The sequence below is a fragment of the Pleurodeles waltl genome, chromosome 12, assembly GCF_031143425.1.
Source record: "Pleurodeles waltl isolate 20211129_DDA chromosome 12, aPleWal1.hap1.20221129, whole genome shotgun sequence".
NCBI classification, from domain to species: domain Eukaryota; kingdom Metazoa; phylum Chordata; class Amphibia; order Caudata; family Salamandridae; genus Pleurodeles; species Pleurodeles waltl.
Window position 1 is genome coordinate 140,722,683 of NC_090451.1, and position 144,179 is coordinate 140,866,861.

Consider the following 144,179-nt stretch of genomic DNA (forward strand, 5'->3'; position numbering starts at 1 on the left):
GGCTTTTGTTGGTGCTGCAAGTTCTAATAACAAAAACAACAGAGACCCCTTGGAGCGAAATTTTAAACTCCAAACCATTCAAACCCCATACATACATACACATTATTACCCTGCATTTATTGCAAAATAATTTATTACAAATACCAAATATGCATTTCTTTACACATAATTTCTAACATCCCCCATCATATCACAACAAGAAAGATTAGAAGAGAAACAGGTGCAATAAGAATAAAGTGCTTGTGATTATTAGTGAGAAATTAGAAATTATAGATTTCCCTCAAACCATTCTAGAAACCATCCTCATAAAAAAACATATAAAAAGACAGCCTGTTGGTTAATCCTTAAACCACATCGCATCACTTCAAATAGAATTAGATCCCCCATTTAAATTCTCTTCACAAAATAGTAAACCAAATCCAGGCTTGAGCAATGTCGTCGACGTTCCGACCCCCTCACGCTCTTGGGCTACCTATCGACTCCAGATGGGTCTTCATCAGGACTGATAGATAGTGGAACCTACAATTAACCGAATGAAATCAATCAACCTACACATCATTGACATTTATATCCTGGGTAATGCACCACATCCTACATATTCTCCATATTCACTATATGAAACCACACTAAATTGAATAATCTTCTTCATCCATAGCCCTTCAAGCATCTGTCAATCTAAAACACTACAAACCTCCATATAATTTTACATCACAATCTCCACTAACAAACATACACAAACCCACCAATATATTCTTACCTTGACTCACAATAGTACAAAGTCCCTTCTTTTTTCCACAAATTTCAGCCCTTTAAAAACTTCCAACCAGTGCCAATCCTATATCCATCTCACGGCCTTAAACAAAACAAAATGATTTATATAGTTTTTTTTTTAATTCCATACCATATTTATATACTAATGGTCTCGATATATCCTGAAACCTTCACTCTAATACCGTTCCTATTCCGTGCTGCTAAGACTCACACAAGTCTGGTCACTTTGCTGGCACAGATACTTCTATGGTGACCCCCCTCTGGGGTACAGGTCTACAGAAATGAGGCAGTATGGGCTTGGCACTCCCCAAATGGGCACTTGATTCATAGCAGCCGTCTCCTGGCATACGGGGGTTGCTGGTTCATTCCTGCACATGGGCAATGACCTGCTCAGTGCACAGCTGTCTCCCCACACCTTGCACCAAGAGTTCTCTTGGTAGGGCTCCCCAATGGACCTCACTAGCTCCAATGCTCTCCTCTTCCTAACAGGGCACATTGGTCTTGGCAAGCAGGCCGGCGACGGTGCTCCAGGGCAGATAGTCTTGGTTTCCATGGGTGATGTCCCCTCACCCAGTAGGGAGACAAGCAGGCCTTGGCCTCCAGTCCTGTTCACAGGTAAAAGTCTTGCAGAGCTTTCCCTCTTCACACAGCCCGTCTGGCTGCTTGCCAGAAGACTAATTTTCAGGTCTCAACCTACCCTTCTTATAGTCCATTTTCACATATCAAATGTGATTTATGGTCTGGGTTTTGAAGTTTTATATCCGGGCTCTGCTTCATTTGAAGTATACACTTTTCTCTCTCTTCTTCCTCTTGAAAGGCTGTCTGTCTCAGCAGAGAGACTCCAAAGGTGATAGTCCCACTACACAGACCATGGGTTCACACCCGGATTAACCAGTGATATGTGCATTGAAAGGTGAAACTCAGATCCCTGCCCTACTCATTATGTTTCCCTTATCAGTCCCATGTCCTTTCTGAGATGTGTCCATGCCCTTTCCTTGTCTATTACTGAAATAAAATCAGCGCTTTGAAGTGTACAGCGGAAGTCTCTCTCTCCCTTTATCCAGTGTGTCCCTCCCAGCTCACGGGAATTAAGCAATACACAAATCTGCCTGGGGGAATTCCTCTCCTCCTCATGTCTTCACCAGGTAAGCCAAGCATTCCCAAAATGGGACCCAGGGTCCTCCATGTAATGTACCATTGCAGGCACACTTGCACTCATTGTAAAACACAGCACATTAACTGTCTAGTACTGAACCCTCCATGCGTTGTGCACTCCAGGTGCACATACATCCCGCACACACAATCACTCTGTGTTTACTGCTCAGTACTGTATCTGTTCTGTATGGTGCTGTGGTGTACTATTTGCAAACAAACACACTGCCAGCACACACATGCACCATGTGTGCTGCATAACACTTCACCCTTCATGTATTGTATTTTGCAAGCACACGTATGCCCAGCACATTCTTTCATTGCGCATGCACTGCACAGCACGACATCCCTCATGTAATGTATTTGCTGCAGGCATACATATACTCAGTGCATGCACTAACAATTCATGTACTGTCCAGCACTGTCTAGCCCAGTACCTCACCTTTCCCAGGCACACATACATTCAGTGCAGTCACCACTCCTGCACAGCACTCTACATGTAATTGATGTAGGCCAAGAGTGAGTTACACACACACACACCAGTGAGTGAGCCTTAGGCCTCACTCCAGTGGCACGGGTAAAAAGGACCTGTTCACTCCTACTGATCACTGCATGGCATGGTGCCACCACCACACTTGTTCTGCTTAGCTCTTGGTGAAGGTGTAGCCTTCCACCACTAGGAGGGTAGTATTTTGGGCACCACTCCAGGTCTAATAAGACCACAATTCCATGAGAAAGGCCTATGTCATGGCGCACACACGTGATCCATGTTTGTCTATGTCAACAAAAATCAGCATAAGGGATCCAGGCAATAGTACAATTTTGTACTGGAGGCAGGGGTACACGCCCTTTACCATGCAGAGGACCTTTCTGTCCCAACAATATTTCACTTTCTTGGAAAGGCCACTGGGTTTGCTAAAGCTGGTTTTCAATTATTTTTCAATGTGGAAGACATTGGTCTTCAATTTATTTGCGCTTGAATACAAATGTCAAACATATTGGCTTTACCGGTGCTTGTTTTTAATCATCTGTTCTAAGCTCACTTTCATCTCACTTAACCTAATCACTTTTCCTTTTGGTCTTTCCACGACACTTGGTCGTCGCGCACGTCATCCACAGTGATAATGTTAGTCCTTCACACACACAGCGCAGACACTGGCACCTGCTGTCTTACTTCCGGGTAATTTGGAGAGCCCTCGAAACCCAAATACACGTTATGATGCTGACCAGTGCCTCTTCTGTTACCGCTGAACCGTACATCTTCCTCCATTCCCGGTGCCTTCCCTCTGCCCCCGTGCCCCGCACGAAGATTTGGAGAAAGGCGTGAAAGCATCACATTTCGTATCACGCTAACGTGGTGCATCACTGAAGAGCACAGACCGCACCAAGCCCGTCCCCACTTGCCTGGCTAATATACATGTGGACGGCTATGCAAGTTTTTGCGAAATATGCAACATTTTGTGAAAAATGATGCATAATTATATGCAGTGCTTTAAATGGTCCGGTACGGAGTACTGGCACTTTTTTTATTCTTAGAGGGATAGTACCTGCACTTCTCAAGAATAACGTAATACTTTTGATTGGGGAGTACCAGCACTTCTCGGAAATAAGCAGGTTCTCTGGTACAGAGTACCCACACTTCTATTTTTTCCTTTCCAAGCACTGGTTATATGTATTACAGAAAATGTACTTGGTCGTATATTGCGGGAAAACTGATTGTGGAGCACAGCTTGCTCTCAAAATATCACGTGAGAAACCGGCAGGAGGGAGAGAAAATGGGAACATATTTTCAAGGAGAGAACGTCTTCCAGCTGCAGTTTGCCTCCTCCCTCGAGATATTCTGCTCGAACCAGTCAGTATCCTGCATCATTGACGTCATTTAGGGGTACACGTTGACCCTTTCGACTCCTGGCATTGCCTCTGCGACTGCTGGTCGCAGAGGTCGAAAATCAGTGCCACGAACACAGTGGACGTTGCTTGGGGCCCCATTTCCTTGCTTTCAATCAGGTTTTTTTATTACACTAATAGTGAAAAATATGTTATACACTATTAATGTAATAAAAAATGGAGTAGAGTTATACGGAATATGAACTTCCTTGATAGCTGAGGTAAGTAAAAAAACCTTTTAAATGTATCTTTTGTGTGTGCTTGAGTGTGTCTGTATGAGTGGATGTATGCGTATGTGTAAGCATGTGTGTGTGAGTGAAAGGAAAGATTAAACCCCTGGCATTTTGGTGCATTGACGTCCATGTCCCGCATGTGAAAAACATATGGAATTTATCACTTGCGAAATCACAAGAAAGTTTGTGAAATTTGAACATTTGCTTAAAAGAATGCCGGGGTCTACGCACATACGATGCCCGACCAATTATCGGCTATCCGTGAAGTTCGCCCGGTTATCTATGAGGCCTTCTCCTGGACACGCTGTGTACTAAGGCGAAGGGAGAGAGTTCTGTCCCGTGCCATGTCTGCAGCCTGTGCCAACAGAGCGCCAGAGGTCATATTTTCACAGCGCATTGGAAGTGATTGACATCTGCCCTCGAAAGGTGCTTTCATTCCATGCTTTGAGACCCCCCTAACAGCTGCAATGCATTTGCATATTACATTACGAATCTAAGTGGGATGGATGCTCCTAGATTTTCAATGTTTCTAGGTTGATTCCTAACAAGCCGGTTGTGCATTGGGGATTGGGACTGGGTAGGTAATGTTTGTGGAACCGGATCTGGTAATGGGGTCTTTTGTGCATCAGGCCACCGGTCCTCGGCGTACTATTTACTTTCTGCAGGTTCTGTCCATTGCCCCAGCCCCTCAGCTGGAAATGGAAGGCTGCTGTGGGATGAAGGTGGGACATGGGTTCGTTCAAGTGATGTCATAATGCGGGCGGGGGTAAAGGGTCGCATGAAGACACTTCCTCTGCAACTAGCATTATGGTGAGTAGAATATAAATAACCGAGCCCCCCTTGCACTGCTAGAGCAATTTATATTGTGAGGCTGGCATGTTAAAAACGCTGTCGAAGCAGGAGTGTCTCTATCAGTAAGGAGTTAATTATTCAATGCCATCCAGTGTATGAAAAAAACTGTTCTTTTTACCCGGTCTTGAATTACTAACAATCACTAACAATGGGCGCCACAGCAATCGTGTTGGATCGATGAAGTCAGCAGGAGGGACGGGTTCTTTCGTGGCATTATTCCCTGCACTGCATGCTGGTCCTCCGAAGGGTGGAGAAGCTTAGAATTCTTTTTTGATGACCCTTGCTCTTGTTTCTTATAGGCCTCCCGCTCCGGAAGTGTGTTTGATCCTGGACGGTGTTGTTTATTTCCTGCACAGCCCCAGCACCCTCCAGGACCCCCCTCCTCCGGAACCCGCTCGGTTCCCACTCAGCGCCCTTTGTGTGAAGCTTGTGACATCATCAGCGCGCCACGGATTGCGCACAATGTGCTTTTGTCCTGATAATTTACATTCCCACTCTGTTGCTCCACGCCTCGAGCCCTGACACATACGGCTCTGTAAACGCACTATCTATGGAAGGGTAGGAAATGTGCACGAACACAGGCCCTACGCACCGCGGCCGGGTTGTGAAAGACAGCTTTAATTGAGGCGCAGTGGACTCCCGGGTCCGGCTGCCACTGCACCTACTGCATCACTGATAGCTCTGCCCAAGGAGAGCCCGGCCCATCAAAAGAGCACTGAGAAAAATGTTCAGTTTACCAGTTATAAAGGGTTAAGTGCATCCATATAATAAGGTTTGGTTTCTGAAGATCTACTGAACTTTGATTAAGTAGATTTGAGTTGATTCGGTTGCATATCGGAACTGGGTATTTGGCGTGTAACGTATTTATTTTGCCAAATTGGGCAAATCTATTTCAATGTCCAAAAATGCCTATGCGTCGTTGGTACCCAGAAGAAACCACTGGAATGGTCAACTGAAAGGTGCATCAAGAAACCTGTGCCCGTCCTCAGCTGGGTACAGTCTATGCAATCCTGGAGCTATCCAATGGCATTGCAGTTCTGTGACTTGCATGCCTACAGTTATGCCAATGCACCCCGATCCTGCTTTGCAGCATTCTCTGCAACTCTACAACACTCTACTCAGTGCATCATTTGTAAATAAAAAGGTGCCGGTGCCCAAAGCCCTCCTCTCACACGCGGCTGCTGCAATTAAATTTCAGAACACGGATTACTGGGGCGGTGCAATCCTGAAGCCATCTCGGGCCTCTTCAATCCACATAAAGCCACTCCCTGCCCCTTCAGCTCACTCTTGCAGCTTTCTACTTTCTCCCTTTGTGACGCTTTTTCGTTTTTCCCTTCCTTCGTCTTTCCCATATGTGTCGTTTGCTCGCAGCAAATGCTTGAGGCAGAAGAATAAGCGCCCGCCCTCAAAAATAGGTGCCGGTGCTCAGCACCGGAAACGACAAGCACAAATTAAGCACTGACTCTACTTCTGGGCTAGCGCTGGACCGAAAACCACCCTGCTAATTCACCCTACTACAAGCTTCCTGCAGCCAGTACTATTTCAGTACAGGAACCCACACAGAGCGCTGGCAGGGCTTGGGCACCTCAAACATAATTAGCAGGACCCACTAGTATTCTGTTACTGCACCTCAAATATAGCCGTAACATGCACATGTATCAGAACTTAAAGCACCAGTTCCTATTCCGGTGCTGATATTGACTAGAAGCTCTGCCAATGCACCTAGATAGTTAATTACTTGAAGTACCCCTTTCTTTACATTAGTCGGGCATAAGCATTTTTGTCCCAATGCATTTTCGTTTTAAAGTGCACCCATACTCCGCCGGCCTGCACTGCCCTTATAATTGAAGGAGGAGTGCGGAGTGAACATGAAGTCTCTTTTCTATTTCTCTGCTTGGGTCCACAAAAGTCTATCAATTCTCGCCAATTCTTACATGAAACTTCATGATATTCCGGCATTAAAAGTCACACACAGGTCTACCTGGGCACCTCAAAAGTGACCTTTAGGGCCCTTTTCATTCACCCCACTGTAACAATGGCCAGGTCCCATGCAACTCTGCTAGAAACCCGGGGCTGCTCTATGATATCCTGCTACTCCAGACACACAGCTCTGCCAGTACAACTGAGCCCTAACCTCTAGAATCACTACCTTTCAAGAGAGACCCGCAGACAGCCTTCCAGTGCGTGCTGCCTTAACCATGAGATGCAGCACCCACCCCATGCAGTACAGGGGTCCAGAAAAAGTCTACCAGTGTGCCCCAACAAAGGCATGTTCTCCCTCCTAAAGGGACACAAACAGCATGCATTCCAGCGCTCTTCCTTGCTGATCTGTTACCCGCTTATATTGAATTACTGGGACCATAGGCCAGCCAATGCAACACGAGAGTGAAATGCTAGACTCATCACTATCAATGACCCAGCAAGTCAACGCCATCTCCTCCTGCTTTAACACCCTCCACATGCTTCGGAAGATCTACAAATGGATCCCCATTGAAACCAGAAGGACGGTCACCCAAGTCCTGTTAAGCAGCAAATTGGACTACGGCAATGCCCTATAAGCAGGAACCACGGCGAAGCTCCAGAAAAGACTGTAATGAATACAGAACACCTCTACATGCCTCATCTTGGACATCCCCTGCCACTGCTACATCACAGCCCACCTGAGAGACCTACTCGGGCTCCCCATCAACAAGAGAATCACGTTCAAACTCCTCACCCACGCTCACAAGGCACTGCTCAACACCGGACCAGAATATCTCAACAGACGGCTCTTCTTCTACACACCTGACCCAACAGCTTCGCTCTGCCTACCTTGCCCTCGCCACCGTCCCACAAATCCACAGAACAACCGCCAGTGGCAGATCGTTCTCCCACCTCACCGCCAAGACGTGGAACACTCTTCCCACCCACCTGCATCAGACACAGGACCTACTTACCTTCAGGAGACATCTCACGACATGGCTGTTCAAGCAGTAGCAGCCCCTCCCCCACTCCTCTCAGCATCTTGAGACCCTCACGAGTGAGTAGTGCGCTTTACAAATACTCTGATTGATTGATTGAATGCTGTACCTTGCATCCGCTACCAGACCCATGCATAACCTTGTCAGTGCCCTCAAGCTGACTTTTTATTGCAGGGCCTTCACACAGTTCTACCAGCGCATCTGAATCCCAGTCTGAAACCCACCATCTCCCTATGATACCCCCCAAGCGCCCTGCCAGCGTATTGCAGTCCTTACCTGCAGGCACTTATGCTAGCCTAGTACCGGTGCCACATGCAGCTCTACCAGAGTGCCTCAAGGCGGCCTGCAGGCCCCTATGGTATAAGCTCAGATAGAGTGCCTTGGTTCTGGCCTCTGGGCCGTATGCTATTTCATTAATGACCACGGAGCTCTGCCAGTGCCCCTGAATACCGACCTGCAGGCCCCATGCTGTCTCTGTACTAGCCCAAGCACAGCTCTGCCAATGCACCTCAGTCCCGACCTGCAGGCCCCATGCTACTTCACTACTGAGCCCAGACTCACTCTACCAATGCACCTCAGTCCCGACCTGCAGGCCCCATGCTACTTCACTACTGAGCCCAGACTCACTCTACCAATGCACCTCAGTCCCGACCTGCAGGCCCCATGCTACTTCACTACTGAGCCCAGACTCACTCTACCAATGCACCTCAGTCCCGACCTGCAGGCCCCATGCTACTTCACTACTGAGCCCAGACTCACTCTACCAATGCACCTCATTCCTGACCTGCAGGCCCCACGCTACTTCACTACTGAGCCCAGACTCACTCTACCAATGCACCTCAGTCCCGACCTGCAGGCCCCATGCTACTTCACTACTGAGCCCAGACTCACTCTACCAATGCACCTCATTCCTGACCTGCAGGCCCCACGCTACTTCACTACTGAGCCCAGACTCACTCTACCAATGCACCTCAGTCCCGACCTGCAGGCCCCATGCTACTTCACTACTGAGCCCAGACTCACTCTACCAATGCACCTCATTCCTGACCTGCAGGCCCCATGCTACTTCACTACTGAGCCCAGACTCACTCTACCAATGCACCTCATTCCTGACCTGCAGGCCCCACGCTATTTCACTACTGCGCCCACAATCGCAGCACTCTGCATCTCCTGGCAGAGGATGGTGATGGGTACCGTGATCTCCACCACGCACCTGCCTCTGCTGACACCTCGCTCCGCCTCGAGATGCGAGGGCCCGCCGTGCACCCTCCGCGCCTGGTCCGGCCGCTGATGACGGTAGCTGGCTCACCTGGGGAGATAACCTCACCTGGCGAGGCGGCGGGCAGGGGGGCTGCGGTCGGAGCGCGTGCTCGGGCCGCGAGCGCGCGATGACGCAGGTGAGGCCCGGAATGGCCCGGAGGAAGCGGCCGGCCTACTTTGTGACAATAATGTCATGGCAGCGGGGCGCGGACAGACAATGGCGCCGCCAGGGCCTCGGCGCATCATATCCCTAAATACACAGTGACAGCAGGATGGGAGGCGGACAGGGACGCGGGGACCGGAATAGGCCTCTCCACGGAGAGTAGTGGGGATTCTGGAAACAGAGGGGGAGCTGACGTGAAATTTCCTGCCTTGAAACGTCGTCCGATTATAGACAATAACGTAAAGGGAGGCGGTTATTGGCTTTTTTTGCATTGCGTGGAGCCTTAGGTATTCAGCCTTTGTACAACTAGTGACACACGTAGCGTAAGACTGCACGCAGCCTCATTTGGTTGCAGCGGCAAATACTTTGTTAAGCGTCATTTCCACACAGGGCGCACTGCTTGCGTTTACCTATTGTCAAAACTTTATTTGGGGCTACGCATTGGTATTTAATAATAGATCATATTTTGGATCTCATAGAGTGGAAAAAGTGTGTTTCCTTATCAACCTGCCACTGCAGAGGATTATTCATTTAGGCTATGCGCCTGTGTTGTCAATGACCGCATTCGCATAACAAATATTATTTTAGCGCATCACTCACATTGGTCTGCGGTTCAAAGGCGAACTAGCACTGCCTTGTGTGAGATTTGGACTCAAAGCGCATTTAGGCTCCGGAGTAGCGCGCTTCTCGACAAAAAATGCTTCAACACCTCGCCAGATGTAGTAAGCTCTTTATAAGTACGATTACCCTCCAGGGTCGGACTGGGCCACAAAATTGGTCCGTTCACGAATATGTGGCCCCTGTTAGTGAATTAGATAGTAAACAAGCATTTGCAATGCAACGGGTCTCGCGTTTGCTCGAGTTACAGCTATTAGTGTAGTAAATTCCTAGCTAGACTTTTCTTGTCACATACATTGAAAAGTAAAAGTAAAACAGTTGACATTAAGAAGCAGATTCAAAGTGCCACTGGCGCCATGACCACGAAGGAGAGACACAAAAGGAAAAAGAAGTTCACTTGCAGTCAAACATATCGGCAAACGTACAATTATCCATGTAAGAGGGTTGGTGTCCAAGGCAGTAACAAAACTGCCCCAAGGAGGAAAAACGTAAAGCATTAACAATGATAACAAAGGATTTTTGAATGGCAAGCCCATGAACTAGTGATAGTGATGGGTGTGAGGTGGGCGTGGTTAAAAGACCACAGATTGATTACAACAGGTCAAAGCGCTTGCACGCTCGACCTAAAAAGTGCCCTTTCATTGCAAATTGTGGTAGGTTTGAACTTGTAAATGCACACTGTATGCGTTTTGTGAGATATGGAGGAGGGGCTGCATAGATTTGAGATGGCTGCAGCAATGTTCCTTTTAATATCAAGGAAATCAGCAGTAAAAAGGCCGCCTAGGATACCATGCCCCCACAGCCAGGCACGCGGTGAGACCACCTCTTTGGGCACTGCCTGATTGCCCTATACGCCAATCTGACCCTGACACCGTCTCGTACAAATTTCAATATAAGGACAACCATCGAAGGGGAAGCAGCGTAAAATGTGAAATTCTGCGTAAATCACAAATTGCATCTGTTTGCACCTACATTCACTTGGTGTACAGATGTCAAGCTTTGTATGAAAACCGATGTCTGTGCTGTTCTTGCCCCGTTACATCCCTTTCTCATAGTTAAGACAAGTGTTGAAGGGATATGAGCATGTTAGAGAAGCTGAGGCTCACCCACCATCCTCAAATGAAACCAGCACTGGAAGGGAGTAGGAGGGGTCCAGCCGAATCCAGCAGCTGTCACTGAGCCGGATCTGGCCTGGCCTCAGTGAAAGGCAACGCAGTCTGCTGATACCAGGACTCGTTCTTCTGCACCCGCGCGTCACCTGCTGGGTGTTAAAAAAAGAAACCTTCAGGGAGTGAGGAGGGTTCCAACTTTCAGTGCCACCTAAGATCAATACAAATGCCACCTTTAAAGAGCCACCCGCTCGACATTCGTTCAAGTCGCATCCTTGCTGGGAGCTGGTGGTTTACGAACTTGATGCCGGTGCTATAGGCATAGAGGAGACCGAGTCTACCGCTTCACAGGTGCTTCGGCTAACTTGTGATATGAGACCTTTTGTTGAGGTTTCCATTTTCCAAGCTCTGTGTGTAATGGATATGCGTGCACTGTAAGAAGGCCAGATATACATGCAAAATGTCTAATTACACTAATGACCATTTATACTGCACTTAATAATAACTTTATTACTAGCAAAATCAACCTTCTATTAATCTGCGAATTATGAACGTTTAGGAATAGAATAGCAGTGTTTACACTTATGCCTTGTAGTGTGCTTGCACCTCCTCGATGCCAGTGCCTAACTCGCTGAGCTATAGTTCAAGCATTGTCCTGCAGTTAACACAGGGATCTCTGCAGCAGTGCTCCCCAAAAGCCAGCATTTATGTTCTATGCGAGGTCCTTTAGGGAAGATTTAACTGCGCGTTGGAGGCCCTCACGGACAATCTTGCTGCCCAGAGCTGAGGGTGGGGAATCAAGGGGGTTACTTAAAACTCAAAGGGCCCCTGCGTTGATAGTGGCTTCCACAGGTTGCCACCTTTCCACAAAGGAAATACTGGCGATTTGTCCATGTTTGAATAATCTGAAAAGAGCTGGGCATTATACTTACAGATAACTTCATATAAAGATGTGCATTTTTTTGTAATAAGACCTTTCCATTTTTGTTCACTTATCAGTCAGAATCACTACACATTACAAGTGCTTTGTTCTTATATTGCTATTTACATTATGCACTGATAAGGGGCGGGATACTGGCTGCTTTGTCCCTTCCTTAAGCACTGCAACGCTTTAGACGAGCACCAGAGTGTGTGTGTTTGTGCTTCTTTGTTAGCACAAAGGATAGAGTAGAAGCTACGGGCAGCTAATGTCGGGGCAACGTGGTGCGGCGGGGGGCACAAAATAAAAAAAGACAACAAAAATAGAAATAAAAAAAATAAAAAACTTACCTGACGCCCACCGTATCGCCGAACTTCTGGCTCCACTCTCTGAAGGCACAGGCTCCCAGCCTGCCCTGTGGCCAATCCTGACGCTGCTGGCATGAGAGGATTGGCCTGAGCGCCCTGGCTTTGTGTTCCTGTAGACTGGGAGCCTGTGCTTGCTATCTCCAACCCAGCAACAGTGATCGGGTCGGAGATAGCCCAGTGCGCATGTCAGTTTGGCCATCCTGAGATGGCCGGCCAAACCCATGTGCGCACTGAGGAACATGCACACCACCACCCCTTCCCTGCCTGTCATCCCCCATGGCCTCGCCCCCTTGATTAGTAAAACTATAATAAACAAGGCTTATGATAGTTTTATTTTTCAAGTTTTGCAGCTGCTGGCAGGGGGTGGGGGTTGGCGATGCTTTTCTGCCATAGTGAAGAAGCTGAAGCTGGTAGAAGCACACATCTTTATCTCAAAGGAGATACTTTTGTGTATGGTCTGAATGTCAGATTCTATAGGTAGTTCATACGCTCACACCGTTCTAATGTTCTTATTTAAAAAACAGCTGAATTTGTGTGTGTATTTCAGCCCCACTGAAAGTGCACGTAGAGACTTTTCTAGACTGGCGTAGTTATGTTTCTCTTTGACACTTAATTTCAGCCCACATACACATCTCCACATAAAAACAACTACTTTATCAAGTGCCTTACTGTCTATGCTCAGTAGCACGTAATCATACAGCTGTATATGTGCATACAACAGTAAAATCACTGTAAAGCTGCTATGTTTGTGTCCATTTAAATGTTATGCTAGGTATTACACATGCAGGGGAGGCAAGTGTGTATGTGAGAGCGAATTTCAGCACCTTTGGTAGGACACGTACAAAATTAGATACGTATCAAGTGACATTTGTTTGTGTCTACATTTCGAAGACCATTATAGGCTTCTTTCTTTGATATCTCTTTCAGAGTTTTAAGATGCTTTCAGAAGGAATCAGCAACAATTTTTTTTTTAAATGGCAGCTATAATACAGGAAGAAGACGCATATAGAAATGAAACAAATAATAATGGTTTTTCATCCTTTTACGTATACACAAAACAATGTTTAAGATCTGACTATGAAAATAACATGTTTATCACTCCTGTTTTAGACACATTATGTTCACTTTATTTGTTTCAGCAATCGCTTGTGGTACATCTGCATAATGTTGAACATTTGAGGAGAGCATATCGACAGGGACGTGTTTGTAGCACAGGTTTTGAAAGTACATGTACGTGTAAGTTCTGCGGATAGAAGCTTTACACATTTCATAGGTTTTAGCACCCAATCAATATCTTTCCAACCAAATTCACATATCTTTCTCTACATATGCAAGATCCAAAACATTTACAAATATTTTGATCAAGTAGTACACTCTTTTAATTAATGTGTCCATGCATAGAATATGAAGTCGGTGGAAGGTCACTTAGCTGGACTGATCTCTTGAACTCACTGTACGGAAGACTGTCAAATGTGTGACAGTCAGAACTGATTTCCCACACAAGCACAAGGTCTTTTTCTACATCTTTAAAATCACAATCTTCTTCTGTTTCAGCAAATCCTTTTAGAAACATCACAGATTCAGCTGTTAAAGCTCCAAGATTTGTTCCAATATTGCTGATAGTTTAATCACTCCTAAGAATATGTGCCTTGCTAAGAACACTGGGTATCTCTGGGTCAAATTTCTTGTACAGAATATGAAGCAGAATGAATTGTCTTTTCTTACCTGTTCCATAACAATCAATCAATCAATCAGGTATTTTTAAAGTGCGGCTTATTAACCAGTGCGTCTCAAGGCACTGGGGGGAAGGATGTGGATCAGTCGAACAGCCAGGTCTTGAGGTTCCTCCTGAACTGGATCAGCAAGAGGAATTTCCTGAGGTGGAGAGGCAGCCTGTTCCAGGTCTGCGCAGTGAGGTAGGAGAAGGATCTTCCTCCAGCCGAGTTCATATGGATCTTTGGGGTGGAGACTACAGCCAACTGGACGGAGCGGAGCTGTCTGGTGGGAGTGTAGAAGGAGAGGCGGTGGTTGAGGTAGGTGGGTCAGATGTTGTCTAGAGCCTTATATGTGTATCCAAGGAGCTTGAAGGTGATTCTTTTGTTGACTGGTAGCCAGTGGAGGTCTCTCAGGTGTGCGAAGATGTGGTTGTGGCCGGGGACGTCCAGGATGAGTCTAGCTGAGGCGTTCTGGATTCGCTGGAATCTTGTTTGGAGTTACTTGGTGATGCCGGCACAGAGTGTGTTGCCGTAGTCAAGCTTGCCGATGACGAGGGCCTGTGTGACTGTTCTTCTTATCTCGATGGGGATCCATTTGAAGACCTTTTGGAGCAGGCAAAGCGTGTGGAAGCACGATGATGAGACGCCACTGACTTAGGGGGCCATTGAGAGCAAGGAGTCGAGGATGACGCTGAGGTTGCATGTGTGGTCTGGTCATCACAGGCAGAGGGGGTGGAGCCCAGGATGAGCACCTCAGTCTTGTCAGAGTTGACCTTGAGACAGCTGTCTTTCCCCCAGGTGGCAACTGCCTTCATTCCATTGTGGAAGTTGTTCCTAGCTGTTGATGGTTCATCGGTGAGGGAGAGATTCAGCTCGGTGTCAGCGGCATAGGAGTCGATGTTGAGACCATGGTGTCTGACGGTGTTACCTTTGGTGTCATGTAGATATTGGAGAGGGCGGGGCTCAGGGAGGAGCCCTGGGGGACTCTGCAGCTGGACTCCGTCGCTTTTGAGGTGAATGGTGGGAGCCTGACTCTCTGGGTTTGGCCTGTGAGGAAGGAATGGATCCACTCAAGGGCTTTGCTGCAGATGCTGGCATCATGTATTCTTGTGCAGAGGGTAGTGTGGGAGATGGTGTCGAAGGCAGTGGAGAGGTCCAGGAGGATGAGGCTTGCTGTTTTACCACGGTTGAGGAGGGTGCAGTTGTCATCCATGGCTGCCAGGAGGGCGGTCTTGGTACTATGGTTGCTCCTTAATCCAGATTGGGAGTGGTCCACGATGTGGTTGGTCTTGATGAAATCAGTGAACTGGGTGTTAATGGCCTTCTCGATGACTTTGGCTATGTAGGGGAGCAGTGAGATGGGTCTGTAGCTATTCAGGTCAGTCGGGTCGTCGGAGGGCTTCTGCAATAGAGGGTAGATCTCCACATATTTCCTGTCTTCCTGGAAGGTGACTGACTCGATAGAGCAGTTGATGGTGCAGCACAGTTCCGGAGCAATGGTGGTGCCAGCTCAGTTGAAGATGTTGAGGGGGCAAGGGTCCGAGTGCACCCCGGTATGGATTGATTTTATGATCTTGTGGGTGTCTTCTGAGGTGAGGGGGGTCCAGAGGTGGAGGGTTGGCAGAGGGGTGGAGTCTTTGGGTGTGGTGGCAGTGGGTGGGGTGGGTGAGTCTTGGGTTGTGAATCCAGCATAGACGACCTTGATCTTGTAGTGGTAGAAAGTGGCAAGGTTGTCGTAGAGGTCTTGAGAGGGTAGGATGTCTGAGGTGTCCGTGCTGGGTTTGGTGAATTCTTTGCCCACGGTAAAGAGTTCCTTGCTGTCGTGAGCTTGCATTGAAGCCTTCCTGAATGGCCGATTTTCTTGCTGTTCTGATGAGGTGGTGGTGCGAGGTGATGGTGGTTTTGAAGGCTTTGTGGTTTGCTGTGTTCTTGCTGCTTCTCCACTTTCTCTCGAGTCGTCTGAAGGTGCACTTGAATTCTTGGAGGTCGGGGGGGTAACCAGATAGTTTTCTTGTGGTGTTGATTGTTGGAAGGTTTCCTGAGGGGGGCTAGAATGTTGGTGCAGTCAGAGATCCATTGGTGGAGGCTGTGGGCTGAGGCGTTGGCGTCCATGGTGTCCGGTGCTGGGTGTGGCGGATGGCTTTGGTGAGTTGGACTTCGGAGACCTTGCTCCAGTTTCTGCGGGGTTGGTGGTGCTCATGGTGGGGTTCGGTGTTCTTAGCGAAGGAGAAGTGGATGCAGTGATGGTCAGTCTATTGTAGTTCAGAGGTGTGTGAGACTCAGATGTTGTTGCCGGCAGAGAAGACGGGGTCAAGGGTGCTTCCTGCTGAGTGGTTGGGAAGCTGACCAGTTGTTTGAATCCGAGGGTGGCGAGGCTCTCTAGTAGGGATGAGGTGCTCTGGTTGCTGAGGTTGTCTAGGTAGAATATGAGGTCGCCAAGGAGGATATAGTCTGTTGAGGTGTGGTCGTGGGGTGCAATGAAGTCTGCTATGGATTCGCTGAATGGCGGGACAGGGTCTGGGGGGTCTGTAGATAAGGATGCTGTGGGAGGTGGTGTTTGGGTTGGTCGAAATCTGGAAAGGAGGTATTCCATGCCGGGAGAGTGGTTGTCGGAGATGGTCGTGAAACTGAGGGTGTTTTTGTAGATGATGGCAATGGCTCCTTCTGGTCGGTTGATGCAGTCTTTGTGGATCATCTTGTAGCCGTTGAGGATGGCAGTGGCAATGTCTGGGGCTGAGGTTGGTCATCCATGTTTCCATGAAGAAGCTGACATCTGGTGAGATGGTGTCGACCAGGACCGATATCTCTACAGTGTGTCTGAGCATGCATCTGAGATGTCCGAATGGGTGTGTGCTGGGTGGGTCTGGTGTGCGGAGGCTGGTGAAGGTGCAATTGTGGCAGGAGAAGGCGCCTTGTGTGTTCATGGGGGGAGGCATGGCGGCAGGCGGTGGATCCTCCGGTGATGAGGGCATGGAGGGCGCTGGAGTCGTAATGTTGGATGGTGGGGGAACCTGGGCCCGTGGTGCTGGGTGCAGTCCAGGTGGAGACAGGCACAGACGGGTGCAGATGGGCTTGCCTTTGGCGCATAGCGGCCGTCATTAAGTAGGGCAGGGGGGTGGGAGGGCTGCTGCTCAGCTGGGAGGTGGGAAACGCAATGCTGAGAGGGGGACGGGGATGCAGGGGTGAAGCAGCGGCAGGGGTGGGAAGGGAGTGGAGCAGCAGAAGGGAGAGATAGCCATAATTCTGACAATCCTTGACTTAAGAACATTGCAACAAATCTAAGTAGCACATTAATAACATCTGTGTCATTTGAAAGTACAGTGACACAATTGGAACCATTTTGAAAAGCCCACTCAGCATGTGGCACAGCACGAAGGTCAGGTTCCTCCAATTTGCTGTTAAGTTCTTAAACAATATGACCCGTACCTTTTAAATATATCTCTGCAGGCACGACTCCTCTTTGACAATCATTCCACTTGCAATAATTGGAAATTCAGTGTTCACTGAAGCATCAGCAATGTTTTGGCGAGTTAACATCTCCAAGTTCATCTTGTCCAATGTTAATGACTAGAATGTTTCAAGTTGCACAGGTATAGGTGTTGAATTTTTGATGCAGACAAGGTAAATTGTTCCACTTGTAGACATTCGTCTGATTCTCTCACATTCTTTGACAGATAGTTGAAGATAACCGTCAATGACAATCTGCATTTCTTGCAAGGTGCACATTGACTTTAATATCTGTAAAACAGTCTGAACAACCTCTCTGAAGTTTTGCATGGATGAAATCTTGACCATTCGCAATTGTGACATATAGTCCACAACAACAGCAGTTTTCAATGAGAACACCTTTTGGGACTGAAATTCATCAGGTGAAAGTTTTTTTTGAGCTCTTATATAAGTTTGTGCTTCACTGGTTTGATTGAAGCATCTCCATCAAATAATGTGTTTGCTGGAAAAACATCATGCAACAGAATGTCCTTGATAAATTGACCCTTTTCTTTTGCTACATCCATCTTTCTATGTGCTTGCAAAAGTTTTTTTTTTTGTAACCTGTTTTGTAGTCGATGGTTGGATAAGTGCAACGTTTATTCCACATCCACTGAGATAACTTCCTGCACACCGCAACACAACTTTTGTCATGTGAAAAACACCCATCATTGAACAAAGATCATCAATTTCTACTGGATTGCTCATAAAAACGTCAGCTCCAGTACAGAAAATACCATAGCAAAACATTGGCAGGATAGGGTGGCCTTCAAGCTGATCTCGCACATTTTGGAAAGTTTTTAGAGCTGTGTATACTGTTGCGTAGTTTGTGACTGGAGGTGGTATTACTGGTAAAAACCCCAACTTCTTCAGTGGGATGGTATTCTGAGAGATCAGAGCATGAATTCAAGCCCACAGAGGAATTGGCTCTTTTTCATCCTTCAGTCTGCATCTAATAAGCAATATGATAAATTCAGTTAAATCACCTTTGCAGACCGTAGCATCAGGTAAAAGAAGATCCATGTCCTCAGCCACTTCGAAACTTTCTGGTAGTCTGGGACACGTTGATGGCTTTCAGTGATTTTGCATATGTTGGCAAGGCAGTTGGGTTATAAGTTTGCAGCTTTGTTTATGCCTACAACAGACACAGCTTGTTTTCGAGCAGCTACTTCATTGGTACAGTCTTGAAAAAGCACCATGGCAGTATCATGTGTGCTGATATTCCAGATAAAGAAGCGCTGTCTTCAAAATCAAAATTATCAAGAGCAGCAATTGTACATTCTTTCCTGGTAAAGTGACCTGGAAGTAGAGTGCTGTCAGATTCACAAGATTTTACAGCATGAGCTGCTAACAAGTTCCTGCTCCGTACCATGTCATTATAACTTGCTGATACACCAATCCTATTCATTGAAGTAATTAGCTCTCTACATTTGCACTTGTCATAGACTGCATGAGCAGTCACGTGTAGCAGATTTTTCCCTTTGCTGTGATGTAATTCATAAAACATGATATGGAAAAGACAGCACATTTGCACACCATAAGCCTGTAGGTTCATGGGGTTGTCTTCCACTTCTTTGCTTATATCTTCAAGCCATCATCAATGTTGTCAGCTTCTGTTCTGAACTTTAGTTTGTAACAGTTTTGCTTTGCTGATATTTAGTAATGATGTAAAAAATGTTAAGACAACATCAGATAGTCTTGTTAACTCCCATGATTTGGGGAGTTCAGGGCCATCACAAATTCTAAATCTTTCAGGATATTTCTTAAAATGGTTCCTGCTGATTTTACTGCATCCTGTGATCTTATTTTGGCAGCAAGAAGTTCAGAAGTCAGATCACCTGAGAACTCCATAAGTGGCTCAATCTTTTTGTTAGACTGACAAAAACAAATGCTGTCATTGTACATTCTCACCCAAAAAATCTTAATTTCATTATTATAGATCAATACAGTTTCATCAGTGTTGACCATTATTTCTCTAATCTCACTGAGTGTGAACCCGTAGCCAGGACTCAAGAGTAGCTTTAAAACTACATTTGCTTTGTCAAAGAGTGGAAACTTAACTGAAGGCTGGTGGTTACTTTGCTGCTGGGAGCTCATTGTACATTCATATTTTTGAATGTATGCCTGCATGCAATTCAGGTGGGCATACAAATCTACTGCAAATACATTCACCTCGTTGGTTGGATCAGCTACTTGGCTTAAAACTTCATCTTTGAAGAAACTAGCTGCAGATAAAAAAGCCATGTGCCCTTTGAAACTCACATACTCTATACTTTGTTCTTTTGTCAATCCATTTGACCCTTGTTCTGGCTAAACCATAGATAACGCATTGAAGATCCTCTGCTTTCTGACCAGTTGTTGGAGGTGAACGAGTGGTAGCTATCGATCTTCTAAGTGGATGGTCATCAGGTTTGGTTGTCGTTGCTTTCTCAGAAGACTCGGATTCTTGTTGTGATTCACTGGTTTCTGCTATTTTTTGACAAATTGTATTCAGACATTTTTCTATTGTATAAGACTTGTAGCACTTGTTACAATGCTAAAATATTTGATCCTCTTCATCCATCAGTTTCAATCTTTTGTGAACTTTGTCTTACCGTATTTCTGCAGCGTCTCGAACTCTCTTCTGTCCAGCTGCAGTTGATGTTAGCTTTTCTTTCGGATTAGAACACATGACACATTTTTCTTTGTTGAAGGAGTCCTCAGATTTTGTGGTTAGCAGCACTCTGTTAGGAGGTAAAGATCCTCAGCATACTCTCCCGCTTTGTACCACAGTGCATACTTAAGACTGTGCACTTTTTACACAACCGGGGCAGCATGCTGTATCAGAGTAAATACTCTGTTCCTAATGCAGGTACAAACCTACGTCACCACCAATTCTTTGTCAGGAATGCCAGAAATTTCCAGGCTTTTCAAGCCTTTTTGGCTTGATGCAACTTATACTTTTTGGCTCTGCCTCAGCTGTTTCGGATAGATTTTATTTATTTAAAAAGTTTATATAGCACAAACATGACTCATGAGGATATCAGAGCGCTTTACAAATGGTCAGGCAAAAAGAAACAGGTAAAGTAAACAAAAACATACTCGAGAACAGTACAGGATGTAACAGCTCCCAAAGTGTGGGAAAGGACTACCTCAAGGTCCAAGCCGACAAATAAACAAACAAGATTATAATACACGAGTAATAAACAAGGGTGTTAACCGTGTGCCGAATCGGGGCTCGGGGAGTACTGTTCAAGTTTTCTAGAGCATAAATGTGGTAATCAATAGCACTTTAACTTATTTTTTGAATGATGCAGCTGAGAGGTCCAATCTGATTTCAGGGAGTTCCACATTCTCAGTGCAATACCCGAGGTGGTTTGGTTGTAGGTTTTCTTTTTATAAAATTTCTATGGTTTCAACAATAAAGTGCTGGTGCTACTAGAGGATGTGCAGCCACCAGATAGTTCCAGTTTTTGTGCAAGGTATTTTGGGCTGTTAAAGTGTAGGGCTTTATGGGTAATGGAAGTAATTTTTCACTGTATCCTTGCCTCATATGAGAGTCAGTTTAGAGATTTCAGATCGGGAGGGATGTGTTTGTATCTTTTAAATCCTACGATGAGCCTTGCAGATGAGTTAAATGAGGCCCTTAGTGGAGCAAACTTAGATCTAGGTAGGCCACAGAGGATTGCACTTCTGTAGGCCAACCTGGAAATCACTAGGGGTTGAACCGCTGACTTGAAGTCATCGAGGGGTAAAAAAGGGTTTTATTTTTCTCTGGATGTTCCTTTGGAAGTTTATTCCTTTGGTGGCTGTACTGATATGCTCCTACATGTTCAGATTCTTGTCTAGAATTATTCCTAGTGCCTAGAGTTATTTCTAGTGATCTTGTGGAACCTATAACATGTGGTAAGCAGTTAAGAGCTGTTAGTTGCTTCATCCATTCTTCTGTATCAGATGACTGTTTGGGAGGGGTGATTAAGAGGAATTCTGTTTTGAAAGCGTTTAGTTTGAGGTGGTTGCAGGTCAGTCAGTTTTGGGGTTATTGTAGAGATATGTTGGAAAGACCTGGTCTCTTTGGGGGAGGAGATTTTCAAGTGCAGTTGGGTGTCATTAGCATACATGTGATAGTGGATGTTAGGAGATTTCACAATTTCAGTTAAAGGCTCCATGAACAGGTTAAAGAGAGTGGGTGAAAGCATGGACCCCTCTGGAATCCCTAATGTTACACATGTGGTATTGGGCAGGGACTGATTAACCTCGATTCTTTGAGTTCTGTTGTGGAGAAAAGAGGCAAACAAGTTTAGGAAGAATCCTGATATTCCCATCCTACATTCCAGAAAGTCTAAGAGGCTGTTATGTTTGACCACATTGAAAGCTGACGAGAGGTCAAGGAAGATTAGAAGCCATGATTCGTTCTGGTCCAGCATTTTTAGCACGTCATCAATTATGTGTGTTAGAGCTGATCCACTGCTGTGACCTCTACGGAAGTCGGATTGCAATTGGCCTAGAAGTCTGAATTGTCTTATGTGGTTGCATAATTGGACATGGACACATTTCTCAAGGAGCTTCAACAGAGTTGGAATGTTGGAGATTGGGTGGAAGTTGTTGAGGTCTGTGTGATCCGCTGTGGGTTTTTTCAAAATAGGGTTACCTGCCCAGACTTTAGGCAGTCTGAAGCAGTGAATCATTTAATATCTTGGTCCAAAGTGAGAGTATAGATGTTTTAATCTCACTGAAGAAATTCACTGGCAGAGGGTCGCTGAAATGGTTCGAAGATTTCAATGCAATATTAAGAATGGTGGTGTCAAAGGTTTTAAATATGTTCCTTGAAGCACTGTTTTTGGGGTTGAGCCTTAGGAGACAAGGGGACTCAGCCATCCAGGGGCAGGTGCAGGGAGGCAAATAAGTGGTTTGACCAGAAAAGTGCTCCATTGCTGTCTGTAATTCACTTTCTATATTTTTCGTCTTTCCCAGGAAGGAGAGAAATTACTTGCAGTTTGGCTGCGGACTAGACCCAATTGGGGACGAGTTGGATTGCCTATTAGATTGTATTTTGACAAATTGAAGCAGTTTTTAGGTTGATTTCTGGCATTACCCAGTTGGTTTCTAAAGAATTTTGCTTTCAAGATTCTAATGCATTTTTTATAATTGCTTCTCAGTGATCTCAAGTGCTTAAGGTGTTTAAAGGATGGTGAGAACCTCCACTCTTGTCTCAGATTATGTCTTTCTGCATTTAGGCTAACATTGTACCTACCATGGTTTGGAGTCTTTGGTGGACATTCTTTTTAGATGTAAGGTCAAAATCGAGTCTAGAATGTTCATCATGGAATTGTTGTAGTGATCTGTAAGGTCATGGACATCTGACTTGTCCACAGGAGGAGGCAAGATGTTATTGCTAAGGGATGTCAGTTCATCCAGGTTTATGTTTCGCATGCTCCTTTTCCAGTGTCTGGGTTTCTTTAATTGAGCTTTTTTTGGCGTCACCAGTTATGTAATGAGGAAGTTGGTGTGGTGGTGGTTTGTCCAGTCACAAAGGACTATAGATTCAAGTTGAATGGACTTGACCTTAGCAATGATTAGATCCAAGGTTGAACCCATATTGTGAGTAAAATTGTAGCAGATTTGGATCATGTCTTCTAGAAAGGTTTTAAGGCTGTTCCCTACAGGACCATTTGGGTCATTCCAGTGGAGGTTAAAATCTCTTGAGAATATCTGGTTGCAGTGTTATCCCACGTTGCTTGAGATGATTTCCATAATTTGTTCGCTAATTGAGAAATCTTCTGGTGGATGGTAGATCGTGTGCAGATTGAATAGTGGGCTTTTGTTACTCACAGTATCAATTCATAGGTATTCACATGAGGATAGAGCAAAGTTTTGTGACTGTTTCATTGAGAGACTGTTACGGTGTATGCAGGGGATTCCTCCACCTGGTCTGCTATACCTATCTAATCTTATGATGTTATGTCTAGGTGGGACTCATATGTCATAGATTGATACAGAGGAGTCATTTAGCCATGTTTCAGTCAAGATTAAGAGGTCAAGCTCATGTGCAAGGATGAGGTCAGCAATGTCTGCTGCGAGTCTCACTGATAATGTACAATTGAGTAGCATGCATTTCAGGTGTGGCTTGTTGTCAGCTGATGGAGTCTGTGTTATGGGAACTCGCTGAAGGTTGGACTTGTTTACAGCTCTGGAGCTGAGCCTAGGTTCTCTGTCTCTGTGTGGGTTTGCAGGAATTGTTTGGATTTGACCCAAATTGTCTGGGTTGCCATAATATCTAGAATTATATGAAAGGAGGACAGAGTGTCTGTCACTGTTTGATTGTGGATCTTTCAGCCTAATGGGCTGAGCAGAGGCTCTAGGGTAGGATATAGTTCTCCATCTCAGCTGAGGTGGTGCTTAGATTAATGAGATCCCATTGGCTGAGTGGTGTGACCATACCCTTGTGTGGTAGCTATTAGGTTGGGAGTGGATGTGACCATTCTTCTCTGGAGTCCTGTTGGGCCACCAATAGTCCACCAACTCTATGGTGATGCTTATTAGGCTTTATAAGTCTGCCTTAAGTTGTTTTATGTGTAGTGTAATCTTGCCAAGTCTGGATTCTAGTGAGGTCTGGAAACAAGTGGTTGTGGATTAGGTCAAGATGGTGGGTGGGTGCTCAGGACTGTGTTGTTAGAGTACTGCTGGCATGAGAGAACCAGTGGGGTGAAGGGTCGGGTTGAAGATGGAGTTAAGCTTGAGTGGAGGAGTTGGAGAGCTTGTGAGCTGACTGATTAGGAGCACTGGGGTTGTATTCAGGTTTAGGAGTTCAGACTTCAAGAGTGTCAATGTTTGGGCCATTGGGAATGTCTTAGGTGAGCTAGTAGTATCTATGAGGGTGTATTCAGAGGTCATGGGTTGAATCAGGGTGATGGTGTTAATGTCATTGCTGTGTATCTCTTTGACCGCTACTCTTAAGGTGTAATATGCGCACAGGCTAGTTTGGCAATTCATGGAGAGGGTCTCTGACCACCCCCGTGGTGGTAGAGAATTGGTATTGGGTAAGCTGATCGACATGGAGGAGCAAGGGGGACCGGAAAGTGGTGGAGCGCTTGATGTGTCGAGGACAGGCAAGGACATTACTTGGGGTTCCTGTGGGTTGCCTGCAGAGCTAGGACAACCTTGGGAGGGTGCGGATTCATTGTTAGTCATAGAGTTTTGATGATAGAAAAAATGTCATCCAATACTTCTAGGTTGCAGTCTGATGACTGGATGAGGATAATCCCATTCTTATTTAGGGAGATGGTTGACTCTGCTCTGCAAGTAAGTGAGGGTGTTACCGAGAGTCTTTGATGCAATGATCAAGAGCGGTGAGTACAGGGCTTTCCTTCATTGCACTCTTTGTTTTGTGTAGAAGATAATGTCACTTATTATAGCTCTTTTTTTCAAATAGAAGTAAGGACCAGAATTTAGAGTTTCTGGCTGAGATTTGAGAAGTCTGTGTTTTAAGATCTTGGATGCATTTTTTGTTAGATTAGGAGGGTACTTCATTTTATAAGCTTTGTGGGCGTCCGATGACAGTTTGGTGTCTAGTGCTCTTCGGGAATTAGGATCCATCTCTGAGCTAACAACTAAAACCAAATAAATGATTGAGGAGAGTGTTTGATCCATGTCTGAGCGAAAACTAAAACCTAATGAGCGAATGGGGAGGGGCAGAGAGTTTGCAGAGCTCCTGAGAGGAGGAAGGTGAGGAAGAGAGCAGGAAAGTGTGTAAATATCCTGGAAGGAGGAAGGGGAAGAAGAGAAGAGGGAGGGGGAAGGGTCAATTAGGGAGCAAAGAACCAAGGAACATCATGCTACAAATAGAGATGTGAATCAGATCGCCCATATAAGATGGCCACCCCATTAGCAGCATCAGGACGGAGGCTCTCCAGAAAGATGTGAGTCCTCTTTCTGGTTTCTGGCAGGGTAGAGTCCTATGACTCTTTTACTCTCTAGACATCAGCTTTCCTGGGGTGGGGGGGGACATGGACCACCTTCCATTGCAGATAGAGGTCAGATTAGTGTCTTCCTTCACTTTTTACAGTCAAATCAAACAAAGATTGACCTCCTTCCTGTGAGAGGAAAAGGACGTTGTGGGGTTCTATTGAACTAAGATGGAGGGAGGAGGTATAGGTAGAACCAAGCTATCCATCTCATCATGTGTTAACCCGGAAGTAAAAAAACAAACCCAACAAACACAACCAACATGGGGTCTTTGTTGTAGGTGCACATCTTATATGCCAGAGTATACAAGGGGCCCACAGAGTCAACCAAAGAACCCCATAGTGGCAGAGAGGGGTGATCACCAGGGGTGCACCACCATCCCAGTGAGGCTTGGCTGCTAAAGCAATCAGGTAGTCAGAAGGCTTGTACTGTCTTTGAGCCTGTCAGGGTGCACAGCAGGAAGTGCACACTGCATTCATGGAAGAGTGTCAACCACTGCACAACACCGCAGTGAGGGAGAGCATGGCGTCCCTCGCAGGCATGTGACACTCAGGCATCAGTAACAAGTTCCTGTCAGTCAGGGAACGAAACTGCAATTGCACGTCACATTCATGGAAAACAATGGCATCCACTACACAGCTCTATAATGTGGGAGGAGAGCACGGCATCCCCCAAAAGCGTGAGACGCTTGGGCATTAACAGGATCCATTTGTCGAAGAGCAGAACAGCAAGTGCACACTGAGATCCCAGGAGATAGCGGCATCTGCAACACAGCCTGGTCAAACACCTCAAAGACATGTACTATTGACTAGGCTGATCTAATTGTATCTCCAGCCTGTGTTCAATATGTGCTCACAGTGTCAGGCAGGACTACCTCTGGTCAGACGGTCAGCAGGGTCCTTTCCAATCCCAATTCCAAGGAGAGCGATGTGCTTCCGGAGCAGCTGAGGATTGTTGACGACTGCTTGGCTGACAGGGCCTTTGTTGATCAGACGCCGCGGTTAGGTAGGCCTGAGCACCAACTGACTTCAACGTATCAGCATGTCATACTCAATGTAGTATTTACTTCTGAAGTTGTTGTTTATTCGTTAGACGATCCAGTTACTCTCCTAAACATTCTCTGATCAGTGGTACAAAAAGGGCTCGGACAGGGCAAGGCTAAGCTGGGATTTCCACCAGAATGATCCCAAAGCTTGGGAGCTCCAGCTTAGAGCTATGTGCTGGTGGCCATCTTGAACACAGATCAATCCAAGGTGACTTATCCTGTTATGATTAGCCAAGGATGCCTTGGAATGGCTTTGGAATGGGTGATTCTTCTTTATTAATAATAATCACAGTCCCTGATTGTCTTATTAGTCTCTCTTCTGGAACATTTTAAGAGAAACTTCATAAAATGCCAAACTAAACAAGATGTCAATATGGGTTGCTTACTATGATAAAGGGTGAAGAGATCTGATTAACTATATAAACTATATTAGTCACTGCAATCAGTCAGCCTTGGAATCAGGATGGATGGATGAAGCGGCAAAGGCTGCCTTCTACCAATGTTTACATGAAGATTTGAAAGACACCATCTTCCTTGGAGTAAACCAATCCACTGATTATAATGGTCTCACTGACTTAGCACCACAAATGGCTTACCAGCAAAATCAACACTGGTGGGAGAGAAGGGGAGTAGCTCATAGGATGGTTCTGGTGCCAGGAGGAGAACCTAAGTCTACAGAAGGGATAGAAGAATCTATGCAGATTAGAAAGTTACGGAATCTACTTATGAAAAACTATGAAAGGAGGAGGGAAGGCCTGTATCTGTATTGTGGAAAACCTGGACATTTCTCTAATAACTGCCCCCATGTGCTGGGAAACACCAGTGCTTGATCTTGAAGAGCGGACACAGATGGAGCAGAGTTACAACAAAGTAGTTCACCAGTGTCAAAGAACATTACTATTTGTTGGTCAAAGTGACTGCTCACTCAGTGCCACTTTCGGCTTTGGCTCTTATCAGTTCAGGATCCACAGGATGTTTTATGGGCCAGACCCTTCAAGAAAGAGTACTGATTGCAGAAAACAGAAACGAACAAGAGGAACCTATTAAAGGTATTGATGATAAAGAATTTACTTCTGCAGACATGGCTTGGAAAACAGGAAATATAATTATGTCTACATTGCCTGCACATGTAGCAGTTATAACATTTGATTTGAGTGATGCCCCTGCTTCCACTATTGTATTAGGAACTAAGGCCCATATTTATACTTTTTTAGCGCTGCATTTGCGTCATTTTTTAACGCAAAAATGGCGCAAACTTGCAAAATACGATTGTATTTTGCAAGTTTGCGCCGTTTTTGCGTCAAAAAGTGAAGCAAATGCGGCGCTAAAAAAGTATAAATATGGGCCTAAATGTTTACATAGGCAAATTCCACAAACTTGTTGGCCCACAAGACACCATTCAATGTACACATTTCTGCTGCACAAATAACTGGCTTCCTTGTGCTAACCCTATGATATAACACAACTTGATGTACCTTACATCACAGCTTTCAGAGGAAACAATGAAAGTTATTGCTGCTAATCAGGAGTATCCTGATGTATTTAGCAAAGAAAGGGGCTAGTATATTACCCCTGCATCAACAATATATAATTCTGCCATTGATTTGATCCCTGATGCCAAGATACCACATGAATTGATTTATCCTCTATATCATAAACAAGATCAGATTCTCAAAGAATATTTTGAAGATAATCTAAAGAAGGGGCTTATTAGACACCCCATATCCCCCGCAGGGCACCTATTTTCTTTGTTCCAAAACCAGGAAGGGACTTATGCCCATGTATGGACTACCACCAATTGAACTAAATCACCATTAGGAAGCAATATTCACTGCTCTTTAAATCACTATTTTTATATGAACTAAAGGATGCCAAAAACTAAACAAAGGTGGGTCTATGCGGTGTATATAATCTAGTGGGCAGCCAGAATGGTGACGAATGGAAGACAGCCTTCAGTACTTGTTATGGCCAATATGACTCTCTAGTAATGACATTCAACCTGCAGTTTCCTCACTGCTTTTCAGAACTTCTTTAACAACACCTTCAGGAATCTTCTAGACTCTTTTGATGTAGTATAGCTGGATGATATTCTAATTTTCTCCAGGACCAGGAGGAATATTTACAGCATATTAAAGAAGTATTGCAGAGAAATAAGAGACCATTTTCTTATGCAAAATCAAAAAAAATAAAACATGCTTAGTTGAAGTTAGGGTAGTCACCTTCTGGGCTTCTATCTCACTGATTATGAAGCACATTTACATATAAATAAAGTTCAAGCGGCACAAAATTGGCTTATTCCTTGAATTGTCAAGGGGATACAGAAATTCCTCAGCTTTGCTGACTTTTATTCAAGATGTCTAATCCAAAATTCTTCCAACTCCATTTACCAAGAAAGGAGTTGATTTTGCATGGGGCCAGAACAAGAGAAAACATTCTACAATGAAAGGAAACTTTCATGACTGCTCCAATACTAAGGCATCTAGATCATTCACTCCCTTTCATTGTGCAAACCGATGCTTCATCTTATGCCACCGGGGGCTACTGTATCGCAACATCTGACTAACGCAGCCTTGCATCCTAGGGCCTTCTATTCCCATACCTTAAACCCATCTGAAAGGAATTACATAATCTATGGTAGAGAGTGTGTGGCCATAAAGGATGCAATCCAACACTGGCAAGTTTATCTGACGAAGGTACATCATCCAGTTACGTTCTGGACGGACCATAAGAACCTGAGTTACCTCAAAGCAATGATTTGCTTCAATCCTCTACGTGCCTGATGGACACTGTTCTTTTCCAGATTTCGATATGAAATCACAAACAGCCCTGTAAATCGTTACGACAAAGCAGATGCCTTTCGGACCAACAGAAGAGGAACTAGTGGAACCACTTACCATCTTCACCCTTTAGTTGATGGAAGAAAGAGAATGCTCACTCATTCCCGACAGCACTCAAAAGATCAACATGTTGCTGTCAAACAACAGGAATGGATTAGGGAGGATCCTTCCAATAGGAGAGCATTGAGTCCTTTGTTATGGAATGTATTCACCTGTATATACCTGAAAAGAACTTTCAACAGCATCTTCTATAGTACCGTCAGTGCTCCCCAATAGCAGTACATGGCGGATGTAGAAAGACTGGAAAACTTCTTAAGCTGTATTTCTGGTAGGAAAAGATGGATCAAGATGTGAAAGAATACATAAACTATTGTGTCACCTGTGCTAGAGCAAAGATACCACACAGTAAACCCTGTGGTCTCTTACAACATTTGCCAGACCCAATCAGCCCTTGGCTTATATATCAGTGGAGTTAACCGTTGAGCTCCCCAGTCCTGAATAATACAAAACAAGACTAGTTGTAGTTAACTATCTGACCATGACTGCTAATTTAGCCCCTCTTATTAGGAGCCAAACACACCTTTGAATTAGCCGAGGCCTTCATGAAGGAGATTGTTTTACTTCATGGACTACCCAAGGTTATTGTTTCCTACAGGGGATCCCAGCTTCTTTCTAAATTTTGGAAATAATCACTTAGTTGGGAATGATGCATTGTTACTACATAAGTTACCACTCTCATATGGTCGGTCAGAAATTAATCACGCCTTAGAACAATATCTCAGTTGTTTTTTAATGGATCTCCAAGAAAATTGGTCACAGTGCCTTCCCCTATCTGAATGTTTTTTAAAATAATAATTCACTCCAAGGTTGTTAGAATTTGGGTTACTGGGTGACAAGGGTGTGAGCTCTGGTCAAGCAGCAACCACAATCCTTGTCGGGGTAAGGCACAAGCAAACCCCAAATTAACCTATGCTCAACCCCCTGGTAACTTGGACAAAACAGTCAGATTTAATTTAGAGGCAATGTGTGAAGTATTTGTGAAACACTTCAAACAGTGAAAGAGTGAAAACACCACACAAAAAGATCCCAACTAGGTTAGAAAAATAGATCTGAATCTTATGAATAAAATATTATCAAAATGACAAAAATACAATCAGTAGAACAGGAGTTTTGATTTTGTAAAGCATTAGCTACAATATGGCGCCTAGAAGCATAAAGCACCACCTGTTGGGAAGCTTTTTATGTCCCTGAGGCTCAGATCAGGAAGCCAGCACAGTAGCCCTTTGAATCACTCTGAGGTCCTGGGTTCAAAAAGCAGTTGCAGGTTCAGCTTTTCTTTCCCAAGCAAAAAGGTGTCAGACAGCAGGTCAGCACAGTAGGGCAGCAGTACCTTCAGAGCAGCAGTCCAGCAGTGGCAGTCCTTGTAGCCACACTGCAGTAATTCCTGGCAGAGTATCCAGAGGTCCAGAAGTGTACTGAAGTGGTGGAGTCTTAGGTTCTTCATTTATACACAGTGCTACCTTTGAAGTGTGGAGAAGCGTTTAGAGGCATGCTTTTGAAGTGCACAGATGCTTTGCCTTCCCTGCCCTGTCTCGAGACTAATTACAAGGGATATTCAGCTGTTTGTTTGGGGACAGGACACAGCCTATGCAAGTTTAAGTGGGGCTGTGCCCAGCTGCTCCTTCCCATCCTGCCAGTGATGGCCCATCCAGTCACACCTAAGCTGCCATTGTGTGTAACAGTCTAGGAGGAATATACAAAGCGCAACTGTGATCCACATTCAGTCAGGTGACCCAGATACCGGCTCCAGGTACTAAACGGCTAAGGCAAGAAAATGCCAGCTTTCTAAAAGTGAGGCAAATGAGGGGTTGGGCCCATACTTTTTAAGTCAGGATGGGCCACGTTTAGGTGCAAAACAAAAAGAAAACCTAACTGACATTAATTTTCAACACAAATCTTTCACACACTCAGTCACGCAAAGGAATTGACATGAACTTTTTATTTCTATTATCATAAACTTTTTTCAGAGAGCTTGTGTGAATTCCTAATCAAACATTGTTATAAGAACAGGAAACAAACACAAAACCGAAAACAAAACATATCATACCTTTAACGTTCACATTTTGTTCAAGCTCAATTATCTAACAAAGAGCTACTAGCCCATGTGATTTAGTCAACATTATGAATGGCAAACATTCAATTGTATCCTCTCCCAGTCCTTGATCATTTGAACAAAGGAAGAAGATGACTTGGAGGAGCCAACACTAAAATGTCCTATTAATCCATGCTCCTTTACTTAAACCAAAGCTAGAGGTCGGGAAAAGCACTTCATAGTCAAGCTGTATGTAGAGACCCAAAATATGCACTTCAGGGAGTAGGTTCCCTTAAATGCCAAAGCTTATTTTTTAAACCGACTCTCTAGATGTGAAATTGTCACAGGTTTTAGCCCACTTATCTAACAGAGAGCTACTAGGCCATGTGATTTAATCAACATTATGTACGGAAAATGTTCAATTGTATCCTCTACCAGTCCCTGTATTTTCCCGACCTCTAGCTTTGGTTTAAGTCAACCCACTCACTCCTGCAGTACAGCAATACCTTTAGAGCAGCAGTCCAGCAGATTGGCAATCCTTGTAGCAGCACCTCAGTCCTTCTTGGCAGAGTATCCACAGGTCCAGAAGTGTACTGAAGCGGTGGTGTCTGAGGTCCTTCTTTTATACATAGTTGTGCCTTTGATGTGAGGAAAAGCTTCTAGAGGCATGTCATTGAAACGCACACATGCCCTGCCTTCCCTGCCCTGGCTCCAGACTAATTACAGGGGGTATGCAGCCCTTTGTGGGGAGATAGGACACCAGCCTATTCAAGCATAAGTGGAGCTGTGCCCAGCTCTTCCCTTCCATCGTGCCATTGATGGCCCATCCATTCAAACCTAATCTCTCATTATGTGTGGCAGTCTACGAGGAATACACAAAGCCCAACTGTAACCCACGCTCAGTCATGTGACCCAAAGACAGGGTGCAGACACCAAATGGCTAAGGCAAGAAAATGCCAACTTTCTATAAGTTATTATTAACAACAATAGTTTCAGGAGCAAAGAAATAAAGAAGGGTACCACACCACACACTGAAAGAAAAAGAATAATTATTCAATAATAACCTTTACACATAAAATATTGGCTCCAAATATTACACTAACAATCTTTTCTCTAACATTAGACAGTGCAAAACAAAATAGGAAAACAATATGACAAACAAAAAGCACAAAGACTACAATAACTAAAAAAAAAAAAAAAAGAAAAATCAACTATCTATACCTGTGTCCATTTATTCAAACAGGCGTCGACAGTGTTTGAACTCTTGTTGTTCACCGAGTCATCATCAGGACATGAACATTTTTTGGAGCACAATAATTTATCTACAAAAACCAAGAGTAAAACTGTAGTAAGACACCATAAACTAAATAATTGTGATGATTTCTAAAGGGACCATGGCTAAATACTCACCCTGTAGTAACTGTATTTGCAGAAGGAATACATTTTATCAACAAATATACTTTTTTTTAAATCAATAATGAATGATAAGTTCATCACACACACTGCGTGGATGCAGTAGAAATGTGAAAAGTGCACTACACCTAGTATCAGACTATGTTAAAAAAAAGGAAAAAGTGACCAAAGCCGCCTTCCAAAATAACAATAAACCTGTGCCTCAAAAAGAAGGCCAATATGTCAGGAATAATGCAGCATAAGCTCGCCCTTTATTCCGCCTACAATGCATTGAAACCTAAACTAGTAAAAAATATTGTAAAAAAAACTAAACAATGAAAAACGAAAAAACACACTTTATTAAACACTAAATATGAGTATCAATAATCTAACATATTTGGGAAACTACAGTAACTAATCCCAAATAACCATTAACCAACTTCCTAGAGTTATAGAAGACTCACAAACATTGTCATTAACCTACCTTAAAAAAAACACCATAGAGTTATAATTGGCTCACATACAACGATACACCCAATAAACCAACCTGGTATTTTGACTCAACACCTGCCCATGAGTTCACTGGGTCAGAAAGTTAATAATCCAAACTTTGTGACAAACGCCCGTACGGTCACATAACTCCGTATCCTAAAGAAGAAGCATAGGCAAGCAGAATGGCGTTTATATGTGCATTGATCACCACTCAAGAACACTAATGACGCATGCTCCGTACCTGAAACTCTAATACAGGAAGTCTGGCAACTGGTGTCTAGAGAATGACACCAAGGCAAGATGCTACTCTAATAGAGCTCCTGGAATCCATAGATTCGGTCAACATGCTATACAGCACACCTGAGAATCACGTCTGCTTGGGCCACTCCTACTCATTCATTGAATTCGGGGCTACTCCCCCTTAATGTAGAAATCAAAACAAAAGAAGTCTCAAACCAATCAACAACTAACAAATGGGCAACGAATGTAAGTATTAGCCCACATAGGGAACTGAAAGAAAGATGCTTATTCTAGATTTAATCTTGTAAATAAAACATATGTAAATTAATTTAAACATAAATTAGCATTAACAGATCTAGAACATGCCATTCTTCATTAATAGAGATATGTCGTTATTTATTAAATAATACACATTTCGGTGAGAGAGCATGACTGAGGCTGCACGCTATAATTTTGCCCTTGAGCATTTACAGAAAGTACTGTCAAACAATGATGATCTTCGGAGTGCCTTCTACCATTATTTTGATAAAAGGTTTACTTTGCCAGGTCAAGATGGCAGTTTAGACTGCACACCCAGGATCTGTGGTGCCAGGCCTGATACATGTTAACAGTGCTGCTTAAGTGGGTGGCACAACCATTATTGCAGATCCGCTAGTAGAATTTAACTTACAGGCCCTAGGCACATGTATTGCCACTTTATTAGGGACTTACAAATACGTTATATTTGCCAATTCAGTATAAGCCAATGTTAATATGTTTTAGGGAAAGATCACACACACTTTAGCACTGGTTAGCACAGGTTAGCAGTGGTAAAGTGTGCAGAGTCATAAGGCCAGCAAAAACAAAGCTTGCAAAACAGGAGGTCTAAAGGCAAAATGTTAATAGGAAACCATGACAAGGATGTCAGATCTAACAACAGTGTTATAGGTTTCCACCTTTTTTGTTCATATGGGTATCGTCTTCATATCTGCCCAAGAGATTTTTCCCCGTTCCTAGTACTTACTGTATAGAATATTTTGAATAACTAAAGAGGCACTCAACTAAAGGTCATTAGAAAAGAGATTGTCAGATTGGCACAGGCATGATGGTTCTCAGTAGAAACTGAATATTCTTGCTCACAGAAGCTGTCTATTGTTGGTTCTTACCTCAAGTTCCTTCCCCGATTTCTGAGTCATTTTAAGATCGCTGTCTTAATCCTGAATTCTGCAGTGCACCTGAAAATACCAGCAAAATGGCACATACACGCAGTAGTTCACATCTCTAGGATTAAGAAGGCAACAAATACAGACAAGGTGTCACCTCCTCCAATTCTAATAGGTAGGGTATCTGGCTATGATGTGGCGATCTTAATTCCAGTAGAACCAGAGGGCAGATGCACTATCTAGTGGCCTGGGAAGTGTATGATGCCTCAGATAGATCTTAGAAACCCAAGTCATTAAGTCCAGCACCCCGCATATTCCAGGAATTCCACCATTGTTTTCATAATAAACCAGGTTTTATTTTGAATGAGTGTGGAATGCTCTTTTGGTGGATGCTAATGTCAGGTATTCTGTAGTTTGTAGTCTCCATTGATCATGACCAATTTTTCAGGGAGGCAGACACATTTCTCAGGCTCCACCATACAAGCTTGCTATGGGCCAGCCATGGAGGCAGTGGCAGATGACCAGTGGGTCGCTGGGGAGGCAAAGCTGGGTGGAGGCACAGGATAACACAGATCAGCACTTTTGGGACAAAGTACCAAGAGCCAGAACAGAAAGGCAGGAACATTCTGGAAGAGCTGGAACATTCTGGAAATTGCAGGAGGGTGCAAGACACTCATAGATTAGGACGAAGTAGGCAGATTTAAGAACCCCAGTATCTGGCAATAGCAGTGGATGGATTCTCTATTCTTGTCTCATAGTTTGCACTATCTGCACCTTTGCTTTCTCACCTTTTGGCTCCCTTGGATGGTTATGGCAACTCAGGCTAACCCTTCTTTCCACAGATTCTAACCTCTGTTTGCTGCCATTCAGCTATCCCTGTTCCAGCTTCAAAGGTAATCCGAGGCAAAGTCATCCTGGCATCTCTACTGTTAGAGAGAGACTTTTTTATTTGTTGTCCAAACTTTATCTTGGTGGTCCTGGGACTAGTCACGGCTTCTCTGCTTCCATACCCTAGTGAACCATTCTACTAAAACTCAAAAGACATTGTATAATACACGTAATAATTTGTCTCAGTTTAAGGATGTTACCAGGCAGTCTATTGCGGACCAAGTGGTGTTGCATCACACCTTCCATCAATCTCCAAGGTCAGTGGGCTGAGGTCAGCGGGCCAAGATGTTCATGGAGTGTTGATTTTCCTTCTACCTCCTTTCCCCTTTTCTTCCCTGTACAGTTGCTTCAAATTCTAGAGTCGATTACAGTTCTTATTTGACTTAAAAGGGAAGGACTGGGTTAGCAAAGTGGTCCTTGGTCTGAATTGCTGTGAAAAACTGTCAGGAGTAATATGTTGTACACTTCCCGTGTATTTTATGCTAGTGCCACGTTCTATAGCATAGGTGTAGCCCATATACTTAAAAGAGGTTTTTCTTCCTGGGATGTAATACATGTTGCGGTTTCTGATATTTTGGGATCTGTAGAGTATTGTGATTCTGAAAAATATGTTATTGTTATTATTATTATTATTCTTACTGTTATTACTATCATTAATATCTCTTTTTCATTTGACGTTTTATGCGGCTTTTCTTCTTTTTTGGTTCTGGATTTTTAAAAATGTTTCTTTTTTCTTAGTCCTTGTTTTTGGTTGTCTTATTTTCTGGTTTAGAAACGTGGATAAAACTAATTTGTTAAAGTAATTTGTGTGTGTGTGTGTGTGTGTATATATATATATACACACACACACACACACACATATATATATATATATAAAATATATGAACAGTTGTTTATGCATGTTTAATAATTATTTTGTCATTTATTATGAACTATTTGTCTACATTATAATTGTTATACTTTCATTTTCTATGTGCCTTTTCTGTTGGTGTTCATACTTTTCTTCTTTTCTAAAGGGTAAGTTGTCACTTCGACAGTCTTTAATTTGTACTGTGGCGATACAAATTAAAGAGGCATTAAGTGAGGTGTTTCATCTGGGTTAAATCCATTTAAAATGCAGTTTTATGTTAATCTGTAGAGGTTTCAAAATGCCAATATTGGAGTTTTCAATATTTTTGCAACAATGTATTTGTATCCCAATATTTTTGTGGTCAGTATTATGTCATATAACCAGATATGAATTGTGGCGCTGAAAATTGTAGTGTTAAAAATCTAGAGGCTCAAGTTTCCAGATGTTACTGAAAAACACGTAGGGCAGGTGTAAAGTTTGCAGCGGAATGATGACAGATCCATGCAGAAGAAGACTAACATGTCAGCCTCCTAATCCAGTGCTACAGTGGAAGCCCCGACTCATGATCTGTAGGGCTACCAAGACTGCTGTGTTCTGCAGTAGATTTGTTATGGAGTCGTCACTCCACAGGAGCCGCCAAAGTGTCATGAGTGTCCTAGCACAGTGGTTCCCAGCCTTCTGACTTCTGTGGAACCCCACTTTATTATTACTGGAACCCGGGGACCCCCTTTGAACCATTATTGGAATCCGGGAACCCCCCCACTAGCCGGGGACCAAGGCCTATACAATGCTGATGATTTGAACCGCAAAACAGTGCACACAAAATACAGAAACAAGAATTTATCAAACACATACACAAATGATAACACATTTTATTTCATTTGCAAAAATAAAATACAAAATAATTTTAATAGGGAGGTTGGAGTTTTTCTAAATTCAGTTGCCACACATTGGTAATATTAAATTCAGTTTCTTTCATGCACCTGAACTGCTCCTACGAATCAATTTGAGGATACTAATTTAATTTTTAGCCTCCAGTTTCAAATTCTTTGACATTTACAGTACTTTTTAAAATGTTCAATTGTACATTTAGCCATTTTATTTATATACACTTTATTAATCTGATAATATTAGTTTATTCTAAAAAGTCATGGACCCCCCTGAGAAGGTTGGGAACCACAGTCCTAGAAGAAACAGCAAAGGAACAACCAGCAGCTCTACATTTCACCTGAGCAGCCTGGTGGAAGAAACAAAGGAGCCAGTGGGGCCCTGTGAGGGTCACCTGAGCAGCCTTGAGTCAGAAGTGAAGGAGCTGTTGGGTACTATAAATGTAACTTGACATTACATTACACGGAGTTTGATGCTGTTCAGGCTCATGGGGGAGGCATTAAAAGTAGAAAAGAAGAAGTACCCCAGCTGGTTATAGATTAAACTATAAATAATTATCGTTCTCAAAGATCTCAATCAATCTGCATACATGGATGTATTTTACTATTTAAGGATTAATTGAGTTTTCATGTTTGTTTCTTATATATATCTTGTTTGTTAGTTAAATTATAGCTTTTTTCGAGTTGTGTCACTTATATTTGGGGTTTCTTTTGTCTTTCAATATATTCACCATCTAACTTCTGTTGTTATTTTCCTCAAATGTGTTAAAGCTAAAGATTTGAATTGAGTGCTGATAACCAAATAATGCATGCAGTTCACTAATACATTATAGTGGCTCAAGCAGCGTTACGATTATTCTCCACACAAAGCACATTTGTATAGCTGACTGCGCTGTAGCAATTTCACAGATCACTTGAAAATCAAAGAAATGGTTTAAATTTTATTGAACAATGCATATTCAGAGTTGAAAGAATTATTAACACGAGCCTGCCTGCTGCTAGTTTCATTTGAGGTGAGGCAATCATTATTAGAGGGAGGGGGCAGCCAGGCCCCCTCTCCATGGCTATGGCCTTCCTTATAGCCCTTATCGCTCCATCAAGCCACATGCACACTTTATAGTGCTATTAAAGTATAGCCATTTCATGTGAAGAGATATTTCGTGTAATTTAGTTGTTTAGTAATGTAGTACTTAATGTGGTATTTTTTCCATCTAACTGGGCATGTCATGTGATGGCCTTTAGTCAGTGTCACGTGGATATGTCATGTAAATGAACAATTAAATTGCAGACATGTTTGTGGATGAAATAGCAGAACATACTGATGCATTTGATTTATTCATATACAACGTCTTTCTGATGGTTCACAGAAAGGTTAAATATGCATACAAATGGAGGCTGGGGAAAGGTAAGTATTATGCATTCATATGCTTCTTCCTACCCTATGGGCACTCGTGAAACTCCTCCAGAATTAATTAAATTATGTCATTTATATGATAAAATATGAACACACAAATGACAAGAGGATGTATTTTATCTACAGTTAGATTAACATTGAAAAGTAATTATGTGTCTAAAAGCAATATGATCAATGGTGTAAAATACAAATGTCGCTTCTAAGCAAAAAAAAGACTAGTTTAAATGAGATTAAATGGAAAATTAATTCCACACCTGAAAGTAGCGATACCTCGGATATCGCTAGTTCTTGGTTGCTGGAATACTAGTCCATAGAAGTTAAGGGCTCTGGGATTACAGGCCAGTTGCGGTCGTATGATTGGCTATTTCTCTATTGGATGTTTTTTGGAACATTTGTGAGAATTAAACTTCTTTGTTTGTCCGGATTGGCTCCTGTTGATCAGGCGCCGTTCGACAGGGTGTGTTCTAAAACAAGTTACTAGAATCTCCATCTCTTGGCAGTGAGGCTAGTCGAAGCAGGTGCGAGGTTATGGTACAATCAACTTATAAATGGCATAAGACAATCTAGGGCATCTCAGGGGCATGAGTATGGGGCATACATGAGTATGGTTTAGTACCATATTGTGCAGTTGGAGGCCCAGCTGCTGAACCGGGGTTCATGTGGAAGAATACACTCTCTCAGTGCAGCCACAAGTAGTCCACGCCCCCTTTACTTAACCCGTTGGCCAGGCCCAGCCCATGGGGGTCTATGTGACATCACAAGGCAGCATGTAGCGGCTGGGTGGAAGTCTGCTTCCTTTCCAACATCAATTGGCCAAGCGCGCCCACCTTATGACGCCAGTTGGCCTCTTGGTAGGAGTGCACAGAAGTAGTCGTAAAGGTCTGACTTGAAATAGGATGGGGTCCCAGATGGTATCTCTGGCTCCTCGATAGACTCTCTACTTTGACACTCTGGGCTTCTTGCGTTTGATCCGCAGGGTTGGTTTCATTGTCCATGAGCCTTGGGAGATCTGGTGGCTGTGGAGGAGCCTGGTAGTGGGGTGTGCAGTGGCCTGTTAGATTCTGGAGACTTAAGGCCGTAGCCCTGCCGTCCATTGCGTCTTCCTCCTCTTCCTCTAAGTGTAGTGCAAAGGTGTCCGACCTTTTATACCACGCAATGTTCTAGGTTACGATGTCTCTCCCTTGTGTAGCCATCTCCGTTGTACCATTCATTTTTTTTGCAATCCACGGCTCCTTAAAAGGTGTCTGGAACCTCCTGGCCGGATGTCTGTCTCTGATAAGTTGCATAGTCCCCACCACAAAGTTTTGGTGGCTCTGCCCGCAGCGCTCAGCTGGTACAATCATACGTGCCACTTGCTCTGAGCCTGGTCTGTATCCAGTCGGGCTGATTGTCACGTGGGTTCAACTGGTAGGCTGTATCAGAAAGGCCTCTGAAATATCAGGTTGCTGGGGGGGTGGATGGCACATGGTGGTATTGTGCGGCATTTGGCTTTACACTTGCAGGAATCTCCGCAGGCACCATGTGAGATCATCACTCTGATCTATGTCAATCCTGAGTGCCTTGTTTAGCATGCAAAAGAAGCGTTCAACTTCACCATTAACCCAGGGCCACTGCAGAATGATCTTTCTGTGTTCCCCTCAGAGGGAGTCAAGATAGTCCTCAAATTTGAGACCCTAGTATACATTTTTAGTCTTTATTTAGGACAGGATGCCAAAGGTTTCCAACATTTTTTCCAGAATGGGCTTCACTTTGTGAAAGTTATGGATGGTGCCAATTCAACTATTGGGTACTTGGAGTGGGTGTCCACTATCACTACTGTTGTTGGACCATCCCAGAGACCACGCTTAAATTTGTTCAAGGGCTCCTTTGTGGCTCATCTGTCAGGATGGGGGCACAATGCACCCCCTCAACCAGCATTTGGCAGGGATTGCACAGTTTCATTTTTTCCTTCCACTGTGTCACCCATTAGGCGGAGCCAGAGTTTGGTGCAGGGCCTTGCTTCAATTTTGTGGCTCCTTGATGGCCCTGTTGCACCACTTCAACAATTTGGGCCCACAGCTCCTGAGGTACTACAAGGCGTCAGCACCGGGGCATCAGTCCCTCTTCCATGGTGCTGACTTCATTGCAAACTATCCAAAATTGATTCATTACAAGCTTTTCTGTCGGGTTTTACCTCTTGGCATCATCTAGGAACTGCTTCCACTGCCAATATTTCAGAGCCTGTGCCACTTTCTGCATGCTGACATTTCCAGCCCTTGGTGCCCTGATCTGCTTCATTGTCTTTGTGCATGCCACTTTCACTACAATTCTGATGAATTCTTCTGCAAACTGTCCTCCTTCATTCCTTCATCCTTCCCCTACGTTCCATGGTATCTGGGTTTCCTGCCCTTGGCCAGTAGGCAACATTGAAATCGTACAGTTGCAGGTGGACAGCCAACCTTTCTACCCGTAGGGGTGGATGCCATGATGTGTCAACATAGAGCAGGACCAGCGGTTTGTGGTCTGTGACCACATTGCAACATTGGGCTGGTTCTCACATAATTGGAAGATATTTCACCCAGTTGTGTAAGGAACTAGTAAGTTGGGCAGGTCAACAAAATTTGTGCTAGAATCCGCTCTGTCAGGTGGAGTGTGAGGATTGATATGCGTAGCCGTGCTCCCGCCAAAGATTGCCTTGTCACAACACCACTTCCTCCTGATTGAGTTGAGGAGTTGTGTGGGCAGCCTACAGAAACACCTGCAGGGTCATCAATATTTTGTAGCGCACAAAAGTGTTACCTATGATGGCATGAACCTGCCGACCTGCCTCTTGGTGACTGTGTAGGGAAGTGGCATAATATGCAGTAATGCTGGTAGGATCCATTATGTAACACTTTCACAATGCCCCAAAGATGGTCTTTTGGATTCCTAATAATAAATCCTTAGCTCAGTACTGGTAGTCTGCCAAAGAATAATCAGGCTTTACTAGAGGAACATGTGTTAAGCATTTCAGAGTACCAGCATGAATGATAAATTATTGTCATGATTAAAATAAATCTGACACCAATTTATAAAAAATAAAGCAGATATTTATCTTAATTTAGACACTAAAGCAAAGTAACTCAGCTATGTATAACTGGAGTTAGGGATTTTCAAATGAACAATAAAATGTGATTCAATCTGTCAAACCTTTACCATTGCGGTCAGAGGGGAAAATCAATAGTGATACTCGGTCACTTGGGGATTGAGTTCAGAGGAACCCACTTGTAGTTAAGGTTAGTTAATGTTGTGTGGGTTCCAGGACCAATTTGCAACAGTCAGACCAATTTTACCTGTCTTGTGGGGCGAGGTGCAAAGGTGTCTCGGCTGTCCTTGGTTCTGAAATAAGGGAGCCGCAGGTGCTGAAAAAAGATACTTTTAAGACACTTGGTCACTTGCAGGTCGGGTTTCGGGAAACCAAATGGAGGTTAAGCTTGTGTGGGTCAGGCAGAACAATTCTGCTTAGCTTGGGTATCTTGGGTGCAGAGGTTTGCTTGGTTATCTGTGGTGCTGAACGGGAGCTGCGATTGCTGGCTTTACCACTGTGACAGTGCAGGCAAGAGAACAGATGCAAAAACCCGACTACGGAGCCACTAGTGACATAGGATGAAGGTGTTGCGGTATGTCCTTGGGTTGCAGCATTCAGTAAAGGTGGTGATGGTTGGACTGACCCCCAACAAGCTTTGGCAGTGGTAAGGTGGATGAGAAGTTTTCTCCCCTTCCAGAGGTCCTGGGGAAAATGGTAACTGGCTGTAACTTGGTGAAGAGCTGGACTGCACTTTCCACAATGCACTGAACTATCTTCTTTTGGGTGATCCCTTGGAGGGCCCAATGGCCAACGATTCTTTGGTTCCAGTGGTGCTTTTGATCTACGGTGGTCAGGGGACTAATGCCACTAGTAAAGGAAAGTATGATCTTGCCTTTGGTGCACAAAGGTTCCCCTCTTTCTGGGGGAATCAGTCCTTGGTCCAAGACAAGCCTTAGTCAAGCAGTTTCAGAAAGGTGGCCACAGGTTCAAGGTATCACACCTTTGGTTTGTGCAGGTTCCTGTTTTTGCAGATGCAGGTCTTCTCTTGTCCTTTCTTCACAAGTTGCTGCAGATCTGAGGTTCTGGTGCCAGGGGTATCCCTTAAATCCTAGATTTAGGGGTGTGGATGCAAGTAGCCAATGGGCTACTAGCTCCAGTGGCTAATCCGCCCCTGAGGTGACCACAGTCATTGGGTTGTGGAACTTTTCCTACACAGAACCCTGAATTCTGTCTCTTTCCAAGATGGCAGACGTTTTCCTCGAGGGTACAGACCAGGATGCTCACCTTAGAGGTGTGGCAGCCTTCTGAGAATGTATGCCTCCTGACTAACTAATTCTCCCACCTTCCCGACTGCAAATGTGCTTGGGAGCAGGGCTTTGTCCTCCAGTAGGCACAGCCTGCTTTCCTATTAGAGACGGTTCCCCTTTGAGGTTCACTGCCTTGATGTGCCACTTGACTAGCCTTCCTGGGAGGGAGGGAGGTGTGACCTCCTTCCCAATCAGGCCTTTGACCTGACACCTGGGAGCGTCACAACCTCACCTCTGCCCAGAGGGCCAGAATCCTGTCTTGGCTGCAGAGGCTGCGAGCTGGCAGCCAGAGCACAGGAAAACTGGGGTAACTCAGTAGGCAACCTCTATGGTTGCTCTCTGTATCCATGCTTTGATAGAGCATTTGTGTCAGGGGAGAGAAGGCACATTGTTTGATACCAAAGATGACCCACTTTGGCAGTATCATAATGGAACTAGCAACTTCGGGTTTGACTGGGTGCCAGCCCATGTTATCCTATGGACAGTCTGTCACTTATAGTAGCCTTTAATGGAAAAGGCCACTATAGGGACACATAAGTGTGCTCTTATATGTCCACACCTTTAATATAATGCAACCTGCCTTCCAGGCTCAGTAGGTCTTCCTAAGGGGTGACTGACATATATTAAAGATAGTGCTTTGGCTGTGCCACACATGGTGTGTGCACAGTCGAGTTTGAACAGTTTGAACTGCTCCGGGAGTCTGCAGTGGCAGGCCTGATGTCAGTAGTTTACTTGGGTTACTCAGGATGGCACAAACAGTGCTTCAAGCCCCAGTGCCCTTCCTAACACCCATGCCTTGCGTACCATTGGTACCATATACTAGGGACTTATAAGGGTGTTAAAGTACTTGCCAACGGGGGGATACCAGTTTACTTTTACCAACTTTAGGGAGAAAGCACTGGCAGTGGGGGCTAGGTTAGCAGGCTCTAGTGCACTTTCAGAGTAATAACCTACAGCATCTAGAGCAAAATGTGTGGCTGCGACCATCCAAAATGGCCACTTTCCTACAGACTGTGACCCAACCACACTGGTCATATCAATGAATCACTTGGTGGCCATGGGCCTGATTCTAACTTTGGAGGACAGTGTTAAACCGTCCCAAAAGTGGCGGATATACCACCTACCGTATTACGAGTCCATTATATCCTATGGAACTCGTAATACGGTAGGTGGTATATCCGCCACTTTTGGGACGGTTTAACACCATCCTCCAAAGTTAGAATCAGGCCCCATGTTACCAACTTTCTGATGCCATCTTCATATGTTTTATTTTTGGGGCTCACCACCTTTTTTGTCCTTTTCTACTGCTCTGCGAACTCCCCCCCCCCCCCAAAGTTCACTCAGGAAGCTATCTTACCAAACCACTCACCTGACGACATGTTGTGCTTTGCCTATTCGTTCCTGTTCCCACCCACGCTCCCCACCAGCAGAGTCAGCTGCCACTCACCATCATCTTCCTGTCTCTAGCACTTGAGTGTCCAGTTCAAAACAAAAAGTAAGTGGAAGAAGTAGGGCAAGGTGGGTATACTTGTTTCTGCGTGGATGCCTGCTGCTCTTCTTCAAACACACAAAGTGCTACTTGTGAAACCACCATCTGGGCCATCCCTCGCTTGCCCACGAATTGAGGCGTTTTAAACTGAATGCAGACATTGTGTGATAGGGGCTTCTCTGCTACTGTGCTATGGGACGATAAGCGATGTGCACAAACTGAGGCAGGAGGGAGTCCTACAGCCATGCCTCACGTTGTGTGTCCTGAATTCATACTACATGGTCCTTGTTCTGTTAGCCCCCTCTTTACAGTGTCTTTGCATTACAGTAGATGTTGTCGCTTCCAGGCAGACCTTCATTTAAACATGATGAGTCAGGGACGCAATGTGTTGTCTTTCATATGTTTATTTTTGTATTTGTTACCATGGACCGCCAATGCAAGGAACAGATGAGGGATTAACGGGGCAGTTGCATGTTTATTTGAGGTAGTTGTGGTGCTGCTGGCGGACAGGTTGCAACATAAATTAAGGGATTCGATGAGACGTAGATATAAATCAAGAAATCAGCATACTTTGGGGAGCTGATTACATTTTTTGAATTTGGGACTGAGATATTGTGGAGACGGTGATGAGCATATCTTCTGTCAGGCTGTTCATAAACTCTTCAAACCCAGACAGAAACTTCTTTAATTTGATTAAATGCATTTTAAAACTACTTCCCCTCTGACTTGTAATCGTTTTTACTGTCTTTACTCTTCCTTGGTTAGCGGTTATATTGGTCTAACTTTAGCGCCAAAAAAGCTTTTGGCAAACGTTGCACTCAATAAATAACCAAATAAAATTGAACATAATATGAAGGGATGAATCATGGCATGACAAATGTGTTGGTCTCTGTGTACTGATCCGCTAATTTGGGGTTGCTGATCTGCTGAATGCAGGGTGAAGAGGGATAATTAATTTGGGAGCTCGGTCTGCTGCACACTGATACTCAGCCTTCTGACCTGGAGCTTGCATGCACAAGAAGCAAGAGAACTGGGCGTTTCGGCAAGGGCTCTGCAGTATTCAAGTAAATATATGCAGGCCCACTGAGTGGTGCTCCGAAACTGCACAAGCAACAACTAGCCAGGTGGCCAACAAGGGCAGGCACCTCAGCAGGACACATGAGTAATGCAAATTCATAGACATGGAGAAGGGACAGCTGTGGTCAGGTCAACCAGCAGTATCCTCAAATAACCACAGCGACCCTATAACAACCGTTCCCTTTCATATCTCAGTGTAGGCTGGTCTAAATGTGAGCTTATAGGGGTCATTAAAAGTGATATTGAGTTCACAGGCCCTTCTCATGAGTAGTGTGGGATAGGGGCAGTAATTACTGCACTTAGGGCCATATTATGGTTATAAGGTAAATTTTGATACATGTACAGACAAGAGTTTGCACACAAATTGGGATTCCGAGCTGTGGGTGCTTTGTAAATACTGCAGGAAATAAATGCCCCTTTGGCTAAATACCATTTATGGTCATTTTTATCAGTGGCGGACCGTCCTTTAGGGCAGAGGGGCCACGCCCCCCCACCGTTAGCCCCTCATGAAGAGTGTCTCTCAGGCTGAACAAAGGCCAGCCTGACAGACACTCTTCATTTTCAGCTCAGACAGCCAGGAGTGAGACATGCGCGATTTGAGCAGACTCCTGGGTGCCTGAGCTGAACTTTGCTGGGCTGAGGAGGTCACAGCTCCTATGGGTGTGACCTCCTCGGCTCAGCAAAGGTGCCTCGAGGCCCTCCCCTGGGTGACGAGGAAAGCATCACACATTGACTTCGACCTGGGCTCTTCAGGTTTAAGCCCTGAAGAGCCCAGGGCGAGTGTCAATCAGTGACACTTCGCCAAAGAGTGGGGTGGGGTCAGCAGTCTTACTGACCCCATCCCAGTCTGTGGCGAGACTGGGACTGCTGCCTTCCCTCCAGGGACCTAGAGGCTGAAGGTAAGTGTGTGTGTGTGTGTGTGTGGATGTTTTAAATTGAATGTTTGGTGTGCGCTTGCATGTTTGAGTGTTATAAGTGTTGTTAATGAATGTGCGTGCGTGTCTGTGTGTGAAAGAATGAGTGTGTGTGATCTTTTAAAATGAATGTTTGGTGCATGCTTGCATGTTTGAATGGTATGAGTGTTGTTAATGGATGTGCATGGGCACGTGTCTGTGTGTGAAAGAATGAGTGAGTGTGTGTGTGCGTGCTTCCCGCCTGCCCCCCTCCCTCCTAAAGCTGCTGGCTGCCATTGGTGTATTGTGTAAAATGTATAAGAAACATGGGAGTGTGACCATCTTGAACAATCTGGTTTATCCTAATAATGGCAAATGGTTGTTTCCGACGCTGTAAAGGCTGTAAAATTAAATTTTTTAGGTTCCTCAATAAGTAAGCTAAGTTATCTGTGCGGAACCATTCTGGATTACGTGAGGACCAACTTGCAGGATATTTGAAATGGATTATTCTGATTCTGAATGGGACTCCCAGCTGTGGTGGAGAAGACCACACATCCACCGGGAATATCAAGAACGTTTCCCAGTTAATGCAAAACCCTGAATACCATATACGTATCTCAAATATTTCTGTTATTCTCTGCAGTTAATTATTTGAATCATTCAAATACCATATATAGTGAAACTAAGACACCCCAGCCACTGTACCATCTCCATCCGCCATGGAGGGCATCCTTAGATATCCAGCAGGCCAGTGGCTCCACGTCTAGTGCAAAGGAGTAGTGGGGACAGGGAGAGGTCACAGCTTTTACTGAGTTGTGAATTAGCTAATATAAAGCCCAAAAATTCTGGGAAATAGATAACAGTTTAACCACTAAAATGTCATAAGAATGAAGGGAGTCTGATGTAAGGATCTACAGTTATAGCAAAATCGAATGTTATCAGTTTGTGGAAAAAAACTGCTTTTAAAAATTATAATCAACCAATTAAATCTCCTGAATGTGATTCTCAAAACTGCCACAAAGGGGGCGGGAGCATTTGTTTTCAACTCAAAGGAACCTGTAGCAACAATTGTGGTTATTCTTATTTAAAGAAACCTTATGAAAAACATCCATATCTTTCAGATGGGTTCCTCAGACCCGATGCCAAAGTTTCCAGCTGCAGGGGGCTCCTTACAGGTCCAGCTCAGGTCCACAGCAAAATGTCCCTTCCGATTACTTCCTGCCCCTTGGGCCTTTTTAATTCCCATGAGACTAGATAGATTTCACGCAGATAGACTGATGAAATATCTCTTTGCAACTGGCCTACTGTTCTAAAGGAAAGTACATCCTAGGAATGCACTTCATCTCAGCCACTTTCTCTCGTTTTGCCAACATCTGGATTTATTTATACCAAACTGAAACAGGATTTCCTTCCTGTGAAAGGCCTCTATATATTTTTTACAGTTTGCTTTTCAAATTTCATTATTTGAATAATATACATTATATATAAAAATTATTCCAGTGACCCAGTCTATGGGCCTGATTAGAACTTTGGAGGAGGTGTTAATCCGTCCCAAATGTGACCGATATACCACCAGCCGTATTACGAGTTCCATAGGATATAATGGACTCGTAATACAGCTGGTGGTATATCCGTCTCATTTGGGACGGATTAACACCTTCCTCCAAAGTTGTAATCAGGCCCTATATGTTTAACAGTATTTCACATGACGTGGTATTCCAAGACACAGGACGTTTCACTTGTGGAAAGGTCATACTAAGTGCTATTCCATTTGCCAGTAATTCGAATGACTGGATGCTCATGTGATGGGAATATCCATATGAAGTGGTATTCCTCTAGTGGGGGCATTTTATTAGACATAGGATTTCACATGATAACATGTTTATAAGCTGATGTTTGACTTTACCTGCTTATTTCATAGTAGTGATGTTGCAGCTTTTAGGGCAGTCTGACGTAGAATCTGGTCATTTTGCTATATCAAAAGAGGAGTGATGGTAGTAACGTTTTCAGTGTCCAGTGTTACACTTTGTGTCATCAAATACTTTGTTGTATGTGTTTGATCCTTATCAGTATTTCTTGTTTTTTTGTATGCCTCGCGTCACCTCCATTATCTGCTCGTCCCAATGTTTACTTTGTTGCCTTTCAAAGGACAGTCTGTGTGCCAAGTTGTTTGTTTGGCAGAAGGAGCTGGAGTTCGCTCCCTTCCGCTGTTGGGGGCTTTTATAAGAATAAAGTTACCTTTTTATGCCGCTGCTGGCCTCCGTTCCTTCTTCAGGTGGCACCCTTCATCTGGAATGAATGGGTGCGATTTAAACCAAAACAGATGCTTGCATCAGACTATAGGGCTGGGACCAACACATCAGTCTCTGTTCGTGGAAGTATTGAGATTACACCTGTTGTGCATATTTTCTCATGCAGAGAACCCAAACTGCACTATTCCCGCACTTCTTGTTATACTAATGGGCCAAGTAAATCCTTCTACCCCCACGCTCCCCAAAGAAACTGCTTGTAGAGTCCGGCTGGACTCATACTAGTGTTCCAAGATGACGTGCTTCCACCTGTCACTCTTTGGAGGCTGGTTTCCATACTCATTCCAGAACTATCCATCACAGTTGTCACTGGTCAGGTGACCCTACTAATAAAAGGGGGCGGGCGCACGTGCCCTGGGGCAGTTCCAGTTAGCACAATGGTGTATCAGTCATTTTAGTAGCATAAGGGCCTAGGGGCCCCAAAACTACAATGGCGACGACGTGCGGGTCTGACTACGGGTGCGTGCTGGCAGCAACTCTGTTGTTGCTCATGGGGAGAAGTGTTGCTTGAGACTGAGGCACCACCGCATCGGACGCCAGCATGAGGATACTGGACCCAGGGCAGGAAGGCGCCACCCCAATAGAGAGACCAACCGCGTCAATCGGTCCTGCACCTGCCTCAAGGGCTGCAAAAGAGTGAGTAGCTCCACAGCCAGGCCCCTCAAGGTGAGAGAGGTCCACAAGCAAAGCTGCAGTGACAGCCGGCAGCGCACTGTCAATGCAGGAGGCGGTGAGACGTGGCCCTAGTATTAAGATGGTCCTTGCCTGCTGTGTGCCCTTAGGTTGCCTCCCGACCCCCCCCACCCCCAAATGAGGAAATTGAATAAAATTGAAGAGGGGACATATGTCCTAAGTCTGTGCCTTCTGCAAGACCGTGGCAGATCCACACCAGCGCCCATTCAGCCTCTGGCCGTGATGTGTGCCCAGCAGGCAGAAAAGAGGTGAAGCCGCATGTGAGGCTTGGCTTGGGGAGAAAGGGGATGAAGCGCCAGCACAGAGAATGCAACTACCCGCCACATCTGAAGCGGCCCCTACCTGCTGCGAAGCTCGCCCACCGTCCTGCCTTGCCTGCTGCTGTTGAAATACGGCAAGGTAGGGAAAGAGAAGCATGGAGCAGCCAGTGACCGCATCATGATGAAAGCCCCAATCCGGCAGGACATCTCTAAGGAAAGAAGTGGAAGGCTGCACCTGCCCTGATCCACCTCCCCGCTCCGCCATCTGCGCCACCTCCACTCCCTATTTTCTTTTACATTCACCCGCTGCTGCCTCCCCTGAGGCCCCTCCCGCCTCCCCCCTCCTCCTCACTGTCTTTTCTTCCAAGCTCTTTTCCCGCCACTGCCTCCCCTGCGGCCCCTCCCGCCTCCCCCCTCCTCCTCACCGTCCTTTCTTCCAAGCTCTTTTCCCGCCGCTGCCTGCCCTGCGGCCCCTCCCGCCTCCTCCTCCTCCTCACCGTCTTTTCTTCCAAGCTGTTTTCCGGCCGCTGCCTCCCCTGCGGCCCCATCCCCCCAGCCTTCCCATTCGTCAAGCCCTCCCTCCTCCCAGCTGCCACTCCCACCCTCCCCTCTTTTTATGGCAGCCGCGGCACGGTAACAGGGAGCAACCCTTGACCCTGCTTCTGCAGGCAGGTCGCTCCCCGATCCGCCATCCGCGCCACCTCCACTCCCTATTTTCTTTTACATTCACCCACCGCTGCCTCCCCTGCGGACCCTCCCGCCTGCCCCCTCCTCCTCACCGTCTTTTCTTCCAAGCTCTTTTCCCGCTGCTGCCTCCCCTGCGGCCCCTCCCGCCTCCCCCCTCCTCCTCACCGTCTTTTCTTCCAAGCTCTTTTCCCACCGCTGCCTCCCCTGCGGCCCCAAACTTCCCATTCGTCAACCCTCCCTCCTCCCAGCTGCCACTCCCACCCTCTCCTCCTTTCATGGCAGCCATGGCGCGGTAACAGGGATCAACCCTTGACTCTGCTTCTGCAGGCAGGTCGCTCCCCGCTCCGCCATCCGCGCCACCTCCACTCCCTATTTTCTTTTACATTCACCCGCTGCTGCCTCCCGTGCGGCCCCTCGCGCCTCCCCCCTCCTCCTCACCGTCTTTTCTTCCAAGCTCTTTTCCCGCCGCTGCCTCCCCTGCGGCCCCACCCCCAGCCTTCCCATTCGTCAAGCCCTCCCTCCTCCCAGCTGCCACTCCCACCCTCCCCTACTTTTATGGCAGCAGCGGCGCGGTAACAGGGAGCAACCCTTGACCCTGCTTCTGCAGGCAGGTCACTCCCCGCTCCGCCATCCGCGCCACCTCCACAATCTATTTTCTTTTACATTCACCCGCCGCTGCCTCCCCTGCAGCCCCTCCCGCCTCCTCCTCCTCCTCGCCATCTTTTCTTCCAAGCTCTTTTCCCGCCACTGCCTCTCCTGCGGCCCCTCCCGCCTCCCCCCTCCTCCTCACCGTCTTTTCTTCCAAGCTCTATTCCCGCCGCTGCCTCCCCTGCGGCCCCTCACGCCTCCCCCCTCCTCCTCACCATCTTTTCTTCCAAGCTCTTTTCCTGCCGCTGCCTCCCTTGCGGCCCCACCCCCCCAGCCTTCCCATTCGTCAAGCCCTCCCTCCTCCCAGCTGCCACTCCCACCCTCCCCTTCTTTTATGGCAGCCGCGGTGCGGCCGCGCCACTGGCGCTCCAATGGTGCACCAAAGGCAAGCCAAGACCGCGCCCAGCGCCAGTCCCCCTGGCCCTCACAGACACACCTACTCCCCCCCACCCTCCACTCTCTCAACCCAGGCCCCCGCCCCACATGCACCCCATCTAGCCCCCCACACACTCATGGCCCCTTCACCTGCCATTTCTCCTGCTCCTCATCCCTGACACCACACACCAACCATAGCGACCCCACCTTCAACAAACACAACACCCCCAACACAAGACTCACCCGCTCTGCCCCCACCTACCAACCCCACCACACACCAGCACACAACCAGAACACACCCCGCAACAACACCCTCACACACCACACCAACACCACCCACCACAACAGCCTCAACTGCCTGCTCCTCAACACCCACTCCCTTCACAAACATGCCATAGAACTCTGGGACCTCATCACATCACACTCACCTGACATCGCCTTCCTCACGGAAACCTGGACCAACCCCTCCTCGGAGCCCGACATAGCCATCGCCACCCCCAAGGGATACAAACTCCAACGCAAAGACCGCCTCAACAGGCCAGGTGGTGGCATCGCCATCCTACACAGGGACACCATCAAAGTCACCACCAGCTCCCAAGACACCATCAACAACACAGAACACATGCACTTCCTGATCAACATCAACAACAACTCCACCATCAGAGGTACATTAATATACAGACCACCAGGACCACGCCCCGCCTTTTGTGACACCATTGCCGACACCATCAGCTCGCACACCCTCACCTCCACAGACTAAATCCTCCTCGGTGATTTCAACTTTCACTTAGAAAACCCACAAGACCACAACATTACCTCCCTCATAGACAACCTCACCAATCTCGGACTCAAACAACTGGTCACCGCACCCACCCACTCAGCAGGACACGCGCTCAACGCAATTTTTACTGCAAACCAACACATAGCCTACACCCACACCACCGAACTCCTCTGGACTGACCACCACTGTGTCCACTTCTCCTTCACCAAACCCCCCACACACTACCATCAACACACCACACCCTACCGCATGTGGGATAAGATCCTCACAGAATGACTAAACTCCCAACTGGCCCACAACCCCCCCACGCCAACGACCCCAACACAGGAGCACACAACCTCTACAAATGGATCACCACCTGCGCAGACACACTAGCCCCCCTCAGAAAACACATCGCCACCCGCAACATCAAGAACGTCCCATGGTTCACCCCTGAACTCCAAGCGCAAATGCCGCCAAGCTGAGAAAATATGGCGACTAGAACCCTCTACAACCAACTTCTCCACCCTCAAAACCACCATTCGCACCCATCACCAACTCATATGCACCGCCAAAAGAATTCATTACAAGACATGCCTTGACAACAACTCTCAAAACAGCAAAGAACTCTTCACCATCATTAATGAACTTGCCAAACCCAAAGCCAGCAACATAGACCCCTCACACACACAGTCCCTAAGTGACGCCCTTTCCAACCACTTCCTCCACAAAATCCTGGACATCCACAACAGCTTCATACCACACACACCCACCACACACACCCCTCACTCACCCAACCCAACCCCCTCTCTTGACCCCCCCACCACACTCTCCACCTGGACCCCCACCTCATACGAAGAAACCGAAAAAAACATGAACTCCATCCACTCCGGATCCCCCTCCGACCCCTGCCCACACCGCATCTACAACAAAGCCAGCCCAACCGTCGCCCCCATACTCTGCAACAAAATCAACTCCTCCTTTGACTCCGCCACCTACCCAGACCCCTGGAAGCACGCGGAAATCACTGCTCTCCTCAAAAAACCCCAAGCCGACCCGGAGATCCTCTCCAACTACCGCCCCATCTCCCTCCTCGCTTTACCCGCCAAGGTTGCTGAGAAACTAGTCAATGCCCGCCTATCCCACTTCCTCAAAGCAAACAACACTCTGGACCCCTCACAATCCGGGTTTCGCAACAACCACAGCATGGAAACCGCCCTCATTGCATGCACTGACGACATCAGGCCCAAAGTCGACAAAGGCGAGACCGTCGCACTCATCCTCCTAGACCTCTCCGCAGCCTTTGACACCGTCTGCCACCACACACTCCACACACGCCTCCACAACATAGGAATTTGCCACAAAGCCTTAGACTGGCTCACTTCCTTCCTCACCGACCGGACCCAGAGAATCCGCCTTCCACCCTTCCACTCCAACACTACCAAGATCACCTGCGGAGTACCCCAGGGGTCCTCCCTCAGCCCCACACTCTTCAACATCTGCATGATCCCCCTAGCCAACATCCTCCGAGCACACAGAATCACTATCCTCTCCTATGCAGATGACACCCAACTCATCCTCTCCCTCACCAGCAACCCCACCACCGCCAAAACCAACTTACACGCTGCTCTCCTCAACACCGCCAACTGGATGACAACTAACCACCTCAAACTCAACTCCAACAAAACCGAGATCATCATCTTCGGCCCCAACAAAACCACATGGGACGACTCCTGGTGGCCCACCGCCCTAGGCCTCGCACCCACCCCCGCAAACCACGCACGCAAACTCGGCATCATCTTGGACCCCTCCCTCTCCATGACACAGCAAATCAATGCTCTGACCTCCTCCTGCTTCCACACACTCCGCACTCTAAAAAAATCCTTCAAATGGATTCCCCCAGAGACCAGGAAGACAGTCACCCACGCACTCATTAGCAGCAGACTGGACTACAGTAACGCCCTCTACGCCGGCACCACACTCAAACTCAAACGCAAACTCCAGAGAATCCAGAACACAGCCGCACGCCTCGTTTTGGCCTCCCCCGCCACAAACGAATCTCACCACACCTCAAATCCCTTCACTGGCTCCACATAGACAAGAGAATCACATTCAAGATCCTCATCCACGCACACAAATCCCACCACAACACCGGCCCTACCTACCTCAACGAAAGAGTGAACTTTCACACTCCCACACGCAACCTCCGATCAGCCGACCTCGCCCTAGCCTCAGTCCCCCGCATCCAACGCACCACCACAGGAGGCAGGTCCTTCTCTTACCTCGCCCCCAAAACCTGGAACTCCCTCCCCACCAACCTTTACAGAACCAAAGACCTCCTGCTCTTCAGAAAGAAACTCAAGACATGTTTGTTCAATCAGTGACCCTCCCTGTCCCCCCCCCTTGATCCCCCCCGCCCCCAGAGCCTTGAGACCCTCACGGGTGAGTAGCGCACTCTACCATTTTTTTTTATTGATTGATAAACAGCCAACACACACCCAACACCTGTCAGCACAGTGCTAGTATGAGATGCAAGGCCTGCAGTTGAGCGAAGCTGCTGAGGCCCCCTGCAGTGACCACAGTGCCACCTAGTGTCCGTTCCCCACACCAACATCCCATCTCCTGAAAAGCACAATGCAGATAGAAAACTGCTCTGCTGCTACAGCCAGGGACTAGCAGAGAGAGCACCACAGAATCTCAGGTGGGCTGCCTGGCACTCACTGAGGTGAGAGACTGGTAACTGCTCACAGAGCCCTGCAAGTAGCCCAAAGCTGCCACTGCCAATACAGCTACCAAGAGGGCAGCTAAGCAAAAGAAGTGAAACCAAAGGCAGCACCCAAACCAATAGAAGGCAGTATTCACCCATACGAGACATGCTCAACCAGTTAGGAAGTACTGCCTAAGTCCTGTATCTTTTGAGAAGACTGAAAGCCCCAATGGTGAGGGACATCACTGCAAGCGAGGAGAACAGACATGTGAAGCGCAAGCAGAGGGTGCCCAGAAAGAAGGACAGGCCGTAAAGCCAGAGGTGCGCAGAGGGCCACACCAGCGAATCGGACAGCAATAGCAGAAGCCCAGGAAGGAGACATAGCCCTCCGAGAGTGAGAAGCAAATGGGGAGCGAACGAGGCCGCGCAAGCCGGCAACACCCCAACACAAGATGGCCACCGTTGGCCTGGCATTGAGCATGTCACAAGGAGTGAAGGACCCAGCCAAGCAAACTGGAATGGAGGCAGAAGTGAGCACTGCAACTGCGCAGTCTTAAGGTGCAAGCACTGTGCCCTCGTGTAAAGACAGGAAGAAGGGAAATGTGACACTTCAGTCAGGTAGTGGACCACCAAGAACATCCTTGAGGAAGGGACAGGACCTGAGAGAGGTCCATGAGAAGAAGGAATCAAGTCATATAGACAGGACTAAGCCAGCAAGAGGTCTATGTGATGCAACATGCAACTTGTGGTGCAGTGCCACCTCACGAAAGAAATGGAGATGAGAAGAAAGAGGAACATGGCTCGATGCCACATCATGAACATTTGAGAAAGAAAAGTGTGTGACAGACCAGTCACACAGAAGATCAGGAACACCACAGGTGCACAAGAGAAAGGGAAAAGAGTGACAGGACTAAGGACTCATACCAGCACTGAAGAGGGCACCCATCCACACAAGCCAGCCACCGGGGTGAACATACACCACTAGAGACAGCTCTGTGGGTGGACCAACTGTAAGCCACCAGCATGTGTGAACCGTGTCCAGGCTCCACGCTTCTCAGTGTCCCATCCTCCTGTTACCAGCTGCTTGACATAGATGACATCCATGATGGTAACTGCACATGCTGAATGAGAACTTCAGGTGGTTACAAAGTCCCTCAATTCATCCCCTCTCCAAGCAAGACACCGCCACCTGTTAATCAAACAATTACCCAGTAAGATCGTCATCATTACTAGGGGCATCACCCAAACCACCTAAAGAGCATTGCACCAACAGAGTGGAGCCATATGTCAGCAGGAAAACAGAGGTTGACAAGGCATCCCTGGCATCATGGGAGGCTGACCAACCAGAAGTCTGCTGTGAGCCCCCATGAACCTGAGACCTGCCGAGGAGGGCATACTTGACCATCCACCCTTGGGGTTGCATGAGGCTTGGACGTGGCCCTGTAGGGAGTTCCGCAGCGATCCCCTTGGGGTAGTCTATGAGAGACCTGCACAGCCCACTCAATACTGTGGCAATCCAGGGGCAGGGGCTTCATGGGAATTCCAGTGAGAGGGGAATCCCGACGAGAGATGTGCCTGAAGCAGCCCCACAACAGGCACCGGGAAGCACAGAGGTCGAGGACGGAGACTGGTCACCGAAAGACTATCTGATGACGGCCCGTGAACCTTAATCCTGATGGACAAAGCACACAGACCCTGAGACAACCACCCTTCATGGCTGCATGAGTTACTTGGATGTGGTCTTGTTGACTGTTCTTCAGCAACGCCTTCACTCAGCCTACGATAGGACCTGCACAGTCCACGGTCCCATGGCAGCCCAGCAAAAGAGCCTTGAGGGGACTCCTGTATGATGGAGTCCTGGTATGAGAGGGAAGCCTGAAACTGCTCTAACAGCAAACTTAGGAAAGCATCAAGGCCTTTACGGAAGACACCCTTTCATCCAGGTCATCCTCAGTCTTTGCAAGTGTGCTACCCATGGAGCCTGAACGCCTTCACAGAGATCCCTACTGAGGACTCCCCACTGCTCTTGATGCACCCACATTGAACTCTATAAATAGACTCCACTACCACTCAGGATGAGACATCCCAGGGAACTTTGTAAATAGACTCCAATGCCGTGAGCCCAGGTGGGACAAGACCAACAATGCCCGATTGAATTGTAACCTCATCAACAGGCGATTGAGGGATCTGGACTTTTGTCAACACTGCTATTGTGCCCAGAGTAGTCTGGTTAAACTACGGAGGCGTGCCATGATGCCAGGTGCCCCCAGCTGCACCTGTCCACTCATCATATCCGGCAGTCTGCCTTAGGAAACTCCGAGGTGTTTATTTTAGTATATATCTTCTCCCACAGGTTGGACTTTTTTTTATTTTTTATAAAGTTTGGGAATGATGTAGAGTCCGGCTGGACTCATACTAGTGTTCCAAGATGATGTGGTTCCACCAACCACTCATTGAGGGCTGGTTTCCAGACTCACCCCACGCCCATCCATCACAGGTGTCACTGGTCAGTTGACCCTGCTAATAAAAGGGTTCGGTGCATGTGCCATGGGGCAGTTCCAGTAAGCACAATGCTGTATCACTCATTTTAGTAGCATGATGGCGTAGGGCCCCCAACACAACACTGTTAGCCCATACGTAGTAAGATCTTAGTGATGGGAGCAGAATCAGTCCATTTTGTAGCTCCCTACAGTATCCCACCGTTGCTTGTTTCCTTTACCTGTCTCTTCCACATCAACCTCTGCCCGCAACAGTGATGGCGGGTGCGTGGGCATGTCAAGAAGAAGCCACTGACTTGCCGCACCAGGACTCGCCTGCCCCCAACACAGTGCTCTTCTCCATCCCTATAACAAAAGAGAAGCGAGCGTCCCTTTTGTACGATCTACAGTACAGTCATTTCACTGCTGCCATGGAAACAATAAACTGGTTGCTGAATCATGCACCACATAAATTCCTAATAACATTAATAAAAGACTGTTTTTATTGATGATTTTAAACAAATAGACTGTACATTAGGCATATATCAAACATATAATAACAGCTACTATTTTGATAGAGAGTGAATAGTATTTCGTTCACCATGAATTATGCCAATTACAACTCAAAAACTAAACCAACTTGAAAGGCAAACTTCGTGTCTCGGCCCCCTCTTCCATCCCCCTTGTACCCTTGGTTTACCCTCTGTGTCCCAAATCATTTCAACAGAAGATATTTCCAACTGGTCTCGCCCTGAGCCAAATACCCCCACCCCTCATCCCCCAACCCATTCCACACACAAACACCTTTATCGAAGACCTGCTGAGCATGGCCAGACAAGACCAGTTTCTTTACTGTTATAAATGTAACCCCGGATCTATTTGCATTTAGGCTGTGTCCCTCTGACCACCATTTCCCTGCCACCTAGCTTGACCAACATTTTACTCATTTTTCACAGTAATGTATGTCTATAAGCCAAAGGGCATATCCAATCACGTGCTTTCAGGGTGGTCTAGGGGCAGGGGGTCGTGTAGGGAGGGTGGGGGTGGTTAGTTAGTGCTTGGATCATAATTATGGCTCCTGGTTTTATATTATTTATTTTTTTAACTTTTCGGTCAGTATTTTTCCTTTTTTATTATTTTTGCCCATCTTATTGGAATTTCTCCATATTTATTTTGAGTTTTGAGAATAAGTGGAGCCGTAAAATGCTATGTTTCCATACTTATGTAACTTATAAATGTGCACTTATATTTTGATGCCTGTCACGTATTAGCAAATTAAGTCGCCAATTATAACAGATCATTACACGCACAGGTAAAAGCATTATGTTACATATGTACGTTGAATAAATCTCATCCTGGTTTTAACTATCCATGCTTAGCTGTTGTTTGGAATTCACGAAAGACAGGTTGGAGCGGCACTCACAAGAGCCACGATTTTCAGTATTCTTCCGCTTATGACCCCGTCGGTCGGCGGTAATATGGAGGAAAGAACTGCCAACAGGCTGGCTGTACTTTCCACCATACTATGACATTGGCAGATTGTCTAAAGCCAAACCGCCAATGTACCACACCGACCGTCACAGTGGTAAGGGCCACCGGGCTGGACATACCAATCTCCAGCCCGCAGGCCGTCACTGTACCGCCTGCGGGATCATGACCCCGCCTACCGCCATGGTTTTCGTGGCTTCATTACCGCCACGAAAACCATGCCGTTAGGCACTACCAGTGACAGGGAATCCCTTCCCTGTCACTGATAGAGGTCTTCCCCACCCTACTCCCCCTCCACAGATTCCCCCCACCCACTCCTTCCTCTCCAGACCCCCTCTTCATACACAACCCTCCCTTCACACATGCACACACGCATACACACACACCCATTCCCACATTCATCCATGCATGCATACATCCATTCCCACACACATTTGCACACACTTACATACACACACGTTCACACAACTCCACATACACGCACTCACACCTCCAGACATATACACACATACAACATGCAACACACACCTGCATACACACACGCACAGACATAAACACACACACACAACACCCCCACCCTCCTCCCCTGTTGGAGCACCCACTTACCTGTGTCCAGTGGGTCCTCCAACAGGAGACGGGACGGGGGGCTCCCGCCAGCAGCAGTGTCTGCCAGCAGAACACTGCCAGGCCGTATTATTTCTCATAATACGGCCGGCGACGGCCTACTCGCATGGCGATGCTGGTTACCTTATTGTCATCTGCCGGCATGGCCACAGCCGGATTTCCTCCTTCCTTCTGGCGGAAATCCGGCTGTGGTCATAATATGGCGGAAGGCTGGTAGCCGCAGCGACGGTCTTTTTGCGGCCATCGCCGCGGCAGTAGGTGGTTTCTCCCACCAAGGTCCAAATAAGGGCCATAATTTTCTGCCTGAATTTATCTTTAAAATTCAGTAAAAACTGAAAACTGGGAGCACTTACCATAACTGACCACTTCATCAGGTCTTTGGCTATTTTTTAATCTTGCCTCACACTTGTCAAGTCAATTTGCTCTGCAGTAGCCTACACCCTATGTCTCTGACCCAACTGTCAATAGTTGGTGGACTGTGGCTTATACAATGTACAGCTGTTCGTCTTTTCACAAGCACTGTGCAGAATATTATACATTTCTTGCCCATATGGTCTCTTTTAATCTTAGGGACTAACCTGGGCAGATATTACTTCATGGCGGGTTGCACTGTCCAATTCGTATTAAGCCTAGCCAACATCTCCAACTAAAACCTTTGGATTGCTTGACAAATCCATGTTGTGTATAGAAATTCACCCTTTCGTCATGGCCTCTTGAACATTTAGTAGAGAGCTCAGGGTAAATTCGACTTAATTTTGATGGGATTGGTAGGTCATAATAATGTAATTATATTGTATAAACTTAAAGTGCATTACTTGATACCCCTTTTGCTCCCTGACAAACCTTACCCCATTCCTTATTGATGAGTGGCTGCTCGTCACCTCCTGCCATGTATCTTGTATTTTCAACCTTGCCAAGGATCTACCACCACGAAGAGCTCTAGATATACTGTTTATTAATTTTTACTTCCGGACAATGCTACTATTTCCATCATTGTTTATGATGGCACAAGTGCCTTTATGAACGACGGCCATATTTCTCTAGCTGTTCATACCATTTTAATATATTGCAAAAGGTGACCTGCTCCAATACTGTAGATCTCCTGCACCACCTGAAAGGTCAGGAACTTATCTACTGGGTAGAAGTCTGCTAGTGTCAGACATCACCTGCATCTCCATCCTACTATCATCATAGCTTGGGCAATTTGTGCAAAATGGTATATACTCCAAATATTCACACAAAGCGCAAATGACGGACATTGTTAAACCTTTTTGACCACTTGGTCCCATATTCCACAGACTTGTCTAACTATAAATGCCATTTTGTCTCTGACACCCCTTCTGCTCATCAATACATTTTTGAATGGGATGTCCTCTTGCGTTCCCTGTAGCAGAGTCTTTTCCCTGTTCTTCCATCAGCAAGCCAGTGAATTGCCTGCAGCAGGTGGGTCGCCAAATAATACAGTTCCCTATCTGGATTCTCCAACCCCCCTCGTAACCCATTCCCGTTTTAGTGAAGAGTTTAATTCTACTTCTTTTACTAACCCAGATCAGATCCACCAGCATCCTGTCCAGCTCAGAGAACACTCTCTGCATAACTGCATGCATTACACCTTATAGTATGTAAAGGCAACAGAGCAGGGAAGCCATCTTGGATAGGGCTCCAGACCTGATGCTGATTACTGTAGTATGTTCGAGAATTTAATAAAGGATCGAAGACAATCCACCAGCCTGTAGACCATCGCCCCAAACCCTCTGGAGCTTATCTTTATGTAGATTGTATTGCAACAACTATTTCCCTGTAGTGAGAGGGTCTTCGTGCATTTACCACTGCTTGACTGTGACCTTCGACAAAGGGAGCACAGATGTTTATATGTTAGTGACCATCCCGTCAGAGCTGCTTATATATATACCTGTGTGTAGCTAGGGTGCCATTTACACCCATTAGCATGAGAACTTCCCTTCCTTGTTGATCCTTCACTTTGAGTTTGGGTGTTCGCGGCCTCTATTTTAATTAACCACATCAGCAGCTCTCCTCATTTGTCGCCTTTCCTGGGTGACCCTTGTCTGTAGGTGAAAGTTGCATGTACGTCGAAATAGAAGACGTTTAATGAAAATGCGGTCATATGTATGGCAGGCTCTATGCTGAATTTGCATTTACTGGAGCAGAAAACGATGTACTCATCTGGTATTGCAAAAAGTCAACGCCACCCCTTCAACCACACAAAGCACTTTGATTGAATCTACCCACATCCCTTCTTAGTTTATCCTACACAATATTACACAAACACACATCTCTATACTCATAATACAAAGCCTTGTAACTGAAAGCAAAAGTCCTACTTTGGAAATGCTTAGCGTCGGAAGGCGCTGCTCTCACGGGAGTACAACTAAACAATTGCTGAAGGGAAGGAGGGGTGTGTGGTAGTTTTGTGGAGCTCAGGATCTCCCGCGCTACAGAATGGGCTATATATCAAGATATATCCGTTGGTCATTGTTGAACATTTCAGGTGTGGCCTCTATGTCTGATAAACATCTTTGAGTGAAAGTTGCAAGTATTTGTTAACTTCTGTTAGTGTAATAGACTTATGGACATCTCTCTGCTTCGAACAAAGTGGTGACTGTTGTGAGAATTGCCCTGAAATTCAGTCATTACTATGACTTCTGCTTGGAGTCGGTGAAGCTAAAAACGTGCGGGGCTCCCTGCGACTGTACAAACCCACGCAGATTCCCTCACACGAAGGCAGTGGAGAAAAGGAGGGCGTGATGCGTTGAGATTATCGGGGATGTCTTTGCCCTTGATGTGCTGACAGAGAGCATTCCTCCGCGAGCTGATTGTGCAAAGCGCCTCCCACGTAAACACATTAATGCGGGCTTATCTGTTCTTGGCGGGGAGCGGGGGTTCCGAGCGAGAATGTCTCAGTTGAAGATTTGAAGGGTGGAAGGCAAGGTCGTCGGGGGAGGAAGAAAGAGGGGTGTGCGAGAGATTGAGTGCAAGAGTGGGCGGAAGGGTGATGCTTTTGGGGGGCCATACGGAAGCTGTGCCGGAAGATGACAGATGAGATGCAGTGGCGACAGCGAGGATATAAAGAGTGGTGGGGAGAGATAGAAACAGTTGCCGAGTGTCCGAGGCAATGTGTGATAACAGTAACACGCCCTGTCCTCTCAGTCCAGGCAAACTGCACTGTGGGACTTTTGGTTTAGGCTTCAGTGTCTCACTATGCAAAGTGAGTTTGACTAAAGAATAGCTAAAGTAGTGACTGTGGCGTAGAGAGTGGAGAAAGGAATCCGAGGGGAGTACGATGAAATAAAGAGCAGGGGTAGAAAGTACAGTGAGTGAAAACTCAGACTTTAGAGGAAATGCAAGGAAGGAGCACAGGGTGCACAAAATGTGAGCAGTTGGGAGAGAACATAGGGTTGGAAGCTGGCTGTAGGGAGACCACAACTACGGGGAAGCAAAAATTGACATAGTGAGTACCCGCTATCAGTGGACTTGGAGGGCACACATTCCACCGCTCCGCACATGTCTGGATAATCTCCAAGGTCGTGGCTACAGCTGCCCAGCGCATCCTTCCAGTGCGCACGCGCACACAAGGGCTCAGCGCGCGGCCGCATGCTGAGCCAGGTGAGTGACCGCGTCACTGTGACGCCATTTGCCGCGTGGCTGGCTCACGGGGTAGGATGAGGGACGGCTCGGAGATCCCCGCTGGGCGAGCGAATGAACAAGAGATCCGCGATGTGGGACAGGGATTAGAGCGGGTCTACAGGCTGACCTAGAAAAAAATAACACAATTGCATTCTTATGTGCAAAGTCTCAAATGTTTGCAATGAGGTTTAAAACAATGCTATACTGCTTATCCCTTTCCACCGGGCACCCCCTCCCCCTCCATGTCACAGGTGTCCTCAAGTCACTCGACCTTAACCAGCTCTGAACAGACTAAGCTGCCCACACTGTCAGGCTCTGCCAAAGACCTTATGCTGTTAGACCATCTCCAACAACAAGTCGCTTTGTTAGCAGGGGTGAAGCATTTTTTTTTGGGGGGAGTAGGGTTTGGGATGTTACACCCCCCTAAAAAATGTATTCTGTACTAAATAGTTGGATACAAGTACTTTCAGTCTGGTAATATAAAGTGTCTGTTGGATTTTTACATGTCTACAGTGGCAAACACAAACACACTCTCTCTCTTTTAACCCCTTCTCTGCCAGGCCTTTACTCCCTCAGGTGACAGGCCTTTTTTTGGCTATTTGGGGCAGTTCGTGTTTACGCCCTCATAACTTTTTGTCCACATAAGCTAGACCAAATTTACATCCTTTTTTTTCTACATCCTAGGGATTCCAGAGGCACCCCGAGTTTGTGGGTTCCCCTGAAGGAGACCAAGAAATACATTTTGTTTGTTTGAAAAAAATGGGGAAAAAAGGGCTGCAGAAGAAGGCTTGTGGTTTTTTCCCTGAAAATGGCATCAACAAAGGGTTTGCACTGCTAAAATCACCATCTCCCCAGCTTTCAGGAATAGGCAGACTTGAATCAGAAAACCAAATTTTTCAACACAATTTTCTCATTTTACTGGGACATACCCCATTTTTACTATTTTTGTGCTTTCAGCCTCCTTCCAGTTAGTGACAGAAATGGGTGTGAAACCAATGCTGGATCCCGGAAAGCTAAACATTTCTGAAAAGTAGACAATATTCTGAATTCACCAAGGGGTCATTTGTGTAGATCCTACAAGGTGTTCCTACAGAAAACAACACAGAAATAAAAAAATATTGAAATTGAGGTGAAAAAAACAGCAATTTTTCTCCACGTTTTACTCTGTAACTTTTTCCTGCAATGTCAGATTTTTTAAAGTAATATACCGTTACAGCTGCTGGACTCTTCTGGCTGCGGGGATATATAGGGCTTGTAGGTTCATCAAGAACCCTAGGTACCCAGAGCCAATAAAGAAGCTGCCCCTTGCAATAGGTTTTCATTCTATAGCGGGTATACAGAAATTCATTTGATGAAATATAAAGAGTGAAAAATAGGTATCAAGAAAAACTATATATTTCCAAAATGGGCACAGGATAAGGTGCTGAAAAGCAGTGGTTATTTGCACATCTCTGAATTCCGGGGTGCCCATACTAGCATGTGAATTATAGGGCATTTCCCAAATAGTCGTCTTTTTTACACACTGTCTTACATTTGGAAGGAAAAAATGTAGAGAAAGACATGGGGCAATAACACTTGTTCTGCTATTCTGTGTTCCCACAAGTCTTCCAATAAAAATGGTACCTCACTTGTGTGGGTAGGCCTAATGCCTGCGACAGGAAACGCAACATGGACACATCAAAGTTTTACATTGAAAGCTGACATGTTTTTGGAAAGTGCCTAGCTGTGGATTTTGATCTCTAGCTCAGCCGGCATCTAGGAAAACCTACCAAACCTGTGCATTTTTAAAAACTAGACACCTAGGGAAATCCAATATGGGGTGACTTGTGGGGCTCTCACCAGGTTCTGTTACCCAGAATCCTTTGCAAACCTCAAAATTTGCCCAAAAAACACTTTTTACTCACATTTCGGTGACACAAAGTTCTGGTATCTGAGAGGAGCCACAAACGCACACCAGTCCTTAGTGCCTAAGTGGTTTCTGCCCCCACCGGGGGCGAATCGGCCTAAGAGAAATAGGCTGATCTGCCCCCAAGGGGAGCAGAAATGGCCTAAAATAAATTTACCCCCCAGGGGAACGACCCTTGCCTAAGGGGTCGCTCCCCTTGTGTGAAATTGGCGCAAAAATAAAATCCCTGGTGCCTAGTGATTTCTGCCCCCCTTGGGAGCAGAACGGCCTAATAAAAATAGGTCAATCTGCCCCCAAGGGGGGCAGAAATGGCCTAAAGATATTTTTGCCCCCAGGGGAGTGACCCTTGCCCTAACGGGTCGCACCCACATATAAAAAAATAAAAAACAAAAATAAAAAAAATCCCTGGTGCCTAGAGGTTTTTGCCCCCCCCGGGGGCAGATCGGCCTAATTACAATAGGCCGATCTGCCCTCAAGGGGGGCAGAAATGGCCTAAAACACATTTGTCCCCCCAGGGGAGCGACCCTTGCCTAAGGGGTCTCACCCCTCACGTGAAACTGACGGAAAAAAAATCTGTGGTGTCTAGTGGTTTCTGCCGCCGTGGGGGCAGATTGGCCTAATAAAAATAGGCCGATCTGCCCTCAAGGTGGGCAGAAATGGCCTAAAATTTATTTTGCCCCCAGGGGAACAACCCTTGCCTAAGGGCTCTCTCCCCACATATAAAAAAAATAAGAAACACAAAAAAAATGATCCCTGGTGTCTAGCGGCTTCTGCATCCCCTGGGGGCAGATCGGCCTAATTATAATAGGTCGATCTGCCACCGGGAGGGCAGAAATGACCTAAAAATAAATTGCTCCCCCTGGGGAGCTTGCCCAAGGGGACGCTCCCCTTATGCACAACATAAAAAAAACAATTTCCCTGGTGTCTAGTAGAATTTAAATGCTGAGAGAGATCTAAAGGAGAAGAAAGGTCTTTTGCATTTCTCCTCTGATCCGCACTGGAAGCTGAGCTTCAAACGTGGAGGGGTAGGCCTCTGATGAAGTAAGCACGCGATCGCGCGCTGATGTCATCAGACGCCATGGGGGGGGGTGTCATGGGGGTGGAGGTGGAAGGGGAAGCAATTCCCCTTCCATCCCTGCCCAGGGGAAGGGGGGGGCTTGGCCCATGGGGGGAACGCTAGCGCTCCCCCTGAGGGCCCATACAAGGACTGGCTGGTCTCGTCCTCAGCACCGGGCAACCGTTGCCGAGGGTGAGAACAGCTCGTCCTCGGCACCCTAGGGGTTAAAGGCCTTTAAACATGTTGAATAATTTGAATAATATTGCATTTTAAGTACGCATATCAGTCCGCTCGCCTCTCTCTTTCCTCTTCCCTGGAAGCCCCCCTCATGTCCTACTTCTCATATAATGTGTTTTAATAAGATGTCAGAGAGTGATTGTTGGTAATTTGAAGCTCACAGTTCCCCCTTGCCCAATCATACTGAGCAAGCTATGCCCCTGCTTGTTAGGTGCCAGTGACCGGTCGCCTAAATAAGCCATGCAATGGACACCCTACATTTTATCTGAGCCCCTTAACTGCTGGGCCCTCCCCCACCCACGTCAGTACTGATCCATTTTTTAGGTTGCAGCCTGCGCTGTCTGGGTTGCTTAAGACATCTTGGGGACTTTCAGAAAGTTGACCTAGGAATGCATTTCGCTCGTTGATTGCCATTGGCTTTCTGGTTTGCAACTCACACTTTCTGGCTTTCCATTTGCTGGTTTTATTTGCTTTAGGCTTGCCAGGCTCAGTTCGTCTCCCCCATTGCCTAAACTGTGTTCTCTGTACCCTTCCACAAACTCCCTTTTCTGTAAACAAACATAATTCATAATAATAACTTTTATTCGGTATGAAAAAATTCATCCATTACAACAAATAATCACCAATACATTTGTTAAAAATAGCAATAAAACCATATATAATAAAAACGCCCATCAAGAATATAAACATATAAAACCACATTCATAGAAAGCAATAAAATAAAAAAAATCATTCTAAAAACTCAACATTATTACGCCAAGTAATAGCTCCCTTCAGGAATGATCCCAGGCCCTTCCACACCAATACATCTGAGGCCATTTGCAACCACATAAAAGCAGGACGATATTGCACGAAACCCTTGGGCCTTAGGAGAGGTAATAAAAATCGAGTTCTGAATGGTGCATAAACAACACAAAACAATGTAAAATGGGACAGGGTCTGTTGGGACACCCCATCACAGGGGCAGGGTCTAATACATTGGTCCCCATACTGACCTAACGGGAAACACAGATTACTTCTGGTGATCCCCAAACGGAATCAGGTTATAAGAGACCTTTCCCTCACATCCTTCATCTCTAAGAGATAGCGCTCAGGACCTGCCCACAACTTTAACATGATGAAATCCCTGATCGATTTTTTCCCTAAGGCCTCCCCCTCCCTCCTGGTCCCCTGGATTCTTAAAAAAATATCCTTTACCCATTTCTTATCACAACTAGTCAGGCCCTCAGGATAGTCAAACAATTCAGGCCGCCCCAAATCATGAGCCATCTTCCTTATGTGCATCAGCCAGGGAATATTGTTTACATTGTCGCAAGCCAAACAATCCCTTAAGATATCCCTATTAAGAGTGGCATGTTCATTACTCCAAATTGAGATCCATAGCAGAAGGGGAGCCAACTGGATAGTGTCCTGCACAAACTCAAGCTCCAGTTCCAGATGAAGGCTAAAACCAGGGATATTTTGTCCAACTCCCAATAGCCTTCTACAGAACTGTTTTTCTCCCACCGTAAGGGCTCGGTGTCCCTATACCCCCAAAGTGAAGCACCATACAGCAGGACAGGGAGGCATTTTCGTCTATAGATTTCAAGCAAAGGCTTGATAGGTTTACTACCTACCCTTACAGCAAAGTCAAAAGTCGCACCAACTGTTGCATGAAAAAGCGCACCCCTTCTGGCAATACAGGGCTTCCAAGATCCTTTCTCATCAAAAATAATCCCTAAGTATGGAAACTCATGGACCCTACTGATAATTTGATCCTCCACCCTTAGCTCCCCCACCCTGCTCAAGGGTCTTCCACAAACCATAAAATGTGATTTCTTAAAATTGACCTCTAAACCCAAAGCTGACATAAAGGAGGCATAAGCTCTAACTATTTCCCGGAGACCATTCATAGTGCGGGCCATGAGGACCACGTCATCCGCATACGTCAGCACAGGGATATCAGTACCATTCACCTTTGGGACATCCCTACAATGTTCCATCAGAAAGTCAGACAATCCATTTGTATGTAGAAGGAACAAAGTAGGAGTCAGAACACACCCCTGGCGCACACCCCTTGAAAGCTTAAAAGCCTCTGAGCATTCCCCATTAGACCCCACCCTCACATTTGCAACCGTCCCCGAATGGAGATATCGGAGCAGCTCTACAATATTATAATACAACCCTAACCGATTTAACCACTCCCATAATATAGACCGGTTCACCTTATCGAAGGCACAGCTAAGGTCCATAAAAGCAAGATAGAGCGTACCTTTCCTGGCCTGCGTGTATTTGCCGATCATCATCAGTAGGTTGAGACATTGATCTTGCGTACCGAGGCCTTCCCTAAAACCATACTGGTCCCGGCTTAGGATATCATTCCCTATCATCCAGGCTTCCAGATGCCTTAAAATAATCAGTTCCAGAATCTTCACAGAAGAGTCCAGGAGAGAAATAGGGCGATAAGACTTAGGATCATTTCGCCCTTTTTAAACACTGGGACAATACATGCCAGTCTCCAAGAGGCAGGAATACCCACAGTAACTGCTGCATTGAGGACATTTAAGAGAATAGGTGCCCATAACTGGGGGTTAGCTTTATACAAGTCCATAGGAATCGAATCCGGGCCCGGAGCTTTATTACTCACACTACTCTGTATCGCATCCATGACCTCCTGGAGCGAAAACCTAATTGCTAGGTTGGGAGCCATATCATACTCGTTCTCCCGGTTATTTCTTAGGGGAGTACCCTCAAAAATTCTACAAAAGTGAATTACCCAGGCGATGTTACAGCCAAGCCCCTCAGATGTATCTGTTCCAAAGGAACCTCTATTTACCACCTTCCAGAACAAGCCAGGATCCTTCAGAGCTATGGCACGCTCTATCTCTTCCCAGGCTTTATCTTTATATTTTATCTTGCTGTCCCTCAGGGCCCTTTTATACTTCATTCTAGCTTCTTTTACGAGGACCCAATCTCTAGGATGTTTCTTAGTGGCCATCTTCAGGTTTGCCCTTGCAACATAGCAGGTCTTGTCATACCAACCACATTTACGTTTACTAGGTTGACTTCCTACTAAAAAAAGGCAGTCTCTCACTGCTGCATTTACTACTGTTATTGCATCCATAACAGTCTTAGAATTAGGAGCCTCTGTCAAGAGTGTGTCCATAAATAAATGTAAATTTTCCCCCACCACCCTTTCTACAACTTTTTGGGAATCCACTTGCTTCCACCCAAGCCGCCTACCACTGGTCCTTTATCTCCACTATTACAGGCCTAGCTCGTCCTAATTTACGTAGGGCCCCAGGGAGTTTGAAGGATATTATAAGGGGATTATGATCACTGAAACACTCCCCCAGCACCTCACCCCCAATCACCAGGTCTTTCATAGTTGGAGACACAAAAATATAGTCAATAGTGGATTAGGTTGGGAGTTGATGAGTGCCTACGGCTTCTATATCACAAAAATTCAGAAGGCCCAACTTCCTGAGTTCCTTAATTAGGATCCTGCCTCTGGAGTCCTGCAGACCATCCACTAAATAATCCTCGCAGTCACAGATAAAGGGATTAACCACAGTACCGATCCTCCTCAATTTAGCATTAAAATCTCCAGAGACAATAGCACAGAATTCTAGCCCCACCTCCTCCATTCTGTGTTTCAGAACCTGAATAACGGAGAATAGGGTCCCAATTTGGCACCCCACATCCCACACAGCGTTATAGAAGTTTACCAGCAAAATATTAAAGTTATTAGGGAAAATTACCCATACCAGCAATATACCTTGGTGATTGCAGTTAATTTGAAAAGCACCCACTACCTTAGAGAAGCGAATTAGGGTAACCAGGCCACCTTTTGAGCGGCCACCAAGAGATTGCACAGCTGGAATTGCAAATCTGTCATACCCGTCCCACACAGACAACCCCTCCGACCAGGTTTCCAAAAGCATGATCACATCATAGTTAGTCACACACCTAATCCACGCCTGATCAGATAACTTTGCATCATAGCCCGCAATATTCCATGAAATAAGTTTACACTGTGGGGGCACCTCTTCCTGTATAACCAGGGTCTCGGCGCATTGTCAGTCCACCCCTTCCAAGGATAAATAACTGTTAGTGACAGTTCTTCTGCTGGTTACCTGGAGGCTATTCTGACCCAGGGGGGGATTCCTACCAGAGCCAAGAGACACCCCAGTACTCAGTCGCATATGGTCATAAAAATAGCCCAGAGGGGCCATACCTATTGTACCAGCTCTAAGAACAGCCGGACGACAAGTAGAAAGGAGCCTTTGACTCAGGGCTGGATATCTAACATTTATAATAATACAATCTTCGTTCCCCACCTTATTTTTGGGCCCGACCCAGCCAATTCTTCTGGCAAACAGAATATCCTTGAAATCCTTACATGAAAAATCACAGTTCTTACTCAACCAATAACCAACCTTATTTGTTAGTTGGGCCGTGGACTCAGTTACCCCAGGAGCAAGAGCAGGTACATTCGTCAACACCACCACATAGGGGGCACAAGCTGGGGGGAGATCCAACCAGGCCAATGAAGGCCTAGCCGTCGGCGGATTCAAATTATTGTTCCCAACCAGCTGTTGGTCAGCCCCCCCAGCTACCACAGAATCAGGATCAGGCTGCCTACTACAGCTAAGCCTATTGACAGTCCTAGCCGCCCTTAATATAGAAGTCGGTGCAGCCGGAGCAATCTCAACATGAGCGTCCTGACCCCCAGAATTTCCAGAATTAACCAATAGCTGAGATGATTTTCCCAAAGGCCCCAAAGGCCCCGCAGCTTCCTCCGGCAGGAGCAACTCCTCACTGGGATGGGATCGCCTGGTCGGGGCCACATATCCACCTACACAGTGCCTCCTCTGACTTCCTTGCACAGATATCAGAGAAACTGCCTTTTCTATGGCCGATAATTTCGCCACAACGGGGGCTAAAATCTCCTGGATCATTTCGCGAAGTTTTGACAATAAAATAGTAACATCACAGCCCAGATGCTGGCAAGGTGCGCGGTCACTGCTCGTACCCTTAGGGAGTTCCAAGAGAGATATTTTCGACTTGGGCATCGATTTCTTTAAGACCTTTTGTTTCCTCGGGGAGGGCTACATTTATCCATGGAGCAGGCCGGGGGAGAAGATAATAAAAGTCTTTTGCTTCTTCTGGAGGGGCCTTGGCCACCAGAACCCTCTATTCTCTCTGTTAGTTCAATTTGAGCAGGCTCAACAGCAGCCATTACAGTACCTTGGTCTCCCCCGGATAAGCCACCTCCAAATCCACAACCTCACGAGGACCACTATGTATTGGGGCCTGACGCCAGTCCTCCAGTTCCATGGATAACCTCCTCTCTGCCAGATCAATCTCCTTCGTTACAACCCCGACAGCTCTTGCGAGGAAGGAATCCAATGTGATGGTGCCACTTCCCTGTCTACTACCGCCACCACCACCCACCAATGGACCAGTTAACGGACCTCTTTTCCTGCCCATTTTTACAGTAAAAAAGTTTCAACCGCAAAACAACAAGCAAAAACAGCCTAAATAAGAAAGAGTTAAAAAACTATTAAAAACCCACTGTAAAGATCCAAAATATACTGCCAAAATATTAGCAAATATATATAGTCACCCTCCACAGGAAATGAAAGAGGGGTGGCCCAGCCCAGCCTCTTGTGGGCGATGACGGGCGCAAGACGGGCCCGCCCTTGGCCCGGGCACGTCCCGCGGTAGCGGGAGCGCAAAGTTGATTTTAAAGGGCTCCTGCCCTAAAACAAACAGGCGCCTCCTCCTCCGGGTCCCAAACGTGCGTCCAAACATTTAAATCTTTTTCTTATCCTGTCACATTTGCTGTGCATTCAAAGGCTGAGGTCAAATGTCAGGCACTGTCTTCTGAGGGTGTTTGGTGTGTATTTTTCTTTCTCTGACTTCAAAGTGGAAGAAATTTTTCTTTTTGCCAAGCTATATAGCACAAACTTGAGTGCAATACAAGACCACTATTACATTCATGGTTTTTATTTTATTTAGGCACCATGGAATTACATTACACAACATTACATTCATGTTTTTGTATTTAGCCACAGGGACCTTACATTACACATTGTTACATTCATTTTTTTTTTGTTTAGGCATTTTTTTTTGCAGTGTTCCAAATTACTCAAGTTCGCGCATATAAGACCACCATAACATTCATTTTTTTTTTTAAACAAATGTATTTTATTTAGGCATGGGGACAATACGTTTGTGTTTTTTTTTGTTTAGGCATGGAGCAATTAATCAATTTTCCCAGAATCACAGGATGTTCAGCACTGCCCGGACTCAAACCTAGCTCCCCAGTTCCAAAGTCGGCAGCTCTGGCTATCACACCACATCCTCTCTCCTACTGGTATTACACTATGGGTCACAGCAGGGGCAGCTCCTTCGCAATGGCGCAGGAGCGTCGCCCCCCAGCTAAGAGCCAGGAGTTGTGAAATAAAACAATATTTAATTATTGTTGTATTTTACAGCTGCTGGCTCAGCCAGCAGCATATGAATGGAGGGCCGGGCTGGCCCAAGGGAGGGCGAAAGGGGAGGGGAAGGAGGAGAGAGTGCACCTAAGTGCGCATGTTTGTTTGGCTGGCTGTCTTAGGCCGGCCAAACACACATGCGCACTTAGGTTTCTCCAACCTGGCTGTGTTGAACAGCCGGCCTGGAGAAACTGCACATACCCCAGGGTTGTGTCTGTGGGGCAGTCCAAGCCGCTCAGACCAATCCTGATGCTGCTTGGACTGCCATCAGGATTGCTGGGGAGCCTGTGCTTGTGTCCCAGTGTATGCTGGGACACAAAGAGAGAACAGGAGTGCCAGGCGGCCGGCAGCGTCCGTGAAGGTAAGTTTTAAAAAAAATATTTTTATTTTTTTATTCCTCCCCACCCCTCCCCTTGAGGTTTGCAGCCTCTGCCACTGGGTCACAGTTTTCTATTGTACAGGGTTGGTTGACATGAGGAACACCTATAAGAGCAAAGGGATCAATTCAACTGCCTGGCTTCTGTTTTTGTTTCTCGGGGGGCCTGTGGGTATTTCCCTGGCCTGCCTCATTGGCAGCGCTCCACAGCAGTGTGACCGCTAATGTACCCCTTTCCCGCTCTCACCAAGCAAAGCTACTATTCCAGCTGCCAGCCAGACCCTCCTAGACCAAATAACTGGATCACACCACGGTGCCTTTACAGCACAAGACTACCACAAACGCAAACAAATCCTCATTTGGCCTTGAAGAGCAGGATGAACAGATACATGATAACACGCATTAATGTATTCATTCCAAGCCTCACATGCCTGTAGTCAGCACTGAAAACCACAACAAGCATGGGGATAGTCTCTGCAGGGGAGGAGGGGACAAAACCTCCTTTGTCTAAACATCACTACAGGAAAATCCTCAAATAGAGGGATACAAATTGCGTTCATTTAGCTTCCCCTTTAAACTAGTTAAAATTCAATACTCTAAATGGTTTAGTAATCTTTTCGTCTCACCTGTCAAAAGGTAGAGAAACGCACAATATCCATATGAAATGTATAGTGTTATCGCTGTACATTGTATAAATTGGTCACACCAGCTGGCAGTTTACAAGCAAAGCTGCAAAACAAGTGAGTTGTCACCCGACCGCTTAAACGTTACATAGCGACTACAAAACAACGCAGAAATAACTGATCAAAATGTTTACTGTGTTTCAGGAGGGCGGCTGAGGGCGCACCTACAAAGACACCCAAGTGGAGATTCCTGTTGAAATGGATGTGAAACTCACAATGAGAGAACATTCCACAATTAAAAGAGCATCCAATCAGCTGACCTTAACATTTGCCGGCTTGAGTATATGCTGCCTGGACACACAGCGGACACAGGCACAGACAGACAAACTGCTAAACCGCACAGGCACACAAACTGCTACACACAGAGGCACGTACACTCCGCTAGACACACACACTCTGCTAGACACACATGCACTGACCAGTACACACTGCTAGAAACACAGACACACTATTAGACACACACAGGCACAGATACATAAACACTGCTAATCGCACGTGCACAGCTTGACACACTCCGGCACATACAGGTTTCTAGACACAGTGATACTGCTGGACACAGAGAAACTGCTAGACACGCATTGGCACACACACACTGCTGCACATACATGCACATACCCACTGCTAGACACACATGCACAGGCATGGACACACTGCTAGACACACTTAGGCAAAGACACATGCACACTCCTAGACACACACACATTGCTAAACACACATACGTTTTGCATGAGACACATACACAATGCTAAACACACCCAGACACACTGCCACAAACACAAAGGCACACACACTGCTAGACACTCACAGGCACATACACACTGCTCAGCACACATACACACTGCCATAATCATAAAGGCACAGACAAACACACTGCTATACACATACACACTGCTCAACACACATACCCAGACACATAAACACTGCTAGACATGTGCACACTGCTAAACACATACAGACACAGATACTCTAAGCACATAGACACCAACACACAGGCACTGCTGGACACACATGCACAGTCAGGCATGCACTGCTATAAGCATATAGTCAAAATCACACACCCAGCTAGACACACAGCATAATGGGTACTGCTAATCACACACATGTACAGACACATGCAAGGCAAGACACACACAGGAATAACACAGACCCATACTGCCTCGAACATTATTGTGGCTTTTTTAAGGTTGTATTTCAGATGCTTGGTGGTGCATATTGAAATCCCATCCCAGAAAGGCAGCTGCCTAGGAAAGGGACATAACGCTGGTGAAGAGTGATTATGATGCTACAATATTAACATGTTTTTGTATACAGTGCTTCTTACCATGGTTTGTGTTTTATTAATACTTTGAATAACAGATTTTACTATTAGAAATGTAAATTTACGTAACTTACTTACAGTAGAATAATGAAAGGCTGAATTGGCCTTGACAGGAGTTGAACATGTGACCCACAGAATCAGTATGAACAATAAGGCAGGAGGGCACTGCCAGGAGGGCTTGTCTGACAGGCTAGTGTGTGGGCAAATGTTTTTTTGTTGGTTGGTTTCTGGTCTGGTGGGTCAGTGCATGTAGTCATCCATACCTTGCAAAACACCAATACAGCATTTCATTAAAAGTTCATTAGTTGCTCATTTGCAGACTGTGTATCAGTGCATGCACTCACTTTCTATACTACTGTATGCAAGAAGGGTCTTGCATCCCACCCATTTGCTTACCATTATTTGGTTCCAATATCACTTATTTGCTGCTTTCTAATTGACCAGCATTTGCTGGCTTCCCTTCTTCTTTGGACTGGAGCATGGCCAAAGCTTCTGCTTGATTGCTGTCCTTCCACTGATCGCATTGTGATCGTGGTATTTTTTTTTTTTCTTCTTCCCTTGTCATCTTTGTCCAGGGTGCTTTTTCTCTCCCACCCCTGTTGACCATGTTGCTTCTTCCCTTTCTTTTTCCTTTGTCTGTGGTTTATTCGCTTCTCACCACAATCCAGTGATTAATTTGTAAATAAAAACGTGCCGGCGCCCAAAGCCCTCCTCTTAAACATGCGGCTGCTGCAATTAAATGAGGGATTGCGGAATACCGAGATGCGGCGTTATCCTGAAGCCATATCGGGCCTCTTCAATCCATATAAAGCCACTCCTGCCCCTTCATTTCACTCTACAACTTTCTACTTTCTCTCTTTGTGATGCTTTTTTGTTTTTCCTTTCCTCGGTCTTTCCAATATGTGTATTTTGCTCGCAGCAAATGCTTTATGCAGAAGAATAAGTGTCGGCCCTCAAAAATAAGTGCCGGTGCTCAGCATTGTAAAAAGACAAGCACAAATTAAGCTTTGCCACAATCTCACTGTTACTATTTCCCCCTTCTAATTCCACCATTGTCTGTGCTGCTTCTTCACCCTCCCATGGTCTATTAACAACCACTCACCCACCATACCAAAAAAAGTGCCATGGTGCTTTTTTTTTGTCTCATTGCCCTTTCACTCCCGACCTCCCTCACATTATCAGCATTGCCTGTTCCGTAGTTGCCCATGTTGCTCAGCTCCTTCTAAAATAAGAACAAAAAGTGCTGTAACATAGTCAGCGTTGGTCGTGTCTTAGCACTTTTTAAATAACTTTTAGCCATGCTGCAACATGCTCAGCAGCATGTCTAAAAGACATTGGTAAAGCTAGTAGCTCTTGCTTCAACAAGACCTATTGGCTTTGCCAATGCTTGTTAGCTATTTAGGGTAATTCGTGCTTAGGGCTCCATAAGTTTTTGTCCACATAAGGCATCCACAAATGTGGCATCTTTTTTTTTTTCCAACATCCTGTGGATTCTAAAGTTACCCAGGGTTTGTAGATTTCCTTGGAGGGGACTAAGAAAATAGCCAAAATTTAGCTAAATTTTAAATTGTGTGGGAAAAATAGGAAAAAGTGCCCTGGACAAAAGTGTTTGTTTTTCCTTGAAAGGGCATCAATGAACGGTTTGCTGTGCCAAAGGCACCATCTTCCCAGCATCCAGGAACTTGCAGAGCTAAATCAAATAACCTATTTTTTTAACCACGGTTTTGGCATTTTTTTTTAAAGAGGTTGCCCAACTTTTCCTATTATTTGTGCTTTCAACCTACTTCCAGTTTCTGGTGGAAACCAGTGTGAAACTCACGGGTGATTCAGGAAAGCTATTATTTCTAAAAAGTAGATAAAATTCTGAATTCAGCTAAGGGTCATTTGTGTAGATCCCTCAAGGGTTTTCCATAGAAACTAAGGGGGTCATTATGAACACAGCGGTATTTCCTGCAGCGCTGCCCTGTCGGATAAGGAACTTCACCATCGTCAGGCTGCCTGGCAGCGGTAGCCTGGCGGTGGCGGAGTTTCCGCCCTTTGCGGTCTCCCGTGTGTACAATATATGGCAGTCCAGAACGCCATGCTGGTGGCGGTAATTTCCACCGCCGGCATGGCGGTCTGGACCGCCATGTTCATAATGACCCCCTAACTGTTGAAATAAAAAAATATAAAAAATGAGTAGAAAAAACAGCCACCTGTGACAATGTTTTCTTCTATAACTTTTTGTCACAATGGACAATTTACAAAAGCAATTTAGCATTACGTTTGGTAGACCCTATTGGCTATGGGCATATATTTGGTTTTCACGTTCTCCAGGAACCCGAGGTACCCAGAGCAAACAACTAAGCTGTACTGTACAAAGTTGTTTCACTGTGTACTGATATAGACCAATTCATATGGTGAAATATGTAGAGTGAAACATGCTACTACACTATGCTCCCACATGTCTTCTGACTTGTGTGGTTAAGCTGGACCATGAAAGGAAATTGCCCAAAACACAACATGGACACATCACATTTTCGCACTGAAATATTACTCTTTTTGTAAAGTGTTATCAGTGGATTTTGGACCCTCGCTCAGCTGGCAGCTAGGGAAACTTAGCAGACCCTATTCATTTTTTTAAACTAGACACCTAGGGGAATCAAGGATGTGGTGACCTGTGTGGTTCTCACCGGGTTGTTTTACCAAGGATCCCTTGCAACATTATACTTTGACTAAAAAAATTAATTTTCCTTGCAATTCTGTGATGGAAAGTTCTGGAACCTGTATGGAGCCACAAACGTCCTCCCACCCAGCATTCCCTAAAGTCTTCAGATAAAAATGGTACCTCAGTTGTGTGGGCAGTCCGATTGCCCCTGACAGGAAATGACCAAAAATGCAACATGGATACATCAAATTTTTCCACTCAAACTGACAGTTTTCTTCCAGTGTGTGTGGCTCTAGATTTTGGGCCCTAGCTCAGGTGATGCTTAAGGAAAACTAGCAAACTTGCATACTTTTTAAAATTAGAGAACTAGTTGAGTCCAGGGTGGTGTGGCTTGAGTGGATCCCACAAGGTTTTCTTAGCCACAATGCCCTGTAAACCTCAATCTTTGCCTGAAATCACACATTTTCCTTACATTTCTGTGATGGAAACTTCCAAAAGGCCCAAAACACAACATGGATATATCCCATTTTTCCACTCAAAACTGATCTGTTTTTTCCAAAGTGGGTAGAGGTGGATTTTGAGCCCTAACGCAGGCGGCACCAAGCGAAACCTAGCAAACCTGCACGTTTTTTAAAACTAAACTCCTGGGGGACTCCAATGTGGGGTGCCTTGTGGGCTCTCGCCAGGTTGTTTTACCCAGAATCTCTAGCAAACCTAAAAAGTTGACTAGAACACATTTACCTCATATTTCTGTGATGGAAATTTCTGGAATCTGCAGCGAGCCACAAAATTCCTTCCACCCAGCATTTCTCTATTTCTTCTGATAAAAATGGTACCTCACTTGTGTGGGTAGGCACAGTGCCCGCTGAAGGAAACTGCTCTAAACGCAACTTGGATGCATCACATTTTTCCACTCAAAACTGACCAGTATTTGCGAAGGGGGGAGTTGTGGAGGCCCGTAGTAGTCTGGATGGGAAAGACAACAGCCTGGGGCAAGCCCGCCTATAACAGCCAGTGGTCAAGATAGGGAAAAACTGAAACCCATGAGCCACTATACATTTTGGGGAATTCAGGGTGGTGTGACTTGTGTGGCTCTCACCAGATTGTCTTACCCAGAATCCTTTGCAATCCTCAAACTTTCATTAAAAACAAATTTTCCTCATATTTCTGTGATAGAAAGTTCTGGAATCTGTGGGGAGCTACAAACTTCCTTACACCCAGCATTCCCCTAAGTCTTCCGATAAAAATGGTACCTCACTTTTTTTTTTTTTAAATCTGTTTATTATTTTAACAACATTTACATTTTGCTGAATATGTTTCCACTTTTAACGACATTTTATCTTTACATTTAACATTTTGTTATTATTTACATTTTATGTCGATATAGCGTTCAGTATAGCTGTCGCTACTGTGTGAGTAGCAGCATTTAAAGACAATTGCGGTCTGTAAAAAACAAACCAAAAAGAAAAACAAAAAAGAAAAAAGAAATCTAACCAGCAAGTGGATCCTACTACTAAATTTAGTAGTCGGTTATGTCTTATGTTAATTGTTATGTTTGTGTTTGTTACCTGTTTGTATGCCATGTTACTTTATGTAGCATTTCTTCTGGGGGGGGGGGAAGAGGAGTATTGTTTAAGGTGGTGAGGAGTAAACGTGTAGTCTAAATTAGCTGTATTTTGAGGCTATTATTTGCGTGCTGATTGCCCTCTATTGGTAGATGATGTGTAAACATATTTAACTCTAGATTTGTCATTTGCCCATCTCAGGGAGGTCGGGTGTCGTTTTTTTGTTCCAGCAGTTCTATAATAGTGTCCCATATATATGTGCCCTTGATTTCCACCCCATGTTCACGTAGTGACTGTAGCACTTGCTTTTCTGCTTTGTACCAGTGTAGCATCTCTTGTGTCCAGCGTTGTATGCTAGGTGTACTAGGTGATTTCCATTGTGTTGCAATTAGGCGTTTATATAGGATAAATGCAAGGTCTGGGCTTCAGTGTTTTTGTTTATCTGGAACTGTATGTGTGCGTATTCCCAGTAGGCAAGACTCTGGAGTGGAGGTAAGAGGTAGTCTCGCTCATGTGGCTGTTTGTGTTGTTACTTGTTGCCACATGTGTTGCAGCGGTGCGCAGCTCCATGTCATGTGTAGAAAGTCCGCTTCCGGTGTCCCACATCTTGGGCATTCTGGGTTGGATTGTGGAAACATGCGTTTGATTCTTGCTGGGGTAAGGTAGGTCTGATGTAGGTAGTTGAGCTGTGTGTACCGGAAGCGGGCATTGCGTGATATGTCCTTTGTAGTTAGTAGTGCCATGTTCCCTTGTTTTGTTTGTATAAGTGTGTTTAATGCTGTCTCCCATTTATGTTTTGCTTGTGTTTGGGGTATTTCCGGTTGACCTTGTAGGATATTATATATCCAGGATATATCCGCTTGTGTGCCTAGTCCTGTTAATAATTCGTGTAGGATTGGGGTTGTATTAGGTTCATTACTGCCGTTTCCCCATGTGTTGCTCACCACGTGTTGTAGTGTTTTATATGTGAGAAATTCGCCTTTACCCAGCTTGTGTCTGTTCGTTAGTTCTTCATATGTCAGGAAATGTCCTTCTCGTATATGTTGCCTACTGTGTTAACCCCTTTTTCCACCCATTTGGCTAGTTTAAATCGTTGTGTTATGTTGTTCAGTCCCGGGGTTGCTAGTAACGGAATTTTGGGTGAATATGGTGGTTTACGTCCTGTTGTCATTACATATCATTGCCATATCCAGTCTGCCATCCCTAATAATAAGTTATCAGCCTTCATCCCTTTGTCGTGACTAATGAGAAGGTGTATTGTGTTTATGTGTCCTGTTAGTGTATTTACTATCTGGCTTTCTGAGCCATTTGGGTTACATGCCCAATCCATGATCCAGTGTATTTGTGCTGCTGCATAGTATAGTTCAAATTGGGGTGTTCCCATCCCTCCTTTTTCTAATGGTATATATGCTTTAGCTAGTGCTATGCGGCGGCGGCTTGTAGCCCATATCAAGTCTGTTAATAAGCTTGTTAAAGGCACGAAGTAGCTCTTGGGGAACTTAAGTGGTAGTGCTGTAAATAAATATAGGATGCGCGGTAGTATGATCATTTTGGCTATGTCTACTCTCCCCATTGGTGAAAGTGGGAGCGAGCACCAGAAGGACATTGAGTTTCTTGTCGCCCTGATCATCCGATCTAAGTTACCCTCTCTTAGGTCTTTTTCACTGTGGTATATGTGTATCCCTAAGTACTTGAAGGTGGTGTGGCACCATTGCAATTTATGTGTGGGGATCGTTTCCCTATGTATATCTGGTATTGGTTGCATCGGGAACAGGCATGACTTTTCCCAGTTCACTCGTAATCCTGATATGTCACCGAATGTATCTAATAGGTGTAGTATATCTGTTAGGGATTCTGCGCTATTCCGCAGGTATATCAGTGCATCGTCTGCGTATAGTGAGATAACCTTGTAATCTCCTCTGTCCTGGATGCCCCATCTTGGGGCTTCTTGTCGTAGGTGCGCTGCTAATGGTTCTATTGCTATTGCAAACAGTAACGGTGACAGCGGGCATCCCTGTCTGGTGCCTCTACCTATTTCAAATTTTTCCGATACAGTTTTACCTGTTTTAACCCTCGCTTTCGGGACTGTATACAGTATTGTTATCCATTTTATGAATGTGTTACCAAAGCCCATATTTTTAAGGGAACTCAGCAGGTGTGTCCAACTCAGTGTGTTGAATGCCTTTTCTATATCCAGTGATATTGCCGTCCTTGCGTAATCTAGCTCTGGTGTTTCGGCTATTAGTCGCAGCAGGCATCTAATGTTTGTGTGTGTGCTGCGTCCTGGTATAAACCCTGATTGAGCTGAGTGAATCAAGGTAGACATTAATGGGAGTAATTGATTTGCCAGTATTTTCCCTAGTAGTTTATAGTCAGAATTTAACAGTGATAACGGCCTATATGACCGAACATCCAGTGGTTCGCGCCCTTTCTTGAGGAGGACCACTATAATTGCTTCGCGTTGCGATTCTGGGAGGTGCCCCTTATCAAATGCCTCTTTCAACATTTCTAGATATGGTGCCATTGTTTATTTTGCAAAGGTCTGGTAGTACTCTGCTGGGAGCCCGTCCCCTCCTGGTGTCTTATTATGTGCCATTTGCTTTAGCGCTTGTTGAATCTCATTTAAGTCAATGGGTTGTTCCAGTTCTGTCTGTTGCTCTGCTGTCAATTTATTTAGCTGGAGCGTCCGATAAAATTCACGTGTTTGGAGCTCGGTCGGGGGAGGGTTTGCTTTGTATAGTGTTGCATAGTATTTTTTGAAGGTCTCATTTATTTCTATCTGTGTATTGACTATATTGCCCTCCTCTGTGCGGATGGCGTTTATAGTAGCATGTTGTTGTTCGCCTTTTAGTAGCCAAGACAACAGTCTACTGGACCGGTCGCCTTCGGCGTGTATGCGCGCTGTATAGTGACGGTAATCGTATTTCCGTAACCGCGCGTCCGTGTCAACCCATTTCTTTTTCAGTTCAAACATGTTGTCTGTTCCCTCCCTGTTTTGCTCCATTGTGTTTTCTACTTCCCTCATTTCCTTTTCTATTTCACATAGTTTTCTATGTAATGTCTTGCGGACTCCTCCTGATGTAGACATACATATTCCTCTTATCACCACTTTATGGCTGTCCCATTCTATGGCTCGTGACGATGTGTTTCTTGTGTTCGTTCTGAAATATGAGTCTATACTCTCTTCTAGTTCCTCTCGGAAGGGGGGGGTCGCGTAGTAGCGGTAGTTGCAGTCACCAATTAGGTGCATTCGTCTGTGTCCTACCCCAGCGTATCGTAGACACTAAGGGGCAGTGGTCTGATAATGTTTTAGCCAGGTAGTTTGCCTTGATCAGTAGTACTGTAAGCTCGTGTGTATATAGTTGCAAGTCAATGCGAGTGTGTAGTTGGTGTACTGGGGAGAAGTATGAATACTCTCTGTCTACGGGGTGTAGGCTCCTCCATATGTCATGTAATCTTCTATCTGACATCCAGTACTGCAGCGCTTGTGAGAGTCTTCTGCTTGGGGCGTTCACTAGTGGGGGGTGTGATCTATCCATGTTGATGTCTGGAGTGCAGTTAAAATCCCCCCCATATACTAGGAGTCAGTGGGTCCCCTGTTAGAGCTGTATAAGTAGATTGTAAGAAATCTATCTGTTTAGTGTTAGGTGCGTATATACCTGTGATGTTTAGTGGTTTGCCATTCAGTTTCCCTCTTAAGTGGACAAATCTTCCCTCTTTATCTATCTGTGTGTATTCTACTGCATAAGGGACATCAGGGGCTATCCATATCAATATTCCCTTCGTGTATGTCACGTATTGGTGCCATATATTTTCTCTGTCCATTTCTTGGCCAATTTATTTAGATCCTCATTTGCTAGGTGTGTCTCCTGTAATGTTGCTATGTGGATTTTATGGCGTTTTATGTAGTTATATATTCTATTGCATTTATTTATGTTGACCTTCCCCCTTATGTTCCAAGTTAATATACTGTATGTTGCCATCGTGTTTGTATTATGTCACTATGTGTTTGCATCGTAATAGTTGTAAGCTTGGTAAAATTTAGTATCTCTATCCTGGGTCCCTTCTCCCTTGTGTTTGTCTTTTGTGGCCACAGTTGGTCTATACTTGCTGGTATAATACCATTAACAAAAACCAAAACTTTAACCATACCGAACTGTGCGGCACAACCAGTGCCTCGACTAACATTTCTGAGTTTCAAGTCCATTCGGTAACCCCGATGGGTGTGGAGACGTGGTCAACGAGTGGTTCTCAGGCCAGAAGCCATCCGTGGCCCATGAGTATGGTTTTGTGTCCCTGTTCGTCAGGGCTTTCAGCTTTTCCTTGCGCTTGAGGTTGATTAGTGTATGTCGTCTTTTCTACATATTTGTTACTGTGCACGTTTGCCGATGCTTATGTTCTGTCTTGTGTGTGTTGGTTTATATACCATGTCCTGGTTTATCTTGCTTTTTTGTGCTGTTTCATATGTCATCTGCTGTGCGTGGGGTCAGTGTAGGTCCTTGCATGAGTGGTGAAGGAGGGGGACTCGTGTTATCACGTGAGGAGTTTGAATCCGAGTCTCTATTTCCAGTTCTGGGTGTTGGTTGTGCAGTTGTGAGCGTAGTCGCCACTTTAAGAACTTGTGCTTGTGCATCTGCAACTTGCGATCTTGTTGGTCTGGTTTGACTCCTGTTGGTGTTTTTCCTTTTCCTTCTAGGGCGCTGTACCAGCCACTCGTTGCTTCCATCCTGTTCCGTTACTGGGTCCACCAGACCCTTAGCATGGAGCCATGTCCACGTGTCTTCTGCTGTTGGGAAGAATAGAGTCCTGTCACCGTCTATTACTCTCAGCCGTGCCGGAAAGAGGAGAGAGTAGGCAATATTTTTGTCGCAGAGGGTTTGTTTCACTCTGGTGAAATTCTCTTGTTTGCGTTGAACCTCTATTGTGTAGTCGGGGTACGCTGTTATTTCGGCATTCTCCAGTATTATTGGGTTTTTGTTACGGAAGCTTTGCAGTACTTGATCTCTGTCCCTGAAATTTAAGAACTTTGCTATCAGCGGCCGGGCTTGGCGCCCGGGCGGGGTGGACCGCCCGGGATTCTGTGCGCTCGCTCTATCGTCAATGTTTGTGTGGCGGTTTGAGGTAGTACTGTGTCTTTAAGCCATTGCTCTAGATATTGCTCAGCATTTGGGAGCTCTAGTCGTTCCGGTACCCCCATAAACCTTACATTATTTCTTCGTGAACAGCTTTCAGCGTCCTCTGCTCTGCGTTGCAATGATATTATGTTGTTTTCCATTCGTTGGATCTTAGCTTTCATTTCAGTTATTGCTGGTTGGGCTGTTTCTAGTACCGCCTCAGTAGTAGCGACTCTTTCCGCTAGTTTCCGTTGATCTGTGCGGAGTAAGTTGACTTCCAGTACCACTGAGTCTATTTTGCCCTCTAATGAGGTCTTCGTGTCTAGTACCGCCTGCAATACTTTGGTGAATTGTGCTGAGTGGGCTGCCAGAGTTTCAGACATCTTTCGCAGTGCATCTGTTTGAGTGGTCATTTCTCCCTCTGGGGGGGTTGTCTCAGTTTCTGTATTGAGGTGACTCATGGGTGGTTTTGGTTTACCCATGCTGTGTTTGCCTTTTTTATGTTTTTTAGTTCTTTAGATGGTATTTTCCTTCTTGTTTTATGTTGTTTTTGCTTTGGGATATAACACTCCGTTTGTTTCAGGTTCTGAGGTCTTGTGTGGGCACCCTTCCCTGTTGGCTTCTCTGGGGAGTTTACGTAACAAGACCTTTTAGCAGTTTACGGTCATCTTACTTTTATTATCCTGTTTGTACTTTCTTTTGTTGTTACTTCCTCAGTTCTGAGCTTTTTGTGTTTTCGTTTTACATATGCTTTCTTGCGCGCTCACCGCCTTGCCTCATTCCCCTTCGGGCTGTAGTTCGTACCTGTTTTTTAGTGGGGGCGATATCGTTCCGTTCCGCCTCCTGTTGGGAGCGGTGCAGGCCCCCGGTGGTCCGATGCCGCCCGTACCGCCGCCCCGTCCGGGGGAAGGCAAAGTTTCCTCGCGTCCGTTCGGGTCCTCACTCAGGGCCGTCTTCCGATTTCGGGCGCTCCGTCCTCGAGTTCTCGGGTCTTTGTAGCGCCAGGGCCCAGCTTATACCACGGTGCGCACCTCTCGTCCGTGCCGCTGTTCCTTTTTTGTCTGCTCCGGAGGGCGAACTTGCTTCCGTCCCTAAGCGGGAATCTCAGATTCTGCTCGCTTCGATCGCGGTTCAATACGGCTCCCCCGGAGTTCGGCTCCGCCTCTGTGGTCGTGTCAGGCCTGGCGCAGTCGGCATACTTCCACGCTCCTCCACCGTTGTTTTCAGCTAGTTTTTGCAGCGACGATCATTGCTATAGACCCACTCTACCCTCACACAGTCTTTTGTAAGCTGTTGACGTTCTCAGGGACATATTAATTTGTCGATTAGTGATGGGCCGTGAGCGGAGCTCCTTTCACACGTCCACTCCGGTCGCCATGTTGGCCACGTCCAAAAATGGTACCTCACTTGTGTGGGTAGGCCTAGTGCCCGCAACAGGAAATGGCCCAAAATGCAAAGCAAAATACAAACGCTGTGGGATAGCGTAACTGGATGGACGGAATGCGGAACCAATCAAACATTCACCCCCAGTCACAGATCTGGGTTTAATCCATCCATTATTTTGCTCACCATGCCACCCCAGTTTGAACCCAGCCATATGCAAATCAGTCTTGACCCTGTTCCACATGGGAACAGTCCAGCCCGAACTGCCAGGCCAGGTTCTCCCTGGACCGGAAACAAGCATCCTGGGACCGGTTTCGGGGTTTCACCCCTCCTCAGCCAGGCTAGCTTGAATCCAGTGGCACAGTGAGCCCGGGACCCATGTCTGGGCATACCCGGCGCACTATGGGCGGCAAAAGCAAAGCAAAATACAAACGCTGTGGGATAGCGTAACTGGATGGACGGAATGCGGAACCAATCAAACATTCACCCCCAGTCACAGATCTGGGTTTAATCCATCCATTATTTTGCTCACCATGCCACCCCAGTTTGAACCCAGCCATATGCAAATCAGTCTTGACCCTGTTCCACATGGGAACAGTCCAGCCCGAACTGCCAGGCCAGGTTTTCCCTGGACCGGAAACAAGCATCCTGGGACCGGTTTCGGGGTTTCACCCCTCCTCAGCCAGGCTAGCTTGAATCCAGTGGCACAGTGAGCCCGGGACCCACGTCTGGGCATACCCGGCGCACTTAGGGCGGCAAAAGCAAAGCAAAATACAAACGCTGTGGGATAGCGTAACTGGATGGACGGAATGCGGAACCAATCAAACATTCACCCCCAGTCACAGATCTGGGTTTAATCCATCCATTATTTTGCTCACCATGCCACCCCAGTTTGAACCCAGCCATATGCAAATCAGTCTTGACCCTGTTCCACATGGGAACAGTCCAGCCCGAACTGCCAGGCCAGGTTCTCCCTGGACCGGAAACAAGCATCCTGGGACCGGTTTTGGGGTTTCACCCCTCCTCAGCCAGGCTAGCTTGAATCCAGTGGCACAGTGAGCCCGGGACCCACGTCTGGGCATACCCGGTGCACTTAGGGCGGCAAAAGCAAAGCAAAATACAAACGCTGTGGGATAGCGTAACTGGATGGCCCAAAATGCAACATGGATACATCACATTTTTCCATTCAAAACTGACCCTTTTCTTCCAATGTAAGTGGCTCTAGATTTTTGGCCCAAGCTCAGGTGGCACCTAGGGAAACCTGCCAAACCTGCATATTTTTTAAAACTAGAGAAGTAGCTGAGTCCAGGGTGGAGTGCCTTGCGTGGATCCGAAAAGGTTTCCTTATCCACAATGTAAACCTCAAACTTTGCCAGAAATCACACACTTTCCTTACATTTCTGTGATGGAAACTTACGGAATCTGCAGGAATCCAGAAATTGCTACCACCTAGTATTACCTGACGTGTGCCGATAAAATCTTTGCACCACTTGTGTGGCTGGACCTAGTGCTCACGACAGGTTTGCATAAAACCAATGTCAATGGGAGCCCTTGCGAGGAAGGGCAGAAAGACTGAAATGTATTATTTGCCACAGTGGAGCACAAGATTCAATGAAAGTAAAACAAGCCATCATTTTACTTTCACTGCAATGACATCAGCGCACCCTGAGCGCCTATCACCTGAGTGTCTATTGTCACTGCAGTAAATAAAAAAAAATACAATCTCGCTGCTCGGGAAGCTCTTACCAAGCAGCCCTATAAAAAATAAAAATAAAGGACTCCCTCTGGTTTAGAACACCAGAGGGGCCTTTATAACCGTAACCAACTGTTGGCCAATGGCCGACACCCACACTAGGGAGGTAGTGCAGCCATCAGCCATTGGCCGACGGCAGCACTTAAGAGGTCCTTTTTTTATTTTTTAAACTTTACTTTTTTTCCTCTCGAATTTGAAGCCTAACTCAATGAGTTTCTGGAGGTGACCACCTGGTTCACCTTTGTTGGTTGCCTGGTAATCCCTGTAGGCAACTTTCATTCTCTACAAGTCCGTAAGATAAGCTGCAGCAGTTGGTTCGTGCAAACCAGCCAGATGGCTCATTCAGTTAAGTGCTGTCTCTGAGATCTTTGTATGTACCTACCTACAGCAAATCAAATATTTTAATCCCAGACAATGGCTTTAGCTGTGCTTCCTTCAGAGGTCGATAAAATGAGCTCCATTAAGTTGGGTGACAGTACCACAGTATTTGCACTGAAAGAACTGGCAAAACCACAGTATCAGCTGTTTAAAAATAATGCTATGCATTCATAAGCAACTAGAAATAAGTATTAAGTTCCAACTCACCAAATTGTTTGAGGTATGGAATTGAGTGACACCATGCTTATTGGTTCAAATTGTATCTACTTTATGAAGGAAGGAAAGGTAAGTGTGCTTGGGGATATCAATCATGTGCACTGAAGGGTGAACACACGTCTCTGCAGCAGGGGGATTACCGGTTTCATACGCAGGCCTGAACCATGTGTTGAGAAAGCGCTGCTGTTGTTAACCACTTAGATTTAGCTACACAGTTAGCCGGCCTTTCCCGTGCTTGCCTCGAACACCAAATGCACTAATCTGGATGACCCTATGGAAGCATGTCCAAAAACCTGTGATCAGTGCAGGATCCGTACGGGTAACCCTTTAATAGTGGTCCTATATTTTCTAAATCAACTATGACACTAAAGATTGAGGCCTTGTACATGTCACATGAACTGCAAGCTGGTATCACTGGGCCTTAATACACATTGTACCTTGTTCACACTCCTATAATAAATAATTTGGCATGTACACATATTATTCATGGGAACTTCAAACCTCTGCATAAAAGCCTTTCACTGATTTACATAATACAGTTGAGTTGTGATGTTCCTAATCACTTGCAATAATTAAATGACATACCTGCTCAAGTGTAATAACTTATAATACATGGGATCCTGCAATCCTAGTATAAAACCTATCTCTAATGACCTTATTGTAGGCGGCCTGACACACTAGTCACCTGTTATAAAGGCATACCATAGCCACTCAACTGTAATTATTTTTATAGTTAAGTTCTGACCTGATGTCAGAGCCAGTGGCCAAGGTGAAAGGCAGAACGTGTAGCATATTTAAAGCGTCAGTCAAAAATAAGCAAAAAACTGAACACTGGCTATTTCTTCTTCTCTGTTTTTCTAGATGAACAGTGAAAAACAAAAAGGAGATATTGATCGCAACATTTCTACATATTCTGAGCTGCAGGCTTTTAAAAAAAAAAACTGGCGTATTAATTTGATATTAATATCTTTTTGAAGCAAATATCCAACTGCTTTAGTGGTGTGTTTAAATTTGCACTAGAGACTCTACACTTATTCTTCATATTTGCAAACATGCTATTTCTTTCATGTGAAAGAGCAACACACCAAGGATTGAAATGGTTTGAAGGAAAGTTGATGGTGTGATGCCTTGGTATTCGCAAAGATTTTTCCAGGGCCCAACATATTGGTCAGGGATGTGACCGAGGGCCGCACTGATGGCAAAAGGGTGGCGGTCGTGTTTGGGGTGTTGGCTTGTGGGGTGTTGGAGGAAGGTAGGCATTAGGGCAAGCAAAGTATATACATCTGTTGTCTGAATTGTGCTATGTGAAACCTAAAAACCTGGGATTAATCCTGGCTTCCCCACTTTACCAAATCGTGTGATCGTAGTCTACTTGCCCTCTTTTATCACATATACGAGGATTTCAATACAGAACTTGGGGCTGCATGCTGTACTAAACTTTCTCCTGTGTTTTATTTGATAAATTATAATGTTGCTCATGTATAATAAGAACCCGGGTCACCCAAAGGGTCACATAACAACTGACTTGCCTCTTAGTTCACTATTGGTAATGTTGCTAGGGTATGGAAAGAATGAATGTTTCCAAATTCATGTTTAAAAAAATGATTATTTAAAAAAAAAAAAAACTTCTCAGTGCACTGATATAATCTGATTTACTTAGGCAAATGTGAAAATACTTTTTGAATTCTGAAGAGACATCATATTTTTACACGTTTGCTGGAAGTTGTCTTTACAAATGAGTGTTCCTAAATATAAATGCTGCAGACAAACCTAGTTGCATCTTTTTTAACTCCAGGTAGTTCGAAACTGTGTTTTGTTGAAATATGTTTTTATGTTAGAGCTGACTCTAGTAAAAAGCAGCTAATTGTTTCTGTTGACCAGGGTGGAGGGTCTCATATAAAGGTCAGGAGGGTCGCGTGTGGCCGCGGCCGTACTTTGAGTATCACTGGTGTGAAGAAATATTTTAAGGAATCAAGTACTCACTTTCATATATTTTACGGACATTTCAAGTCACCTTATAGTACAATGAACTTATAAAGGAACTCTGCCTTCAGCTTTGTTCCTCTATCTGGTCATGAACCTCCTCAGTGACCTTCAATATCCTTATAATGTACAGTAGGGAGCACTTTATCTCATGCATAATACATGGGTTTCTGCAATCCCTACATAAAAACAGTCTCTAATTTCTTTATAATAGGTGACTTGTGACACTCTCAGTTGCCTATTATAAAAAAATTATGTCTGAATCAACTGTAATAACTTCTTACAGTTCAGTTCTGACATCACAGAAGACCTGTTGCCAGAGCCAGCAGCCAAGGGGAAAGGGAGGTCGGGTCACAGAGCATAATTAAAGAACAAAAAAACCCATTGCTTTTCTTTCTTCATTTCTGTTTTTATAGCTGTATAGTGACCAGCAGAAATGAAATCTTTACAGCAAGATATTTATTTTTTGAATTTCTTGGGTAATTATAGAAAGTTAGCATCTTTCTGCAAATTTCTACTGCACCTTTTTTTAATGGCTTGTATTAAACTAATTTCAAAAACCTTTTTGTTTTTTTGATGTCTTTAATTTTGCACTAGAAATTCTATTTGTATTCTTTATGTTTGCAAACATGCTTTCTCTTTCATATGAAAGAACTGCGTCACAAGGATTTAAGTAGTTTTGTGGGAAAGGTGAATGTGTGACCATGTATTTTAAGTACCTCCACCGTATATGATAAGGCTATTGCAATGACTTTGGAGTTCCATAACTTTATAAATGACTTCAGCCTCATTCCTCTGTATGCTCATGGAACTCCTTGGTGACTTGCTATATCCTTATATTTCTATGGCAGATGGTACTTTATCCCATAAATAATACATGGCAGCCTGCAATACCTGTATAAAAGCCTGTCTTTAACTTCCTTATGACGGTTGAGGTGTGATTTCTCTATTCATCTGTAATAACAAAATGACAACTTCTGAACTGGAATAAGTTAATATAGTTGAGTTGTGACATCTTAATGCCCACTGTTAGAGACAGCAGGAACATGTACAAGTAAAAGTACATAGAACCAAATAGAGCAGCCAAAAGAATGACAACTGTAGACAGCCATACATGGATAACATTCCAGCTAAGCAGAGGAGGCAGCCAGTAGAGGAGAATGGGGAAATGTTTTTAAGTTCGCCAAGATAGTCAGTGGTAAATCTTGCACAACATACAACACCCCTATCATGGATAAGAAAAGCATGCTACTCACAATAGAGAAAGAGCAGGAAACATGCTGTTCCAAGCACTTCAAAGACTTCTTGAACAGACTTGTGACAACAAGCGAAGTGGGCATTCAAGAAACACAGACAGACTTGGATGTGAACACCGCTCACCAGAGAAAGAAGAAATTGTCACTGCAATTTCATCTCTCAAAAACAGAAAAGCTCCTGACCAAGACAACGTGAATGCAGAAATGTTCAATGCAGACCCTGAAAAACCAGCCAAGATCTTCCAACTACTGTTTACATCGATTTTGAAGGGGAAGAAAGTACCAGATGACTGGAACCAAATATTTATCATCAAGATTCCAAAGAAGGGAGCATTAACCAAGTGTTACAACTGGCATGGAACTACCCTTCAGTCAATCCAGAGTAAAATTCTGGTAAAAATCATTATTCCGCACATTTCTGATGAAGAGGGCAAGCAGTTAAGTAAAGAACAGGCTGTGTTATGCACGGGCAGAGGGTGTGCTGATCAGATCCCTACTCTGTGCAACATCCTAGGGGAGTACATGGAGTGGCCGAGACAATTATATATCAACTTAATTGATTTTGAGAAAGTCTTTGACAGTATCAATCATGACTGCCTCTGGTGAATACTGAGAGCCTATGGCATACCACAACAGCTAGTTCTCCTCATCAAGTGCTTCTTTGATAATTTTACCTGGATGGTGGGAGGTGAGTATAGCTTTAAAGCCACAACAGGTGTGAGAGAGGTATGCATGATGTCAGCTTTAGTTTTCAAGCTAGTCATTGGCTGGGTGATCCTATGCACAACTGAAGTCCAAGGCAGGGGCTTCAGATGGACATTATACTCTATACTAGAGGACCTTGACTATGTGGATGACCCAGACTTGCTCTCAAACACACAACAGAATATGCCGGGAAATATGTCTCACCTCATCTATGCACAGTATGTGGACCTAAAGATCAACACAAAGAAATCAGAAGTCCTGCCAGTCAACATCACATGCCCTTCACCAATTAAGGTGGATTGAGAGGACACAGCCATGATGGAGAGTTGATCTACCTAGGCAGTACTATCAGGCATGATGGAGGGACAGGCAGTGACATCAAGAGCAGACTGTACAAGGCCAACTATGCCTTCAGGATGCTAAACAATGTGTGGAGGTTATCTCAGTACAGCACCTACACCAAGCTGAGGCTTTACTAAAGATGCTTTCTGTCCGCAGTCTTGTGTGGATCAGCATGCTGGTACATGACGAAAAGCAACATCAGAATTGTGCTCATTTTCTGGCAGAAAACTATCTCCAACAAGGAAGTTCTTACCAGATGAAAGCAAGAGAGCATGGACACCATCATTATGAGAAAAAGATGGAGATGGATAACACACAATATCACAACAGAACAAGACTCTATCACAAGAACAGCTCTCCACTGGACCCTAGAAAGCAAAGAAAGCAAAGGCAGGCCACAGAACAAATGGTAGGGTAGAAAACTGTGGAAACAGAAATGAAGACCCTGAATCACGGCTGGGGCACCATACAGAAACTTGCACAAGAGAAACATAAGTGGAGGTCCTTCATTTCTGCCCTATAAGCCAGTTGGCATGACAGTCAGTAAATAAGTGCCAACAGCCAAGGTGAAAGGTATATCAAAAGCATAATTACAGTTGTAGATTTAACAACAAAATGAGAACTGTCTTTTCCTTCTTCTCATTTCTTTTTCTACAATGAGTGGTTAGCAGAAATTAGATATTTATTTTACCTCCAGTATACGGCCATATTCACATATATGTAAATATATGTAATGTTCACACATGTGATAAAGTATCACGTTCATTCTCTTCTAATATTGGATACATTCACACACACATGTAATGATAGTCCAGGTTCTCTAGTGTAATATTGCAGAAGGCTCAAACTCATGTAATAACTGCAGATTGACCAAGATGTACTAAAGTGAGAGCACATATATAATAATATGTGAGGATCACACACACACACTCTCTCTCTCTCTTGTTCTCTCTCTCACTTTATCTCTCTCTCAGTGATATGTCAGGTCCATGTAGTATGTAATATGCGGATTTTTCTTAATACACAAAGCATCCCTCACTTTGAGTGTGTATAAGGGGAAACAGACACAATACCACCACACAATGATATAGTTGAATACTGCTGATTTTTTTAAAGAAGAAATGGAGTAAGGCATTACCTTCAACTTGGACGCTGCACAGTGGTCTAAAGACTGATTGGTAGCATGGGTGAAGGATAGCTGGTTTTAATTTGTTAATGCAGTTGAATGTCAAGTGCTTTATTTTTTTTACCTTTCCGGGGAAGAAAAACATATGATTGACAGATGTAGTAAGTCACAAGGTCCTCAGGGCCAAGGTTATTTACTGGCTGCTGGGAAATTCGGGTCCTCCAATTGAGAATTTAACTGCTTGATTGGCGGGAAAACTGAGGATAGACGTTGGTGGTTCTTGGAAAATTAAGAGGCCACCACACACTTCTGCCGAGGACAGGCCTCTCTATTTTTAAACTTATACAATGTATAAAAGATCACCTGTAAACTAAAGGATTATAATGATGGGCAAAACCCTCTAGACATGGTACAAAAGAGTACTAGCTTGGAAGTTCACCTCAGTACCAACCTAGCCCAATGGAAAGTTGGGTAGGAAAGTGGGCAGAGTTAAACCTAGATGCAGAGGAGTTGCAAGCTTTGAGGAGACAAAACAACAGCAGCACAATGGGATGAAATAATTATAACATTTCTCTCAGGTCATGGCAATAATAGTGACTACTCAAATGGCAATTTTGCCACCCATGAAAGACCAAACAAACAACAGAATAAATGGAGGATAATAAGAATCCGCTCAATGCAATAAAATCTTTCTACCAGGCTTCTTAACACAACCAAAGCATGTGCTGTATAAAAGCTATTGACATGTTCCCCTACTATCAAATATTCCAGGTGATCTTAGCGGACCAAACACTCCAAGTGGTCTTAGCTAATCAAACACTCATGTGACCCTCAGGTTCCTGTTAGCCTGAGTTAATTAAATTTGTTGTTAAAGTTCTTTATTTAGTTATCTATAGGTTTGTCTGTTTCAGAAAAGGCATAACATCTATACACTACAACGACACCTTCTCTTGCAACAAAGCTAAGACCAGTAGTCACTGAGCATGAGATTGTGCCAAAGATATTACCCACAGAGTTAGGCCCAAGAATCGCACACAAACAATCGACCAACAGATGTACACCGCTGAGCATGTGGTTTCCTAAATGTTCATTTTGATTTGTCCACTGCCTGACTTAAAAGTCATATTCGAGACTCTATATGATTTGACCTAGAGGAATGCTATGCTCATATGTCTGTTGCTTCGGAGGCAAGATATTAAGTGCTATGCACCAAACGTGGACTTCCCAGACTTTTTTTGAAACCATCATGACACTATATATAGCCACAGGAAGACAATAGGAAGTATGAAATGTCATATGGGAAGGTGAGTTTAACCTCATGCTGCAGCCCTCCCTAGAGAGTAATACCCCAACAAGGTTGACCACCCCAAGCTCTGAAGATACTGAACCACATTTCTGGATAGAGAGCATGATAATTGCAGAGGTGGCTCCTCCGCAGTGGCGGTAGAGCGCCACCCCCTGGCTGAGCCAGCAGATGAAAAATAAAACAATAGCTTGCTGTTGTTTTATTTTTCATCATTTTTCATCTGCTGGCTCAGCCAGCAGTGTGTTAAGGGTGGGGCAATGCTGTACCACAGGAGTTGAGAGGGTGAGGAGGGGAGAGTGCATTAAGTGCACATGTGTGTTTGGGCGGCCATCTGAGGCCGGCCAAACACATATGTACACTTAGGTTTCTCCAAACAAGCTGGGCTGAAGAAACAGCACAGACCCCAGGCTAGTGTCTGAGCAGCAGTCTGAGCCACTCAGACCAATCCTGACGCTGCGTTCATGCTATGTGTAGCATGTGAGCAGCACCAGGGTTGCTGGGGAGCCTGTGCTGGTGTACCAGTGAATGCTGGGAGACCACAAGAGGAGCGACGCGGAGGGAGATGGGTGGTGCAAGTGACACAGTGTTTTTTTTTTTAATGGTGTTTCCCCTGTTGTTCCCCCCACACCCACTTTGACATATTCATCGACCACTGCTGGAGAATTGCTACTGGGAAACAAAAGGAGTAACCAGAGTATACTCATATTACTTTGCCATCCTTGATTCACACTCCATGATTGACTTTTGGCTTAGTGCAACAGAAATACTAGCATGGGTTACAGATATTACACATTTGCCCAGGACACTTTCGGACCAATCCCCAGTGGTGTTCCACCTAGAACCGCTGAGTACACTGTCATGATGTCGGCCATGGTGTTTTGCCTCCAATGTACTTAAGGATAGTGTCTTCCAAGCTGTAGTGCAGACATCTATTACAGAATTTTTCAATATCAACATGGGCACTGTGGACAAGTTTGCCACTGTGCGGAAGACCATCAAAGTCTACTTAAAAGGGGTGGCAATAAGCAAACACACTGGTGAGCTCTGTTACCTAAGCACACAGCTAGAGAAAAAAAGAGGATGAACTATGGGGCTTGAAAAGACTACACGAGAGAGATTGAGTACCTAGGACATTGTGCAACATGACATGACATATATAGTTTCCAGGGACCTAGCTGACAAAGAAAGTAAATACCTAGGCAAAGATGCTATCACACGCAGCTATGGCGAGGGTAAGCGACCTAGTCGAATACTCCCTTGGTTGCTAAAGAAAGCTCATCCACCTAACCTAATGCAATCTGTAAGGCAAGAAACGGGGAGGTTGTGAGAAACACAGAGCAATATTACAGAAATTCAGTGCTTATTATGACGTCCTATATCAAAGTAAACTAGCAGGCAACCACACTCTCTTCACTAACTACCTGACAGATATATCTCTGGCCTGGACAGAGGGAGATCATTCTTGCAGGAACCTGTAGGTGTACAAGAGATCATATTAGCCACAGAGAGTTTGGAGGGAGGCACAGGGACCGATGGCTTAGCAGCAGAATTCTATAATGCATTCATACAACCCTCGCACCCTGGCTTGCTGATCTGTATCAGGAATTTAATGAGACAGGAATGCGCCCCCTCCACGACAGGAGAATCGCTCATCACAGTTATCCTAAAGCAATCTAAAATGCAGATCTTTTAGGCTGATATCGCTAATGAACTTAGATATCACAATATTAGCCAAGATAGTAGTGAACCACCTTAACCAACTGATGAAAGTCCTTGTGCTCCCTAAGCAATCTGGCTTTATCCCCAGTAGGGCTATGCTCAGAAACTTACTAACACTGTTTGGTGTCTTACATCAGATCCTCCTAGAGATGAACACACTCTTGGTATTCTTTGCTGCCAAGAAGACATTTGACTCTTTGGAGTGGCCATTCATATTTGTGATGCTGGAAAAAAAATGTGGGTCTTATCAAGTCGTTATAATCAAATCGGACATCAAAGGTTGCGTCAATGGATACACTTCACACCTATTTCCAATACACAGAGGCACCAGGCAGGGGTGGCCTCTCTCGTGCCCACCATTTGCTCTCGCCATGGAGCCATTGGCAACATGGTGCAGAATCTCAGCTCCACATGACATTACACTGTCCTAGAAGTGCATCCTTTTATCGTTATCCACCAAAGACATCACGCTTTTTTTTACAAATCCTGAACTGAACTTGCCCACCATTAGTTCAAAACTTACAAGATTTGAGGGAGTATCCAGCAAACACATTCACTGGTTGAAGTGTAATTAGGTCCTCTAATGGAACCTTGCACCGAGCACCCATTACAATGGTGCAAAGCATCAGTTAGATACTATGGTGGTCATTACAACATCGGCGGTAAAAGCCACTTACCGCCGTGCAGAAGACCACCAACACACCGCCGCGCCCGCGGAATTCCGCCACAGCTATTATGACCCACAGTACGGAATCCGCCAAAATCTAGACACCCACACAAGTCCGCCACACCAAAGGTCAGTGATAAACTGGCAAAAACAAATCCTCCACCGTCACGCCAACAGAAATACGCCCACACTATCACGACACACGAATCCACATGGCGGTCTTTCAACCACGGTATTCCATTGGCGGTACACACCGCCGCGCTCAAAATACACACACTTTTACAAAACACATCCACATTGGAATACACACACCTGATACACATCCACACACCACTCCCACACATCCAATACAATATAAAACAAACACCCACATCACCCACAAACCCCTACGACAAAAAATTCCAAAAGAAGGCCAGAGAGAGACAGCACCAGCAAGAACAACAGCATCCACAGGCACACAACACCATCACCCACATAACTTACACGCACCTCACACAACACCCCACTACATATCAGAACACTTATCACCACACACATCACCTACACCACCCCATGGCACGGCAAAGACACCCCAGGTTCTTGGAGGAGGAGCTCAGGGTCATGGTGGAGGAAATCGTCCGGGTAGAGCCACAGCTATTCGGATCACAGGTGCAGCACACCTCCATTGCAAGGAAGATGGAGCTACGGCGAAGAATAGTGGACAGGGTCAACGCAGTGGGACAGCACCCAAGAAATCGTGAGGACATCAGGAAGAGGTGGAACGACCAACGGGGGAAGGTGCGTTCCGTGGTCTCAAGACACCACTTGGCAGTTCAGCGGACTGGCGGTGGACCCTCACCTCCTCCCCCACAACTACCAACATGGGAGGAGCAGGTCTTGGCGATTCTGCATCCTGAGGGCCTCGCAGGAATAGGTGGAGGAATGGACTCTGGTAAGACAAATCTTAACTATTACATCCCCCACCCTACCGGCATGCCAGCACATACCCCCACCCTCACCCCCAGCACTCCAAATCCTCACATATGTCCCAACATCACAAACCACCCATCCCAACACCAAGCCCTGCATGCAACAACAAAGCATGGACACCCATCACTAAAGCATGCCCACTGCACATACCCATACACCCCCCTAAACCATAATCACACAAGGTCCCACACAGGAATGCGAGCACTGGGGTACACGGTCACCCACCCATTGCACACCATGCCACACACAGATGTAATAAACATCCTTTTATACCCCTGCAGGACCCCTACCGAATGTCACCGGACAGGAGGGTCCACACATGTCCACACCACCAACAGAAGAGGCCCACAGTGATGACAGCACCTCTGTCCAATTGGATCTAGATGACCAGCCCGGACCATCGGGGACCTCGGGACAGTCGGTTCCCCTCACCCAGTCACAGGCCACCACAGACCTTCCCCCTCTGGAAACACCAGCACAGCACCCACCCAGCGGGCCCATACCTCCGTCCCCAGGACACGTCAATCAGCTGTGTGTCCACCACTACAGGGAACCCAGGCTAACCCACCACCCCAACAACAACAGGGACCTGGGGGCAGTGGCAGTGGGCACACGGCCCAGGGGACGGAGGCCCAGGAACACAGGGGAACTGGGAGGGCTGCTGTGTGACAGGGGGCGGACAGGCCAAGGGAACCCACTCTCCACGAGGCCCTCTCCTTCATCATGGGAGCCTACCACCACTCCCAGGAGACGATGGCAACGGTACTGGCCAAGTTTCAGGAGACCCAGCGCCTGCAGGAGGAAAAGTATATGGGCTTCAGGGAGGAACTCAGAACCATCAGCTCCACCCTGGGCACCATCGTAGGGGTGCTAAAGGAACTCGTGAACACCAAGAGGGTCACTGTGACACCACAAGGGGCCCCTGACACTAGCATGGACGATGAACTGCCCACCACCTCCGCCGGCGCTAGTGGACCGGACGCCCCGCCACAGGACCACCACACCAGCACCCCACCCCCTGCAGAGGGAGAACCACCCTGCAAACGGTCCCTGAGATCCAGGACAAAGACAGAGCACGATGCCAAGACCCCCGCCAAGAAATGAGACCACCCTGATTGTCATTCTACTGTCCCACTTTGTCACCCTGTCCATACTCAAACTGCCCCAGCTCCACTTCCTATGCCCATTAGGGCAATGCACCTGTGAGACTAATAGACTGGACTCTGCCATGGACATTCCTCCACCATCACCCCTCACCATGTCACTACCCCCACCAATATTGAGCACTTAAAAAAACACCCTTAAAGCACAAAACAATTGGGAGTCTGTCTGTGATTTCAAAATAGTGTATTAGGAATTACAGTGACAAAAAGCTCTTTCAATTGTAATGTCAACATACCTATGTCACACAGCTGTAGTCCATGAGGAATCTAAGCAGATGTCACACAGTGGGACCCACATCTGTGAAATCGTAAGGGAAAGTGACATCTCAGTGACCATACACTGGGGGAAAACGACAGACAGTAGAGAGGTAGTAGTGTTAAAGTACATGTAGTAGGCAGGTTTGTATGCTTACCTGTGTCTCACTGGAAATATTCCTGGATCACTGAGTCCCTGTTGTTCATGTCTTCTTCCTCTGCTTCCTCGTCTTCACTGTCCACAGGGTCCACAGCTGCCACAACACCGCCATCTGGACCATTCTCCTGCAGAAAAGGCACCTGTTGTCGCAAAGCCAAGTTGTGAAGCATACAGCAGGCCACGATGATCTGGCACACCTTCTTTGGTGAGTAGAATAGGGATCCACCTGTCATAGGGAGGCACCTGAACCTCGCATTCAGGAGGCCGAAGGTCCGCTTGATCACCCTCCTAGTTCGCCCATGGGCCTCATTGTAGCGTTCTTCTGCCCATGTCCTGGGATTCCTCTCTGGGGTCAGTAGCCATGACAGGTTGGGGTAACCAGAGTCACCTGCAAATGGCGAGGGACAGCTGTTAGACATGCACTAACCTGTAGGGATATCCCCAGACCCAGACAACCATTCCCACCATCTTGCTTCAAGGTGCTCACCTAATAGCCACACACGGTGCCTCTGGAGTTGACCCATCACATAAGGGATGCTGCTATTATGCAGGATGTAGGCGTCATGCACTGAGCCAGAGAACATGGCATTCACATGGGAGATGTACTGGCCTGCCAAACATACCATCTGTATATTCATTGAATGATAACTCTTCCGGTTTCTGTACACCTGTTCACTCCTGTGGGGGGGGGGGGAGGACGAAAGCCACATGTGTTCCATCAATGGCACCTATGATGTTGGGGATATGTCCCAGGGCATAGAAATCACCTTTCGCTGTATGCAAATCCTCCATCTGAGGGAAAACGATCTAGCTCCGCATGTGTTTCAGAAGGGCAGACAACACTCTGGACAACACGTTGGAAAACATAGGCTGGGACATCCCTGATGCTATGGCCACTGTTGTTTGAAATGACCCACTTGCAAGGAAATGGAGCACTGACAGCACCTGCACTTGAGGGGGGATTCCTGTGGGAGAGCGGATTGCTGACATCAGGTCTGGCTCCAATTGGGTACACAGTTCCTGGATTGTGGCACGGTCAAGCCTGTATGTGATAATCACATGTCGCTCCTCCATCGTCGACAGGGCCAACAACGGTCGGTACACCGGAGGATGCCGCCATCTCCTCACATGTCCCAGTGGACTGTACCTATGAAGAACAACAGCGAGCACGGAGTCAAACAACTCAGAGGTACGTACCCACAGTTTACCCAGAACACCATTCATACTCAAAAAGTGGCCTGTATGTGTGTTGAGTGTAGGCCTAGGTATGTGTGACGCAGTTGAAAATTAAGCCATGTGGGCCCCTGAAATGGCGGCTGCCTGACCTCTAAAGTGGGACAATGGGATGTGAGGTAACTGCGCTGGCGTTGTACACCGTCGCGGTAGGCGGTCGCAATGCTGCATTGGTTAACATTGGACCCTATGGGTTCCAGGAGCCAATGACGATGTACGCCGGCAGTGACGGTACGCACCGCTGCAGACGTGACCACCATGTTCTATCTGTTCAATCACTCAATACCTGATCTTCGACAGGAGAGGACCTACACTGCAAGTGCTGCTGTGACCTCGGTCTGGAAGAGACAATGGCTCGAGTGTCTGGGGAAAGGGCCCCTGCCTTCACATCGGAGGAGTTGGAGAAACTCATGGATGGGGTCCTCCCCCAGTACACGCTACTCTACGATTCTCCAGACAAACAGGTAAGTACACAGGGAGCATGTTGTATGGTCTATGCCTGTGTGGAGAGGGCTGGATGCAAGAAGGAAGGGGGGAGAGTGCTGCGTGCATGAAAGACGGTGAATGCATGTGCCACATGCCAAGGGTAGGGATGGGTGCCAATCACTTTGACGGTGCAGTTGGTAGTTACTTACTCTTCCCCCTGTCCATTTCATGTAGGTCAGCGCCCACCAGAAGAAAGATATTTGGCGCGCCATCGCCAAGGACGTCCGGACCGTGGGGGTCTACCACAGACGGAGCACCCACTGCCGGAAAAGATGGGAGGACATTCGCCGCTGGAGCAAGAAGACGGCGGAGGCTCAGCTGGGGATGGCCTCCCAACGTGTGAGGGGTGACCGTCACACCATGACCCCTCTGATGTTCAGGATCCTAGCGGTTGCCTACCCGGAGTTGGATGGGCGCTTGAGGGCATCACAGCAGCCACATGGGGGTGAGTACACTCTCATTCTGCTGACATTGCGCGCAGTGGAGGTGTCTGGGTGGGGGAGGCGGGCTGTGGGTTCCCCTAGGCCAGGGCGAGTTCCATAGGCAAGGTCCCTCCGTAAGGCAGGCCATGTGGCACCCCAGCCCACCTCTGTAGAGTGCCAAGTACATCTAGTCATGCCCCTGTGTCATCTATGTGTGCAGATGTCGTCCATAGCCTTGTAGGCCATTTCCCAGGAATTGAACAGTGGAGCCCAAGAGCGCGGCGTAGTGCAGGGGTCTTCTGTGTCTGTCGTGTCCGCCAACGGTAGCGGTAATGCATTCACTCAACATGTCTTTCTTCTGTCATCCCCCCTTTTTTGTGGTCTCCCTGTTCTTGTGTGCATTAGCATCATCAGGCGGAGGAGCAGTGGCACCGGAGCACCAGGGGGCTGCATCCCACATGGCCATGGAGGGCCACACTACGGACTCGGAGTTCACCAGTGGGATGGAGGGCGAGGGGAGCTCTACAGCGGGGACAGGAGGCCATTTCCCAGGAATTGAACAGTGGAGCCCAAGAGCGCGGTGTAGTGCAGGGGTCTTCTGTGTCTGTCGTGTCTGCCAACGGTAGCGGTAATGCATGCACTCAACATCTCTTTCCTCTGTCATCCCCCCCTTTTTGTGGTCTCCCTGTTCTTGTGTGCATTAGCATCATCAGGCGGAGGAGCAGTGGCACCGGAGCACCAGGGGGCTGCATCCCACATGGCCATGGAGGCCCACACTATGGACTCAGAGTTCACCAGTGGGATGGAGGGCAAGGGGAGCTCCACAGCGCGGACAGGAGCTGACACCAGTGACACAGACTCGTCCTCTGATGGGAGCTCCCTTGTGGTGGCGGCAGCATCTGTGCCCCCCCATCTACAGGTACAGACGCCACCCCCCCTAACAGCACCGCCCTCCCAGCAGCCCCTCAGCCTTCGCCCCGTGCCCGCTCACCCGGGAGGGTGGGCATCACCTTCGCCCCAGGCACCTCAGTCCCTGCCCCAGTCACCCCTGCTGCCCTCAGTGAGGAGGCCATTGACCTCCTCAGGTCCCTCACTGTTGGGCAGTCTACCATTTTGAATGCCATCCAGGGTGTAGAAAGGCAGTTGCAACAAACAAATGCATTCCTGGAGGGCATTTCTTCTGGTCAGGCGGCCCTTCAGCGAGCTTTTCAGACTCTGGCCTCAGCACTGATGGCAGCCGTTGTCCCTGTGTCTAGCCTCCCCCCTCAAACTTCCTCTACCCAGACCCAATCCCCTGTACCTCAGCCTATTCCAAGCACACCTACAGACCAGCATGCACACACGCCAACACACAAGCGAAGCTCTGGCAAACATAAGCACCACACATCCCACAGGCACTCACGCAAGCATCACACACATGCAGACACACCAACATCCACTGCCTCCACTGTGTCCCCCTCCTCCTCGTCTCCCTCCTCCCTTCCAGTCTCGTCTACACACAAACCTGCATGCACTACCTCTACAGCCACTACTACCATCACCGGCACACCCACCACCACACCCCGCTCACGTGCAGTCACCACCCCCACTACTATTCACACGTCCCCTGTGTCCTCTCCCAGTGTGTCTGTGACGCCCCCTCCCAAGATACACAAATGCAGGCACACACCCACCCAACAGCCATCCACCTCACGACAGCCTCCAGCACATGCACCTTCACCCAAAGTCAGCAAACGAACACCTCCTACAACCACCACCTCTTCCTCCACTCCCAAACCCCCTCCAACTACCCGTCCCAGTGTGTCCAAAAAACTTTTCCTGTCTAACCTTGACCTCTTTCCCACACCTCCCCCACCCCGTCCGTCTCCTAGGTCCCGAACTAGCACCTCAGCCACAACATCTCCAGGACCAGTGGTGCCTGTAGTCACCGGAATCTGGAGTGCACCGGCCACCAGGGCAGCCAGTGTGGCACGGAGCCACAGCGCAGACAGTCCCCTACCTGTGAAGCATCAGAAGTTGGCCAGTGCCCGGCACGAGAGGGGGAAGACCCCAGCCACCAAAGCCGCTCCCAGGGGTCCCGGTGGGAGTGTGAGGTCAGCTGTGACACCATCCAAGGTGGGGAAGGGTCACAAGAAACCCAGCAAGTCTGAGAAGAGCAGCACGGCGGAGAAGACCGCCATCATCCCCGCTGCCCAGGAGGCCACCTCCAGCACAAGCCCAGCTGCCCAGGACAGGCCCGCCAGCACAAGCCCAGCTGCCCAGGACAGGCCCGCCAGCACAAGCCCAGCTGCCCAGGACAGGCCCGCCAGCACAAGCCCAGCTGCCCAGGAACGGCCCGCCAGCACAAGCCCAGCTGCCCAGGTCAGGCCCGCCAGCACAAGCCCAGCTGCCCAGGACTGGACCACCAGCACAAGCCCAGCTGCCCAGGACAGGCCCGCCAGCACAAGCCCAGCTGCCCAGGACAGGCCCGCCAGCACAAGCCCAGCTGCCCAGGAACGGCCCGCCAGCACAAGCCCAGCTGCCCAGGTCAGGCCCGCCAGCACAAGCCCAGCTGCCCAGGACTGGACCACCAGCACAAGCCCAGCTGCCCAGGACAGGCCCGCCAGCACAAGCCCAGCTGCCCAGGACCAGACAGCCAGCACAAGCCCAGCTGCCCAGGACCAGACAGCCAGCACAAGCCCAGCTGCCCAGGACAGGCCCGCCAGCACAAGCCCAGCTGCCCAGGAACGGCCCACCAGCACAAGCCCAGCTGCCCAGGTCAGGCCAGCCAGCACAAGCCCAGCTGCCCAGGACCGGACCACCAGCACAAGCCCAGCTGCCCAGGACAGGCCCGCCAGCACAAGCCCAGCTGTCCAGGACAGGCCCACCAGCACAAGCCCAGCTGCCCAGGAACGGCCCGCCAGCACAAGCCCAGCTGCCCAGGACAGGCCCGCCAGCACAAGCCCAGCTGCCCAGGACAGGCCCGCCAGCACAAGCCCAGCTGCCCAGGACAGGCCCGCCAGCGCAAGCCTAGCTGCCCAGGACCGGATCGCCAGCACAAGCCCAGCTGGGCCATGAAGGCCCGCCAGCAGCTGAGTCCCTGCAATGGAGACCGCCGCCTCAAGCACCGCTGAACAGGGCACTGCCGTCTCAAACACCGCTGAACAGGGCACCGCTGTCTCAAACACCGCTGAACAGGGCACCGCCATCTCAAGCACCGCTGAACAGGGCACCGCTGTCTCAAACACCGCTAAACAGGGCACCGCCGTCTCAAGCACCGCTGAACAGAGCACCGCTGTCTCAAACACCGCTCAACAGAGCACCGCCGTCTCAAACACCGCTGAACAGGGCACGGCCATCTCAAACACCGCTGAACAGGGCACCGTCATCTCAAGCACCGCTGAACAGGGCATTGCCGTGTCAAGCACCGCTCAACAGGGCACTGCCATCTCAAGCACCGCTGAACAGAGCACTGCCGTCTCAAGCACCGCTGAACAGGGCACGGCTGTCTCAACCACCGCTGGCCCATGAGCGGCTAGGGCACTGACGCAACTGAGCCCGTCACGGGGTGAATGATGCACTCTGGGCACAGTGCCCCCTCCAGAACCAGTGGAGAGATCCATCCACTACCTCTGTCCTTAGCAGGATGTAGCACTCTGGGCACAGAGCCCCCTCCAGAACCAGTGGAGAGATCCATCCACTACCTCTGTCCTTAGCAGGATGTAGCACTCTGGGCACAAAGCTCCCTCCAGAATCAGTGGAGAGATCCATCCACTACCTCTGTCCTTAGCAGGATGAAGCACTCTGGGCACAAAGCCCCCTCCACAACCAGTGGAGACTGTTATCCACTTGAGAGACTGTGGCTTTGCACTCCCCAGGATTGAACAGTGGGCAAACCACCCACTGTAGAGACTTGAGAGACTGTGGCTTTGCACTCCCCAGGATTGAACAGTGGGCAAACCACCCACTGTAGAGACTTGTGAAACTGTGGCTTGGCACTCCCCAGGATGGAACAGTGGGCAACCCACCCACTGTAGAGACTTGAGAGACTGTGGCTTTGCTCTCCCCAGGATTGAACAGTGGGCAAACCACCCACTGTAGAGACCTGTGAGACTGTGGCTTTGCACTCCACAGGATTGAACAGTGGGCAACCCACCCACTGTAGAGACTTGTGAGACTGTGGCTTTGCACTCCCCAGGTTGGAACAGTGGGCATGTGGCCCTCTTGTGGATCTGGCGTCGTGCATTCACCCGCTGAGGTGCCCCCCCTTTCCCTCCCCCTGAGGTGCCTGTTTTATTGTATGCCCCTGCAGTGTTCTCTCCGTCATGGTCGGGGATCATGTGTGGGCCTCGATCATACCGTGTGGTCCCAGTGTTCCACTGACTTTATTAGAGCACTACCTGGACTACTATGCTTGGTATATATTTTGTACATGGTGTATATATATATTTTTGCCTACTTGCTTTTAATATATTACAATGGTTACACTAATTTCCTTTTGTCTTTGCATTCTTCCGGGGGGGGGGTTGCGGGGTGTAACTGTAATGTATCATGCTGTATTAGTGTGTGTGTTGTTGTGGGTGAGGGTGAGGGTGTTGCGTATTGCGTGTGTGTATGTCACTGTTTTTTCCCTCCCCCTCCCCCCTCCCCTGTGTCATAGGTGCAGTACTCAACGTGGTCTTCGCCGCCGGCGTTCGTGCTCCTGGTAGAGGAGCAGGAAGACTATTGCAGGTAGAATTTGGAGTTCCGGATCCATGGCGTCCTCGTTCCTCGTGGGGTGTGTAGAGGTGAGCATTTTTCCTTCGGGATTCCTGTTTCTGCTGTGTTTTTATCCGCGGTGAATCCGCCCCGGAAAAGGTGGCGGATTGGCCTGTCATAATAGTGTGGGTGGTACATTGTCTCCCGCCTGTCTGTTGGCGGTGACCGCTGCGCTGTTTGTTTGTACCGCTGTGGCAGTCGGAGTGTTAAAGTGGCTGTCTTTGTTGGCGGTTTCCGCCAAGATCGTAGTTCCAGTTTTTTTACCGCCGGCCTATTGGTGGTCTTACCGCCGCTTTTACACCGTCCGCCAGGGTTGTAATGACCACCTATGTATCTTTAGAAACAGGGACAAACAACATTACAGGACAATTACGGCCCAGTGATGGTTAAACATAGTGAGCCAGTGGAGCGCTCGCAATGGCTAGCAACATCTCTTTAATAAAAATGTTGGTCTTGCCTAGGTTCCTGTAAATATTCAATAATATACCAATCCCACTAATTATATCCTTTTCTATTAGGCTACGCTCTGTACTCATTACATTATTTTGGGGTGGACATAACTCCAAGATAAAATGGGACAGGTTCACATTGCCATTCGACCAGGGTGGTTTTGAGGTTCCAGATCTAACAATACTACTACAATGCTTAATCACATTGTGCGGTATACTGGTGTGACCCCCCCACTGTAGGGCACCCCACTTTCCAACAGAGAGAGCCCAGATTACAGAAGAGAATCTTTGTACTAACATCACCATCCAGATGCCTAGGCCAATATAACTGGTCCAAACGGTCAGATGCACTAATTAGTCCCTATGAAGACTTGGAGGCTTGATACAGATATAGGCCCTCATTATGAACACGGCGGTCGAAACCGCAGTGTTCATGCTGGCGGTCTTGTCAGTGACCGCCAGCTCCCCCTGAACCCCGCCGGCCGTATAATGTACATTCCTCTGGGCCGGCAGGCAGAAACATTGTTTCCGCCTACCAACCCAGAGGAATGCCTGGCCAGGACATTGACGGTGGCTCCACATGGAGCCGCCACCAATGCCTCTGTGCGGTGGGTGCAGCTGCACCCTTTGCGCAGATCACTGCCCGTAAATCGGGCAGTGACCTGCGCGATGGGGCACTGCACAGGGGCCCCTGCACTCCCATGCCAAGTGCATGGGCTGTGCAGGGGCCCCCAGTGGTGCCCCGTGCACCACTTCTACCAGCCTTTCCCTGGTAGGGAAACCCGCCAGGGAAAGGGTGGAGGCTAAGGGATCATTATCCGAGTGGCAGCACCGCTGCCCTGTCGGATAATGATGCCGTCCACCGCCAGGCTGCCTGACGGAGACAGCCTGGCGGTGGGTGGGGGCCAGCATGGCGGCCCTCCATGGCTTCATTATGTGGCGGTGTGGGCCGCCATACCGGCTGGTGGAATTTCCCACCACCGCCGGCATAGCACCCCACACCGCCAACATCATAATGAGGGCAATAATCTCTGGCTTTATCACTCCTTCATAACCGAGCTGTCCCTCCCACACTAGACCAAGAAGTTCAGACTAGTTAACAAGGGGCAGGCCTGACAAAACTGGGTCAGCTATATAGGAATAGTAAATTCCAACCCCTTGAACAGTTCACTGAAGGATGTGAGCTAACACCCATGGACACTTTTGACTTTTTTCGAATTTCACATTCGGTTTCTGCCCAATGGTCACAATTCCCTGACAAACCTACATATTTTTCCCTAATACTCACATACTGCAAAACCCCGGGTTTATGAGCTGGATATCTAGGCTTTACACTCTGTACACAGATAGTTGCCCTGTTACTGACAGCAGAACGCTGAGTAGGTGGGAACAATATACAGAGAGACTGTGCTACAACCAAACTAAGATAATATCCATTCATCAGAGACATAAACTGAAACATTTGATGCTTTCTCAATTTTCTCTCAGAATAGATCACAAAAGTCCTTTCCTCTGTACCCGCGCAGACACCATCCGATTGGAGTTTTCCACCTAGTTTGGGAATGCCCAATGATTTCAGATTATTGGTTGGAGATTACACAAACCATAGCCCAAATTGTTGCCACCACAGTCCAGTGACACTCCTAAAATACTGCTGTTGGGATATGTTGTGTTCCCCAAAACTATATGCAGATCGCTAACAATATTAGTCTTAGGTGCCAAACGAAGAGTGGTGAAAACCTGGATAAATGGAATAAAGCGCCACACCTGCACAGGCTGACTTCAGTGTTTAATTTGAGCCTGTGGTTTCCAGTGCAGGGCACGCGCACTTATTTTTCTGTGAGCAAAAGTCACGAATGGGAAAGGTGGAGGAAGAGAAAAGCAAAAAAGCGTCACAAGCGGAGAAAGCAGAAAGCTGCAAGATTGAGCTGAAGGGGCAGGAAGTGGCTGTAAATTAAAGAGGCCCAAAATGGCTTTAGGATTACGCTGTCTCAGTATTCTGCTCTCCCGCATTTAATTATAGCAGCCACGTGTTTCGAAGGACAGATTTGGGCACCAGCACATTTTTATTTACTAATTAAGCACTGGCTGACTGGATGAAGGACGCTGCATTTAATGGTGAAACTGCATGTAATTACCCGGAGCTGCATGTCTCACAGCCAGATCAAAGGATAATACTTAAGAGCTGTGGAGTTCTGGGGAAGAAAGCCCAACAGCTTGCACAAATCACCTGATCAATGCCCTGGGGGCCTGGGCTGGGCTGAGCTGTATAGTCTGCAATGAAAATGTGAAGGTGTTGATATTCAATGGTCTCTTGCGCTGATTCTTACCTTGATCTCCCCTGCGGGGACATGCAACACCGAACGGACTGATGATGCACACATAGACCTGCAGGCGATGTTACCTGGACAGTATTACACATGTATATGGTCTACTAATCTGTATCTCTCTGTTCATTTTGTATTTGTCAGAAATGCCTCTTCAGATATGCTTGTCTCAGCGGTGTTGATTGTATTAACAAAAAACTCTTGATAATAAGATTTCAATTTTTTTTTCATAGAACTGAAGATATAACTTTTATTTTGTAAATGTATACACATTTCGCACCTGTCCCAGCAACCGTTGTGGCCGCACACCGAGTGAGGGCGTATCTTTACAGAGTATTATACTTGTGTATCTTTGCTTTGCTGGGTTTTTATTCTGTGGAGTGTTGCAAGGCATCAATGCCAATTTAGAGGGATTTCAAACACCTGCACGTGCCATCAGTATTGAAGAAGCATTTCCAATGCCATGGGTCTCGCGTTAGCTTGAGTTAAAGCTGTTATCGTTGTGAATTCCTAACTGGACTTTTCTTGGCACTTAAATTGAAAATGAAAAGTAAAACAGTTGACATAAATGAGCCGATTCAAAGCGCCACGGCCACCATGAGCATGGGCGCGAAGGAAAGACACAAAAGGAAAAAGAAGTTTGGTCACAGTCAAACATATAGGCAATTGTGCAATTATCCATGTAACAGAGTCGATGTCCAAGGCAGTAACCAAACCGCCCAGAGGAGAGACAAATGTAAAGCATTTATCAATGATAACAAAGGATTTTTGAAAGATAAGCCCATGAATGAGTGATAGTGATGGGTGTGCAGCGGGCGTGGTTAAAAGCCCAAAGATAGATTACAACAGTTCAGAGCACTTGTGCATTTGACCTAAAAAGTACACACATGCTTTTGAAACAGTGGGTGGGACTCACTAATGAAGATGAAAATAATTTCTTTCTGGAGGAACGTATCTTTGAGTTGGAACACTTAAATAACCTAAAGAGAAAATTGAAGGATTAGAGAAACAAAACTAGATAACGAACAATTGCCGGCTTTGCTGAATTGGTATGAGCAAGCAAATAAGAGAAGGCATGAGTAACAAATGCATGGGTTGATGCAGACCCTTGGGAAACTCCAATACCAAATTAGCCGCTTGCGGGACAGGGTCAGGGCTTGTGCCTCTGCTCCACTTCCTCCTTTTTCCCCCAAAATTACTACTCAGAGATCTGAAACTGGAGAAGAAAAGGAGGACATAGTGGATGCTTTAAGCTTCCCTATGCCAGTAGGTAATGCTGGAGGAGCACCTGCCGGAGTGCCTGGAAATTGTGCAGCACTAGTTGTGCAGCAGAGAGTAGGAATATAAGGAAATAAGAAGCTAGCAGGTGCAGATAAAGCAACAAGACCAGCGCATGGCAGCAGGACTGACAATTAGAAGATGGTGCATGCAGCAACAAGCTGACTCAACCACCCCACAACTGGATCTAGCCCCTGTGTCTGATCGCTCATTGTTTGAATCAATCAAGTCTAACTCTGTTACCCTGGATAGTCTTGGATGATCTGTGAGCTGACTCGCTGGAGATCATTACTAAATGCCTGTAAGGTACTAGACACACCATTCTCCAGAAACATTGATGAGGACAAGCCTCAATATGACTCTCCAGAAGCCTTTCTTTCCCATAGAGAACTTCCAGGTTTGGGAGAGAGAATGACCATCCAAGTCCCATGGCCCACTGCAGACTAAAGAAACAGTTCCCCAATATCTGTGATAACCCTTTGAGATTCCATGAAGAACTGCAGACTGTATTTGCATGTTATCAACCTAAATGGACAGATCTGGATGAGTCATTGAGATGAGTGATGCAGAGAGTGGTGATAGATCAGCTGATGGGAAAAGAGAACTGGCCACACATGCACCTGGCAAATATATTGTTTGGCTGCTGCTAATGATCCATTGTTGGGTGCTGTGATGCAAGTGTGTCCAGTTAAGACTGAACAAAGATGTGAAATTGTAAGAAAAAATAAAGTAGAACCCCCTGCAAATTACTTAGATTAAAGGGTGAGTTTGAAAGGTACAAGGGAATTGCCCAGCGAGTGGAAATAACTCGGGAACATGTAGGTGCTACGTTTGTGCAGGGATCTTTGCCAAACATCATGGGACAGTTGAGAAATATCTGCATTGTGTGGCAAATGAAAATGTTAGTTGAGTTAGTCACAGAAGCCAAACATTGTATGCTCGTGAAATGAGCTTGAGTTCAAGTTCTGTTTCAATAGCTTCTTGTAAATGAAAAGCAAGTAATCTATGTGTCTGAGCAACAGGATGGACAACCTAATTAATATGCAGCTTTACTTTCATAGTCTTAAGCTTTCTAAAACCATGATACAATGAAGGGAATTGACTTACTGTTTTGTGATGAGCATTCATGTTGTAATCCACAGAAACTGGGTCACATATCAGCAGCTGTACTGAAACTGAGTAGACAGGCAGTTGACGCTGTAGTTTAAAACACATGGATGAGGGCTTGCGCCTTTGTTTTCTTGTGTTTCATTGTCACTACAAATTAACCTTGATTTTTTGGGGTTGTTGATGTAGCCCTTGTATACTCTTTGATTTTCAACGGTGTAAGCTGCAGCAGTGACGATATTTCATTGCATTGCTCTTCAGGCATTATGTTTATCGATGCACCACTGTCGATAATGAATGGTATCGAACAACGATTTATTTTCAATGTATTCTTTGGACAGTGTTTGTATAATTTCTGTGCTGTGGCATGTCGACTTTTCTTTGATTGTCATTTTTCTTCACATGCGGCCTGTCCAACATGTTTTTCTGAGTAAACATTAACATGGCACAACCATCTTCCTCTCTTTCACTTGATATTGAAGTGGAAGAACTGTTTTATTATGATTTAGATGACAGTCACCTTCTTTTAGTGTTGATTTGCCTCAACTGATCACTTGACATTGTGAGCGTGAGTAGAGTGTTGCTTCTAGAATGTAGTGCTGGCCATTTTGTTTTCACACTGTGACGAACATACTTTTTCCTTCACTTCACAAACCATCCCAAAACAGCCTTCCAATAGCCTGTACATGTCTGTCCAATGGTGGGGCATTTGCCTTCTTGTGAAAACGAAAATCCACATCTAAAACATAACTTCTTTTTATATGCAGACATCACTTTATGTCCTTCAGTCATTTGCTTTGGCTTACTTTCCACACTCATGACTGATTCACGCTGGGCAGCTCTGGCCTCTATTTCAGCAGCTTGTCTTTCAGCACGCTCTTTAACTCTGGCAGCAATTAACACTTGCTCCAGACTGAGAGTTTCTTTCAGCATTCATAGTCTGAACAAATCTGACAAACATCTATTAATAACTCCAAAACACATAGCTTCTTCATCTTTAAATTCATTGAAGTTACAGTGTATGAGTGTATTGAGTTTCTCCACAAATTCATCAATGGGTTCACCAACTCTTTGGTGTTTTTGACTGAAAATGTACCTGTCTTAATTAGCGTTTGGTACTATAAACATATACTACTGTACTACTTCTAGCCTTGAAAAAGTCACAGATGGTGACACAACACGTGTTGGCTGTTGTTATGATAATATAAGCAGTCTGGAGCACAGAATCTTCCATGTTTCAATAAAAACGTACTTGATTATATTTATCATCGACAAAGCCTTACTCTATGGACTTAAACTTACTTTTGGAATGCTATTTGAGTGCTTGGGTATCTTTGTGTACTAACATATGGTGCTGGATTGAATTTGAGATTCAATGCTGCTTTAATCTTTTGGTATGTGACTTCCTCGTCAGTTCTCGGCATTTCCTTCATGACTTCTTTTGCACCATCACCAGCAAGATTTTTGAGATATTTGATAATCTTTCTGTTATCAGTCTATTTAAGTGTATCAATGAAATCATCAAATGTCTCTATCCAAGCAGTCCATATGTTGCCAATATTTTGCTTTTTTGCAGTATTGAAAGGTGGTGGTGGTTTCAAGAAGGCAGCAGCATTGTAGACCAGTGGAACTTACTGGTGTTGAGGGTAGAGTGTTCTCCAAAGCTGTTTGGTAATTGCTGAATGTTACATATCTTTATTCTTTTGTGTGCAACTGCAAGCTCAACACTCTAAACCAAGCTTTCATTGCATTCCGCTCTAACAACTAAGTCACACTTCTATGGAGTCCATTCAGAGCCAAAAGGGTTCTTTCACATAACTCACAAGACACTACAATTAGTGACCCTGTTTCCTTAGGATGTATAGCTGATCGACATGCCTTCATACTGAATTCAACTTCATCCATTAATTTTTTAGGTTAAGATGTGTTAAATAAGTTGACTTGCACAGCGTATTGTACAAACCTGAAATGAAGTTCTGGCTGTGCTATGTTAATCAAACAAAGGAAATGAGCAGGTAAAAATGTACACTGCAAAACAAGCATCTTGTTTGTGGTCTGTACATGCAAATGATATCCGTTGGGTGATATCTGCTGACCCTATTAAAATTGAGGTTGATTACATTGATAAACGTCCTCACATCCCACAGTATCCTCTACATCCGGATGCCAAATATATAATATCATAATTAATTAAACAAGAAGTCTTAGTATCTGCTGCAAGTGTTTGTAACACCCTTATTCTCCAGATAAAGTTGGTAAGAAAGATTGTTATTGCTTCATACAGGATCTGACACCTAGCTTTGTTTTGGCATCCAATCCTGCTACCATCCTGTCATGTCATCCGGCTCTAAAAAGACTGTTTATCAACTGTGCACATGTGTCACAAGGTGAAGCTTACCATTTTTTGTTGACAACATTTTGATCATTTTCAATTTGTCTGTCCTGCAACTTGAGAAGGATGAGCTGAGTGTCCTCGAGGTACCAAGCATCTTTAGGATATTGCAGAACAACTTGAAATACAGAGTGGAAAACCAGTTCTTTGGTTTCCAAGTGCATAATTACTTGATGTCCCATGATTCAGAGTTGAGTGCAAGCATGCAGAGTGATTTTTCAACATTTTTGGAGCACTCCTTAAAGTATTTAGAAAAATGGTTTGATTTGTCAGAGAGCCATTACTTGACAGCATTAGAACCGTGCTGCTTATGAGAAACTTTCACTTCTCAACAGCTCTGCAAAGCTGCTGACGAGGTTAGCCTGACCCGTCATCTACAACTGCAATACTTATTTAATGAATATAGTATAATTGCCCCTGCTTTGCAAGCTGTGGCAGACACAACTTTCCATGTGTGCAGAAATGGCTGAATGTTTTGTCAAACTTGCCTTGCCTTGTGAATTTCCCAACTTAAAAAAAACATGTAATTTATACTTAGCTTGCCAGGAGGCAATGCACCTACTGAGTGGATTTTTTTCTCAATTGAAGTTCACCTGGACTGACAACCAAAATAGGTGTGATGTTGAGCTTGTGAAGCTGGAATTGCAGATCCAGGTGAACATGAAACATTCATGTACAGACTTCTACCAGTTTGCTCTTAGGAACAAAGAACTTCTGAAGTGTGTTAGTTCCAAGAAAAAGTACAATTCAAAAATCAGCACTAAAACTAATATTGCTACTGCCTGTGAGTCAATTTACTAGCAGTCATATTAAGGGGCCAAAAACCTCTGTCACTTACATCAGTGGTCAAATTTTGCTTGGTCTGCTTTACTACTTTGTATCCTAATATAAACATAGTTTGACTTGTACTTAGGTTGATTGTCTATTTACTTACTTATATACCGTTGCGCGACCTCCTCTGTGTCTGTAAGACTTACCTTTTGTCCTGAATTTTTGTCCTGATATTTTGACCTTCTATACTGAATTTTTGTGCTGAATTTTGATCCTTTGTTCTGAATTTTTACACCCACCATCCTGAATTTGCACCCATGACAATTGGTCACCCTACTGTCAGTAATGAAAGGTATGTGTTTTATTTGAACTGGTGAATGTTTTGGATCAAAGAGAATTGTAAAAGGGATGACACAGGGAGAGTGGTGGTAAATTGTCTGCTCTCCAATCTTGCCAGGTTGTAACAGAGACATGCTCACACTGGAAAGATGCTATGATTCCATCAGTGGCCAAACAAATGTGTCCCTCCTGTGCTCCATATCAAGCTCACAACACTGGAAAAAGTATTTAGACCACACCTGCCAGCCACTTTACCTCCTTGTGTTCCCTTTGTCCACCTACAACCTGACCTTATTTAGATGACCAACTGTAGCTCCTATTCTTATGTTCTTATAATAATGTGTATGTTTTCTGTCTGGTTTGAGGAGTATCCAAGTTCCCATGCTGATGATATTAATATGATAAATAAAGGTACACTGTTCCAAAACTTTACTGGCTTCGTAGGGGACTATCAGGAGAAAGAACCCTCATGCATCGCAATGGATGACAAGCATTATCATCGGGAAGTGCTCCTCACCAGGCCGGCTCTGCAATGCCTGGTGGGCTCCCCGAAGGGGGCTCTTGTGCCGTATTGCTCAACTAGAGTAAGCGTAATAGTTTACGCTAGGAGTAGAAAAAATGGAGAGAGCAAAACACTGTTAAAATTGGTTATTCATCATACCAAAACATCAAAAAAACCTTAATCAGTACAGGATAGATGAAGACCAAGGTTAAAAAGAGAAGGTGAGGGTCAAAAAAGAGTGCAATGCTCAAATGACTCTCCAAAACAAAGCAATAGAGAGGAGCTATAAATTACATAGTGCCTCTACATATCAAGGCCAACATGTTTTGCGTCCTCACGGTCCCACCGGATCCATTGACGCTTCATTGACGCTTCATCAGGACCAAATAAAGAATGTCTTCTCCAAAAAGCAAAATCAGATATGGTTATCAAAAATATCTAAGGGGGTCATTCTGACCCCGGCGGGCGGTCATTCTGGGTTTCCCACTGGGCTAGCGGGCGACCGCCAAAAGGCCGCCCGCCAGCCCAGTGGGAAACAGCCCTCCATGAGGATGCCGGCTCCGAATGGAGCCGGCGGAGTGGAGGGTGTGCGACGGGTGCAGTGGCACCCGTCGCGTATTTCAGTGTCTGCAATGCAGACACTGAAATACAAAGTGGGGCCCTCTTACGGGGGCCCCTGCAGTGCCCATGCCATTGGCATGGGCACTGCAGGGGCCCCCAGGGGCCCCCCGATACCCCTCACCGCCATCCTGTTCCTGGCGGGCGGAACCGCCAGGAACAGGATGGCGGTGAGGGGGTCGGAATCCCCCATGGCAGCGGAAAACCGGCGGGAGACCGCTGGTTTTCCTCTTCTGACCGCGGCCGAACCGCCGCGGTCAGAATGCCCAAGGGAGCACCGCCAGCCTGTTGGCGGTGCTCCCGCGGTCCCCGACCCTGGCGGTATTTACCGCCAGGGTCGGAATGACCCCCTAAGTCTCCTAACTTAAAGGTGAAACAGTCACTTACATTGTGGTCACCTAGTCAGGTTGCCCATCCCTTATTTTGAGAATAGGCTCCTTAGGATGCATGTACTGTGGACTTAAAGTAATCTTGTGTGATTAATGGTCCTACATTCTGGACCTACCCTCGGTACGGCGTCCTGCATACTTGATATTAATATGGCCTAGAAGATACTTAGGGACTTCATAACAATCTTTGGAATCCCATTAAGGCTTTCTATTGATTGAGGGACAAACGTCCCTTCTATGTGCAAGAAGTGTGCACAATTCTAGGTATTAAACAGTATTTCCCTTGTGCATATCCCCAAATCCTCCAGCAAACAGTAGCATTACAAGAGCATGCTCAAGAAAACACTAGCCAAGATCTGTGCAAAGACTCACCTTTAGTGGCCTGACCCACTACCCCTAACACTCTGGTCAATTCGAACCCTACCTTCTAGGAAGACTAAACTAAGGCCCTCATTATGACATTGGTGGTAAATGCCACTTACCACCACTGTGATGGCCATCAACATACCGCCGCAGTGGTGAATATCCGTTCCCCATATTGTGACAAACACACACCAATCCGACAGATTATAGCCACATACACAAATCCGCAACCCAAAGGTGAGTGGAAAAGTGGCAGTCCCGACACCCATACCGGTATGCCAACAAAACAACGCCCATCACATTATGACCCACGAATCACCATGGCGGACATTCAACAGCAGTAAACCATTGGCGGTACATACTGCCGCACTCAGAATGGACACCCACATACAAAACGACACTGCATTGGTCAATACTAAAAACACACACCTGACATTCATACACAGACCACACCCACACCACTATAAAACACACACCCACATTACCCAAAACCCTTTACCAATACAAATCATTGCCACAAGACTGACACCAAGACCACTGCGACAACTAGACACGCACCACTTACACCCATACATCCCTCATGCACCCCACATCACACACCCCACCACATGACTCAACACACTCTCACCAACACACACCACACAACACCCAAGTCCCCACAAAGGCACCCCCGTTTCACTGATGAGGAGTTAAGGATCATGGTGGAGGAAATTGTCAGGGTAGAGCCACAGCTGTTTGGAGCACAGGTACAGCAGATATCCATTGCAAGGAAGATGGAGCTATGGTGGAGAATCGCGGACAGTGTGAACGACGTGTGACAGCACTCAAGAACAAGGGATGACATCAGGAAGACGTGGAACGACCTACAGGAGAAGGTACATTCCCTAGCAGCAAGGCACCAGCTCACCATACAGAGGACTGGCGGTGGATCCCCACCTCCTCCCCCACAGGCCACTGCATGGGAGGTGCAAGTCTTGGCAATACTGGATCCTGAGGGACTCACTGGAGCAGCCAGAAGACTGGACACTGGTAAATCAATAATTATCACTTATCACCTCCCACACCTGCATGCCATCTCACACCCTTACTCACATCACTCTACTCCATCTCACATACTGCACCTCTACATCTGACTAACCCCAATGCCAAGCCCCGCATGCTATACCAATGCATGGACAGCCCTCCCAGCCCTGCATGGACACCCATCACCAAAACATGCACAGCATAGGGAAACTAACAATCACACAATACATCACCATACACAAGCAAAATGTGGCAGGGCAACACCAACAATAGAGGGGAAGCCAGGGATGTACAATATATCACACACATGAAGCATAATACATCACTTACATCCCCACAGGTACCCCAGCCAATGTCAGCGGAAAGGAGGTGCCACGACTATCCAGTCCCTCAACAGAAGATGCCCCCAGTGATGACAGTAACCCTGGACTTCTGGATCTGGATGACCTATCTGGCCCATCAGGGACCACTGGACAGCCGCTCACCCCAGCCAACTCACAGTCCACCACAGAGCCTCCTCCTTCAGTATCCAACACCACAGCACCCACCCAGCATACCCACACCTCTGTCCACAGGACACGTCAATCAGCAGTGTGCCCACCTGTACATGGACCCCAGGCCAAACTTCATACCAAAGACAATGAGGGACCTGGGATCAGTGGCAGTGGGCACACTGTTCAGGAGACAGAGGCACAGGCCAACAAGGACACTGGGAGGCCTGCAATGTGCCAAGGGGAGGACAGGACGAGGGAACCGGCTCTCCAGGAGGCACTCTCCGAGATCCTGGGAGCCTACCAACATACCCAGGACATAATAGGCCAGATCCTTGACAACGTGCAGGAGTACAGGCGGCTGCAGGAGGGACAGTATCAGGGGATCAGGGAGGACTTGCAGGCCATTAACACCAGCCTGATCTCCATAGCAGGGGTGTGGCAGACATGGCGAACATAATAAGGTAGTCAACAGCACACAAGCGGGCCCCTACCACTAGCCAGAACATTGACCAGCCCTCAACTTCTGCGGCAGCTAGTGGGCAGGAGGCCCCGCCACAGGACCCACAGGCCACCAGCACCCCTTCCTCTGCAGATGGTGAACCACACCGCAAATGTTTCCTGCGACGCAGAATCCAGAGACACTTGCCAAGACCTCTGCCAGGAAATGAGACTCTCCTGATTGTCCCCCTTGTGTCCCACTCAGTCACCTTGTCCACTTTGAACTGCGGTTGCTCCCCTTCCTATGGCCCCTTGGACACTGCACATGTGCTACAAACAGACTGGAACAATACCATGGGCTTTCCTATATCATCAGCCCATTCCATTGCACTTTCCCCTCAATTTCTTAGCACTACAATAAACACCCTTGAACACAACTTGACTACTAGTATTTTATGTATTAAACATGTGTATTTATGGAAACAGTCACACCTAGAGCAAATGAACTGTACACTGTGAGAGCTTAGAAATAATGACCTGTAGCTGTAGTCAGCACATCAGTAGACAGTTGTTATAACACCAACATCTGTAAAATGACAAACCATAGGTGACAGTAAGTTGAGATACAATGGAAGTTAATGCCATCATGCTACAGCCACACAGAATACACCAATAGTTATAGAAATGTGCAATTGCACTGTCTCACCAGTATGTCATTGGAAGTACTGATGGATAACTGATATTCTGTTGTCCTCATCCTCAGCCTCTTCATCCTCACTGTCATCAGGGTCTGCTGCTGCCACAGTGGCATCTCCAGTCTCCTCCTCCTGCAGAAAAGGTACATGGCGCCTGAGGGTAAGGTTGTGCAACATGCAGCATGCCACTACTATCTGGCAGACCTTCTCGGGTGAGTAGCACAGGGATCCACCTGTCAGATAGAGGCACCTGAACTTGGCCTTCAGGAGGTCTAAGGTCCTCTCGATGATCTGTCTGGTTCGCCCATGTGCCTCATTATAATGTTCCTCAGCCTCTGACCTGGCATTCCTCACAGAGGTTAGCAGCCACGATAGGTTTGGGTAGCCAGAGTCACCTGCAAGTATTGAGGGAGCACATTTAGCCTCACACAATCCTATGGGGTTAAAACCAGAAGGCATAAACTAACATGCAGTGGGTGGGAACCAACGATTACCAATTAGCCACACCCTGTGCCTCTTTAGTTAGGCCATCACATTTGGGATGCTGCTATTCCTCAGAACAAAGGCATCTTGCACTGACCAAGGATTCTTAGCATTGACGTGGGAGATTTAATGGTCCACCAGGCACACCATCTGCACATTCAGTGAGTAGAAACTCTTACGATTCCTGAACACCTGTTCATTCTGGCAGAGGGGACAAACACAATCTGTGTACCGTCAATCGCCACAATAATATTGGGGACATGTCCCATTCCATAGAATCCGGCCTTCACAGTGGCCAATTCTTCAACCTGGGGGAAAGATATGTAGCTGCACATGTGTTTTACCAGGGCAGACAACACTCTTGCCAGCACAATTGAGAACATTGGCTGTGACATTCCTGCTGCCAAGCCCACTGTCACTTGAAAGGAACCAGTTGCCAAGAAATGGAGCACTGATAGCACTTGCACAAAAGGGGGGATCCCAGTTGGGTGACGGATAGATGAGATCAGGTCTGGCTCCAATTGGGCACACACCTCTGTGATTGTGGCCCTGTCCAGTCTATAGGTGAGGATAATGTGCCTGTCCTCCAGTGTAGCTAAGTCCACCAGGGGCCTGTAAACGGGTGAATGTCTCCACGTCCTATTCATCCGCAGGGGTAGGTATCTAAGGGACACAAGAGTGAGTAGGCTGTCACAACTGGAACAACTGAACCACAACTGCAGTCTACTTGGTGCACTTATGTAATGGGACAGTGTTAATGGCAAGGTATGTGCCATTCTAACCTGTGACGCAGTTAATGTCAATATGACTATTCCCCCCCTTAAATGGCGACCGCCTGTCCTGTATGTAGGGACAGGTGGAAGTGAGGTAATTCCGCCAATGTGGGTGTCGTGGAGGAAGGCGGTCTTGCACCGCCATGCAATTCCTCATTGGATAATATGGGGCTCTATGGAGTACAGTGGCAAATGGGGATCTGCGCCGGCGGTGACAGTGTACACCGCGGCGGACGTGACCATCATTTTCTATCTGATTCCTCACTTGTTTCCTGACCTTCAACAGAACACCTACACTGCGTGTGCTGCTGTGACCTGTGTCTGGACCCTACCATGGCCTGTGTGACCAGGGAAAGGGCCCCTGCCTTCACTTCGGAGGATTTGGAGCAACTGGTGGATGTGGTCTTACCCAGTAAGGACTGCTGTTTGGGCCTCTAGACCAACAGGTGAGTACACTTTGGGCACAATGCATGTTGGAAGGATGCATGGAGACATGTGTGCAAGCATTGTGTGGGGGGAATGTCTTGTGATGGTGTACATGGTGTGCGCCGGGCGATGTGTGTGCCAATGGTGATGGAATGGTATGGTGGGCCATATGTGCCACAGGCTGGACTGGTATGGTGGGCCATATGTGCCACAGGCTGGACTGTTTAATGGTGTGCTCCTGTCTGTATTGCCTTTGCAGGTCAGCACCCATCAAAAGATGGGAATATGGCATGCCATTGCCAAGAATGTGCAGACCGTGGGGTCTTTGGCAGGCAGAGCACCCACTGTTGGAAACGGTGGGAGGACCTGAAACGCTGGGCACGGAAGACCGCGGAGGCCCATCTGGGGATGGCCTCCCAACGAGGATGGGGTGCCCATCGGAACCTGACCCCCCTGATGGCCCGCATACTGGCAATGGCCAACCCTGAGCTGGATGGACACTTGAGGGAATCACAGCAGCTACAAGGGGGTGAGTACAGTGGGTATCATTACAAATTTTGTCCGGTGGGGTGGGATCCGGGTGGTGGATTTGTGTTAGTGAGTGCCCCTAAGGCCAGGCCAGACATTGCAGCAGGGGTCATTTGTAGGATAATGGGTGTATGTCAAATACAGGTAACCTAGCTTGTTAGCAGTTCATTTCAGGCAGGACATCGTGAGTCCCAGGAGGGCTGCAGTTGGCGTGTGTGGCCTTGCCTTAGCATCTATCCATGTCACTGGCAGTGCAATGCATATTGCTCAATCCTGCTCCCTGTGTGTGACGGTGCTGTGTATGCCAACTGTGGTGTTGGTGCAGTAATTGACCCAGTGTTTCCTTTATCTCCCCCCCCTTTTTTGTTCTGTCATCCTGTCCTTGTGTGCATTAGCATCATCTGACGGAGGAGCAGGTGCACCGGCAACAGAGGGAGCTGCATCCCACAGGACCCAGGAGGCAGAGTCCACCGAGGCTGAGGGAACCAGTGGGATGGAGGGCGAGGAGAGCACCATGGCGGCGACAGGAGGTGACAAAACAGACTCAGATACCTTCTCCAATGGAAACTCCCTGGTGGTGGCGGACACCTCGTACAAGCACCACCCTCCCAGTAGCCCCTAAGCGAGTTGCCCGTGCCCACTCATTTAGGAGATTGGGCATCTCCTTCGCCCTAGGCACCTCAGGCCCTGCCCCAGTCAGCCCTGCTGCCTCGAGTGAGAAGGCTATTGACTTCCTGAGATCCATCTCTGTAGGTTAATCAACCATTGTGAATACTATGCAGGGGCTGGCATCCCAGATGCAGCAATGCAATGCATTCCTGGAGGGTATTCACTGTGGATTAGCGGCCCAACAGAGATCGATTCAGGCTCTGGCCTCCTCTCTGATGGCAGCCATTGTCCCTGTTTCTACTGCCCCCCCCCCAACTAACACTTCCCAGTCCCATTCTCCTCAACCCTAACCCATCCCAGGCACACATACAGACTAGCATGCACACAGGACAACACCCACGAGTGGCACTGGCAAACATAAGCACCACACTTCACCCCACAAGCACTCACGCAAATACCATACAGTTGCAGACACGACAACATCCACTGCCTCCACTGTCTCCTCCCAGTCACGTCCACACTCACACCTGCGTGCACTACATCAGCATCCAACACCAGCATCACCGCACCAAGCAGCACACACCTCACTAGCAGACACCTTCACAACATCCATGCACGTGTCCCCTGTGTCCTCTACCACCCTGTCTATCCCCCCTCTCCTAAAGGACATGAACGCAAGCACTCACACACCCAACAGCCATGCGCCTCACATCAGCATACAGCCCATGCACATGCACCCAAATCCATCAGACATACACCACCTACAACCACTCCCTCAACCTCCACTCCCATCACTTCTCCCTCCTCCCACCCCACTGTGCCTAAGAAGCTTTTCCTTGCCTCTTCCCTCCCCGTCATCCCCCCGTCCTGTCCGTAAGTGCAGGGTCCCAACGACCCAGCCCAGCACCTCAGCCAAACAGTCCAAGGGGACAGTGGTGGCACCACCTAGTCATGGTGGGAAGGATACCACACCTCCAGGGAAGAAGGGGAAGGAGCCTGCAACTCCAGGCAAGAAGGAGAAGGAGCCCGCACCTCCAGCCAAGAAGGTGAAGAAGCCATCAACCCCTGCCAGGAAGGGTAAGGAATCCACACCCCATGTAATGGAGGGGACGAAGCCCTCTACTCCAGCAGTGGCTGTCAGGGTGACACCTCCACCAGCGGTCATGGGGCCCCCACTGCCAGCTGGGGAAGTACAGCCATCACCACCTGCAGAGGCTGCCCAGGAGGCACCTCCATCTGCCACCACACTGCAGCCATATTACCAGCAGAGGCTGCCCAGGAGGCACCTCGTTCTGCCACCACACTGCAGCCATCACCACCTGCAGAGGCTGCCCAGGAGGCACCTCCATCTACCACCAACGTGCAGCCACCACCAACAGCGGACGCCATGTAGGCCACCCTCCAGGGGCAGCTGTACGATGGGCCCCCTCCAGAACCAGTGGGCAAGTCACCCACTCCAGAGACTGTGGCCTTGCACTCCCCAGGACAGAGCAATGAGTATGTTGCCCCCTCCAGAACCAGTGGGCAAGTAACCCCCTCCAGAGAATGTGGCCATGCACTCCCCAGGACAGAGCAATGGGTATGTTGCCCCCTCCAGAACCAGTTGGCAAGTCACCCCCCTGAGAGACTGTGGCCTTGCACTCCCCAGGACAGAGTAATAGACATGGAGCCCCCTCCAGAACCAGTGGGCTTGTTCCTAAATCCGGCTGAGGTGCCACCCACATCCCCCTGAGGTGCCTTCCAACTTGCACACTGATGCCCCTGCAGAGTTCTATCCGGATGAAGTCAGGTTTCGAGTTGGGCCTTGGACTGTGCCTTGTGGCCATGTGGGCCCATTGAACATTGGACTCCTCGACCTCTCGGCTGCCTTCAACACCGTCTGCCACCGAACGCTAATATCCCGCCTCCGCTCCACCGGGATCCAAGGACAGGCCCTGGACTGGATTACCTCCTTCCTCTCCAACCGCTCCCAAAGAGTCTACCTCCCACCTTTCCGCTCAGACCCCACCAAGATCATCTGCGGCGTCCCACAAGGCTCCTCGCTCAGCCCGACTCTCTTCAATGTCTACATGAGCCCCCTCACCGACATCGTACGCAAACACAACATCAACTCCTACGCCGACGACACTCAACTGATACGTTCCCTCACCAAGGATCCCACCAGCGCCACCAGAAAGACCGTGACCCACGCCCTCGTCACGAGCCGCCTGGACTACGGCAACACCCTATACGCAGGAACCACCGCTAAACTCCAGAAACGTCTGCAACGAATTCAGAACGCCTCCGCCCGCCTCATCTTCGACATACCCCGCAACAGTCACATCTCCGCCCACCTGAGACACCTGCACTGGCTTCCCGTCAACAAAAGGATCACCTTCCGACTCCTCACCCACGCACACAAAGCCCTCCACAACGAGGGACCCGAATACCTCAACCGCCGCCTCAGTTTCTACACACCCACCTGTCAACTTCGCTCTGCCAACCTCGCTCTCGCTGCCGTCCCTCGCATCCGCCGCACCACGCAGGTGGGAAATCCTTCTCCTACCTGGTGGCCAAGACATGGAATTCCCTCCCCACCAACCTCAGGACCACCCAGGACCACCTCGCATTCCAGAGGCAACTCAAGACCTGGCTCTTCGAGCAGCAGTAACCCCATCCCCCTAGCGCCTTGAGACCCGCACGGGTGAGTAGCACGCTTTATAAATGTTTATGATTTGATTTGATTTGACTGGGCAGTGTCCCTTTGTGTACCTGTGTACATATCTGTTTCATGGACAATTCGATAATTTATTAGATGTTGATATTAATACATTCACTTTCGTGCATTCCTGTTGTTCTTGCATTATTCTGCCGTGTATCTGGTGCAAATTGTTTTTCATGTGCAGCTGGTTGTGTGTATGGTGTGTGAGTATCTGGTGTGTGTTGTGCGTGTGTGTCACTCTCGTTTTTCTCCCTCCCTCCCTTGTGTGCTAGGCGTCTGTACTCACCGTCATCGTCTTTGTCGGCGTTGATGTTCCAGGTGGAGCATAACGTAGAAGATCATCGGGAAAACTTGCAGTTCGGGTTCCATGGCAGCATTGTTCTTTCCTGAGTCTCCGATGGTGATGTGTTTCTGCCAGGCTTTTGATGGCGATGGTACTGCCCTAGAAAAGGTGGCGGTTTCCAGTGTCATGTTAATTGTGGGCGGCACTTTGTCTCCTGCCTGGCTGTTGGCGGCTACCGCCATGGTGAGTGTTATTTCCACCCTGGCAGTCGGTGTGGTACATTGGCTGTCTATGGGAGTTATCACCGCCATGGTCATAATTTGGCGGTAGTTACTGCCAGCCTGTTGGCGGTATTACTGCTACTTTATCACTCACTGCCAGGGTCATAATGAGGGCCTAAGTCTCTATCAAGTAATCATGGACCGTCCCATTCTGCTTACATTGAACCCTTCCATCTCTTTTGCTGCTCTTGATTAACCTCTTGATGTTGTTCTGCAATACATTCCCATGTCCATGCAGCCTTACTGATCAAAGCATGCCATAACCTCCAGCCTGGTGACTGGGTACATATTTGGATAGATCAGCTGAAGTCTGACTTGTAGTCATGGTGGAAGGGTCCGTACCATATCCTGCTCACAATAAACACCACTGTGAAATATAGTGAGGTTCCGATTCCTAGTGGTTTCATTGAGTGCATTGCCAGAAGACGATTGAGCCCATGAACTCCAGCTATTCTGCAAATATTGTGCCTCTGGCTGCTACCCCACCTTCTGCTCCTGGCCCACTGCTACTGAAGCAGCGCATTCCAAGGCTGTAGTGATAAGCTCCGACTTCTTTGTCTTCACAGCCTTGATCTCCTTAGCATACAGACCCTCCTTCTCACTGTAACTAGCTCCATCCAAGGCAGTTGGCAGAACGTTGGCTTTCGGATGCCTTAGAAGGTGTGGCCAGCTACATTTGCATTAAACCTTTGTTTGGGCCGTGGTCCGGTACTTCTTATAGACAACGGGTGGTGGGCAGAATGTAGCAAATTGCACCATGTCTGTCATCTTATACCGCGTGGAAGCGGCACTCTTTGTACAGTGAGAACACCTATTTACCTCTCCTGAAAAGTGCCAGCAGGGTCTAATGCTCTCTTATCTTGCTAGATCTGCGACACACCAGCAACTTGCTTTTACCTGTTCTTTATGTGCACGTCCATGTTGAGTGCAACGATGTTCATACTCTGATACCCGGTGACAATACTGACCTCTGTCTTCCCAATCAAAGTATCCTACCTGCTACCAACCATCTTGCTGGCAATAGCATATGAGTCCTAAAACTGCACCATGTTTGTAAGGCTCAGAGACTGTGAGATTACCCTCCCTGCTGTATCTAATTCAGAGATAGGTTACTCATTCTAACTAACCACAGGAGTTCCGTACTATTGCATCACCCAGTTGAACAGTATGGAACTTACTTTGCGTAAACAGAGCCTCTGCCTGGCTGCGAAAGAGTGGTCTGGAATATGTTTCTCCACCTGCGTCGTCCCTGCCTTACTAGACACACCAAGTTGACTTCCTCATTATGAAAGGCTACCCTTCGCTATCTCAGAAACATCCCATTTATTTGCTATTGTGTTTGAGAGGCATGTGACTGGACAAACTATTCCTGAAGTTCAAGCCATTGCTAGGGTTTTGGGAGAAGTAGCAGATGCCACTACCCTCGCATTAGGACTTAGCTCAGTTGAGTCAGAAGACCAGAAGACTCGTGTATTGAATGGCTTTGGAGTTTGTCCTTGCTGTCAAAAGTAGAATGAATATCACAGTCATTTAGAATGCTACTGATTAATCCCTAACACTCTCTTCAGCATTTACGAACAGAGAGATCAAATTAGAGATAGTGTGAAGGAATTGTGTAAGTTCAACAATGTGTGTGAGTTGGATGTACATTCTATATGATTCTGCTTCGAGAGCAGGTTAGGAAGGTGGGGAATAAGAATTCTTGAAATTGTTTTTACCATTTTCATTCTCCTTTTTGTCAGTTACATAATCTCAAGTATTTGTGTGTGTGCTGTTCATTGTCTCACCACTAATAAAGGCTCTGCCCCCTCCTTCTCCCCGACGCTCCCTGAAGGCAATGGTAGCCCTGGTAGCACTTCTGATTCCGATATTGAAAAATGCTGTGATGATTAAATTAAGTCAATAGACTGATGACAGCAGAACTGCTTAAAATGTTGCATTTTTTTTATTAAGGCTTTCTAGTGACTGAGGGATAAACTCTCCTCCTCCGTGAAAGAAGTGTGCAACGTGTAAAGGCCACTGTAGTAACACTATGGGCCTGATTACAACTTTGGAGGAGGTGTTAATCCGTCCCAAATGTGACGGATTTACCACCAGCCGTATTATGAGTTCCACAGGATATAATGGACTCGTAATACGGCTGGTGGTATATCCGTCACATTTGGGACGGATTAACATCTTCCTCCAAAGTTGTAATCAGGCCCTATATATCTCCAGGTGCAGAACCCCATCCCTTTAACATGGACGGATCATTTCCTTCTCCCATTTATCCTGTCCCCTCATCCCCCGTCGTCATGCCTCCAGTTAGTCAGCTGGATCGCCACTGGTCTAAGTTACATCTGGAGGACTAGTCAACTGCACTACAGACTATTGTACCCGATTTAACTGACACAGTCAGTACCTCCACTTCTTGTTTCAAATAATGGATCTCAAACTCATTGGACATGGTCCTACCTGCTGTATTGTATAAGACTACTCAGCAGAGAAAAAAAAATCCCTTTGATTTAATTCCCAACCTGTTTGCTCTGAAAGAGGAATGCAAATGTTTGAAGAGATGTTGGAGAAAGTCCTACTATGACACAAGCAAAATTAAGTACAGGAGTTCTATCAGGCGCTACCACGCAGAAATAAAAACCTCTCAGTCGACTTACTTCTCCATGAAAATTGAGCATTCTGCCAACTCTCCCAAAGAGACCTTTTGGATCCTGAAAGATATCACAGAGCCCAAGTCTGTTGATTCTGTCCTGGAAGCCTCGGTTGAACATAGTAACAATCTGGCACTTTCCAGAAAAAGATATTGGACATTTAATCCTCTTTTCTCTGATGGTCCAATTATTGAGGAGCCCTAAGGAAATGAGTTTCTTTCTGCGCAGTCTGTATGGACGTTCACGGCCATCCGTGCTCTTATGGTGAGCCTTCTCACAGACCTCCTAATGGCAGGAAAGTCAGGTTCCCCCACTTGACCCTGTGTCCCTTCATATCCTATGTCAAGGATTTGACAGCATTGCCCTGACTTTGGTGGATCTGCTGAATCTCTCTCTTACTGGGGGGAGGTCACCCAGAGTAGAAGCATGTGGTGGTTAAACTTCTGGTTAAAAAAAATGGGTTAGACCTTCTCTACCTGAGCAGTTATCAATTATAGGCCATTCTCTCTGTTAACAGGTCTGTCAAAGCTCTTAGAAAAACATGTTAACAAACATCTTTCCACCTTCCTTGAGTCCAGGGAAACCATCTACCTCACACAAATGGGGTTTAGACCATAGCATAGTACTGAAACAGCTGTAATCCCTGTGGTCGAGGAACTTAGATCTCTCTTGGAACAAGGAGGTTCGGCAGCCATTATCTTAATTGGCCTGAGCGCGGCCTTCAACACGGTAGATCACTCTGCACTTATCCATAGGATATCTAAAGTGGGTGTCGTAGGCCATGCTCTGAAATGGCTTTCTTCCTTTTTGAAGATTAGAACATTCCAGGTGCTAGATCATTCCTGGTACTCTGTAAACTTCACAAACTGTAAACTTGTCACTTGTATAGCGCACTACTCACCGGTTAGGGTCTCAAGGCGCTGTATGCGTACCGCTGTGGAACCCCTCCTGGCTTTTCCCTGTGAGGCACCCACTCCTGGACAGCCCCAGGGTGAAGCTAGGCATCCAAGCACTGTGAGGGCCATTGTGGAGATTAAGCAAGCTATTGCCCAGAGTTACAGAGTGGGACCCATTAATTAGATTAGGCACCAAGGCGAGAATGATCTAGTCTAAGGGAATTGAGCCCAAGACCCAACAAGTTGGGAATTGAACCTTGGTCCTGGGCCAGATCTCTGCATCAGGGTCTGCCGCTCTAACCATTTTGCCACACTTCTCCACTCTGATCATCTTCCTTTGAGCTGTGGGGTGCCACACGGCTCTTCCCTGAGCCCTACCCTTTTTAACATTTATATGCTCCCCAAGGCTGAAATCGTAAGCTCTTTTGGGTCGTCACTTGATTCTTATGCAGACGACACTCACTTGATGATATCTATTTCTCCTGTTACCAGTTCTAATCATTTCATGATGGCCCCTTTCTTCAGGAAGTGGGCAGATGGATTGCTAATTGTAAACTCAAGCTCTACAAAGATAAGACTGAGGTTATAATACTGGGTAAAAACGTCCGTAAGAAATTTCCAACTCTGTTGCCTGAATGTCTAGAAGGACTCCCTAAGTCCTACAGCTGTGATAAAGAGTCTCGGAATGTGGCTAGGGTCCAGTTTTACCATGGAGCACCAAGCAAAAAAACTTACCGTCAATTGCTTTGGTACCCTTAGACTTCTAAGAAAAGGTCTTAACCCCCTTTAGCCCGAAGACTAATTGTCCAGGTCCTCATCATCTATTGCTTTGATTATGGCAATGTTCTTTACCTTGGTTCACCTCAATATGTTATGAAAAGGCTACAGACCACACAGAATACCACTGCTCCACTTCTTATGAATCTTCCTAGGCACTAATCTGCAAAAAAGGCTCTGAAAGATCTTCACTGGCTTCCAGTGGAGCACTGTGTTCAATTCACCGCATTATGCATTCGGTACAGATCACTTCACAAGAGAGATCCCACTCTGCTAAGATTGCTAGCTACTCTGTACATTCCTGGAAGGTCACCCAGATTCTCTTCTGCTCATCTGCTACAGGTTTCTAAGTTCAGTAGATCTCACTGGGGTGGCTGCTTATTTTTCCACCAGGCCCCAAAACTTTGGAACACTCTTACCCATGAACTACGCCAGTTATCTAATGAGCTCTCCTTTACCGTAAAGACTTTAAAATCTGGCTTTAGATTAATTAACCCTTGCTGGTGAGCTGGCAACAAAAAGAACCGTTTTCATGCTGGGAGGCCTTTGGGTAGCTATGCGCTTTAGAAGACTTACAGAATAGAATAGAATAAAACAGTATTTCCATTGTGCATATCCCCAAATCCACCTGCAAACATTAGCATTCTAATAGCACACTCTAGAAAAAACTAGCCAAGATCTGTGCCTGACTCACTTTAATGCTATGTGTATTTGACTACCGACTTCATCGTGACCACTGACTCCATTTTGTGCTTAGCTTCAGGTCCCGTCACAGCGGCAGTGCAGGTATTTTTTCACACCAAGCTTGTTTTCCACACAAAACATGTTTTCACTCTTCTCACCATAACATGGTCACACCGTGCCAGAACCTAGTATGGGGGATGTGGAAGGTAGACATAATAAGAAAGTCTCAGGCTGAGAATGTTTTTATCAAAGAAAAGTACAGCTCGGTCTCTGGAATGCACATTGGGGCAGGGCCTGTTCCTCTGCGTGATTTTGACACAGACCGAGTACAGTCAGTGCTTGAATTTCATAACAGAAGGGAAGGGGATTACTAGAATCTTCCTCTTGAGCTAGATTAAGGTATAGAAGATGGGGAAACTTGGCACTGAGGAAGGAGCTCGTTTGAGAGTTGACACACTGCTCAGGAAAGTCCCATTTTGGGGACGTTCTCCTACCTCAGCTGTTCAGGGTTCCTTGGCTTGGTGCTGGCAAGGATGATGGATTTAAACCCTATGGTGATGCATTTTAATTCTTAACTATTTAGCTTGACTATATATATATATATATATATATATATATATATATATATATATACACTGCTGATGTATTGCACATTTTTGCCTGTCATTGTTTAACTGCTGAGAGTATTTTGACATATGCACACGTTTCACTGCATTTGAGTTAAATGCCTATGTTCATATATTCGGGTGCTTTTAATTGATAATAGGGAAGTGCCTTAATAACTTCATTACTCAGACTAAGAATTCTGCATTCTTATGCATTGTTTCCTCTTAGTTTAAAGCAGAGCAACACAACTTGGCGTCACTTACAGAAGTCAGTAATAAAAGATTTAAAAAAGTGAAAATGTTTGGCAAAAAGTCAAGGCAGTTTTCCAGATGCCAAATGAAGTTCCGGGTTGGGAGAAAGCACCTTTTGACATGCTTGCGAATGAGTGGGCTTGTAGTGCCGGATTGAGTGAAAACTGGGACGCATGTCTTATAGCTGCTGAACAACAACGGTATTAAATTGTTTGCAAAAAGTGCCCATAGAGAAGTGACTGGAATTATCTATCATAGACAGACGGGGTTGGATCCTTTTATCTGCTTATAGAAAAATGTATGAGAAATGTGTTCAGTTACAACAAGAAAATCAGCAATCAGAGAGGCAGCAAGTTAAAGCCAAAAATACCTCAACAATGTTGTCATGTCAAAATAAAATTACTGCACGATAAGTTTGATACTTACCAGACTGTTGGGTAGAAGGCTGCAGTGCGTGTGGCTCAGTTATAAATACAGAAAGTGCAGGGGAAGAGTTAATAAAAAGAAATTTCATTTAGCCATTGCTAAAGCAGGGCTAGACTGGAATACAGCCATTTGGGATGCTAATATTTGGGATTCCACGGACTTTTCTGATTCTGGCGAAGAGTCTTGTCAAAATAATGGTGATTAGGGTGAGACAGACGAACAGAAAATGATTCATGCACAGCCCATTCATAGATGAAAGTTATAACACGGGCCGCAATACCCGGGGGGGGCAGCCATGGCTCTCTAGAGGATCATACTCAATAGGAAATAAACTTCATGGACAGATTGAGGCAGAGATCTGGGGAAACATTGCTTACATGGATGGTGTGATTATTTCACAAACAAGCATCTGGAGTGATGCTAGATGTAGGACATGCGCCGAGGTTTTGCGTACTTAGCACTAATCCCACTGTACAGGAGCAGTTTAGGGGCTATCAGGGTAACCAATAGATCACCCTACTGCAGTTAGCAGTCATGGGGTGTAATCACAAGTACCCTACAGAGTCAGACTGACCACAGAATGATAAGCCCTGGTATACAATAAGAGATGCAATGCAGAGAATTAAAGAAGAGGGAATGAAAACTGCCATTTTTCTGGGTGATGCTCACCGTCTGTTGGACGGACTGCTCTCTGTATCAGTGTGAAATAAAATAATTAGCTTTGCTCCTCCAGCCTACAAACATGTGATAATGACCCTATTAATCAATCAGACAGGTAATCCTTTAAAAGATGTACTGGAGGCTGTTCGTAAGCTGGCAGAGCTGGGAGACTGGATGAAACCTGAGAGAGCCTGGCGGTCTGAAGGCCACACAGATAATAATAGAGTATCTAGGAGGGATATGTTTATGGCATTGCTGAAGGATGGTGTCAACAAGGAACAGATAGATGGGATAGATACCAAGAGTCTGTGGGAGATGTATCGCAAGTGAGGGCTGGACAGAAAGGAGGGGAGCAGAAAGATGAATAAGAAGGATAACAAATGAGTGAATCAGGGCAAGCCACAGATGCAAGAGGAAATAGAAGAAAGGGTGAAAAATATTTTTCCGAGGGGGAAGGAGGAGGAAGATTTGATACTGACTTGTTTACTGAGGAATACATAGAAGGAGAGGAACCTCCTCGCAGACATGAGAGCATATATCAGGACTTGACTTGTTCAAAAGACGACAGGTTTAAATCAGATTAGGAAATAGGCCAAATTCTAGTGGTAAAGTTAATAGACCCCATGTTGATTTAGAACTTCACTGGAAGAATAAAAATGTTCAAAGGTTGTAGGCCTTGGTAGACACCGGAGCAGAGGCCTCTTTAATATATGGAAATCCCAAAACGTTCACAGGTCAGCACTACACCATCACAGGGTTGGGTGGAAAGCAAACCCCTGCATTGCAGACTAATGTTCAAATGAAAATAGTGAGAACGCCAAAAAAATAATACACTGTTTTGATTGTGCCCCTCTTACAGTATATTGTTGGAATTGACATTCTGAAGGGGATGACTTTATATTTGCAGGATGGCTGTTATCAATTTGGGTCAAAGCCATGCCTTTCAGCTGAAGCAGTGAGGGTGGGTCATTTGGAGATACCCCCAGTGAAGGTGCCTCCAGCCACTGAGTGGTTCATTTGAAACAGTACTCCTCGGGAAGGCATGAGGAGATAAGTAAGCCCATAAAGGATTTGGTAGAGGCAGGGGTGGTGGCCCCAGTCACCACTGAGTGGAACAATCCTTTGTGGTCAATGCGCAAACCAGATGGGAGTTATGGAATGACGATCGATTATCACGAATTGAACAAATATACACCTCCTTTGACTGCAGCAGTCCCTGACACCATCACTTTGATTGAAAAAATACAAAAACATAAAGGGACCTGGTATGCAGTCATTGATATTGCTAATGCTTTCATCTCCATACCATTGGCCTCTGAGAATCAGGAGTAATTCAGCTCTTCGTGGCTTGGAAGACAATTGAAGCCGTTAAGATTACACACGGGGTATGTACACTGCCCCACCATCTGTCACCGGCTAGTGTCAGAGCACCTGGATGAGGTACCTGTCATATCAGGGGTGCAGTTGTCTCATTATATCAGTGATGTGATGATTCAGGGAGAAACACAAGAACAGGTACAGACTCAGTTGGACAAGGTTGTGGAACATTTGCAAAGCAAAGGGTGGATGATAAATCCAGATAAGATGCAAGGACCCTCTCAGAATGTGAAGTTTCTAGGAATTCAGTGGAATCAGGGACATGGAGAGGTGTTGCCATAGGTAAGACAAAATATATTAGAATTTGCCACACCCCATAAAAAGCAGGAAGCTCAGTGATTTTTTGGAGACAGCATATCCCTCACTTGAGTCAGATTTTGGTCACTTTGTACAAAGTAACTCGAAAGAAACATGAGTTTGAATGAGGAGAGCAGCAGCATTGTACGTTTGAATTGAGAAAGGAGGTGATTCAAGACTTTTGGCCAGTACAGGAAGGAGACATTGAATTACATGTAACTGTTCAGAGGCAATATGCAAATTGGAGTAAGTGGCACAAACAGAAGAAAAAGGGTGCCCCTGGGTTTCTGGAACAAAAAGGTACCAGATGCTTGAGAGCGATATACTCCCTTTGAAAAACAGTTACTAGCATGCTACTGGGCTCTAGTGGAAACTGAGTAAATAACCACAGAGCATAATGTGAATCTGAGATCCGAGATCCGAGATCCCGATAATGCAGTGGGTGATGAGTTCTCCCAAACTCACTGAATAGGACATGCACAGGAAGCAAGTGTCATTAAGTGGAAATGGTACATAAAGGACAGGGCCCAACTGGGACCAGCATGGACAGTGGCCATGCATGAACAGGTGGAACTGGCCTCCGTGCAAGATGATGAAATGGCGCAGGAGGTGCCAGAGGTTAAAAAATCACCCTTGAGGTGGGGTGAGACATTTGAATCCTTGTCCCGTGAGGATAGGAAGCAGTATGGTTCACCGATGGTTCAGCCAAGTATGTGAAGGCCAAGAGACATTGGAAGGCAGTGTCATATTGGCCCTCATTATGGCTTTTGCAGTCTCTGAGCGAGACCGCCAAAGCCACAGGCGCCAGATGACTGCCAGTGCTGGTGGTCTTCCGCCTGCCATATAATGGGTACTGCCGGATTTCTGCCACACTGTGAGCGGATATCCGGCATACGCCATGCTGGCGGGGTGGCGTTCTGGCGTTGCAACCACCTGCACTGCCCCGCCAGTAGGACACCCCAAGCCGTATTAAGACCATTAAAACAGCCTGGCAGTGTCCTGCTGGCGGGGTGCAGCTGGCGGTGGCAGTGGCCCTTCCCGTTCCCTGCCGGACGACCTCGTCGCCGGACAATGTAAATCAGGCGTCTGACAGGGGAGGGAGTGGAAGGGTGGGGATGTTGTTTGTGAGTGTGTGAGTGTGTGGTGTCTGTGTGTGTGTGTATGAATGTGTGTGTGCATGTGTGAATGCGACTGTTGTGGTGTATGCGTGGTTGTATGTGTGTGAGTGAATGCGTGTATGAATGTTGAAATGAGTGCGTGTCTGCATGTCAGTGTGTATGCATTTGAGTATGCATGTTTGGATGTTTGTGTGTATGTGTGCCTGAAAGCGTGTGAGTATGTGTGGGTGAATGTGTGTATGGATGCGTGTGAGTATGTGTGAGTAAATGTGTGTGAGTATGTGTGAGTGAATGCGTGTATGGATGCGTGAGAGTGGATGCATGTCTGTAAGTGTAGGTGAATGGATGTATGTGTGGTGCATGTGGGTGTCTGCATGTATGCAGGGGGCACTATGTGAGTAGGGAGGGTGGGGGTGCTGTGACTGTAGGGGGTGTGGGGGGGGTCAGGTACTTGCTGGGGGTGTGGGGGAGCCATCTACCGGTAACAGGAAATTCCTTCCCTGTCACCGGTAGCCCTACCGCCATGGTTTTCGTGGCGGTGGTACAATTTCGGAAACCATGGCAGTAGCCCGGCTCCTAATACCACTGGCGGTTCTCTGTGGACTGCCGGGTTTGAGATGAACAACTCTGGCGGTATCGGTAGAGATGTGGCAGGTTGGCAAAAGTCCACCCGCCACACTCATAATGTAGCAGTCTTCACTGCCAGCCTGTTGGCGGTGATACCACCACATTAACCCTGGCGGTCAGAAGACTGTCAGGGTCATAATGATTACCATAATCCTGTAACTAAAAAGCTGCTTTACACTACAGGAGAAGGGAAGAGTAGTCAATACGCAGAATTGTACGCCATATATCAAGTATTAAAACAGGAACTTCATAGAAAATATCACATTTATACTGATTCTAGGTCTACTGCCAATGGGCTAGCTACCAGGAGATTTGGGAAATGCTAGAGCAAAGTACTGTTACTGTATATCATGTAGATGTCCACTGTCCCACCGATTCATTAGAAAGATGGTTCAATTCCTTTGCACACAACAAAGCCAAAATCTCAGAGGCAGAAGTGGTAAGACATTATTCTGACTTGGTGGGAATGGTTTAGAGGGCTCACCAAAAATGCGGACACCTAGGCATGAAGACCACTAACAGGTGGGTAGAGATTAGAGAGATGCATATTCCACTAGATGTGATCAAAACAGTTATAATTCAACGTCCTGTTTGTCAACACACACAGCAGAGATCTGTTCCACAGACTGTCCATGGGCAGTTAGGGAGAGGAAAGCTGCCAGGGCAGATATGGCAGATTATTGACATCTGGCCACTACCAAATAGTAACAGGTGTCAATACGCCTGCACGGTGGTGAACACTTATTTTGGACATCTGATTGCGTTCCCATGCAAATGTGCTATTCAATTCAACACTCTAAAAATGCTGGACTTGTAATGTTGTATTATGGAGTCACACTGCAAGTCCAGAGTGACAATGGGTCACATTTTAAAGATTAATTGGTGGAAGACTATTGTTCACAACACAATATAGAGTGGATTTATCATATTCCATATCATCCACAAGCTGCAGGATTGATTTGGAGAATGAACGGCTTGCTAAAAGCCCAGTTAAAAAAGTTAGGTAATGGAACTTTGAGAAATTGGAGAGATCATTTAAATGTAGCCCTTCAAATTTTAAATAATAGACCTTTGACAAATGCAGAGACTCGTTTAATGCGAATGTTGACCCCAGCCTTACAGAAACAATCTCACACAGCAACCAAAACTATTATGTACTGGGAGACAAAGACGGGTGCTATAGCTCCATCCCGAGCAAAAACAGAATCTGCAGGTCTTGAATTGCATACCTTGAACCTATACAGACTGAAACCAACAAACATTGTTTTAATTGAAACAGGTGTTGGGATACAAAGTCCCTCAGAGCATTTTGGATTGCTTGGTCCTCGATCGGGGTTGGCACTCAAGGGTATTCAGGTCTTGGGGGGAGTGATCAATGCAAACTACCAAGGAGAAATCAAAACTATTTTACTGAACAGTGGAGACACTGATTTGATAATACAACCTGGAGACAGAATTGCTCAAATTGTAATTTTTCCAGTGTATGAAGGAATAGTTAAAAAGGGGACTGCCCCAGCCCTTCTTACAGTACGTGGAGAGGGAGGGTTTGGCTCAATTGACAAAAATCCCGGTGCTAAGGTATCCCAAATCGTCCTCGTGAACCAGCAGAAATCATAGCAACAGGCAGAGACCATGTTTTGTTAGTCATGAAACCAGGACATGAGAAGTGGGAGTAGCTGATAAATGTTATTTGTGAGAATGATCATGCTTTTCTCTTTTATACATCATACTATGAGGTGTCTTTCTGGTGATTGTGCTGCATGGTCTGTTCTGGGCACGTCGTTGTGGGGTCAGGAAGGACCGAAAGCCCCAAGCTCCAAAGTGACAGACCGACAGCACTGACACTGATCGACATCTCTACTGCACCAACCTCATAATGTTTGGACTTACCTGACATAAACTGTGCTGAACAGGTCGGATTTCTGCATGACAAATATGAAAAGTACTGTTGATGTCATTTCCACCTGCCTGGTGGTGATCCCAACTCCCACCAGTGTTCTGCTGCAAGTATTCAATACCACCAACAAGGATGGCGCATAGGAAGAAAGTGACCTACATACTCATTTGTCTCCTTATGAGTACTGTCGGTTTTGTCAAGAGACAACGGATGAAAATTGGGATAATCTAACACACTTGATTACTTACAATATTATTGCCTGTGATGTCTGCTACAACTTAACATGCAACACTTACACAATCGGAAAATGTGCTCAAATGTACCTTAAAGCAACAACAGGGTCTCTTCAAGAGATCCCCTGGGAACGAGTACTATGTCAATGAAGAAGCAATGCAATGTGCAGGAATGTTAGTAATAGCATCTCTTGCAAAAATATTATTTGGGCTGCTAGTCACATCAAGCATGTCAAATTGCTGGTTGGATGGTTATTTTCTTGTGGAAATATCACATATACATACATTCCTGCCAATATAACTGGAGACCATGTGCTTTTAAGTGGTTTGGAATTATGATGTTTCCACTTCACTCCGTATTACATACTCAAACCACAAGGGAAACAATTCAATTAAGCGATGACTGTGACTCTGAAATTCAGTTAGTATCTAAGTCAGAATATGTATGCTTAAGTCTTCCTGTAGTAGGAATTCCAAGATTAGCTTTTCATAATAATAATGTTATTAACAGACTAGCATGTTTGATAGTCAAAAAGATAAATAATACATCTATTGCTTCAGCAGAACTATTACTAGAAATACAAAGCACTAGAAAAGCTGCATTGAAAAACAGGGCAGCTATTGACTACTTGTTTCCTAAGCATGATAATGGCTGCTCAGAATTTGAAGGAATGTGTTGTTTTACCTGTCAAGTCATTCTAAATCTATCCAATCTCACATTGAAGCCTTGCAAGAATTGGTGAAAGGAGTGAAGCAAAATGTAGACAAAGGGTGGCAGCATTGGTTATTTAGCTGGCTTCCTGAATTAGGTCAACTCCATTCTATTTTAGGTGGAGTACTTGGAGTAATTTGCATTATAATAATGCTATGCTGCTGTATACAATGCACACTTAACTTTATTACTATGTTTAGACCAAAAAAAAGTTACTTTTAAAACAGTATGCTATAAGAGTCACTGGTCAAAGGGTGGAGTGTAATGATTTGTGTATTTGACCACCGACTCATCATGACCACTGACTCCATTTTGTGCTTAGCTACAGGTGCTATCACAGCGGTGGCGCAGGGCTTTTTCCACACCAAGCTTGTTTTCCACACAGAATGTGTTTTCGCTGTTCTCACCAGAACAGGGTCATAACGTGCTGGGACATAATATGGGGGATGTGGAAGGTAGACATGATAAGAGAGTCTCAGGATGGGAATGTTTTCATCAAGGAAAAGTACAGCTCTGTCTCTTGAATGTGCACTGGGGCAGGGCCCGTTCCTTTGTGTGTTTTTGACACAGACCGAGTACAGAAAGCGATTGAATTTCATAACAGAAGGTGGGGGGGTACTAGGATCTTCCTCTTGAGTTAGTCTATGGTATATAAGATGGGGAAATAAGGCACTGAGGAAGGAGCTCACCTGAGAGTGGATGCACTGCTCAAGAAAATCCTATTCCAGGGACGTTCTCCTGCCTCATCCGTTCAGGGTCCTTCGGCTTGGTGCTGGCAAGGATGATGGATTTAACCCCTATTGTGATGCATTTTAATTATTACCTATCTAGCTTGACTATACATATACATATACATATATATTCACTGCATATATTCACTGCTGATGTAGTGCACATTTTTGGCTGTCATTGTTTAACTGCTGGAGTATTTTGACCTATGCACGTGATTCACTGGATTTTAGTTAAATGCTTTTGTTCATATATTTGTGTGATTTTATTTGATTTCTGGGAAGTGCCTTAATAATTTCATTACTCAGACTAAGAGTGTTGTATTCTTTGGCATTGTTTCTTCTTAGGTTAAGTCAGAGCAACACACCCACTACCTCTAGCACTCTGGTCAATTTGAGCCTTACTTTCTAGGAGGACCATGACCAAGAAGTAGCCATGGACCATCTCATGCTGTTTCCATTGAACCCTTCTGTTTGAAGCATGCCATAACTTCAGCTTGGCTACTGGGATTGTGGAATTGCATCAAAATTGCTTTCATGCCACACTGGTTCATCTACTGCCATATTGCTTTTTATATTGTGCCCTTGCTGTACGTAGCCTCGTCTGATCTCTTGATTATGATGTTCCAGCCTCACTCTCATGCTTGACACTGCTAACCGAGGATGAAAACGTTTCTAGCTTATGCATCAAGAATTTTCAACTCTATTAAGGACACGGATACGAGGATTGTGTAATCTTTTTCTTTTACTGTAGGATTTCAGCAGCCAATCACATTTAATTAAACAAAACTACATTTCCCATGTAACCATTATACGTCATGTGACACATGCCCCAATCACGATAGAGCAATCTCAATAAGTACTGTTGCCTCCATTTTGTGTCCTCTTTGTTTGTCAGTATAACATCATAAGTACAGCAATATCAAACTTGAAACTGAATAACAAACTCTAAAATCCGAAATAAAACCCTAACATGGATCCAACAGCTTCCAGACAATATGAAGGGGGTGTCAAATAACAGAACTGGACTGGAAACAACCTCCTGGAGTGGACCTCCAGTAAACAGAGAAGGCAACAAGATGCCAGACCTGCCAACCTAAAAGTAAAAATTGCTGTGAGAGAAGGGGACATGGCTGTGGGGTGGGTGGGGCTTTGTACTGAACTATCTTTAAGAACCGTCTGCCCCGTGCCTTGCCCCTATCGACCTCCTTCCCCCTGCTCCGAAAAAAACAACAACACAAAGGTTGCTGGGGCTGCAGTCAACGTCCTTCGGTGTTTTCACACCTCTTAATGGACATGGGCTGTTTACAGCCTTCGAAGAGGAACTGGAAATCCACACCTTTCAGTGATTTCCAGCTCCTCTTTCCTGCCACTGTGTGATTTCATGTGATTTCGACTCCTCACCGGGTGACAGTGTGAAGACAGTTAAAATCGTGTGATACACAGTGGTTCCGTGTGAGTTGGCAGGTCTGAGATGCACTCAACCTCTTTCATGTGAGATCAGAGACCAAATCCAGAATTCTCCTTTCAGCTGCACTTTTGATCATTTTCTGAAATGCAAAATAATAAGCTGTAAAGCCTCTCTGTGCATGATACCACATACATTAGTCATAAGAGATAAGAGGGTGGGAGAATAAAATCACTATATTCTTACATGAAAACCCCACTTAAGGAAGTCAATGAAATGTATTCAAACACAGTATTTTCATATATTGAGTGGGATAATCCTCACCTCTGTGTCCTTAATAGAACTGAAAGTCTTGACACATAAGCTAGAAAGTTTTGTAATTGTATGCCAGGACAGGAGGCTCTGATTATGCTCGTTTAAAGCTGTGCTACCACTACAAACGCAACATCCACAATCGATTTATAATAAAATGTTCTAAAAGTAGGTTCAGTCAACCTCACAGTTGCCCTCATAATGTACTCTATGCGGGAACCCAACGCATATGATTTTGATGCCATGGCTCCGAAAACTGAATTGTCATTCCTGCTTCAGCTAACAGCCAACACATCCATCTGGCTAACGTGGCCGAGGACACCAGGGTATAAGGCTTTTGTAAAACAATGAATAGTTGGCCACCTGCCTAATGTCTTAAGTCATAAGTAGACACCTCATATTCTTTCAAGCATTAAACAACACACAATTTAGAATTATCCAGAAGGGCTGGGTAGGATACCAACCTGGAATTTATTTTGTACAATGAGAGATTGTGAATATAATTCCATCTGGGGAAAAATCCCTGCGTGTTAGATCTAATGCTCGAACATCTGAGACTCTTTTACATGCTCCAGAAATCTGAGCACGATGTTCACATCCCAAAGAGATGAGAGTTTGGGTATAGGATGATTGGACATCCGAATGCACCTTACCTATCTTACATACCGAGCGATGTTCACCCAGAGGTTTATGTTTGAGAGGGGGATGTGCAGTCAAAATTGCAGATCTAAAGTTATTCACAAACCTGTACGTCAGACAAGAAGAGGCTAGATCGGAATGAAAATGGATCAACACCATGCTCGTTGCACCAAGCACACCATCTCCTCCAAGCTGAGGCATATAATTTGTGAGTGCTGTCTGCACATGTCTGCCTGATGAAAATAGCATCCTGCTGTGAAATGGGTGGGGTATTCCATTTTTCTCTGAAACCATCCAAGCCATCAGTTTGATTTGGCTGGACAAGACTAAGGTATCAGGATGCCCCTCTGGATCCAATAACAGATCTGGTTGGATCAGCAGAGATGAACTGGAGAAGTGCCACTACGGCAGAGGTCTTCAAACTGTGGGGCATACCCCCCCTGGACGTCTGTGGGTGCATTTCCAGGGGGCACAATTGGCTCAACTAGTACGTGTAAATGAAGATGGCCTGGAAGCATGTTTTCAGGCTGTCTTTATTTAGATTCAGTCCTTTAAGTGGTTTTAAAAAATAGATTTGGAATCTTATAATGTATTTCCATTCTTGTCCTTACAAGCATTTATTTTTAGTTTGAGGTTTCTGTATTATCTTGTATGCTGTTAACCGAAAGTGAAAAACAAACCTCTTCCAAAATATTTTGTTCTTTTTAGACACGTTTTTGACCCTGCCACCATTGCACTCAAGTTGTGGCAGGGTCAAAAATGTGGCTAAAAAGAACAAAATATTCTTCAAGTGTTTTATTTTTCACTTTCATGTAATTGCATATAAAATATTGCAGAAACCTTAAACAAAACATAAATGCAAATTAAGCTAATCGGATGGAAATACATTCTTTTACACTATGAAAATTAATTTGGGTAATATGACCACTGCAGAAAAGAGGAACAGTAATTTGTGTATTTATAGTGGAAGGAGGTCCCAGCCTGGAGCATAAAGCACTGTGAATATGCAATTCATTATTTTAAATTATTTTAAAATTGTATTACACACAGTATAAGGTAGATTGCTGCAAAATGATTTGGGCCCTCATTACAACCCTGGCGGTCGATGTTAAAGCGGCGGTAATACCGCAAACAGGCCGGCGGGAAAAAAAATGGGATTCCGACCGTGGCGGAAACCACCAACATAGACAGCCACTTTAACACTCTGACCGTCATGGCGGTACAAACAAACAGCGCGGCGGACACCGCCAACAGTCTGGCGGAAGACAATGTATCGCCCACCCTATCACAAGATGCCTAACCGCCACCTTTTCCGGGGCGGAGCCAACGCGAACAAATACACAGCGGAAATAGTACACAGAAGGGAAAACACTCACCTCTCCACACCCCACGAGGAACCAGGACGCCATGGAGCCCGAATTGCAGATACTGCCGATGCTGGTCTTCCTTCTCTTCTATCAGGAGCACCAACGACGGCAGCGACGACCACGGTGAGTACTGCACCTACAACACAGGGGAGGGGGGGAGGAAAAAGAGAGTGACACACACGCAACACGCAACACCCCCACCCCCACCCACAGCACTATACACACAAATACATGCAGCAACAGTACACATACACCCCTCCACCCCTGGAAGAATGCAAGGACAAAAGGAATTGATTTGAACGAATGTAATCATGTGAAATCTCATTATCAAAGTTAAAAATCCAGTAAACGCAATTATGTACACCAACTACACAAGTCCGGATAGTGCACCAATCATTGTCCGTG